The sequence below is a fragment of the Cricetulus griseus genome, chromosome 8 (genome assembly GCF_003668045.3).
Source record: "Cricetulus griseus strain 17A/GY chromosome 8, alternate assembly CriGri-PICRH-1.0, whole genome shotgun sequence".
NCBI lineage: Eukaryota > Metazoa > Chordata > Mammalia > Rodentia > Cricetidae > Cricetulus > Cricetulus griseus.
The window spans coordinates 16584781-16708661 of record NC_048601.1 but is presented as its reverse complement, the minus strand read 5'-3'; the positions used below and the strand labels follow the sequence as shown (position 1 = coordinate 16708661).

The 123881-nt window shown below is 40.6% G+C and overlaps 5 protein-coding genes across 10 annotated transcripts; 2 read left to right on the top strand and 3 right to left on the bottom strand.

The window, feature by feature from the left end:
- Nucleotides 1-16081: 16081 nt before the first annotated feature.
- Clec12b (C-type lectin domain family 12 member B) lies at nucleotides 16082-25139 on the bottom strand. The gene is made up of 6 exons (XM_027429993.2): nucleotides 24673-25139; nucleotides 22997-23095; nucleotides 21002-21217; nucleotides 20387-20541; nucleotides 20128-20243; nucleotides 16082-16835 (listed from the first exon to the last, which is right to left on the bottom strand). The coding sequence occupies exons 1-6, from the start codon at nucleotides 24764-24766 to the stop codon at nucleotides 16685-16687; spliced, it is 831 nt and encodes a 276-aa protein (XP_027285794.1). The 5' UTR covers nucleotides 24767-25139; the 3' UTR covers nucleotides 16082-16684.
- Nucleotides 25140-34268: 9129 nt separating this feature from the next.
- LOC100770085 (C-type lectin domain family 1 member B) lies at nucleotides 34269-43198 on the top strand. Of its 3 annotated transcripts, XM_027429994.2 has the most exons (6): nucleotides 34269-34332; nucleotides 35911-36006; nucleotides 37082-37207; nucleotides 37352-37503; nucleotides 39162-39268; nucleotides 43054-43198. In XM_027429994.2, the coding sequence occupies exons 1-6, from the start codon at nucleotides 34269-34271 to the stop codon at nucleotides 43196-43198; spliced, it is 690 nt and encodes a 229-aa protein (XP_027285795.1). The 3 variants fall into 3 exon arrangements, with proteins under 3 accessions (XP_027285795.1, XP_035304345.1, XP_035304346.1); XM_035448454.1 differs by lacking the exon at nucleotides 35911-36006; XM_035448455.1 differs by lacking the exons at nucleotides 35911-36006; nucleotides 37352-37503; nucleotides 43054-43198 and having other exon boundaries at nucleotides 39162-39223.
- A 5806-nt stretch (nucleotides 43199-49004) lies between these two features.
- On the top strand, nucleotides 49005-64486 carry Clec9a (C-type lectin domain containing 9A). Of its 3 annotated transcripts, XM_035448448.1 has the most exons (7): nucleotides 49005-49095; nucleotides 50347-50427; nucleotides 56610-56756; nucleotides 60993-61144; nucleotides 61738-61749; nucleotides 62475-62575; nucleotides 64354-64486. In XM_035448448.1, exons 1-7 carry the CDS (start codon nucleotides 49005-49007, stop codon nucleotides 64484-64486), a joined length of 717 nt encoding a protein of 238 aa, XP_035304339.1. The 3 variants fall into 3 exon arrangements, with proteins under 3 accessions (XP_035304339.1, XP_027285625.1, XP_035304340.1); XM_027429824.2 differs by lacking the exon at nucleotides 61738-61749 and having other exon boundaries at nucleotides 62460-62575; XM_035448449.1 differs by lacking the exons at nucleotides 60993-61144; nucleotides 61738-61749; nucleotides 62475-62575 and having other exon boundaries at nucleotides 64354-64472.
- A 6517-nt stretch (nucleotides 64487-71003) lies between these two features.
- Nucleotides 71004-95662, bottom strand: Clec1a (C-type lectin domain family 1 member A). The gene is made up of 6 exons (XM_027429825.2): nucleotides 95551-95662; nucleotides 81614-81712; nucleotides 80162-80338; nucleotides 75246-75397; nucleotides 72618-72736; nucleotides 71004-71163 (listed from the first exon to the last, which is right to left on the bottom strand). The coding sequence occupies exons 1-6, from the start codon at nucleotides 95660-95662 to the stop codon at nucleotides 71004-71006; spliced, it is 819 nt and encodes a 272-aa protein (XP_027285626.1).
- Nucleotides 95663-100028: 4366 nt separating this feature from the next.
- Nucleotides 100029-111058, bottom strand: LOC100772766 (C-type lectin domain containing 7A). 2 transcript variants are annotated; one of them, XM_027429828.2, is made up of 6 exons: nucleotides 110965-111058; nucleotides 109157-109255; nucleotides 108050-108184; nucleotides 106696-106847; nucleotides 104568-104686; nucleotides 100029-100616 (listed from the first exon to the last, which is right to left on the bottom strand). In XM_027429828.2, exons 1-6 carry the CDS (start codon nucleotides 111056-111058, stop codon nucleotides 100484-100486), a joined length of 732 nt encoding a protein of 243 aa, XP_027285629.1. In that variant the 3' UTR covers nucleotides 100029-100483. The 2 variants fall into 2 exon arrangements, with proteins under 2 accessions (XP_027285629.1, XP_027285628.1); XM_027429827.2 differs by lacking the exon at nucleotides 108050-108184.
- Nucleotides 111059-123881: the final 12823 nt, after the last annotated feature.

The window sequence follows — 123881 nt, the reverse complement described above, 5'->3', positions numbered from 1 at the left end:
GAAAATTTCTATATGCAAAAGGTGTGAACAATTTAATCCATTTTCTTTCTCAGGTATCTCAATATTCATTGACCTGTAAGCAGACTTCTGGTTATAGAATTTCCTATAAAGACAGCCATGGTCAATTTCTTCTTTTATTTTCCTCCATGAGAGACTGAATCTAGAAACACATTTTTAATAACACCTGTGCAAGCCAAAGTCAATAAAAGGTCAAAGGATACTTTGTAGGGGACCAAACCTGTAACAATAACAACAAGAATGGTTCAAGAAAAGTGGATGCTAAGATGAGATTTGGGGCCTGAAATGCTTGTTGCCCAGTGAGATATTGAGAAATACATCACTGTTGGAGGAAAAAATATTGTCAAGCTAGGAGTAACAATATAATTGTAAGAAGACAAGCAAACCTTCTCTGGATTGGTGAACCAGTGGAGTCAAGAACATATCAGAGAGATGCAGAGCATGTTTGAAAAACACAATTAGAATAAAAATGGCAAGGACAGGGAACTTGTGGGACCATTAACAACCTTGTTACTTTATCCTTTAGAAAAATAAATGGGGGGCTGGAGAGATGGCTTAGAGGTTAAGAGCACTAGCAGCTCTTCCAGAGGTCATGAGTTTAATTCCCAGCAACCACATGGTGGCTCACAACCAAGTGTAATGAGATCTGGTGCCCTCTTCTGGTGTACAGGCAAAACATGCAGGTAGAACACTGTGTACATAATAAATAAAATTTAAAAAAACCTATGAAACAAAATTTAAAATGAAAGAAAAATAACTTGGAGGACTGCAAGTGAATAATAAATGAGATAAAGGTCCCCACAGGTGAGGGCTGCCAGTGTATTGAGTGAAAAAGTTCAGATCTCATTCACTGGGAAGGTGAAGAAAAATAAGGATCACTCATGGGGCTTAATAATAAGAAGGGCAGAACACCAATGAAAGTTAACATTGAACCTGTACAAAGAAAAGAATCAGGTCAATGCTGGAAAGACAATAAATGGGAACGTCGTTTGTTGACTCACCCAAGCCAGTGAGACTAAGCTTCCATGAATTGAAGAAGATACCAAGGATCTGTGTGGGGATAAAGAGGACTCCAAGCATTTGAGTTCAAGACTAGGGCAAATAAAGCACCTCTCATTTTTATTATTAGAGCAATCAAAACATACGGTGATGTTGGCAGTTAGCTTAAGCAAATACAAGTATAGGAGGGAACACATCTGGTGTTATGTCTCTTCATCTTTGGTCTTGTGAAAAGAGCCAAGAATATTCCTACTCTCTTTTCTTGAGGCCATGGTACAGGATTAGCACCGTGCCTCAACACGAATGTCCCACCTCCAAATCTTCACCAATTCAACATTTCTGACCACAAGTTAAATAACTAGATCATCTGGCTGTGGAATTCGCAGTCTTCTAACAGAAGGGAAAGATTGTAGACATACCTGATGTGTCCCACAAAGAATAGAGAAAATCTACATGGATTCAGACACACAAAGATCAAGGTGGGGAATCGTAGATGGTTAAGGGAGAGCTTGTCTGTTTAGGTGCACCCTCTTGGATTCTAATACCTTAATAAGACATCTGAGAAATCGTGCAAGCATGCAGATAGGATGTTAAGTGTCTCGGTGCAAAAAAAAAAAAATGTCTGAGCAAACCAATTTTAGGGAAGAAAGTTTGTTCTGGTTTACATCTTGAGGACACAGTTCTGGTGATGGGGAAGTTAGGGTAACAGAAACTTGAAGTAGCTGGTTACATTGCACCCACAGCCAAGAGACAGAGATCAGTGGGTGTTCACGCTCAGATTGTGTCCTCCGTTTTATCCAGTGAACCCAGCCCATGGAGTGATGCCCCCAAAGTTAAAATGGATTTTCTCATTGCAATTAGCTTCATCTAGAATATCCTGTGTAGGCAAGCATACAGGCTGATCTAATCTACATAATTCCTCACAGGTGTGCCTCCTAGGTGGTACTAGATTCTGTTCAGTTGGAAACACTTATTAGCCATCAAAATTCTATGCCTTATCAACTTGACACCAAAATGTTTCACTTTTAAACCATAACCTGCCTCCTTTTAATAAATATAGGAAGGAATTGTGATAGAGGTTAGTTTAGTGGTCAAATTAACGTAAGTAAAGGTAGAATAAAATGTTACCCCTGCCTCTGATAAACAGAAGCTGCAGAATATAAAACATAAAATAAGGAAGTATCATACAGCTAGAACACGCGAGTTTCTGCAGAGGAGCTGTATAGACTGTGGCTTATGTTAATAATTGAGAAAATCAGCTGAGTCCCAGTTGCCCATCTCGTTTAAGTTCTTTTAATCTTATCATTGGGAGATGTGTTCCCACGTTTCGATGTGCATCAGAGCTGAAACAAAGCCTCAAAATCACTTCAGGTTAGATTAAGATGGTTTGATAATGACTTTGAGGTAAAAACATTGGAAAACAATCTAAAGTTCACTAGGACACATAACTGAGTGATAGATTCCTTAGGCTAGGGATCAAAAACAAAGCAGCCCAATTATTCTTAACTGATGTACTTTCCTTGCTAGGATTACTTGTGATCACAGATGATGATTAATTGCTTAATTCCTCTTTGGACCTATTTCTGCCCACAACTTCCATGTATATATTGATGAGTGGGTATGCACCCTAAAGATTTAAAATCGAGCTGACTGGTTCTTTTTCATATATAAAAGTTTAGATTTGTGATTCTTCTAAGATTTCTTGTAAGATTACCTTTTGAGATAAATAATAAAATGATTGGTCCTTTCTTTGTAACTGTAATATGCAGCCTGAGAGTAAAAGAACTGACTGAAAAAATACCCCGCTTGCTCATACTTTGTTAATCTATAATAAGCACTTAGATGTAAATATATGTAGGTTCTTGGGATGACTTTGTTTAATAATGTAAGAAAAACACGAAACATGTTGTTACCTATATTCATTATAATCATTCACTTGAAAAATAGATTATAACCACATTGTAATTTTTGTATTGCTTCAGAGATTCTACCGGGGTATATAATCTGTACAGAAAAAAATAAAGTGAGCTAGAAGGAAAACATGAGAGAAGGAAAGATATAGAGGAAAAATAAGAAGCAAAAGAATAAAGAAAAAAAAGTCAGAAGGAAGCAATAATGAAAGCATGTGTCTTTTCCCATATTCTCTCAGATAAGAAGTACTCCTATTCCTTGGATTCTCTTTGATCCCAGCAGTGCTGGAGGCTGGTCTTCACAGCAGCCGGAGTGCATGTTCTGGAATCTAGAGACCTCGGGTAGTCACACTGCTCTAGTTCGCCTGCTGTAGTCTCTCTATTGGGGTGGCTCTCCTCTGTGCCTACAGCTTTCTCAATAGATGATCTCATGATTCCAGCACCTCTGACACCCTGGGGTTTGCAGTGAAACTATACACTTCTTCAAAGATTTATGCAATGAGACTTTTCAGGGTCTCCTTGCAGGGACTTTCCCCTGCTTCACATTGCCTGGTCTCTGATATTCAGAATAGTGGAGCAAGAATCCATGAACTCCCTCAGTCATGGAGCCTGAAAAACCAGTATTACTTGATGGACAATGCTGCCAAATTCCTCTGATGTCTTGAGAAGCATCTTAGCCCCCTTGGCCCACAGTTTGCATTGGCCTCTGTGTACCTCCATCCTGGGGAAACACCTCTCTACATGGTTGCTTTCAAGCAGGAACCACTTCTAGTTGCCTTCTTATTCAAGCCCATTCTTTGAAATTAAACTTTCATTTTCACGTTTGATGTTTGAGGTGTTGTCCCCAGGGCAGCTGGTCTTTCTTAACAATATAGCCATAGAAGGTAAATAGGAGAGTCTCTCTAAAAGTTCACATAGAGGGCACACCTTCCCTTACTGTGCATGCAGGCAAAACCAATTCAGTCTGGATTGACATATCCTTCTTGTTATGTGTTTGAATAGACACCGGATGTTATGAATAGGTCACAAAGGGACATAACTTGCTGTCTTTGTTTAAAGCTGCTTGTGCAACCTGATGAAAGTGGAGGTTCCAGTTTGCCAGCATGTCACTTCCAGATTGCCAGCATGCCACTAAGTGCATTGTCCAGAGTTGGCTGTGTGTGTAGAAAGTGAGTTCTCAGGCTGCCAAGTGCATGATTAGAAAAGTGGTGTTTGCATAGCCCATGTCAAGTATCATCCCATGTTGCTAAATTATTCCTCCTGCTAGCCTGCTTCAATTCCTTCTACTGAAAGAGACTTTTCTTTCTAATTTGCTAGGGGGACATGAAGGTTAAAGGTCAGTCTTCTTGGAAGTGCCTTGTGTTTAGTAGGTTGTAGATATGAGCAGGACAGAAAGAGTCTTCTAGTCTTTCCCTGGGACTGTTATATCTTCTAGATCCCCATTGGAAAGCATACGTTAAATTTCTTAGCCTGTGGGTCTGAAGGTATCATCCCTGGCCATGGTCACATGATGGGGAAGTCACGTTGGCAGGAGCTTGAAGTAGCTGGTCATTCTGCATCCATAGAAACAGAGTGCAATAGCTGTTGGTGTTCAGCTCCCTTTCTTTTTCGTTCTCTTCAGGACCCCACCCCATGGAATGGTGTCTGCCACAGTTAAAATAGATCTCCCCAGTGTATATTATCCTAAACCCACCCACTCAGAGGCTATCTCCTAGGTGGTTCTAGACACTGTCACACTGGCAGTACTGTGACATGTACTGATGATTATCCAGAGACATGGAATCCACAATAGGGGTGTGTTTCCATAGTAAGAAAAGCAAAACCAAGTATATCTTCCTTCAGAAAAAATAAAGAGGAGAATGAAGTTTCAGAGATATGGGAGTATTAGACAACGGCGTCAAGGTACCGGGGGCTCTGGTCGTCAGCTTTGTCCATGTCTTACACAAGTTTCAGCAGGCTTCTTCTTGGTTAGGGTCCCTTGAAGAAGTCTCCAAAAGTTGTGAAACCGTCTTCAATTATAAATCAAAAGCCTGGGCTTCCAATGTTAGAGTTTAGTTTTCTGGAGCCCAGCTCTTGGCTAGAGACCACAGGAGTGACTTTAACATGAACACTGGAAGAAAAAAATCAAAGCTTTACATCAGTCGTTGATTTCTGCAAGGTCCGAAAACTTTAGAGGACACCAGAAAAGTCAAATTATTTATTTTCTCTGTCTGCATCCTAATGCTCTACTACTGTAACATATTTTTGTCTTCTGGAACCCAAGAAACTATTGACACTTGGTTCCAGGTGACAATAATTTATAAGCATTTGCTATTGTAGTGTAGTGTTCTATCAATGCACCTGGCAGCAGTGAAACTGAATCTTAGTACTTTTAAATATGGATTTTTGAATCCAGAAGTTTTTAATTCTATTCTTAAATTTGTTCCCTAAAGCAATTTCTAGTGCTAGCAGCAGAACACCTGGCAGGAATGAAGAGCTGTTAGAAGATCTGTCATGGAATAGGATCTGAACACCCAGAGTTGTGGTAGAATATTATTTTAAGGTGTGTGACTTTTGTTTATGCTGCATTTGTTTAACTCTGTGAGGCTGTGATTCCTTGCCTATCTAAAACACCTGATGGTTTAATAAAGAGCTGAATGGCCAGTAGAGAGACAGGAGCAAGGACAGGCAGGGATGACAGGCAGAAGAGCATCAATAGAAAGACAACCAAGGAAGAGGAAGCAGAAGAGAACAAGGAGGACGTCAGGGGCGAGCCACCCAGCCAGCCACAGAGTAAGAAGGAAAGTAAGATATACAGAGTAAGAAAGATTAAAAACCCAGAGGGAAACGGTAGATGGGATAATTTAAGTTAAGCTGGCAAGAAATAAGCCAAGCTAAGGATGGGTACTAGTAACTAAGAACAAGCCGTTGTGTGTGATTTACCGGGGAGGTGGGTTGTGCCTACCACCAAGAGTAAAAGATCATGCATAATACAGAATGCCAACCAAGAAAACCTTCCTGAGGCTGGGAGGAACCAGTTTTATCCCTGCAGAGATACTGCCGCCTTGTGGTCGTATGGAAGAACTTTCTCCTGGTGGTTCATGAAAGGGAGCTGCGGGATTCAGGACTCTTTTGCTGGAAAGGCACTACATAGGTCCATCTCTGCTGGAAATAGAAGACCTGGTCTTCACATGCAGCAGCCGCCATCCAATCCTACCCGCTATGGAAGGCATCGAACAATACTTAACGAGGCGGGGTGTTGGAGGCTGATGCAGGACAGCTGAGTTCTGTGCCAGTCTCAGCTACATAGTGAGACGCCCCCCCCCCCCGCCCCCAACCAAGCAAGCAGGAACCTTTACTGGTCCCCTCAGCATGTGTCCCCTCATTTTACAGGTGGCTCTTTTCCTTCAGAATATTTGGATTTGCTATTAGATCCCAGTTGGTTTCCCAGACATCTACTGTCTCCCCAGTTGCATTTATGAACTCTAGAGATTTCCCCCAAAGCCCACACAGTTTTGGGAAGCCATATTTAATTAGTTACATGGGTTTGACTTGCATCTTTAAATGAAGCCTCCTTTCGGTATGCAAGGAGAAAATACATTTTAAGCACAGCAGCATCTAACTAGGCTTACAGAAAGCAATAGAAAACAAAATAAGACAGCCTGTGATCCTAGAATTCTGAAAGTGCAGGCAGGAGGATTACAAGTTCAAGTTGATCTTCACCTATATAGTGACTTCAAGACCAGCCTGAAATACATGAGACCAGGCCTGTCTCAAAAGAGAGAGAGAGAGAGAGAGAGAGAGAGAGAGAGAGAGAGAGAGAGAGAGAGAGAGAAAGAAAACTGTAGAACTCCATTATTTAAAGGATGTTCCACTAACCTAAAAGTCTTAATATACTTTGTGTCCTCTGAACACCATAAATTGTAAAAATAGAGAAGTTTCAAATGAATGTAATCCAATGGAAAGAATGTCTATCAAAGCTAAGGCATTTCTGAGGCACGATCAGGCTTAATAAGAGCAAACTCCAAGGGCTTTCAGAATATTAAGTATGGAGATAATGAGTTACAAAGTGAAATATCAAAACTATCCTTTTATTATTTTTCTCTCTTTAAACTCACTTGTGTATGTGTGCTGATGGAGGCCAGAAGAAGGCATCAGAGATAATGTACTTTCTCCCTGACTGTGTGGCAGGCCTGGCTTGATAATTGGGTAATGGGGGAAGACATGAGTTTCTCATGATTCTACAGCAAAGCTCTCTTAACTTTTAGTTATTTTTTCAGCCCTGTTTGTGATGTCATTAATGAGGCTTTGAAGACGGGCCTTTAGTATAAAGATTTAATTAACAGAAATATTTGATTCACTAAGTTAAAAGCCCTTTCTGGCTTATGTTCAACAATCAATTGATCTTGGAGCAAAATCCAAAGTATAATAAAAATCAGATCCCAAGCTTGTTTAAGAACATACTGTCATGAAAAACTATATACCTAATGTCCTTTAACTGGATGTCTTATGGCCATAAAAGGAGTTAGGAATATGTTACAGTGCCTGTCTTTCTAGAGTTTTCTGAAATGGAAATCATACATTTTTTTTTTCAGGAGAAAAAATGTAACTCCACAGACTCAAGTAATAATGGAAAAATATACTGAATGATTCAATGAAAGAAAAAGTTGCACAGAGTGAAGAGAAAGGAATTGAATGATGCTAGAGAAGCTAAAAGACTCACCGCTTTGGGGAACAATGAAGGAAATTCTACATTTATAGAAAGAAAGTAGCCCCTAATTGTTGGGAGCTGCAAAGTACCGCGCCCAAAAGATGGCACCGGTTTCCGCCTTCCGCCAGCCCTACGGCGAGTGCTCTCTGTGGTAAACAACTCCTAATTTGGTAAAGGCCATGTATCCTCTTAATTCTGCTTGGAGACAACCTATCCTGGCATGCCACGTAGGGTTAGGTGATTGGTAGATGTAGACTATATCAGGCCCCGTCTTCCTCTACCCAGGGCCGCCATTCACTGTAAATCAAGGTTCCCAATTAAACTGTGTGAAGAAGATTCCTTGGTGTTTCGTCATTCTTGCTGGTGAAGGGTGGACTCGACACCTAATTGTTATGGAAACTTTTTTTCTAATGTCTATCACCTATGAATTCAGATGATATATATCCCACAGTGGACCTTCTACTTCTCTAGAGAGTGTTCCGTCTCTAGAGAGTGCTCCGTCTCTAGAGAGTGCTCCATCCAATGTGATTAGGATTAGTTATTGTTCACCAAAACTCCTTTCTGGCAGAAATGGGATGCAAGCTGTACACCAATGTATTTTGTTGTAAGAACCCAGTTCATACCACAGTGAGGTCAGGTGTGTCCTTAAAACCTTCACTCTGTGTCTGACTTTTTCTTTGTATGATACTACCATACACACTAGTAAAGCTTGCCGTTTATTTGTTTATTGAGACAGGATTTTGCTATATAGTCCAGAATAAACTCAAACTTGATGTTCCTGTCTTGTTTGAATTCATGGTCTTCCTATTTATTGGAAACCAAGAAATAATTCCTGAAAACCAATTACCATCAAAGAATTACAGCAGTTAAATTATGTCTAAGCGCTGACAGCAAAGACAAAGTGTAAGAACAAAGAAGTGGTTTTCTGAAGAAATTCTCTCTCTCTCTCTTTCTCTTTCTCTTTCTCTCTCTCCTCCCTCTCTCTCTTGTGTGTGTGTATCTGTGTATTCAGTTGATATACAAAAACTAATATATACACATATACACTGTGGATTAAAATATGCTCTCCTCTCTATTTAGGAAAAAAAAACCAAACAGAAGTATTGAATCAAACCTAAGAGGGTTAGAATTTCCCACATGAGTTTACTCATGAGGATTGATTTTCTCAGAAACAGATTTAGTTAACTGGAAATAATGGCCTTTTAATCACTTCCTCCAGGATTTGTTTTGTTTCTTCGTAGTTTTCAACTATAAAGAATGAGAATGTGAATGGGCATGAACGCTGTCTTTGTCTACTTCATTTCTGGTCACCATCTCACAGTGGACACAGGAAATATAAAAATAATCCATATACAGCAGCCCCAGCTCTAGGAATTGTCTGGGCTGATTTCCTGGTGTGTTCCCCACCTCCTGCTGGTCCTTAGCTCCTGCTCTTTTATCCCCATGAGTGGGTGTTTGGCTGCATGAAAAAATATCTTTCCTCACACTGATGGTTTTCCTGAAACAAACAGTAGATAGAGAGTTAAAGAGTTGTCCTAGTTTACTTTCTTGCTATAGTAAAGATACCATGACCTAAAGGTCATGGTTTATTGCCCTTATAGATTTGATTACAAAACCCAAAGCAGGAACTTGGAAATAGGAACTGAAGCAGAGTCACGGAGAGTGCAGCTTATTGGATTGTTCTCCATGGCTTGCTTAGCTTGCTTTTTGGTAGAACTCAGAACCACCTGCCCAGGAGAGACACTTCCCAGTGAGATGGGCCCTTCCACATCAAACATTATACAAGAAAATGCCTCACAGGATTCTCTACACACTAACCTTATGAAGGCATTTTCTCAACTGAGGTTTCCTTCCCAGATGACTCAGGCTTCTGTCAAGGTGACAAAGCAAGCAAACAAACAAAGCTAACCAGCACAATGTTGAACATCTGCATGCAAGAAGGGTATCAGTAGTGAGAACCATACAGAGCATTCTGAGGGGCAGGGTGCAGACTAGAAGGACTGCAAGAACCTGTCATTTGAGGACATACAGGAAATGGTGCTAGAAATAATAGCTACACTTAATTGGTAGTTACTAGGCAGCTTCTTCGTATATCTCATTTGTTTTGCACACACACACACACACACTTTCGTTGACTCACAATGGTTGTACACATCTGTGGGGCACAGTATGATGTCTCTGTGTTTGATGACCCAATGAGCAGTTGTCACATTCATCACCTCATATATTTATCATTTATTTATGCTAAGAACATTCAAAGTTTCTACTAGGTGTTTTAAATTACAGAATTTGTTACCAATCATAGTTATCCAATGTGCTATTGATTATTAGAAGTTACGTTTTTCAGTAATCTGCACCAAGTTCCTATGGCCATCTCTATTCCTCATCCTCTACACTCATCCCAGACTCTGTAACCATTCCTCTACTCTCTACTTATAGGAGATAATGTTTTCGTTTCCACATGTAAATGAGAACGTGTGGCATTTGCCTTTTCTATACCTGATTAATTTATCATAACAAATTTCATTGAACATAATACTCTCTCTCGTTTCATACATGCTATTACAAATGTCAACATTCCATGCTTATGGTTGAATAACATTTTATTCTGTGTATATTTTGTATTTTCTCATTTATTTATTTATTGGTGGGTGTTTTGCTTTGTTGTAAGATAGGACTTTACTATGTTGCTAAGGCTTGCCTTAGATTTTCTAGATTGCCCAGGCTAGACTGGTTTCAAACTCTTAGTGATCCTTCTATCTCAGTCTTTTCTTTTTAAAAAATAATATTTTTGCTAATTCTTTGAGAATTTCGAACACTATTTGAACATATTCACCCCTGCCCCAACTCTTCCCATAGCCAACTTCTTCACTTCCCCCTCCCTTCTCTCAAAATTTCCACTTATCTTTCCCCCATGTGATACTTTCTTTATCAATGAGATGCTTTCTTAATCAAAATTATTTTCTTTATTTTGTTATCGAATTGCTTGAGTTCTTTGTATAATCTTGGTTGTAATTCTCTGTCAGATGAGTATTTTGTAAATATTGCACCCATTCTGCAGTCATTTTCATTCAGTTATTTGTTTCCATTGACAGGTAGTCTTTAAGCTCCGCCTGTGTATTTTGTCTTTCTTGCCTGTGCTTTTGGGGACATATCCAAATATTCTTTGCCCTGAACAATTTCCCCGAACCATTTCTCCTATGCTTTATTTCAGTAATTTCAGTTCCAAGTCTTGTATTTGTATCCTTAGCTCACTGGAATTGATTGGAATAAAGGGAGAGTAAGAAGTTCAGTTTCATCTTCTGCAGATAAAGACCCAGCTTTCCCACCATCGTTTACAGACCACATGGTTTCTCACCAAAACTAAACCGGCTGCGAATTTGTACGTTTGCTTCAAGTTCTACATTTTATGCCATTGCTTAGGTGTGCCAATCCCACACTGTTTTGGTTACAATGGCAAATTTACCAAAATTATCATTATTTCTGTCTCTTTTGTTCTTCCTTGATCTCCTTGGCTGTAAAAATGTTTCTAGAAAAACCCAGTGTATAACAACCAACTGGTAAAGGTAGGAGGTGCCAAGAAGCTAAACAAGGAGACCCAGGCTCACACAAGGCCCAACACATCAGGGCTCATGTATAGGAGCATATCTCGGGTAAGAGCATGATGGAGAATACTTGAACCCCCAGTAGAGAGGGAGGAGATTGTATGTTATGCTAGAAAAAGGTGGGCCTGGCACAAATAGTATCTGCCTGGGCTTACTGTTGAAACAAACAAAAAAAAAAAAAAAAAAAAAAAAACCAAAATCGGCAGTCAGCTAAGAACAGTCTGCATCAATAGCTATAAGGAAGTATTTGGCTGTCTTAATGTCTGACTTATTTTATAGTGTTTATAAAGCAGGCCTGAGTAACCTGGCTGCTCCTTTGGCACAAGAAGCATTCTTAAAACCAAAATATAAATAGCTTATTTTTATTTTTATATTTTTAGACTAAAATATTATACTTGGTCTCATGATATGTTTATATCTATGATTTGACTTCAGTGATGAAAATTAAACACTCAACCATATTTTATGTCATTCTTTCTATCTTTGCCTTAAAATCCTAAGCATAAAATTTACTTGCTCTATTTTTTGTAACAAAATAAAATACAATAAGACAAAAACCATCATAAGGAAAAGATCCCCAAGAGAAGGCACAAGAATCAAAGACCCACTTGTTCACATACTCAGGAGTCACATAAAAAAAAAAAACAACTAAACTGTAGATTTCTCCATTATGATCTTGACCTCCCTTGCTCATATGTTCCCTCCTCCCTCTCTTTGCCTGGATTCCTGGAACTTGGCCTGGTTCTTACTTGTAGATCTCTGCATCTGGTTCTATCAATTACTGGATTAGGGCTCTATGATGATAGTTAGGGTATTCATCAATCTGATTCCAGGGATAGGCCAGTTCAAGCATCCTCTCTACTATTGCTAGGAGTCTCAGTTGGGGTCCTCCTTGTGGATTCTTGGGAGTTACCCTAGCACCAGGTTTCTCCCTAAGACCATAGTGACATTCACTATTAAGATACATTTTTCATTTCTCTTCCACAGCCTCCCTCATTGCCTAGGTATCCCATTCCTTTCTGTTCTCACCCCCACCACCCTCTTCTGTTATCACCTCCTGCCTCCAGTTAGCTGTGTAGAAATCATCTAATTTCTCTTCCCAGGGTGACCCTTGTGTCCCTCGTAGGGTCCTCCTTGTTACCTATCTGCTATGGAGCTGTGGACTTAAATCTGATTATCCTTTGCTTTACATCTAATATCCACTTGTGAGTGAATGCATATCTACAGAGACTACTGGACCAAGCTTGTGGAAACTCATGAACTCTAGACCTGCAACTGTGGAGACTCCAGGGGACCAAACTAGGCCCTCCATATGTGGGAGACAGTTGTAAAGCTTGGACTATCAGAGGGACCCTGGCAGTAGGACCAGGATACAAACCTGGTACATGAGCTAACTTGTTGGAGCCCATTCCCTGTGTTGGGAAGCCATGCTCAGTCTTAATGCATGGCAGAGGGGCTGGGCCGTGCCCCAAGCTATTGTACCAGACTATGTTGACTCCTCATGAGAGCCTTTACCTGTGAGGAGGAATGGACTGGGGGTAGGCTAGGGGGGAGGTTAGGGAGAGTGAAAGGGAGAACTGTGGTTGGAATGTAAAATGAAATAAAAAAATACAAAATGAAAAAAAAAATAAAAACCTAAACTGAGAGCTGTAATAAATACACATAGGATCTGGTGCAGATCCACGTAGTGCAAGTCCTGTGCTTGCTACTTCAGTCTCTGTGAGCTCATGTTAGCTCTGTTCAGTTCATTGAGAGGCCCTTGTTCTCCTGGTGTCAGCGCCCCACCCACCACTCTCCCTTCTCCCAAAGGGAATGGCAACATTAGGAGGTGTGGCCTTTTTGGAGGAAGTGTGTCACTGTGGGGGTGGGCTTTGAGGTCTCTTTTCCCAAACTTCACTCAGTGTGACAGTCAGTCAACTTCTTGTTGCTTCTGAGCCAAGATGCAGGACTCTCAGCATCCTGCAGGCCGCCATGCTCTCCATCCTGATGATAATAGACGGAAACACTGAAACTGTGATTCAGCCACCTCAGTTAAATGTTTTCATTTATAAGAGATGCTATGGTCGTGGTATCTCGTCACAGCAAAACAAAAACAAAAAACAAAACAAAAAACCGACAAAAACCAACCAAACAAACAAACAAAAAACCAGACCCCCAACTAAGACTCCCACACTCCTTCTCCCTCCTTTTGTGCAGTAGTTCCTGAATAAGGAGTATTTTTGCTAGTGCTTCGAAGAGAGCCATCTACTCTGACGCTGACACCAGTATTTTTGTTTGTATTGACATTTGAATCAGACTGTCCTCCATAAGCTCAGGCATTTGAGCCCTGGTTCCCTAGGTGCTGACACAGTTTGAGGGAGTTTGCGAAGTGCAGCCTTGCTGGAGAAAGTATGTCAGTGGGGTATGGGCTTTGCAAGTACAAAGCCTCACTCTACCTCCAGTTCTTTCTGCTTTGTGGTACTTTCAGTTAAGGATATGATCTTTCATCTTTCTGCTCTGGTACCATCCGTTCTACTTGCTGCCATGCCTACCCATATCACTCTGGAACTATAAGCCCAAACAAACCCTTTCTTCTACAAGTTGCCTTGGTCATGTGTTTTAATCACAGCATCAGAAAAGTACTTATACAACCTGTCTGCTCAGGAAATTTGTACTAAGGCCATTCCTCAGCCTGTGATCCTATAAAACATTACAGGGTTTATCAAATGTAAATCTTTCCAGTCCTACCTTCCCAGGTCTACAAATATCTATCAGTCATCTACCTATCTACCATCATACGTCTATCTTTCTATCATCTCTCAGGGGACAGAGAAAGAAAGAAAAGAAAAATTCCTGGGGACAATTCCCATCTCAGAAGCCAGCTATGAGAAGGGCAACAGACAATAGTGAGGTATTCCAACACACAAAGGCAATGTGTCCCCAGGAATGGATGCATCTAGATACCCTTATTTCTTTTCTTTTCTCCTTTCTTTCTTTCTTTTTCTTCCCTCTTCTTCTTCTTTTTCTTTTTCTTTTCTTTTTTTTTTTTTGGTTTTTCGAGACAGGTTTTCTCTGTATTGCTTTGGAGGCCATCCTGTAACTTGCTCTGTAGACCAGGCTGGTCTGGAATTCACAGAGATGCACCTGCCTCTGACTCCCGAGTGCTGGGATTAAAGGCGTGCGCCACCTTTAATACCCTTGCAATACCCCTATTTCTTCAAAGGATACTGGAGATGGTGTGGTGACAGCAAGATCCAGGGAGGATGGGGTGAGTGGTCTGACCTTATGAAAATCCAGAGCCTCTGTGAAGCTGGACAAAGTTTCTTTTTGAATGAATGTGAAAGTCAGAGTGACCATGAGCTAGGTAAGAAAAGATACAAGATGCCGGGAGAAAATCTTCATCTCTTTATGGGAACAAAATATCAAGCAAAGATGATTAGCTTATAAATAGATTCTTTGGGTAGAGATGGAGGAAAAGCAGGAGAAATCATTTTTCCCATGGGAATAAAGAGAAACCCAGATGTGTGGGAGTCAGAGTGGGGTTTTGATGTTTAATGAATAATTACACTTTGTGTGAGAGAGTGACAGGAGCCTGCTTATGAAAAATGGAAGAATAAAGCATCTTTGTCATTATGTGTTCATTTCGCTTGTGATTCAGGCCTGAGGTAGAATTGGTAGACCGTCTGCACTGACGTTATAATGGAAGTAATAACCTGCATTTTACATTGTGTGCTTACATTCAGTTTGTAGTCTTATTAGATATTTACCCTGAACCTTATTCCCTTGTTCTAGAATTCCATTGGATATATATTATGTGATAATGAGGTCATACTTTTTTATTTTAAAGATTTTATTTATTTATTTATTTATTTATTTATTTATTTATTTATTATGAATACAACATTCTGCTTCCATGTATATCTGCACACCAGAAGAGGGCACCAGATCTCATAACGGATGGTTGTGAGCCACCATATGGTTGCTGGGAATTGAACTCAGGACCTCTGGAAGAGCAGTCAGTGCTCTTAACCTCTGAGCCATCTCTCCAGCCCTGAAGTCAGACTTTTAGCATTTTAAGGGAAATAAGCTACTGGGTAGTATTGCAAACTTGTTGCTTCAAGCAACGGTTACAGTGCTCAGAATGCAACCCATTTTTCCAGTAAATTTTAGACCACTGTTAAAATTGGTACCACAAGTTAATTATTATTCCTTTTAGATGACAACTCTGCAATTGGTGCATAATTACTGGAAGAGGAAGATCAAAACCAGATCTTTATAAACATCCTGAAATCAGTATTTTTTTCCCCAGAAAGATTCCCAGTGCCTGGATTTACAGTATTTCTCTCTTGCAGGGATGTGGGTAAATGGTTACAGAAAGTTTTAAAAAGTAATTTTTCTGATAATAGGTCTTCAAATAATATTCTAGTATTTCTCCGAAGAAATCGAAACAGTGATGGAGAGATGTCTTAGCAGTTCTGAACACTTGCTGAGCAAGCCTGAAGACATGTGTTCAGATCCCAGCACCCCAGTAACAAGCCAGGTGTGGTCAAGCACATGCCTTAAGCCCAGCACCTAGAGAGCAGAGGTGGAAAGATGCTGGAGACTGCTGGCTTCCAGCCTAGCAGAACAGAAAGCCCACAAGCTCCAGGTTCAGGGAGAGACCTTGCATTAAAGAGAAAGTGGGGAGTGATAGAGGAATACATCCAGTGCCCTCCACTGATCTGCATACATATGCACAGGTACAAGTATCCACACGTATGTTCATACCCGCATGCACATACACGATAGTCATACATACACACAGCAAATAAAATGAAATGGCATATTAATATTAAAGTAGTAAACATCTTTATTATTCTGATAATACCCAGAGTGCAAAATCAATAGCCTGAATATTATTGGTTTAAATAAATGATCAAAGGACTTAAGACAGTGTCCATCCCTCTTCATCTAGGTTATCAATTATGAGAATTGGTAGTGTCCCTTCATAGGCAGACAAAGCCGAGTTACTCTGTACATGGAGGTGACACTTAGCCTGTTCAATGGGTTCAGACAGACAGTCTCTAAAAAGCGAAGCGTTTGCAGTTCAGCCATACAGCCCCGCTGTCCCAGCTCATTCACTTTGGACTCCCTGAAAGCGCTACATGATTGGGTAGTCTTTACAACAGGGCTCTCCTGGAACTTGCTCCCTTACAGTGGCCCATGTTGGTCTGGTGGTTAAAACATAAGTATTGCCATGTTTATTGAGAGACAAACTGAAATGACATGCCCCTCCCTGGGTACTCGGGATCATTTTTAGACCTGAGTCATGAGAACAGCAGGTCAGAGGCTCAGACGGTCAAGTGGAGAATGCTCTGTGAGGCAAGTTCGTCTATGGGATAGTTGAAATACAGCCACTTTCTAGTCGGTTTTTGACTCAAATACCATAGCTTCCTCCTTTCTCACATGGGTTGGCAACAGGCCCTTCCTCTTGATGAGTCAGATCAAACCAAATCTTCAATCTTCACCAGGGAAGCTGTCTTCTCACAAATCCAAGAAATTTCAGCACTACAGCGAGAAATGTAAACATTCCCTCTTTCAAAATAAGCGCACCCTCTGGATCCGTTGAACCTGGCCTGCTCCTGATAGCTAAATCTGGAAAGGAATCAATTTAAACTAATTAAAACTACTACATATGAAATTTAATTAGAATGGGGTGTTCTCAGTCACCCTGAGAGGGAAAATCCATACTATTATGAGAACCCCACCCCCGACAAAGCATTAACATCTGTAATGCTAGCATGCCTAAGTTCTTTATTTCAGGTTAGTCATGATCCCAGGAGAAATATTTCTTTAAGAAGAATATATTTGACCCTGCATGAAATATTAGTGCAATAGTGGCATGAAGTTGTAAGCAATCACTGTCTGATTGAATTTAAGGCCTACTCCATGAGAAGAATCCAATGCTCACATTTTTATTGGCCTGTTGCTTCCTACAGAGAGAGAGAAAGAAGGAGTAGAGTTGGATGAGTGGGGAGGTGGAGAGGATCTGGGAGGAGATGAGGGTGGGGAGACCATGAACGGAATATATTGTATTGAAATTCAATAGAAAGGGATATTTAAACTATGGTTTGGAAATTATTATTCCTACCAGCAATATGGAATTCCTCCAATGGAATTCTCCCAGTGCAGATTACATTAGAACTGATATATTTTTTTTTACATTTCAAATTTTAGTATGAAAACTAGAAAAAATAAAGTAATAACCGTGTAAAAAGTTCTTACCTTTTGCGATGCAAAAACATAACTGTGCATGCTTTCATACATTCTTTAGAAGACAAGATAGAGCAAGGAAATGGATGACTTACTGATGGGATTGGGTTATCAAGAAATCGTGCCCAGCTTCTTGGTTCAACTTTAATGACAACACTTACTTAAATGTTGTGTTTAAAAATCATGCATGCTCAGCCTAAATGTGTGCTACAAGCACTGCTTTCTCCAAGTGATGCACACTGGGATGCCATGTTATTTTATTTATAGGAGCTAAGCCTATTAAATATTACTGTTTTAATATATCTCAGTCAGATAGTCCTTTCTCAGGATTCAAGGAAGAAGCTTCATAAGCCTGAAGTACAGTCTTGCTAGACTGGGGATAAAGAGCTGGGCTATCTGATAGGGGCACGACCTACAGTTATCGTCTACGGACTCTGAATACAAAACATAGGCCATTTCCTCTGTGTGTTCACAGGAGCCAGTAAATGAATCAAGAATATCTAGCATTCATATAGGAGAGGAGAAACGTACATTCTAACTTGGGAACTGCCCTGCATTTACATGGTGCTGGGTTCCACTCCTGGATGGTCTCTGTCTAGCAACCCTCCTCTCCTGGGTCAACTGTGAGCACTGCCCACCCAATTACTCTGCTGTGAAAAACAGTATCTGGTCTTTTACTTTGTGTTGTTTTGGGTGAGCCTTTTGTTGTTGTTACTAGTGTGAAAATAGACTAACCAAATGAGGCTAGCATTGGTGATAAGAACCTGGGAGACATATGTTTGAATAGGAAAAGTCCTAGAGAGGGACTTTAGGGAGAAAAGAACTGGCATATAATTATCTGTTCTTCAAGGCTTTGGTGAGCCACAGCTGACTCCAAGCAGATTTGAGCAAAAATGAAATGACTATAATTCAATGTACAAAATGCTGACAACAGCCGGGCGTTGGTGGCACATGCCTTTAATCCCAGCACTCGGGAGGCAGAGGCAGGTGGATCTCTGTGAGTTCGAGGCCAGCCTGGTCTCCAGAGCAAGTGCTAGGATAGGCTCCAAAGCTACACAGAGAAACCCTGTCTCGAAAAAACCAAAAAAAAAAAAAAAAAAGTTGACAACATACATGAAAGAGTAAAAAGAATGGGTTAGATAGTTGAGTACTTGGAGGTAGGAGATACATTAGTGATACCAAATTGTACTTAATGTAAAAATTACATTAAAATATAAATACAATTATCTCATTTAATTAAGTTTTGATGTATGACATTTGCCATTTTTGCCTTTGTTTTAAAGTCTTCCAAAAAATTTTGAAGACATGTGTCCCTTTAAGCTTTTATTCTTATAAAAGATTTATTTTATTTTTATTTGTGTATGCCTCTGTATCTATGCATACATGTGTGTAAGTGTCCACAGAGGCTGTAAGAGAGGGCCAAATCTCCTGGATTTGGAGTTACAGGAGGATGTTGGTCATTTGTGGGTGATACTCTTAACCACTGAGTGATCTTTCCTGTCCTTGCCTTAAATAATGTTTTTGAGATGATTCAGTGGGTAAGAGTACTTGCTACCAAGCCTCATGATTTGAATTCAATTCCCTCAATGAAAATACTGGAAGTAGAGAACTTATCCCTGCAGGTTGTCCTCTGATTTCTTCTTGTGTGCCCTGGAACCATACAACCCTGACCTCCCAAAATCAATAAATATGAAAATAAGTTTTAAACATTAAAGTTAAAACAAAACTTATTCTTGAGAAAGTAGGGATTTATCCCATGGTACCATCTTGTAGTTGAAACAAACACTAGTTTTCATCTCCCAACTTGCACCATAAACCCACTGGCTTCCCCTGTAAGCCCAGCCTGACTCCACATGGCCCCCGGGTTTCTGGCTCCCATGGAGTCTGGGACTCTTTCTTAGGAGTTTTTTGAAAAGTACAGAAGGTCAGATTGGGCAAGACTTTGAAACATTTTTATGCTGACATCTACCCTGTCTTAACTTTAAATAGTTGCAAAGCTTCAATCCCCCCAGTTGTAGAGATTTGATGTGTACTTTCAACACTGTCATTGAGACTCTGCAGCAGTACATTTTGTCAGGACACTTGCCACGAAACCTAACTGGTGGTCTGCATCCTGAAGCTAATCCAGAAGCTAATCAGGTAGTTCAGACCTACTTACTGTGAGAAAATGGCAACAATACCCCGAGACGAGTAATCCGTCATCGTTTAACTGTGTGTCTTTATGACAAACACCGCCCTTGAAGGTCATAAAGGATGGGACACAAAATAGCTGAGTGGATGAATAGGTGATCTAAAGTGTTCCATCTTGACTTGATCCTGTTTGAGCTGGGCAATCTTAGGCAGGTCACCGAATCTCCCTGGTAACATTTTTATTGTGTAGTGGAGACATGAAAGTGCATCTTTCAAGGGTTTATGTTTGCAAAGTGCTTTGAGCATACGATCATCCACACATGCTTAATAAAGAAAGCAGCTACACAGTGCATTGCTGTCAGTTTGACAAACAGATGGAATTACTTACCGGCCCTCATTGTATTCCCTGCTGAAACTCTCTCTCTCTTTAAACAGTGTACTTCTTTTTGTCATATCTAGGCTTATAATTCTTTCATTTTACATCAGTTTTCTCAGAGTTCTGTGGAAATCTTGATCTTCCAGCCCCAAACAATTTGATACTTACAAGGTTGGAGAGGGAGTTGAACCATCTTCCCACACCCAGTGCCTGCCAGTTGAGTTCCAGGACAATCCCAGCCAAAAGAAAGAGAGTGGGAGTGATGGTTGTGACTGAAGGAAATTCTGGGGGAGGGAGAAAGCAGAACACGTGAGAGGTCATCTGCTGGTTTGAGGAGACAATTTCCTATCACGAAAAAGAAGCATCACGTATTTATTTTCCACCGTGTGGGTAATTTCTATAGCTGGGGGAAGAGACTCAATCATACCCTTTCTCTGAAGCTGTCAATCTTCACCAGAGTGGCATTCTTGTCTGTGCAGTCCTTTCTGCTGTCACTCCAGGTTTTCTCTTCGTGGATTGTGAAATAATAGCAGCTGTTTCCATGCCATTGCCAGCTTTTGGGACAGGGGTTGCACTTATGGTCTGAAAAGGAAATTATACTCAAAAGTACACATTCTGTGGCGTGACTGCAGAAGCCTTTGAAACCAAGGCTTACACACAGGCAACAGATCTGAGTGCAAGCGGCCCTGAGACATACTATGGCAGGACCCTCTGGAAGCAGAGTAACCCTGGCTGGGGGTTGGACAATGGAGATTCTCTTTGCAGGCCCAGCCTTCTAATATTCTTATGATAACCAGAGCATCTAAAAGTGACTGATAAAGTGAGAAGTATCCGGGCTGATAGCATTTGGAAATGATTCCAAAATTATGGACTTTCTGAAGTATTAAAGAAACATCCGTATTTACTTGTCCTTCATACGTTTAGAATGGTATGGTCAAGGGATTGCTAAAGAACACAACTTCTAGGTACTGCATTGCACGTGGGGACTTTTATCAGGGTGACAGGCTTGATGTGGCCTTTCTGAAGATGTAAGTCAAATTACCAGAAGTGTGAATGAGGAATTCCTTGCAGAGCTTGGTAGCCATCTGCTCCTGTCTCTCCAGGAGGGCAGAGATCTGGGACTGGAGGTATTCCTCTGAGGGACCATTCCTGGAGATGTTCAGTGGCTCAGACAGATTGTCCTGCTGTGGGTGGATGATTTTCTGAAGTTGATTCAACTTCTCTGAATCTGAGGTAATATCATTTGACATCTGCAAAACTTCAAGACATAGTGAGACAGTGCATGCTCCTGCCCCTGTCACAAGGCTGCCAGGCTGACTCAAGAGTGATCCCCAGGCCACTGGGGTTCTTTTTCTCTCCTTTCCTTTTCTTTCTCCCTCCTCTTTTTCCTCCTCTCCTTTTCTTTCTCTCCCTTCTTTCTTTTCTCTTTCCCCTCCCCTTTCTTTCCTTTCTCTCCTTTCCTTTTTTCTTTTCCTCCCTCTTACTTCTTCTCTCTCTTTTCCCCTCCCTCTTCCTTCCAGGTCCACTCGCTCACCCCCCCATCTCTCTCTTCCTTTTTTCATACTTGACAGGGGTTTTTCTAATAATCCCAGATTGGTCTTGGACCATTCTAACCATTTCCAGTTTTGGATCCATGTATCTATTTAAAAACATCTTATTTTTATTAAGCTCTTCCAGTGATTCGTTAGCATACTGCATGTAACAACCACAGCAGCAAAAGCATTGCACTTTACAAAAAAATCACAATGCATTTTCATGATGCAGCAACACTGTTGTCTTTTAATTTGCTTAGGAGTATGCATCTTTTAAAAGGTAAGCTACATATTCTCCTAACAGCATCTACTGAGTATCTGTTACCTCAACAGGAGTATCAGATTTTATTTCCAAAGAAGAAGGTAAATACTTAGTCTGTGTTCATATGTCCAAATCATAACTACCAATGAAATCTTACATATAAGAAAATGAGTGAATAGCGCATGGGAGACATTACTGTCTATGATGATTAGTCTTTATTGTCAATGTGACAGGCTTACAGAATCATCTCCTCACTTGAGTTCACCAGCACCATTTCCTGGGCTGAGGACCTAGATTGAGTAAAAGGAGGAAGCAAGCTAAACACAGCATTCATCTCCCTCTGCTCTCTGACTGTCAAAGTAGTGTGATCAACTACTGTACATGCTAGTGTGCATGACTTCCCACCATGAGGAACTATGTTTAAGATTTGTTTATTTTCTGTCTCATAAACAAGAAAGAGTAAATCATACAGCATCTTCCAATAAACATTTTTGACTATGAATCACCTGGGAACAGGTGCTGGCCAAAACAGTATCCTTTATTCCACATAACAGTTTATATATCACGCATATACTCTCAGGATGTCTTTCCATTTACTATATACACAGTGCCCTACCCAGTCCACATGAATCAAGGGAATCTTCTCTTAGGGTCTGCTAGGGAGTGGCTTCCACTGTAAGACACATGGGTGGTTCGTTTCTTTCTACCCGGTGTGATGTAATTCATACTCCTTCTCTTCCTTCTCTATGTGTTTTTCCTCATTCAGGAAAGGAAGGTTTTTGCTGCCACTTTAGTGTTTTCTCTCCCCCAGGAAGGCCATGGGTGAGTAGATTTAGCGAGCCTTCTGCTAAATTTCAAGGTAAATGAAGCTCATGTCCTTCTGCAAATACATCTCTAGCTTGCTTTCCTGTTTTTAACTGGGAATAACAAATGGATATGTCTGTTCAGAAAAGAGCTTCTCAATTTGAATTGATAACTAAGAAAAGAAGAGTCTTCCTCACAGTGTGATCTAGTTCAGCAAAAGACAAAACTTACTGGGGTGGGGGGTAGAATTCCCCCCACCCCAGCAGAGAAGTAGCCCCTTGTTAGTGCCTTTTGAAGGTGTGGTGGAGATGGAGTGGATCCGGGGTAGCCGCAGTGATTTGAAGATTCTGCATGCTAATATCAGATCCTCCCTGAATTTGAATACTGTACAAGGTTTTTTTGTAACTACTTTTCTTTTGTTTAATACAAGTTCACTTACATATAATCCCCAAGGTCACCAGTCCTGCCACCAGCAACAGGCAGAGGGTCATCAGGCTCAAGGCAGCACCTCGCCAAATGGAGGATTGAGCTACGTGTTCTGGAAGCCAAAAGAAGAGGAGCAAACAGAAGCACAGCATGCAGTTACACTTGGGGTTGTTTCTCCCACCCACGAAGTATCTCCATATTACAAATTTCCCTTGCTTTTTAACACTGTTTAGAAAATTGCTAATATGAAGCATGGGATGGCCCCTCCCCCAGCTCTCCATTTCCCCCACCTTCTTTTTAAGAATGAGTTTCTCTTAATTTGTTTTTTTTTATTTTTAAAATTAGCCCCCATCTTTCTTCCTCAAGTCCACTGATTTTGCGAATGACGTGTGGAGATGAGTATTCATGAATGATCTGACGATAACATAGACACTGAATTTAAGGCACTAATCTCCAAAAGGAGATGGTTCTACTTTTCTTATAAATGTGGATTATACTTTTAAATAATGTATCTTGTTATAAATAGTAAATTAATCCTGGATGAAAATGTATAGTCTAACCTGCAAATAGCTCAGAGAACCAGCAGGCAACTCTTGGACCATGTTTGTCATGAAAATATCTGTCACCTTCCTCTTCCTTGATTCACACAATCTTTCTGCTAGGTGAGTACAGTAGCACATGCAGGATAGTCACATGACCCCTTTCCTCAAAAATTAGAGTGAGAATTACAAGACAGAACAAAACAGAGATGCATAATCATCTCACCTTTAGTAAAGACCACAAATCCTATGCTGGTTACTATATATCCTCTCTCTGACACACACACACACACACACACACACACACACACACACACACAGAGAGAGAGAGAGAGAGAGAGAGAGAGAGAGAGAGAGAGAGAGAGAGAGAGAATCCAAAGAAAGCAATTCATAGCAATTCATATGGCTCTAGGATTTTGCAAGGGAAGAAGATAGTTTTGTCCAACTCCAGAGACTTGACATTTCTGTCAGCTGAGCCTAAGGGAATGAGCCGACCCTGGAAGACTCTCCACACTTCTAGAACTACCTAGCTTCTTTGAGACTCAGCGTTTCCATCTACATAACTGCAAAAGTCGTAATATTATTTGCTTTACAACTACACTTCAATAAAGCTACGTATATAGAATTTATTATTGAAAAATGCTCCAAGTTATACCTGGGGTTCCAATGACCTTAAATTAAAAACACCATTAGAGGAAAAGCTAGCTCTCTTGAGATTTATCTGTACTCGACTCCTTCCGTAAATTATACCCACACACTAGCAAAGCTTCCTTTATGTATTTAAGAATCCTCTTTGGCTTCTAGAAGAACATCTCTCTGGCATTTCTGACAAGGTATAGGAGTCAAGGATGGTTATAAATAGGGATTTCTCACTCCCAGACCCAGTCTCTGACATATCCATTAATTTTTTTCCTACAGTGAAGAGCTTCATAACGTTGATTCCATATACAGTTCACACTGGTCTTGAAAGCCCCATATATTCTCATAAGGACACTCACTCTGCTGACCCCTTCCAGGACTGTTTGTCTCTCTCTTTTTGGATTATATTGCACCCTCTCCCTCCTCTTCAGTGTCAAAGCCCACATCTCGAGGCACTTAACACCTGTCATACCCAAGGCTATAAAGTGCTTTACTTTATCTGAGCTCTTACCTCCTTTTCTTAGGTTATTTCCATCCCAATTACTTCTCACTCTCGCAGAATCCTGAAGCATAAGCGTTGCATAGGTCACTTCATCAGACATCATAGGAGAAAGTGATTCTATAAATTACTGTTGCACTATCTTCAGGCCCAGTACAGGCAGTTCCCTTTCAAGGATAGGCACTTGTACACAGACAAATAACTGACACAAGACACTCCTTGTTGCTCCTTTGTGAGGACAGAATAAAAGTTAGTTTCTCTGCAGTGAAAGTGAGACGAATCAGAAACCCTCCTTAAGAGTTAGAATGTTGCCAGTTTCCAACTGTAGTGCATTGTTCCTTGCTGTGAAGCCAAGAGGATATGTTTGTAGGCAAGCAGGAGCGGGGGCTTCATGTAGGAATTCCCATGATCCTTTGGGAACTCTGAATGTTTGAAGAATGAATAAGCAATCCAGTTTTCTTCTCTGCAAGTATGTAAGGATAGTTAATCCTATGATGGATCTAGTTTGTCCTAAGTCTTACCAGATACCAAGGAGAAGCATGGTAGGAAGAGTTGTGCCACATATGCCTGAATAGTGTAATAAGTGTGTGTGTGTGTGTGTGTGTGAGAGAGAGAGAGAGAGAGAGAGAGAGAGAGAGAGAGAGAGAGAGAGAGAAGAGAGAGAGAGAGAGAGCAGAGACAGAGTCAGAGACTCGACAATAGAGAGGTGTTGCATCATGGGGAAGAAGTTACAGTGTGCTTAAATTGGGTATGGGAAGGAGTGCCCCCTGTTGGTTTGGTTGAGTCAAAACTCAGCACAAACTTTTCCAGCAATGCCTTGCTGCATGGCAAGTGATAAAAAGCAGGCGGAATGAGGCAAAGGCATGCTTACACTTCTTTCAGCCTTGAGGACAGCTCACAGTCATTGCCCCAGGATGGCCAAAACTCTAATAGAAAACACTGCATATTTTCAGCATGGAAAATCAGAGGTTGCTTATGGCCATAGCCATAAAACAGTACAGAAATAATCAGGTATGTGTAGGCACGGGTTGTAAGGATGTCTAGATGGTCACAGGACCTGAAATCTCTTTATGCTACCACTTATTTATATTTCTGTTAAAAAGCTTGATAATACAATTTATATCTGTTTCCTGTCTTAGACATACAATATCTGGACTTTATCTCCTACAAATTTGGAGTAAGGTCACTTTACAATGATTTACATTGCAACACTAAATGTTTTAACAATGGGTCATGGACACTAGTCAACAATAGTAGATGGCTGTGGTGGTTTGAATTAAATGACAACTATTGGCCCATAGGGAGTGACACCATTAGGAGATGTGGCCTTGTTGGAGTAGGTGTGTTACTAGGGAGTAGACTTTGAGGTCTCAGAAACTCAAACCAGTACAGTCAGTTCCTTTTCAAGGCTGCCTGGAGATCAAGATGGAGAACTCTCAGCTATCTTTCCTGCAGCATGTCTGCCATGCTTCCCAACATGATGATAATGAACTAAACCTCTGGCACTGTAAGCCAGCCCTAGTTAAATGTTTTGCTTTTTAAGAGCTGCCAGGGTCATGGTGTCTCTTCACAGCAATAAAACCCTAACTAAGATAATGCCATTCTGGCTATTGTGTAGAAATAAAAAAAAAATCCTAGCTTACACACACACACACACACACACACACACACACACACACACACACACTGCACAGTCATTCATTTGCAACAGCCATCATTTTAGTCTGCTTTCTATTTTTGGAATGAAACTCCATGAGTAAAAATAACTTGGGACGAAAGGGTTATTTCAGCCTAAGACTCACAGGTCATCATGAAGAGAAGTCAGGACAGGGACTCAAGTCAGAAACCAGGAATAAGGAACTGGAAGAGTGGTCTTGGAACAGTGTGGCTTAGTGACTTGTTCCCTATGACTTACTTAGCCTGCTTTCTTCTACACCTCAGGACTAGAAGCCCAGGGGTGGCACTGCTCTCAGTGTCCTGGGCATTCCCCATCAATCACTGATCAAGGAAATGCTCTATAGGCTTTCCTACAGGTGATCTGATGGAGGTATTTTCTAGCTTATCCCTAGTCTTAAAAGCTGTGTCTATTTCTAATTATGTCATACATTTTAAAATATAAAACTTACTACACTATATAAGGTAGTAAATTTCTGTTAGGAATTTGTTATGGGTAGAAATCCCCTAAGGTAGTCCTCATGAATGTGACAATTCACAGGGAAATATATATATATATATATATATATATATATATATATATATATATATATGCTTGCACACCAGAAGAGGGCACCAGGTCTCATTATAGATGGTTGTGAACCATCTATAATGAGATAGGAATTGAACTCAGGACCTTTGGAAGAGCAGTTGGTGCTCTTAACCTCTGAGCCCTCTCTCCAGCCCTCTATTCCCCTCTTGTATAATGTTGGCTGAGTGTGATCACATTAACTTCTGACTTTAGAATAATTATTTTCAGATATTCCTATTAATCAGTGTTATATTTGATAAGAATATCATTCACACTACTTCTATTTCTCAATTATAAAACTTGTTTTCTTTACCCTTAAATTTCACTGATAATCTATTTAGAAAATCTGAGTGTTTCCTCTCTTGTGCCAAATACACCAAAGCATGTACTCCTGAACATAAGCTGAATGGTTAAGTTATACCAGCTCTTATGTATGACCATCTGTATTTTAAATTCATCTCATCTACCTAGGTATTCAAACATTTCAAATGTGTGATTTTCTCTCTCCAGCATCGCTAATACTTCCACATTTTCTAAAACTCATATCTGCTGGATCATTCACCTTATACATTCCTATAGACATGGCATAGTACCTTTCATTTCTAAAACAATAACAAAGCCTATCAATAACTTCCAAATCCTATCACATCATTTCTTGAGTGTTCTTAACCACAAAGAGTTCAAGAAATCATCTCTGCCTTCTTTCTCTTCTCAGGGTCCCTGAATTTGTTGTTATTATTATATTAAAAACCCTGAAATTGAGCCGGGTGTCGGTGGTGCACACCTTTAATCTCAGCACTCAGGAGACAGAGGCAGGCAGATCTCTGTGAGTTCGAGGCCAGCCTGGTCTCCAGAGCGAGTGCCAGGATAGGCTCCAAAGCTACACAGAGAAACCCTGTCTTGAAAAATCAAAACAAACAAACAAACAAAAGAAAAGAAAAGAAAAGAAAAAAACTCTGAAATCAATGTTATCCTTAACCTCCATATAAATACATCCAGTGAGCATTTCCTGGGACAACTCTTACTGATCATGTAGATAGCATGTGGTGTAGCTATTTACTTCATCTGAAGTACTGTCTTCTTCAAATGTGTTATTGCCCAGACACCACTCTCTTGATTTCCTTTTTACCTCACTCACTCCCAGATGTCTGCTATTGGATTATTTATCAATGATTTGAAAGAGAAATGTCCTCCAGCTTTTCATTCACCTGTGCATTTAGTTCCCAGCTGATGGCAATGTTTGGAAGGGTTATGGAATCTTTAAGAAGTCGAGCCTTGCTGGGGGAACCATACCATAGGTGGAGAGCTTTGAGTTGTAAAGTCAGTCCCACTTCCTGTTCACTCTCTGCTTCCTGTGCAGATGAAATGTGACCAACCTGATTTCTTCTCCTCTTGTCATACCTTCCCTGCCTGTTCTTATGTCTCCTCCACCATAATGGATTCTATCTTCCTGGAACTGTAATTCAAAATAAACCTTTATCATCTAAGTTGCCTTTTCTCAGAGTATTTTATCACAGCCATAGAAAGTGAAACTAAGACACATCCTTCATTGGCTTCCAAGTGTTATGTGCCAGCCATTCAGCTCTTGGCCCTCTTTGTCTGTTACACTCACACTTAGGTGAACTACTCCAGGTCAATGACAAGGGATGGAACATCCAGTCATTGTTCATGTCCTGGTGTCTATCTCCAAGTTGCTTAGATATATTATAAGACTTCAAACTTAAAGTATCAAGGAACAAATATGTTTCTTCATCTCAATAAACAAGAACTCTATTCTTTTTTAAAATTTTTTTATTAGTTCAAATTAGGAACAAGCTTGTTTCACATGTCAATCCCTCCTCCCTCTCCCTCCCCCACCCCCATCCCTCTCCCCCCCCTCCTACCCCCCACCCCATCCACCCTCCACTCCCCAGGCAGGGTAGGGCCCTCAACGGGGGCTCCACAAAGTCCACCACATCATCCTGGGCTGGGCCTAGGCCCTTCCCCATGTGTCCAGGGCAAGAGTGTATCCCTTCACGTGAGATGGGCTCTCAAAGTCCCTTCTTACACCAGGGAAAAATACTGATCCACTACCAGGGGCCCCCTAGAGTACAGAGGCCTCCTCATTGACATCCATGTTCAGGGGTCTGGATCAGTCCTGTACTGGCCTCCCAGACAGCATCTGGGGTCAATGTGATCCCTCTTGTTCAGGCCAGCTGTTTCTGTGGGTTTCTCCAACCTGGTAACCGACCCCTTTGATCTTCATTCCTCCCTCTCTGCAACTAAGTTCCAGTGTTCAGTTCAGAGTATCTGTGGATGTCTGCCTCTGCTTCCATCAGCCACTGGATGAGAAGAACTCTATTCTTATAAGTCCTCAGTCAAAATGCCCATGGACATGTGGTCCTGGCTACAAAAGGAAACAAGGAGATATGAATTAGGGGAGATGATCTGAAGGAGATTTGAAGATTGACAGAGGTAAGAGGGAGATAATAGAATGTCGGAGTTTGGGCGATTAGAATGTATTATATACATGTATTTTTCAAAGAATGAATTTAATTAAAAAATTATACCACAGGGCTAGAAAGATGACTCAGTGGTTAAGAGCACTTACTGCTCTTTTAGAGGTTCTGGGTTTGTTCCCAAAAATCCATGTTGTGTGGCTCACAACTACCTGTAACTCTAGTTCCAGGAGATCTGACACCCTCATATAGACTCCATAGGCACCTGCACGTATGTGCACACACACACACACACACACACACAGAGACATACACAAACACACATCAAAACTCTGCTACAAACCCCCAAACAAACAACTTGGCATCCTCTTTGACTTCCCTTGCTTCTCTTATATAAATTCAATCAGGGCATAACATACATAACTAATAGAACTCAGCTGTAAATAGAGAAGTTGATTGGCATTAAAATAAAATAAATACTTAGCTTGTGTTCTAGGAGGTGAAACCTTCTCAGTGTTCTTCAGCAATCACTCCATTCCCACATATTGAGTCTACAACAGAGATCACTGCTAGGTAACAGACTATAGTAGTTAGTACCCAGTGTCCACAATAATCTAGAATTATATAAGGAAAACTAACAGTCAAAGACAGAGATACCAAAGACCCAAAGGAAACAGAGACAAAACATACTCAGAAAGAAATAAAAACAGCCACAAGGAGGAGACATAGGATGAGTAGAGGATGGAATTTAGTTAGAAACCTGGTTGTAAGCTATCTTGACTTAAATAAGGAATTATCAAGATATGCCCATTGTTTTGAATGTGACTCAAACTTACATACCCTGTAACCTTTTGTAAGCAAATTAAGCTCTCAGTTCTGTGCATTTTGTTTTATGTTTAGAACAAGGTCTCACTGTGTTGTCCAGATAGCCCTCAAACTCACTATCCTCCTGCCTCACTCTCTATAGTAATGACATTACAGGTATTCACTACCAGGCCTGTCTAATTTTCTTACTAGCAAGATGTGTATACACATAATAACATAATACTTACGGCAATGATAATTGATAAAACCCTATAGAAGCAGCTGTCACCCCCCCACCCCTGCCCCATTGCTAAGGTAAGTTTGGTTTAATTTAGATAATCCTTAAAGTGGAAGAAGCCTTTACAGCTGCTGAAGGGCTGTGAAAATGGATTAAAACAACCCAAGGAGTTGAACCAGTTACATTCTATTCCTTCAGAGCACTGTGTGTGCAGTTCTGTACATGGTATATGGACGTGTTCAAGTGTGTGTGTGCATGTACATATATATGCATACAGGTGAAAGCTGCAGGGTGACATCCACTGTCTTCCTCAATAGTTCCCCACCTACTTTTTTTTTTTTTTTTTGAGATAAGAGCTCTAATAGCTCTGCAGGTCACTGATTGGTCAGGCTAGCTGGCCAATAAGCTCTAGGGATATGCCTGTCTCATGCCTGGTCTCTTGGCCAGTTACCCGAGGCCCACCACAGCTCCTGCTTTTTGAAGTAGGCTCTGGAGGTCACACTCAGGTCCTCCAGCTTGGACAGCAGGCACTTTACCTACGGAGCCATCTTGCCACCTAGCCCCCTTCACAGCAAGATGGTGAGACATTGTCTCACTCTCTGCTTCCTCTACTAGTTTATTAGTGTGCTCCACCCTCCACACACAACTAGTGGGTTCCATGGCTATTTGACCCCAGAAAACAGTACAGGGCCAGGGCCAGGGGCAGTCACAGTGATGATTAAATACAGGTTTAGAGAGTGGATAGGTTAATTATCTCTGCCATGAAGGTTTCATTGTGACCTAACAATACAGTCTGGAACGAAGGCCCACTTAAAACTTTCTTGACCATGAGCTTTTTATTTAATTACAACGTAGTTACTCAACTGCCCATGTCTTTATCCAGATGTTTTCCTTGCCCAAAGATCATTGCCTATTCCTTCCTATTCTTTGTTATTTTGGCCTTTCCTTGGGATTTTTATCTACCATTTGACAGTCAATTAACATTTTACTTAGGATTTTTAGGCATGTCCCTGATAATCTTAACGTGATGGTTGCAGCCCACTGTGTTCCTTTCATTTTCTCTGTTATGTAACCAAGTGCTCTGCTTCAGTTGCCCTAAAATTAGTGTAGATGCTGCAACTTTTTAATAAAACTCACTTAAATCCACATATTTAAGGTTCCTGAAAAACGAAGGAATAAATGTTAATTATGCTTTGTTTCCCACAACAGGAAATCCTGTCATTTCCCAAAGATAACCAACATTTCATTTGTGTGCGCAAAGTTAAGAAGCCAAAGGTGAGCCAGCAATTTTGATGCAGGCGGCTGAGGGGTGAAGGGTAGGGGGCGCAGCTGGGGGTGGAGGCAGATAGGAATGCATTGGTAACAGACCTTACACTTCGGGGTGAAAATACCTGATCACCAGCTGCAAAGCACGCTTTCTATTTTCATTTGGAGGCAGGGTAGTAAAGTCCATAGTGGCCAATGCTCCACAGCCTCATGCTGCTGCGGTATCTTGATTAGTCTTAGCCACAAGGTTACTGCACTTCCTTCCTTTCTGATCACACCCACACCTTGTCACACACATTCTGTGATCTGTTACCCATTCTTTTTCCATAAAAACATGTGATGCATCTGGACACCATGGAAACTTGAAAGACATGTTAATGAGCTGAAAGAACGTGAAACCTGGGGAGATGCTGATATAGGGACCAAAGAAAATCCCCAAATTCTTAATAAAGTTTTCATGTGTATAATCTCCCACTTATCCAACAAATATTGCCTGTGTGATAACTGTGTGTTAATCAGTCACTAGAACACATTATTCTGGGGGTAAATGGCAGCAATTCAAATATGGGATCTGGAAGTGTAGTTCAGTGGTCAGAGTGCTAGTCTGGTACTTACAAGGCTTTGGAGTTGGATCCCCAATACCATAAAAAGAGAAAATAAATTAAATGGAAAAAGTGTAACTAAGTATGAATAAGGGACAAAAGTGTGAACTTCTGAGGAGTGGACCTGTAACATAAATTAAGCCTGGTTGGTCCCCTGTTGGTTTATACGAAAAAATAGGACTTTTTCATAATTAATCCAGCTGCCTAAGACTCAGGATATCTGGGAATTTAAACAAAGCATGCTAATTATTATTTTTAATTACTTAAGATTTACATTATTTAATACAAAAACATGTACCATTATCCCCTATGCCCTTGGAGCTCACAGTCACACATTCAGTTTAATTTACCTGATTCAATTTTTCAAAGGGATTAATTTCCTGTCTAAGAAAAATGCAGGAAAACTTTACTGGATGGGGTGTCTTTAGAATTATAGCTCTGTAATGTTTTTTGCTTCATTAAGCTGAAATGACTCATTCTATTATATTGTATTGTTTCTGTATATAATTGGGTAAAAACACTGAAGTTAGGCAGTAGGGGAAGAAAACACCCTTGAACTCAGTTCGTAATAGATATGAGTAAAGGAAGGAAGAGCTCTAACTTATCCCATACTTTGCTGGAAGACTGAGTTATCTCTCACCCTCTGCCAGGAAGAGGTAGGAGCTATGCAAACAGCAGCAGTGGTAGCTGAATAGTTTGCTGGCTTTGTGGAATCCTATGAGGAGTGTAGGAAAAGGCATTTCAAAATGCAGCATCCTTTCAGTAAATTGACAAAGAATTCAGAGTGAAGTAGATAGCAAGGAGAAAAAGAAATAAAAAACATGTATAAGACACCAAAGGGAACATGGGCAAGCAAACACCTGCCAGAAGGTCCTGTGTGGTCCCCACGCTGAAAGACAGAGACTGGATTCTCCAAAAAGCAGAAGGATAGTGATGTGATCACTTCTATGACAAATGTCATGTACCAGGGGCTTTGAAGTCGGGATGCTTTACTGGCCATGGATAGTTAGCGGAATTACCTGCACTAATATCATGTAAGTCCTATCCTAACATTGAAACTGGTAACATTCACACCAAGATTCCTACAATAACCACCTTAGCTAGTTTTGTATGGTGCTCCTGTAGCTGCTGCCAGTGTAAGCCAATGTAACTATTTAAAGCCACATTCTTTAGAGGAGAATGATGAATTGCATTCTGAATAAAAGGGCTTTAGGGAAAGCAGCCCCCCTCCTGCATATAGTTTGTTTACTGAGGAAAACCACACTCAAAATTAAAGAATGTCATTGAAATTTAGATATTTTTTAAATCCAAGAAATTCATTTGAAGTGAAATATCATATCACAAGTTCTGTAAGTATCTGATTTTTTTCCCTTCAGTGTCTAGGATTAAACAATCTCAGGTCCACCGTAAGTGGAATCTTCAATTTTTTAAAAATAAACTGACTTACATTACATGCAAGAATGTGAGTGAATTCTAGGCTATTGAGAGGAGTGGTCCCTTTTAATGTAGAATTATCAGCACCCAATTTAGCACCAGATCTAGTAACTGATATTAGATTTGCTGTCACGGTGTGATTTGCTATATATCTATGGGTATTTTTACCCATGCGTTTTTTATGAGGAAACAGTTCACTGAAGTGATATGTTTGCAGCTTTCCTAGGGTTAAGATGAAGCGTGAACTTTTGTTCTTTGACAGGATACTCACGATGGAATATCCCTTCACTCAGTGTTGAAGATAAGAAAGCAGGAAATGAGCCCCGCATCTACTCTTTCACCACAAGTTATTATTATTTTTGTTTTTAGGTTCAAGTCCACGTATCTCTGAACATCCATGAAAGGGCTTCCTGGAAAACAAGCCAAAACAAAACAAAACCCAAGTGTCCCGATGGCACATGGCCCCACAGCGCCAGGAGACGGAGACCCACTCAGGCCGGCCCTGAAATGATAAAAGTGGACACTGGCTGAGTTCTGCAAACTCACTGAACTCTGAGCTCACTTGCAGTTCAAGGGGAGCCATGCAGGATGAAGACGGATACATCACTTTGAACATTAAACCCCGAAAACCAACTCTCAGCTCAGGTAAGATGGGTCATTCAGCAATCTGGACTTTCTCTCCCTTTGTCTGTCCTAGTGATGGGGCTCAATTTTATTTATGTTTTCCTGAATGATATTCTTTCTGCGAAGCATGTAAGTGGGGCCTACCGAGGCTTCTACAGCCATGGTGAGAATACAGGCAACAAAGACAGAAGAGAGGATGCTGTACTAAGACTATTAGAATGTAATGCTGGGGGTAAGAAGTTAGTGAACAAAGGGAGGACAGTTTAAAAACTCAAATGTCCGACAAATGTCTTCACATTTTAAATTCCATCGGTCCTGTGTATGATAGGAACTGGGCGCGAATAGTTACTGAATAAATACATTTGTTGAATGACTCACTTAGAAAAAATATATATTTTAAATTCTGGAGGGAAGGGTTTTGTAATCTGAACTCTTTCATTTTCCTTCTGTTTAAAATAATATAAAATCTTTGGGTCATGCTGAGAGGTGGTGGCACACACCTTTAATGCCATCACTTGGGAGGCAGAGGCAGGTGGATCTCTGTGATTTCGAGGCTAGGCTGGTCTACAGAGCAAGTTCCAGGACAGCCAGGGCTGTTAACACAGAGAAACCCTGCCTCAAAAATCAAAAAACAAAACAAACAAACAAACAAAAAATCATTGGGTCATAGTGTTCTTTAATGTGTAAACATTTTGTAAGTAAACATTTTTGTAAAACATAAAATAAAGTTCTTTTAACCTTTTTGAAAACAATCTCAAATTTCTGAACATCAGAAAATACAATTATCCACTTGTCTTCTATAAAAGACATTGTTTATATGAATGAGGATGCAGACAGAGGAGGGGGGATGTGGACTTGGCAGTTATAGTTTTGAATGTACAGAGAATAATCTATGGGGAGCAGAGATGACAGAGATGGGTGAATGCTGGAAAGTAAGCCATTCTCATTGCAGATGGTCACTAAGGGAATGAAGGCAAAATAGCCACCAATGCTGGTTTTTGTTGTTGTTTTAATTGTGTGTGTGTGTGTGTGTGTGTGTGTGTGTGTGTGTGTTTGTGTGTGTGTGTGTGTGTGTGCACGTGCGTGCGCGCGCGTGCGTGTGTGTGCACACGCTTGCATGTGTGGTTGTGCATGTATTGTTGTGTATGCATGTGTGAGTATGTGTGTGTGCACAAGAGAGCACCCATACTTGTGAGTTGGTGTGGGGGTGGGTAGGTATGGGTGTGTGGTTGTACATGTGTCATAGGCCCTGTGGAGGTCAGAGGACAGGTTTTAGAAGTAGGTTCTTTCCTTCCACCCTGTATTTTAGGAATCAAACCCAGGTTGTCAGGCTTATGCAGTGAGTACTTTATCTGCTAAGCCATCTCACTAGCCCAAGTTTAGTTGGATTTTAAGACAGGCCTTCATGGAACCTAGACTGGCATTGAGTTTGCTTATGTAGCCAAGGGTAGCTTTGAACTCCTGATCCTTCTGCCTACATGATCCAAGTATGGGGCTGTAAGTTTGCTCTCTCAGACACAACTTACTTGGAAAATCCTGAGAAGCCCAGGATGGCCTGAAGGTCTTTTCTTTCATAGTATCTTTATTGTGCTCTCACAGCTGACTCTGCTTCCTCGTGGTGGCGAGTGATGGCTCTAATTCTGCTGATCTCATCCATGGGGCTGGTTGTTGGGCTCGTGGCTCTCGGCATCATGTGTAAGTATTGGCTCCTTGCCAGGGCTTTGATCTGAGGAAAGCCATACCCCGGAGTTCCTGGAATAGTCTACTAAGCTAACTAATTGTCTCATCTGTTTGTCACCTACTCTGATTGTGCTGAACACAACTGTGGATACAACCTCAGCAAAGGAAAACTCAGAAGAGAGAGCTCGCCCCTCCGATTTGGATCTCTATTATTTTTCCTTAATTAAATTACTTTCAGAATGTATTGCTGGCATTTTAGGGGCTCAGTACGGACCCAAGCTGTCTTTCTTTCTCCCTCTCTGTCTTGTTTAATCTAAGGCCCAAGCAATTCAGAACTTTGCTAATTTTGTCAATAAAGCCTGTGTCTTCCTATTTGTTCTAGTCTCTAAATTTAAAATATCTTCCATCCCATCTTATTTACTGACACATTGGTTTTCTGTTCATGAATATCTAATCATAAGACTTTATGAGGTCTTGCCATAATTTGTGTTGCTAATTCACTTATTTTCTTGTTTTTAATATAGTTTAGAAGCCTTTATTCACCATATTTTTATTTACATGGATATAAAAGTATTTTAAACACCATAAAAGACAAGGTGTATTTTTTCATGTTTTAATTAATTAGTTACTTTTTAAAATTTAAAACATATTCATAAAGAACTTAAGAAACCACACAGCCAAATTAAGCAAACTGAAAATCTATGCATCTCAATGAACTTCTTCTGTACAGTTAGAACAGTCATCCCCCCATGCATTCTTAGGTGGATTAATTCAGTATTATATGTAGAACAGAATGGCAATGTTCGGCTTCTCTCATCTCTGTGAAGCCCACTTAGGAAATATCAGACCGGCTGCCTTAGTCACGTGTTTTCACCTCAGGACTTTTTCAACGTCAGTCAATTTGCACACTTTTATGCAGCCCTCCCTTGGTTCTTTATATTTCATTTTTTCACTATTCATTGATTTCTGTGTACCTAGTGAACTCTTCAACTGCTGGCAGGTTTATAGAAATGAAAGTTCACTGAAGAACCCTGCCATCATCCTTTTGATCTTGAGACCCAGGGGTAATTTGTCTCTTTTCTACATTTAGCAGTTACACAGCAAAGGTACCCACTAGCTGAGAAGGAAAGTCTCTCAGCCACTTTGCAACAACTGGCCAAGAAATTCTGCCAAGAGTTGATTAAGCAATCAGAGCTCAAGACAAAGAACACGGCTGGTAAGTCTGGCTTGGAAATGTCATCCCTCCAAGCCCTGTGTGTCTGTTGTGGTAACAGGAGGGAGGCCCACCAGAGCAGGCACACTGCACCTGGGGAAAGCTGCAGCCGGATTTTGACAGCCCCAAATTTGGTCTCCCCTTCAGAGCACAAGTGCAGCCCCTGTGCCTCAAGGTGGAGATACCATGGAGACAGTTGCTATGGGTTCTTCAGACATAACCGAACGTGGGAAGAGAGCAAGCAGTATTGTGCTGAGCAGAATGCAACGCTTGTGAAGGCTGCCAGCCAGGGGACTGTGGTAAGGAGGGTCCCATGTCAAACATACGGGAACTTAAGGAAAAAGCTCTCAAATGAAACATGGAATCTGGTTTTTTTTTTCCTTTCTTTTTAAAAATGTGTTTCTTAATGGCTTGCACTTGGTGCTCCTCTGAGAAATTTAGGAAGCTTGATAACAAATACAGAGCTTACATATTCAATCCAGTAATATTCCAGAATATCACAACAGTGTTTCAGTGAGACTGGATTGCGTGTGCCTCCATGACAGCAAAAGTGGACAGTGGGTGGGACAGGATGAGTCAGCAGCGGGTGACACTCCCATCACATTTATTCCAGTTTGTGTGCGTTTCTGTCTAAATTCATAGAGAAGGTTAAAATTAACGAATATATTTACCCAGTCAAAACAGGGGCGTGTCCTAGCATGTCAACTCCATTATAAAGAGATTGCACAGAGACATGAAACATGCTACGACTCCCATCATTCCAGACTGACACCACTTGAAAATCTGTAAGATAACAAAAGAAGTATCACCATTTTAAGAAAAAAAGGTTAAAAACCAATTGGATTTTTCCATCAAGTCCAACAGGGAGGCATCTTGGGCAGTGTGGATATGTATCTATCTATATGGTCATGTTTTAGAGAAAAGCGATTGATGGATTAACAGAAAGGCGGTGGGTGGCCCAAGTGTCTCCTGCGCAGTGTTATTCTGTGTGTTACACTTCTGCCCACAAGCTCAAAACAATTTTGTTTTGTTTTGTTGCTTTCAAGGGTGAATTCTTGTCTGCTATTCTGGGATGCATGAAGGCATAATGAATATTTGGCTTCCTTTTGCTTTTCTCTCCGAGAGATTGATTGTCCATTCATCTAATAGTCAATCTGTATGCACTGGAACCACTCTGGGACCTGCATCTATGTACTCAATAAAACCAAAAGCGATGAATTTAAGAAAATTAGCTGGGCAGCCTTTAATTCTAGCATAGGAGATGTAAAGGCAGGCAGATCTATGAGTTTGAGCCTACCCAGGTCTGCAGAGTGAGCTCCAGGACATACAGGGATACACAGAGAAACCCTGTCTTGAAAAACCAAACAAAATAACAAAAATAAATTATAACCAGGCAGGAAAAAGTAAATCAGAGCCAGATGTGGCAGTGTATGTTTACATAGTGATAGCTCAGGCTAGAATTACGTTTGGGGCCAGCTTGGGCTACACAGTAAGAATTTATCTAAAAGGAGAAAGAAAGCATAGAAAAATGTATATTTGGAAAGGTAGAAGTTCTCTATTCATGCAACTAAAACAAATTAATATTTCTGTATATAAGATAATCAATAAAATCCAAGAACTTAATTCATTTTGTTTCTTGTCATCTGTAGTTGCATTCATCCCAATTGAATCATATTTAGGGGTCTCCCTGGAACTAAAATTTTTAATTGGTAGAAAATACAAAAATACATTATAAAAACATAGGAAAACTAGAATATTACCTATATAATGCAATTTATCTTGTGCTCTATACACTTTTTAGTGTCTCAAAACAAACTAGCAAAATCCTAGACATGAAATATAACTCATCAATAGCAACATAGGTGTGTAATTTCAGATGCTTGCTTGAGGCTTGTGTCACTGTCATTGCACAGTGCTTGTGGAGGCACTTACCATTTTATGGATTTGTTTGCAACAGGAATACCTCACAAGCAGGATTACTTCTGTCCGTTGGATTGGATTATCACGTCAGAACTCTAATAAGGACTGGATGTGGGAAGATAGCTCAGTTCTTCCCAAGAATATGTAAGTCTCTGGTAGCTCAGCTTAGAAGGCGTTACTCAAAGCTTCAAGTCACATATTTCTTGTAGAACACAAGTTGCCTGAAAGTCGAGATGTCTCTCTACCCCACTATGGGTTGTAGCTGTCAGTCACATGTGACTAATCTCTCTCTCTCTCCCCCTCCCTCCCTCTCTCCCTCTCTCTCTCTCTCACCCCCTCCCTCCCTCTCTCTCTCTCTCTCTCTCTCTCTCTCTCTCTCTCTCTCTCTCGTGTGTGTGTGTGTGTGTGTGTGTGTGTGTGTGTGTGTGTGTGTGGTGTGTAAATTGGCCTAATTCTTTTGTGCTTTGAGAATAAATTTCTCTTTTTCATTATTTTATGGTTGGAGTAATTACCATCAAGTTTATTTTCACTATCTGTTCGTCCTGTGGGTCTCTACAAACCAGGTAGATTGTAGATCACAAGGCAATTCCAATGCTTTACAATAAGTCTCCACACTTCTAATGGCATTGTAGGCAAATGACCTCATTTCACCGAGTTGTGTTATTCAATATGGCTCTGTCTCACCTTAATTTTTTAAAATTTAAAATTTAGTATGTGTGCATGTGTGTATGAGAGATAGGTAGGGAGAGAGAGAGAGAGAGAGAGAGAGAGAGAGAGAGAGAGAGAGAGAGAGAGAGAGAGAGATCCGCATGCCACATTGTATGAGAGTGTAGGTCAGAGGACAACTTGGGGGAGTTAGTTAGTTAGTTTTATCCATCCACCATGTAGGTCCTGGAAATCAAATATAGGTCAGCAAACTTGCAAGCAAACACCTTTCTTTGCTGAGCCATCTTGCTGGCTCTCAATACAGCTCTCTAGCCACTAGTTTCAACATCTTTTGTTTATTTGGCACAACATTGCACTCTCTCTGTCCAGAATTTATAACAAAAGCTTATACAATTCTATCATTATTTAAATAAATAACTAAGGCAACATGTATTTATTATTTACCTTGGACAGAATCTCAGACACACAAATACATACAAACCTGCAAACCATGGCCCTTAACTCTCATTGCTTACTGCCTTGCTCACAATATTGCAGGAAAGTGGTGTTCTTTCTAAATTCTCAAGGAGTCAAGTTCCCCTTTTCCTCCTAGATTCCATGACCAACTCTTTTTTTCCCCAAGAAATTATTTTTTATTAGTTCAAATTAGAAACAAGCCTGCTTCACATGTCAATCTCTGCTCATTCTCCCCCCCTCCTTTCCCACTCCCCACCAGCCCCCCACCCCAAACTCCCTCTGTTCCCCAGGGAGGGTAAGGCCCTCCATGGGGATCCCCAAAGTCTGTCATATAATCCTGGGCAGGGCCTAGCCCTTCCCCCATTTTTCCAGGCTGAGAGAGTATCCCTCCACGTGGAATGGGTCCCAAAGTCCTTTGTTACTCTGGGGATAAATACTGATCTACTACCAGGGGCCCCATATGTTTCCAAGGCCTCCTCACTGATACCCACGTTCAGGGGTCTGGATCAGTCCGTGCTGGCCTCCCAGACATCAGTCTGGGGTCTATGCGCTCCCCCTTGTTCAGGTCAGCTGTTTCTGTGGGTTTCACCAGATCTTCATTCCTCCCTCTCTGCAACTGGGTTCCAGAGTTCAGTTCAGTGTTTAGCTGTGGGTGTCTGCCTCTGCTTCCATCAGCCACTGGATGAAAGCTCTAGGATGGCATGTAAGGTAGTCATCAGTCTCATTATAGGGGAAGGGCATTTAGGGTAGCTTCTCCACTATTGCTTAGATTGTCGGTTTGTGTCATCCTTGTAGATCTCTGGAAATCTCCCTAGTGCCAGATCTCTCCTCGAACCTATATTGGCTCCCTCTATTATGGTATCTTTTATCCTGCTCTTCTCTATTCTTCCCTGGACTCAACTGTCTTGCTCCCCCATTTCCTCCTCTCCCCTCCTCTTCTCCCCATCTCTTTCTCCTGGCTCCCTCTCCCCCACCCCTATGCTCCCAATTAGTTCAAGAGATCATGTCCCCTTCCCCTTCTCTGAGGGAGAGGGGCATGCATTCTTCTCTTAGAGTCCTCCTTGTTTCCTAGTTCCTTTGGTGAAGAGGATTGTAGGCTGGTAATCCTTTGTTCTATGTCTAAAATTCATATATGAGTGAGTACATACCATGTTTATCTTTTTGTGACTGGGTTACCTCACTCACATTAATTCCATCCATTTGCCTGCAAATTTCAAGATTCCATTATTTTCCCTGCTGACTAGTACTCCATTGTGTAAATATATCACATTTTTCTTTATCCATTCTTCAGTTGAGGGGCATCTAGGTTGTTTCCATGTTCTGGCTATTACAAATAATGCTGCTATGAACATAGTTGAACATATGTCCTTATTGTATGAATGTGCATTCTTTGGGTGTATGCCCAAGAGAGGAATTGCTGGACCTTGAGGAAGGCTGATTCCCATTTTCCTGAGAAACTGCCATACTGATTTCCAAAGTGGTTTTACAAGTTTGCACGCCCACCAGCAATGCAGGAGTGTTCCTCTTTCTCCACATCCTCTCCAGCATAGACTGTCATTGGTGTTTTTGAATTTAGCCATTTGGGCCAGTGTAAGATGGTATCTCAGAGTTGTTTTGAGTTGCATTTCTCTGATGGCTAAGGATGTTGAGCACTTTCTTAAGTGTCTTTCAGCCATTTTAGATTCCTCTGTTGAGAATTGTCTATTTAGTTCTGTACCCCACTGTTTAATTGGGTTATTTGGTATTTTGGTGACTAGCTTCTTGATCATCCCTCTGTCAGATGTGGGGTTGGTGAAGATCTTTTCCCATTCTGTGGGCTCTTGCTTTGTCTTGCTGACTGTGTCCTTTGCCTTACAGAAGCTTCTCAGTTTCAGGAGGCCCCATTTATTAATTGTCGAGCTCAATGTCTGTGCTATTGGTGTTATGTTCAGGAAGTGGTCTCCTGTACCAATTTGTCATGACCAACTCTTTTTTGTTGGTCAAGTCCATTTGAAGTCACTTTCTCAGTGAGATGGACTCTAATGTCTCCCACTAAACCCTGCTCCTTCTGCACATGCCGGCCCTGTTGTCCCCTTACTGTTTTATTTCCTCACAGCTCTCACTGCTTTCTGCCATTTTCCCATCTGCCTATCTGTGGTCATCTTACCAATTTCTCCTCACTGGAATTTGGGTTTTTAAAAAAGAGGAGACCTTTTCTTTCCTCCCTACTCATGGAACCATTTTGATAACTCATTGGTGTCCATAGGCGTCTTCCAAGTAGATTAAATGTATTTTCCTATGTCTCATTGTAAACAGTGATTTGGGGAATAGAGAAACACTTTCAGACCAGTCACCTGGTGTTGTTAGTTCTCAGACCTGCAGTATTTAGCCCATTTTACTTCTACTTGAGGATTTTCTCATGTTGTGCAGCTAGCCACTGCTCTATAAGAACTTCCCATTTCCTCTCTGCTTATGGAAAACCTACTCAAAATTCTTTCAATACTGACCCAAAGTGAATTGTACATAAATTTTTGACATGTCAGAGCATGAATTACCTCTTTCTCTGGACTCCCCTTGTACTTTCATTGACTTTCTCTTGACTTACACTATATTACATTGTTACTGGACTTTTCTTGTATACAGTTTATAGAGTTTCTTGTATAGAGTTTCCCAAAAATAAGATTGCTGTTTTTTCCCCCACCTCATGCCTCTAGTTTGATCAGCAAAACATACATATTCCTTGCTTCTTTATTACTTAGCTCAAAAACAAAACAAAACAAAACAAAAAACAAAAAAAAAACTGTGCTCTCTGTCTTTTTCATTTGCAGGATTGATCTTTCTGGGAATCCAAGAGAAAACATGAATTGTGCTTATCTTTATAACGGGAAAATCCATCCAGCTTCCTGTGAGGACAGGCATTATTTAATGTGTGAGAGGAAGGCTGGCCTGCCAAGAGTGGACCAACTACTTTAATGCGGAAGGATAAACAGGATGTCAGATAAGTGCTTGGTCATGCAATAAAAGATCTGGACAAAAGAATTACCCAGTCATAAAACTGTTTATTTTTTATGTCATCCTTATATCACATATCTGATCCTTTCTCTGCATATAAAAAGCAGTGTGTGAGCAATCACTAGCTGTTCAGTATTTCACTTTCCATTAACTTTCTTTTTATCTTCCATTTTCTTAGCATACTGTATGGCATCCACTGCATCTTCAAATAGATATACATAAAATTAAAATTAGATCAATCAGGGTATGGGGATAGTAGAAATAAACAGATTAATTCTGTAAAATAGTTTAAATGGGATGAGGCCTTAACAGAAGAGCAGCCATGAAGAAATTCTTTCTTCCTTTCTTTCTTTCTTTCTTTCTTTCTTTCTTTCTTTCTTTCTTCCTTCCTTTCTTTCTTTCTTTCTTTCTTTCTCTGTCTCCAAGTCTCTCTCTCTCTCTCTCTCTCTCTCTCTCTCTCTCTCTTTTCTCTCTCTCTCTCTCTTCCCATCTCTTTCTTTATTTCTCCCTGCCTTATTTAATCTAAGGCCCAAGCAATTCGGAATTTTGCTAATTTAATCAATAAAGCCTGTGTCTTCCTGTGTGAAACCTTGTTTTTTCTAGTCTCTAAATTTAAAATCTCTTCTATCCCATCTTATTTACTGACGAATTGGCTTTCTGTTCATGGACATCAAATCATAAGACTTCATGAGGTCATGCCATAATCTACCTATCTTTGAGACTGGGTCTCACTATGTAGCCTTCTCTGTCCTGGAACTCATTTTGTAGACCAGGTGCCTTCCTATGCATTCCAAATGACGGAATTAAAGGCATGTGCCTAACTAATGAAGCAGTTTTGTATTTTGTTTAATTTATATTTTCTCATACTTAAAATAGGATGGTTTGGGGGCTGGAGGATAAACCAAAATGTGTGTGTGTGTGTGTGTGTGTGTGTGTGTGTGTGTGTGTGCTTAAATAAAGTAAAATGGGATGATATTGCCTATCTCTTATGCGTCATCAAAAATAAACTTCAGAGTTCTATCTATCTGTACAATGAGCATACAGTCCCAATGACCTGTATAATTTACATGCTTACAAGAAAATTTCAGACTACTGATACCAAAAACTCCATGGAAATGGTCCTCATGACTTCATTGTTCATTGCCTGTGATCAGCATCAAGAAATTCCCCGACTCAAGGGAGAAAGAAACTGTGCCTTTCATTCTGGGAGACAACAGTTCACTCTCCCCCGTTCGCTTCTCCTTACTCAACAGTTGTCATCCTCTGTACAACACAAGGAAACTGGATTTGAGAGAGACCTCACAGGATCTGTAAAAACAGTAGATGCTTCATGACAAAGCAGTGATCAGAAGGAAGAAGAAGCAGCAGAAGTGTTTTATCTGCTTCTTTTCCTGATGGGTCTATGTTTGGTGTTTGCTGAATAACGGAGAAGTATTTATAGGACCTGTGAGGAAGCACCTCTACAGGATAAGGGGCAAAAGTTGTTCTTTCTCCCCCCACAACTTCCTTTGTTTAACTGGTGAGAGAATAGGATCATGAATACAGTTCATCTCAGATGAGGTCTTTGTGGAAACTGAACATGTTCAAGCGTGAAGGTAGATGGAACTCAGAAGGCTGAGGAGACAAGGAAATCTGTTTGTAACACACACTACCTGTGACCCTGTTGTAAGCAGTCAGCTCCTAGTGCCTTTCAATAAACATGACTTTAGCACTTACTCCCTATGTGGTTTGGGGCAAATGGTTTAGTCTCTTCAGCACTGTTTCCTGGCCTATGCAGTGAGCTGGTTCCCTCATCCAGAAGAGAATCGTGATGATCTCTGATGTAATTATGTAAAATACTGGTCACAGCATCAAGCATTTGATGCTCAAAAAGTAAGTGTTAGTTTCACGGCTCTGTGCAACTGACGTGCACATCTGCACCTTGGTTTATTTTAGACTGTAAGGGAATACAGTTCTGAGCTACAGAAAAACAAGAGAACTTCTTCAGCCTCTTGATTGCAAATGCCAAGATCTTGTTCTCTAAAGATGGAAAGTCTTGGCTTTTTCTCTCCAGAGCTGGGAATTCAGGGCTGAACTTCTTGTACATAAGTGTCTATTTGCAGAAACCAAGTGGGAACTAGTAATTCAAAAACTGTCCAAACACCAACCTTCTGCCTGGACCTGGACTTTAGTGTTTTTCAACTCTTCAGGATGTGAAAGGCCATACTTATTTTTTATTCCATGTATTTATTTTTTATTTTACATTCCAACCAAAGTTCTCCCTCCCCACCCCGTCTATTTCCCCAGACCAACCCCCATCCATTCCTCCCAACAGGTAAGGGCTCATATCAGGAGTCCACAAAGTTGGGCACAATAAGTTGTGGTGGGACCAAGCCCCTCCCCCTAGGTTAAGGCTGAGCATGGCATCCCCTCATAGGGAATGGGTTCCAACAAGCTAGCTCATGCCTCAGGAATAGATCCTGGTCTTACTGCCAGGGGCCCCTCAGATAGCCCAAGCTTCACAACGGTCTCCCATATACAGAGGGTCTAGTTTGATCCATAGAGGTTTCATAGCTGTGGGTCCATAGTTCATGATTTTGCATGAACTTGGTTCGGCTGTCTCTGTAGATTTCTAAATCATGATCTTGGAAAACTCCCAAGAATCCACAAAGATGACCCAAGCTAAGACTCCTTACAATAGTGGAGAGGATGCCCAAACTCGCCTTTCCCTGTAATCAGATTGGTGAATACCCCAACTATCATCATAGAGCCTTCATCCAGTAACTGATGGAACCAGGAACAGAGATTCACAACCAAGCACCAGGCCGAGCACCGGGAATCCAGTTGAAGAGAGGGAGGGGGGAATACATGAGCAAGGGAGGGAAAGGACATATTTAACACATTTATTTATTACTACAACATATACAGGGTTAGAGGGTGTTACAATATGACCTCAGAGGGGTCTTGGCCGGTGGGAGCCAAGAGGCCCCGCTATGAGTGACAAGAAATAGACAAGCCATGCAGATAGCTCTCACATGAAGAGTTTATTGGGAGGATGGGGGGAGGGGAGAGAGAGAGAGAGAGAGAGAGAGAGAGAGAGAGAGAGAGAGAGAGAGAGAGAGAGAGAGAGAGAGAGAGAGAGTTGCAGAGAGGGAGAGAGACAGAGGGTTAGAGTGAGAGACCCATGGGCTGGGGAGAAGAAGAGGAAGAAGGGGGAGGTAGAAAAGGCAGGGTTTTGTCTCTCTTTAAAGGGAGGGGCATAGCACATGTGCACAGCGACTACACAGTAGGCCAGGGTACTACCTGCATACTTCATACTGAGCATGCCCACAAGGGTGACACACTCTGCTAGGTCTCCTGGGGCAGGCCAGGTGTGCCTAGATGCTAACAGAGGCAACATATTCAATGCCCTGCTAAACATGCATAGAAGGTGAAACCAATCACACTGTATCTACAAAGCCTCTTCTTCCTAGTAGTCATGCCTAAAGCACATCTTGAAATGAAAGCAGCCCAGATCCTACAATCAAAGCATCCCATCATTCCATTTCAAACATAGCATTAAAGTCGCTAAATGGACTGACTTCTCTGAGTCCTGAGTTACAGCTAACTTTTCCTCGAGTTTCACAGAACTGTGGTGAGGAAGCAGTTCCTGTGATTGGGCTTTAAAATGTTTGTTAGGAATTTGATGAATGATAAACACAAATATTATCTAAAACATAAAACAAGCAAACAAAAGCAGCAGCAGTACAAGCAGCACATGGGTCTTTTGTTGGGAGAAATCAAGGACTTTTAAAGATTTAGCAGGAGTGGATTATCCTGGGAGACACCGAATACACCCAAGCTTGGCTGTCAGTGCTAACGAAACGAGAAAAGAAACTAGAAACGAGCAAGCAGCTGATGGAGCTCTGGCCCCCGGGTTGGTTGCAATATTATTTGTTGTTCTGGTTTCTTCCTCTTTTCTCACCTGCTAGAACTTAGCATATGCAAAGGTTTATTTGGAGTTCAGTCATTTTGTTTTCAGATCAGACACAGCCCAGGAAATGTTGGCAGAATGTGCTGGACACTTTTCATTTGTCCCTAATGTCCCCCACCAGTTACCCCCTGTGTCTCAGGAAGCTAAACTCAAATGAGTATAGTTTCTGGGCAAACTCAGCTCCCGAGAGACATGGAGGAATGTCAGAATATAATTCAGATTTACTATGCTTCTTGCTTTGGTAAGGCCTGAGGTTCTGCATCCTAGCCCTTAGCTCTAGTGAGGCAGATCACAAACTCCCAGTGTCTGCCAAGCATGTTTTATCACCGCTCTTTGGCATCCCTATTACCCTTTTACCAAACTATAATCCTATTAGTGAATTCCCTTACATTACCTCTTGAGTGTGCCATTTTGATGAAGAACTATTGATCCACTGAGACTCTAAAAAAAAAGAACATGCAATTTTGCAAGTAATATGAACTATAAATTACTGAGAAGTGACCTTTAGGCATAAGGACAAGTGGCCTAGAGATAAATGATGTCTAAGAGATCAAATTTCTCAATACCAATGCTGTAGTCACAGGATGTGATGAAAATGGCCGTCTGTCCACTAAATAATTCATTCCTCCTCCAAGAGTGAAAACCTCTGGATGCTGATGCCCGGGCAAAGCCAATCTTCATGGCCAATATGGAAATGCAATGGATAAGGGAGGCTGTTATTCATATCAATTCTTGGTTACGGGTTTCAAGAAACAAGTGTGAAAATGGAAGTTTCAGTCCTGCCTGGTCCCACAGCTGCTTTGCCCCAAATAAACACACAGGGACTTTTATTCATTGTAAACTGCTTGGCCAATGGCTTAGGCTTCTTACTGGCTAGCTATCTCTTAATTATTAACCCATTTCTATTAAACTATGTATTGCCACAAGGCTACGGTTTACCCATAATCTGGTGTGTTACTCCTTTGCAGCATGACATCTCCCTCGAGGCTTTTCTCTGCCTCCTCTCCCTAGAATTCTCCTTGTCTGATAGTCCTGTTTATACTTCCTGCCTGGCTACTGGCCAGTCAGTGTTTTATTCATCAACCAATAAGTGAAACATATATACAGAAGGACATCCCCCATCACAAACGTGGGTTTGTCTCCTCTTTCCTTTCCCATGACTCCAATATTCCAGAAGACGGAAATAGCCCAGGCCTCTTTTGGGAGAAAACTCTCTGTCAATCCCAATCCCCAGGGAAAAACTATGAGGGACATCTAAACATTTACAGCACTGACTGGTATTTTGAAGTTTACCTATCTTATCAGTCAATATTATCCTAACCAATAGACCGGTTAAAAATGAATTTAGGGATGAAATCCTTTCCAAGATTTCTTGTTTGAAAATCCAAAAGCTATGTACAGGTTGGTTTGCCTGGACTGGACCGCCTTTATCTTTGTTCCCTGAGTGGTCATCTCTGTGCTTCATATCCTGTGCCAGATAGAAGTTCATCCTGTGTACCCCCTCTTTGGCATCTGCTACCGTATGGGAATCAGAACAACAGTATAGCTAGACCACAACCATTCTGAGTTCCACAGCCATTCTGAGTTCAGTACATTCTCATTTCTTCCTTTATTGAGTTATGTTTAAATTCAAGCTTTAACAGTTCCACTTTCTGGATGATGGTGCGCTCACCCTGCAGCTTAGACCCCAGTGCATTTTACAGCTGTGAAAGAGTAGTCAGTTCCATTTTTTTTTTGTATCAGTATACTCCTAATCGAGAGAGGAGTTATTTCTGTCAAGCTCCTATGTAGGTGGCTTTACCTCTCCCTTCAAGCATGCACGAGGAAGAAATATACTGTTCTCTTCAGTGGGACAGTCCACCTGAGGAGGGCTCTCAGAAATGTCTATCTCCTTGCAAATGTTCAGGTAATAAATTCAAAATGCTTAATAGAAAACTAGATTTTTTCTGTTTGTGTTCTGTGATGAACCCAAGGTGTTTCTTATAATCTGAGATAACCTCTTTATAGAATTCTAGTATGCCTGATATGGTCACTGGCATGGATGATGAGTAAAGGTGAAAAAGAAAAAGAGCCCTGGGCTCGGGAAATGTGGTATATTCTCTCTCCCAAGTCTGAACAAAGGCCAAATAAATCATACAATTTTAATTACTTTAGTTTTTTGCATAAAATGCTCAGCAAATTATGTGACAAATACTAAGAAATATAGGAAAAAGTTGAAAAACTAGAAAAAAATCTTCATGCTGCGGCAGCTATGATTTCCTTGTTTTATCCCTATTTCTACATCTTATGGTAATTTTTATTTTTAAAACTCTGCAGCACCAAATGTTTTCAAATAGATAAGCATTTATTCATTTCTAGTCATTTCTTTTGATGATTCATCAACTAGATGTCACAAGTAATATCATACAGTGAATAATTGGTTGGGCTTTAAAAGTGTTTTATTATATTTTCCCAAGTAATTACATGGTTTAGTTTTTAGTACTGACTTGTGACAAATTCACTAATTGAGGTTAGCTTTCACATGGCAGATCTCCAGTGTAGTACTGGCTTCAGAATCTGTTTTGTCACATACAGCACCATTTCAAGGATCCAGGGATGATGCAGAGTTATCACAGGCAGGGCATTATCTGCCTATCACAATATTATTTTTCTTTGATTAGTGTGGATAATTTAACAAGCCACATCACTCACTTTTCCACTTTTAGTTGGTAATTTCTGCTCATTTTCTAAATTGCTTATTAAAATTAAAAATAATTCAATAAATCATATTCAAGAGATTCTGAAAGGAGTTGGGGGGGGTCTTGATGTTAAGAATTCAAGGTTGCCTAGATGGCATTATGGAGACTGTTGAAAAAAATAGATATATAGATAGGTAGGTAAATAGATAGATGTAATTGTTTGTTAAAGCCATAACATTGTACATTAGGATCACAGAGATATGGCACAAAGTCTATTGAATTTGGTATTTTCCAGATCAGATGCATCCTAAGCTATAAGTTTATTTCTAGAGAATTTAAGCAAAGATTCTCCTTTTCCTATTAGAGCTTCAGTTCTTTGTATTTCTCCAGTAGGAAGGGCCCATCCTTCTTCCACTCATCCCAACATCGTCTGTGACTGTTTTCTCTAACTCATGTCACTGTTCTGATTCCACATTTAGGAACATGGTGTGTTGTGACGGTGATTTCCTGTGTGTTCTGTGTGGGTTTGTTAGCAACATCCATTTTCTTGGGCATCAAGTGTAAGTACAAAAGCATATCTTCAAAGTTACCTGTTTACATAAATGGCTGATGAATTATGTATAGCTGTATCATTATGTAAAAAGTCCATATATGTAAATGGATAGAGATCAATTAAGAACTATTTAAGTGAATGCAAACATGATGAAGGTACTTTGATTCGTATTAAGAAGAAGTTCACACAATGAGAAGGAAGAACCTGGTAAAATTAATCACCTAAAAGAATGCAATTAATTAATTTTAAAAATTGCCTAGAACCACTAGTAAGGATGCAGAGATGTAGTTGTTGTGTTTCTCATTAAAGCAGAAGACTGACACGATAAATAAAGGACCCAGAGACAGATATTGGGGTTCAAGCTTGAGGCTGAAGATCAGAAAAAACAAAGTAGCCTGTCACTACTAGCTCTTACCTCTACCTCAGCGCAGACCAAAGGGGTAATCCTCAGACTGCTCCCGACTTCACTGCTCCTCAGATTTAGTCAGAGTGCTATGCTCTCCTCAACATGGCTAGAGACTTACTCTCAGACTGACTGCTACGTCTGAGTTCCTGCTCCTGTTTTTCATACCTTCCTAATGCTGGGATTGAAGGCATGTGATCCCATGTGCTGAGATCACCTTTGTGTGAGCTGTTTCTTTTAGGACAGCATCAATTTCATGTATTCAGTGTGGCTTTGAACTAACAGAGATCTGTTTACCTCTTAATCCTGAGTCCTGGGATTAAAGGTGTGTACCATCACTGCCTAGCTCTATGGCTTGAGGCTGGGTTTGTTTTCTGAATCCTCAGGCAAGCTTTAATAAATTATAAATAATATATCACTACACAGAAAGTTAATAAACTATTTATAGAGACATATAGTTTTCTAAAAATAATATGCAAATTAGATTCATATATGCATATGCACTCTGCATACACAGCGTTACAACAAATAAAGCCTGAATGTTAACCAGCACTGCTTGAGTGGTCATTTGCAAGATGTATAGACTTGTAATTTTCCCCTCATTCTTTTGTGTTTCTGTTTATAGTGCAAAATATTTCCAGAGAGAACAGTTTTCCTTATGTTTTTTTCTGTTCATTTTTCAAACTCATCATTTAGGTACAACGTGTAGCATTATATAATGTTGTTTGGGAGATTTAGAAGTATTTTGTTTCATTTCCTCAGGAAATGACATTGTTCTGTCATTGTCGCTAACTTGTTGCAAAGTAATTACAATTCAAACACCAATAAAGATCAAGCATTTGCTTCCTATGTAGGATTAAATGCCAAGGAGAAGTCTTATTTCCCTTTCTCCTGTCTCATAACCATCTGATGCAGTCCATGCTACCCAGAGTGTAATAGGCAAAGCAGAAATGACTTGAAATACAGCTGCTCACCCAGTAAAGTTCATCAGAATATTAAAATTATATCTCAGCTTTCTAAAAAGATGATTATATTTCAATCCCTATAAGTGCCAGTTTATTAATATAATAAAACAAGGAACATTGATTTTATACTCCTATCTCTAGGTAGTACCCAAATCAAGAAAAGAAAAGGAGGAAGGGGGAGAAATTCATTCTAATGAAATTCTAAATATGTGCAGAGTTCTTAGATCTAACACCTTGTAGTGATAGCCACCTCCATACCTGTAGCACTGACCATGCTCTTTTGGGTGTGGTCATAGGTTCGGATGTGGCCTGTGATAAGAATTAGGTTTGGGGCTGGTATCTCTCTCTTGCTTCCTGCTCTGGTCCTGCGGAGAGCATCCAGATGGCAGCGTCGGGGGCATTTTTGGAGAGGGAACCTGAAGTAGTCATCTGTTTCCCGTGTAAGTGCAGTCTCCCCGAAAATAAACTTCACTTCACCTGTACAGAGTCTAGTGAATCTTGATTCCCACGCCCATAACACCTAATACGTTATTAATAAAAGTAAAAGCTGTTTAAATGCACCTACTTCAACATAAAAATGGCTGAACTCATAAGGCAGAAGAAGGAAGCACTTGCGAACCAGATACTCAATAAAATACCTGAACCTAGAGTCGGTAAAGCTTTCAACAAGGAACCAAGCCATTCAGTGATAAGACGGAAGAATGACATGACAACACATTTCTCTGTAGAATTTAAGGAAGTGTAAAGCAAGCATAAAAACAGGGTTCAATATCATTAACCATTAGGAAAAAATGAGCTAAAAACACAGTGAGACACACTACACACACCAGAAGGCAGAAATTACAAATAGTGACATCACATGTTTGATAGCCCTGGAAACTGAAACACTAGTCATCTCCAGCAGGACAGTACAGTGGTACAGGTCACTGAAGTACAGGGCAGTGTTGTTATCAATGTTAATATCCTAGTTGTGATACTATCAGTTGTCAAGATAGTACCATGGGGTGGAAATTGGGCAAAGAGCTGATGGAATCTATTCTTTCTCATAGCTACATAGGAAAATTTGATTGCCTCAAAATAATTGTAGAGAGGACTTATTAGGTGAACAGAGGCATGAAAGTAAATCACATTCTTTCATTCAGTCGTAGAGATGAGGCAGCTATTACAAACTGCAGCAGCAGTGACCTGCCCTCCCACACCCAAGTGTTGAATGTATTCACCTAACTGAAAAATAAGTGAAGGCTTGAGGATTCAGCCTCATGGTAGAGATCTTGCCTGCTGAGCATAAGGACCTGGGTTTTGTACCTCACACTGAAAACCACCACCACCAAACATCTAGTGAACTACAAGATAAAGCAGAAGAAACACAACCCCCTTTTTTTTTCTAAGTTTCAAAAGGATGATAGCAAAACACAGAAGCCAGAGTAAAAGACAGATACACAAAACAGACTACGCTGTGTGTTGCAATGTTTAATCTTGTTCACTTGGTTAGATTGAAAACAGTAAAGTGTTTCCAAAGAGGCTTAAGTAATTGGAAGCCCTCTATGTGGGAAGCTATATCACCTAGTCTGAAAGCCTGGATGGGGGCTGGGGGAGCCTCCAGTGTTAGCACTCTCTCCTTGCTTTCTGGCTGCTATGATGCGATCCATTCTGTCCCACCATGCCCTCCCCTTGCCAGTTCCTTAGATGTTTACTGTGAGTTAAAAGTGGCAGCTAAAAGAGTACGTGTGGGAATTGTTCTGAAATGACAGGAAAACTGCGTAGACATCTGGGAAATGTTGACCTCATACCTCATAGCTACAATGACATTAATCCCAAATATGTCAAAGTGTAAATATTGCAATAGATACAAGATTATAGTTTCACAGGTAAAACTAAAATTGCCAGGGATCTTAGCGTAAAGATAATTATTTATACTGTTTAAATTAATGGTACTTGCTAGATCTAGACTAACATATTTACTAACAATCCTATTGCTTCTTCCAACCTAAATTCTACACCACAACACAGCTTATTTAGTCTTTTATCTAGAATATGCAACCTAAAATAAAAAATGGCAGTGTGTCAAAAAAAAACTAAAAAAATTTCAGCTATGTAAATAAATCACCATAAATCAAGCTGAAAGTCAAGCTACTATGGAACGTACATAGTAGCTTATAGCTTACCAAAATTAATCTTTGAGGCATGTGGTATGCCAACAAATACCTCTAGGCACAGGTCTGGTTGCTAATAGTACCAAAACAATAGGCCTTGACATTTTAGTTCATTGAGAATTTTAAAAGAAATTTAGTTTTTTACATGGTAAGAATACACATAATGGCACAGAAGTAAGGATTTGCCAGTAAAATCTCTTACTAGAAGGATCCTGGATAGAGCTAGGAGCAGGCCTGTATTCCCAGCAAATGGGAGGAAGAGACAGGAGGAACAGGAGTGTAAGGTCGTCCTTGGCTACATGGTGAGTTTGAGATCAGCATGAGATACAACATGAGATGCTGTTTTGAAGCAAAAAGAGGGAAAGGAGTGGTGGCTGTCTGGAGGCAAAGAGCAGGTACATTTCCCTGGCTCTCTCTGCAATATTTCACAGCTTCCTGTTGGCTCAGGAATCACTGGTGTTTGCCTAGGATACTGTGTGTCAAGGAACCCCAGAGTCTTGCTTGGAGATTTTTATATTTTGCTGATCATAAAGACAGAATTTTGCTGAGACTAGGCAACCTGCCTCAGCAGAAGGCCTCTCTCTTTGGGACTCATTAAAACCAAGGACAAATCATCTTTTGTGCTGTTATCAATAATCAGTGCTGACAAATTAGTCATATTCTGGTCCCCAAATTCTCAGACTCACAGTTACAAGCTGCACCGTTAACCAGCTGGCATCATGTCTTGTCTGAAGGTCATCACCGAGTGAACCCGAGAAGCACGGCTCAGCCTGATTCGAGGCTTGCTAGTTAGTTAAGACAGCACGAGAAAGCAAGGGAAAGTACCAGAAAGGCAGCTGATGAGGCTATAATCACACATTTCACAGACAAGAAAATACATCCAACTGTTTATGTCTGTGAAGATTTCAATGTCAAACAGAAAGAGAACTGGAAATGCAGGTAACTTTGAAACAGTGTGTGAACAGCATATATGGAGGGTAACTTAGAAATACTGAATGAAATTTAAATGTCTTCTGCTCTAGCCACTCATCTTTTTTTTTTTTTTTTTTTTTTTTTGTTCTAGTTAGGGAACAAGCTTATTTTAAGTCCCTTCTCCCTCTCCCTCTCCCTCTCCCTCCCCTCACCCCCATCCCCCAGCCTACCCCCCACCCCATCCACCCACCACTCCCCAGGCAGGGTAGGGCCCTCAACGGGGGCTCTGCAAAGTCCACTAAGTCTTCCTATGCTGGTCCTGGACCCTTCCCCATGTGTCCAGGGCCAGAGTGTATCACTTCACGTGGGATGGGCTCTCAAAGTCCCTTCTTGCACCAGGGAAAAATACTAATCCACCACCAGAGGCTCCCTGGAGTGCGGTAGCCTCCTTATTGACGTCCATGTTCAGGGGTCTGGATCAGTCTTGTACTGGACTCCCTGACAGCATCTGGGGTCGATGTGCTCTCCCTTGTTCAGGTCAACTGTTCCTGTGGGTTTCTCCAACCTGGTACAGACCCCTTCGTACATTCCTCCCTCTCTTCAACTAAATTCCCGATTTCGGCTCAGTGTATTATCTATGGATGTCTGTCTCTGCTTCCTTCAGCCACTGGGTGAGGGCTCTAGGATTCTAGCCACTCATCTTAAAAATAGTTTACAAATGTGTAAAATGAGGCAAGACTGAGATTTTTTTTTTTTGCGTGTGGATTTGTGAGTGTGTGTGTGTGTGTGTGTGTGTGTGTGTGTGCTCATACCAGTTCATGTAGATATGGCTGTGTGTTTTTTTTGGGGGGGGCAGAGAACAACCTTGGGTATCATTCCTCAGGAACCCTCCACATTTTTTATAGCTACATAGTCTCTTTTTTGCCTTCAGCCACATAGAGTAAGCTTAGGCAGCCAGGGAGCTCCAGAGATCCAATTGTCTCCATCTCCCTAGTGTTGAGATTACAAGTGTGCACCACCACCACACCCAGTTTTTTTTGGGGAATTTCTGGGAATGCAGGTCCTCATGCTAGCTCAACAAGCACTTTCTATAAACTGAGCTATCTCACCAGCCCCAAGACTAAGATTCTTTAATCAGCATTTTCCCGCTTGTCATTCATGAGGAGGAGCCATTTGAGACTAAAACCATAGTGGTCTTGCCCACTGTGTATGAGACCCTAGGTTCAATTCCCAGAGCTGCAAAACAAACAAAACTATCATTTAATTAATTTTTAAAATGGTACCAAAGAACTGCTGAAGAACTTCCTACCCTGTTATAGTAAGTCAATGAGTGAGAGCTTTTTGAGTATGTAACGGAACAAATACTAAAATATACTTAAGTAATAACATCAAATGTTCACCACCATGTAAATAGGTTGTCACCCTTTGCATAAAAGATTGAACAGGAATTTTATATTGATTGATTTGATTTTAATTAAAGTATCTGGGGAAAATGTATTTAAGAACTTAATAGCTTTATCTGCTCTTAGAGAGTGAGACTAGGTGAGCAAAGGAAAGGAATGGCCAAAATGTTTGGTTGTTATTGTTTTGCTTTGTTTATTTTTGTGTCATTTGTAATACTTGATTCTTGAATAATTTAAATTTTAAACAAAAACCCAAAGCCAGGCAAATCATGCCCTCATTCTCACTGATAGTTTTCTTTGATTGGTGTTGTAAAATGTCAGTATTTTATGAGGAATGTATGCCATTGGCACAGTTTTCCAGGTGTCCTCTCTTGCAATGAATCAGCAGGAAAGACTCATTCAACAGGACAAACAATTGCTGAACCTCACACAGTGGCAGAGAAACTACACCCTGCAGATGAAAAACTGCCAAGCCTTGCAACAGAGATCTCCCCGTTCAGGTAACTGACAGAGGATCAGTGTGTTTCTGCATTGTTTGTCATATAGCCTAGGGTGGCCAGAACTTATGATGAATGGCTTCCAACTTGTGGTGACTCTCTTTCCTCAGCTTCCTAAGTGCTGGGATCCCAGACACCATGCTCAGCTAAGAATAAGTAATCTCAGTGGAGACCCAAACGTGTGCAGCATCTATTCAAAAGAAACGATTTCGTGTAGCCCGTTCTTTATGGATTACTAGCGTGTGGAGTGTGGGCTAAGATAGGTCTGAAAGATGGAAAATAATGAGGACATGAAAAGACAGGTGAGGTCCTTACCCAGGAATCTGGTTGTAACTTCTCAACCACAGGAAAGTGAGATTCCAGGGCCCGTAGTTACAACTTTTCTCCCTCCAGTTGTAAACCTGCAATTTTCTAGGAACCAGGTAGAAATCTTCTTACAGGGAAAGGACAGGTACTGAACTCCTGTGCAGCCCTAGTGGCCCCTGGTTTTACCTTATTAGATTGTAATTCCACCCAAGGCATCTCCAGAGCTGCCTGATAGTCTCACTTACCACAATGCAAAGATTTCTTAGAAATATTTTGGGCTGTAATTCTAGAGCCCGCAGAACTGCACCCAGGCCTAGTATGAGGACAATTGCTTGTGGCTTTCTTTGAGGAGCCCATACCCACACATGAATATGTCTTAGTTTTGGCAGCTCAGCCTTAGGGAAGCCCACACCCGCGCTTTCAGGTGGCTCTTACTTTTTTCTCAGTGGCTCTCTTTCGCCTAACTCTCATGCTTATTAAAGTCTATGTTAAATTATCTTTCATAATCTCCTCCTCTGTTTCAAACTGTCTTTTTCTGTGCCCCGCCCCCCCAAAATCCCAGTTTGTGCAGAGTTCCTGTCCCTGAAAGATTATCTGAACGCTTTGTGTTGCTGAGAGTCCCAGCACTGAGCTCTCTCTGTCCCTTCACAGCTGACAAGTCTGACATAACATTTGTTGTTCTGCAGTTAGTTCAGCTTCTTCTGCATCTCCCAACGAAATGGTGAAAAGACTGAAATTCCTTAAAAATTCAGCTAAACAAATCCTACATCAAAATCAAGTGGAATGTGTGTGATTCCTAAGCTAGGCTTTAAAAATCAACCCAGTCACTCAAATCTAGGCCTATTTTCAATTCTAGCTCCAAACGTCCCAATTCATCTAATTTGACTCTTGCTTTAGACTCAATTATAGATAACTAAGCATAAAAGGTTGCTGTTGTAAAGACCTGCTTTCAGCAGCTCAGAAACTGAAGGGGAGGTGAGTAGTTGGTGAACTAATCACTCAATGAACTTTTTATCTGAGGGAGTAAGACTTAATTCTCTGGGGCCATCGAAAAAGGAAAATACACACACACACACACACACACACACACACACACACACACACACACACACACACATTCAGGGTCTCTCTACCTTCTTTATTTCTTTCCTTACTTCTTTTCTGATGTATTCCCTCCTGTCTCTCTCCTGATGTCTTCCTTCTATCTAATTTTATTTTTCTGTTACAGCTTATAACCCCCAAAAAATCTTCCAAGAAATATGAAGATTGCAATGTGGTTGCATTCTGTTTTTCAGGTTAATGATTACAATGTATAGAAGGAAAAAAAAAAAACGGCATGTTTCTCAGTTCCCTTACGTGACTAAGCATTTTACATATTACAAAAATTATTTTGAGCGGCCCATATCTAAGCAACTTGTTATAGATTAACAAAGGGTGAGCAAGTAAGGTATTTTTCTCCACCAGTTCTTTCACTTGCAGGTTGCATTTTGCAGTAACAAAGGAAGGATCAATCTCAAAAGGTAGCATTGTAAAAATCTTCGAAGTATCACAAATTTATTTTTATGCATGAAAACCAGTCATTTTCACTTTAAAACCCCAGGGTAAATACCCTCTCATCAACATTTTTTTTTATTAAATCATATCAGGAAGCTGAGGGTAGCAACAGGTGCAAGGAAACAGTCACCATCTTTGATCATCGACCCATTCTAGCAAGAAAGCTACATCAGCCAGCAAGAGCCAGGCTACTGTTGTTTTCATTCCGTGACCTCAATGAGTCCCTTGCTCAACTATTAACACTGTGCCTTTCTAAACTTTAAATTGTTCCCCAAGAATTTTGACCTCAATCCATCAACAAAAACACCTTAACCTACCCTTCCCAATAATTCTACATATCTACATTTATTTTTCTAAGTGTGGTGATGGAATCATTAATCTGCTCCAATAGCAATGCTTGGAAAAGTCAATCACTATTATTCTAAGTATGAGTGACACTGCCCATTGAGTGGCTAGAAACCCCCTGAGAGTTTTCATATAACTCATAGATTATGAGGGGCATGTTGACCATGAGGACAATAAGCAGAGCTATGCATAATAACAGCACGAGATCCTCAGGACATGTAATCCTTGGAGCTCTGTCTTCCCAACACCACCCCGCCACCCAGCATCGTCCTGTGAGTTCCAAAGATTGCTATTCTTCTTGCAGGGCTCCTGGAAAAAAATTGACTTTGGAAATCAGACTATTTATCATAAAAGACTCTTTTTTTTCTAAAAGCTTATAGAGCTAATTCAGTTTTATCTTTTATGACTATTTTAAGCCTAAAGTTGTGTTACTACCTGCTTTACAGTTTGTTCAATATTCCATGGTGTCTTAATACTTATTTAGGAAGTTAAATTCCCTCTAGAGGATGCCATTTGAATTTTGAATTGATGTGAAAAGAAAAATCTACCATATTTTTCTTTAGAAACACAAGATTTATTGTTTAAATGTATGTGTATGTGTGGGGAGGTATCTGTGTGGGGATATGGACAAGTGAGTACAAGTGCCAGAGGAGGCCAAAGACATCAGATCCCCCTGTAGCTGGATTTACAGACAGCTTCCAGCCACTCAACTTAGATGCTTGGAACCTAACTTGGATCCTTTGCAAGAACAGTATGTGTTTTCAACTTCTTTTTTTTAAAAAAAATTTTTATTAGTTCAAATTAGAAACAATCTTGCTTCACATATCAATCCCTTCTCCCTCTCCCCCCCCCCCCCGCATCCCCCCTCTTCCCCAGGGAAGGGTTAAGGCCCTCCATGGGGGTTCCCCAAAATCTGTCATATCATCCTGGGCAGGGCCTAGGCCCTCCCCCATGTGTCCAGGCTGAGAGAGCATCCCTCCGTGTGGGATGGGCTCTCAAAGTCCCTTCTTACACCAGGGAAAAATACTGACCCACTACCAGGGGCCCCTGAGTCACCACTACAGTCTTCATAGTTCCTTCTAATTGAACATTTAATTCAAAAAATTGTTTGCAGAGTCACCCGGTGTCAATAGTGTTCTTATATATAACAGTTTATCATAAGCATGAGTCAGACCCCCCTCTGAACCATCAACACTGACTACAAAGATAACCTGTTTTGGAGATCTGCTGAACCGTCTTGTTCTCCAACCTTCCAAACACCATTTCAACACTAACTCCCAATCCCCGCCCCCCCGACTATCATATCGCTCAGCAGGCTGATTAGCACTGATTCCAAACACAAGCTACTGTAAAGTCTCAAAGGACTCAATATTCCATCTTGGAAACCACACATGAAGGGTTTCTCACCCCACATGAGTGCTACTCTCTAGTAACCAGTGTTCTATGTGTTTCCCTGTCTCCATCTTTAAGACTCTGCTAGAACTTCTCATGAAATCTATGCTGTTTAGTTCCTCTGTGTGCAGGTCATTGACTGTCCTTTGAGAGTGTATTCATTCTTAAGACATGTTCCTTATACAACACATTTAATATTGAAGCCTAGTTCTTAGTTATAGTGAAGCCCTAAGACGTGTTTCTTTATGTGTCCAGCACACACCTACTTGTTTCCAAGTCACTCTTTGCATGCATTAATTGATCTCTCATGCACATGAAATTTTTTTCTTCCTTAAGTCTCACAATTACAACACCAACTCAAGGCTTACTTCTCATCCTAGTCAATGACTCAGTGGGGAAAAATAGACCAATTTCTGATACAGGAGGAAAGATTTAGATGGAGTTATGTCCACATTGATTTTTAACTGAAACGAACTATCAGAGAGCTGTTTCATATGGAAATTATTTAAACCTTGTTGTGCCCAGCCTCAGAGAAGCTGGGCAGGCAGATGCTGCATCACAAGTCCTGTTTGGTTATTTTGAGGGAGTTGGGATGCCAGTTTCTGCATTGATGACAATTAAGAAAACTTTTGTGTTTTGAAGGTAGTAACTGCAGCCCTTGTCCACACAACTGGATTCAGAATGGAAGAAGCTGTTACTATTTCTTTCAAATCTGGGAAATTTGGAATCGCAGTAAGGAGAATTGTTTAAAGGAAGGCGCCAGTCTCCTTCAAATAGACAGCAAAGAAGAAATGGTAAAGACTCTTCTATGATTTCATGTCATTCTGAAAAGTCCATGCTACTCATTAAAATGAAGTACAGATTCTCAAAGATAGGATTTCTTAATTTTTAATAGCAGCGGTATATTTTAATATAAAAATAGGGACAAAGTAAAGATTTATGCAATTTACTTTCCCGTCAGTTGGAGAGTTGAAAATGAAGTTCATTTTCCAGAATTTGAGGAATACAGGGGTTTTATGTCCAGACAACCCACAAAGGGGAGGACGAGGGTGACTGAGCTGTGACCTGCTCCCTGAGTACATATACATCTCAGCTGGGATGCTCTTAAATGTATATGCTCAGCGCTACAGGAAACAGAATCCTCTGTAACACTCATAGTTCACAGGGAGAGATAGAGGTCTGAAGACTGAAGTCCTGCTCTGCATGTGACGACACAGGCGTGTAAATCCAGCACCTGGAAGGTCGAGAGAGGAGGAGCTCCAGTGTGAGGCCTGCGCACCAAAACCCTGCCTCAAAAACAGCAAAAGTCACAAAGAATAAAACCTGAAGTGATGCCACGAAATGAATTGGCTTGTAAGACTGAGCATTCAATAAGTGAAATGTTAAGTTTGCTAACCTGGCTTACTAGGATCTTGATAAGTAAGCAGTACAATGTTGGCTGACGCCATTCCATCCCTAAACTGAATATCTGAAGAGAAATTCATAGGTGTTTCTCACCCTAATAAAAATGTTCAATAGCTTAAGTTCAGTTTAAAAAAAAAAAACAACGGGAAATGTTAAAAATACACAGTAAACAAAGAAGGTTTAAACTACAGTATTATTACTATTTAAAAATTACCCTCTCCAAAGATTTGATGACAAAATAAAACATGCTTCATCTAACAAAATGTGCTCACAGTGAGTTGGGGCTGGAATCTCCAAAACTTCACGTATTAAAATATACTAGGGGAGAAATTGACTCACATGGTGAATGAAGGAAGCTTAATTTTTAATTTTGATGATGAAGGGTCAATATTAAGACTTACTTTGCTTTAACACTTATTAGCTGCCATACTGGGAATCTATTAAAACTTTAATACCAGATGCACATATTTTCATAGTATTTAACACACTGTATTGACTATACAGCAGAAGAATAGTGTGTGTGTTTGTGTGTGTGTGTGTGTGTGTGTGTGTGTGTCCCCAATACACTTTAATATCTACTTTTTTTCTTCAACATTCAAGTTTTCATTAATTTCTGATTTGGCAAAAAATCATACTTTATATTGCATAGTAGTTTGGGTTGTTATTTACTTTTCTGAATTTACAGTTTGTGTCTTTTTTTTATAGGATTTTCTCATCCAGAGCCTATGGAAATTCAAAGATGGGTACTGGGTGGGAGTGTATCATGATGAACCCAGTCGATCTTGGTTCTGGTTAGATGGCTCTTCTCCTCTCTCTGACTTGTAAGTGTATGAAGGAGACATTACAGGGAAAACTAGGAATGTGGAAAAATTTTAAAAGTTTATTTTGCTCAGGAGATGTTGTCCCTTTCCCCTTCTCTGGGGGACCATGTATGTCTCTCTTAGAGTCCTCCTTGTTGCCTAACTTCTCTAGTGGTGTGGATTGTAGGCTGGTAATTGGAGAAGGAGGAGTGATGAGCAAAGGGGTCAAGACCAGGCTGGTGAAACCCACAGAAACAGCTGACCTGCACAAGTGGGAGCTCTTGGCCCCCAGACTGATCACTGGGAAAACAGCATGGAACTGATCCAGACTCCATGAATGTGGGTGTCAGTGAGGAGGTCTCGCAAATCTATGGGGCCTCTTGTAGTAGATCAGTACTTATCCCTAGCATAGGAATGGACTTTGGGAGCCCATTTCACATAAAGATATACTCCCTTAGCCTAGACACACAGGGGAGGGCCTAGGCCCTATCCCAAAGGATATGACAGACTCTTAAGACCCCCCATGGAAGACCTCTCTCCCTGGGGAGCAGAAATGGTATGGGATAGGTAGGCTGTTAGTGGAGGGCAGGGGTGGAGGGGAGGGTGAGGGAACTGGGATTGACATGTAAAACAATCTTGTTTCTAATTTAAATTAAAAAATGGAGGAAAAAAAGTTTACTTTGTGCCTTGTATTTCTCGTAGAAAACATAGAATCATGATGCTTTAAGAGGGTACTGACTAGAATTATAACTGACATACTTAAGACTTGGCTTTGGTGTTTCTATTGCTTTGATGAAATGCTGAAACACCATGACCAGAAAGCAAAGTTGGGGAGGAAAGAATTTATATAGCCTACACTTCCATATAACTGGAAGTGAATCAGGACAGGGACACAAACAGGGCAGGAACCTGGAAGCAGGAGCTGATGCAGAAACCATGGGAGGTTCTGCTTACTGGCTTGCTCCTCATGGCTTTCTCAGCCTGCTTTCTTGTAGAATCCAGACCACCAGCCCAGGCATGGCACCATCCACAATGGGCTAAGCCTCCACCATCTATACTGGCTTGCTCCTCATGGCTTGCTCAGCCTGCTTTCTTGTAGAATCTGGACCACCAGCCCAGGCATGGCACCATCCACAATGGGCTAAGCCTCCACCATCTATCACTAATTAAGAAAATGCCTTACAGGTTTGCCTACAACCAGATATTATGGAGCTATTTTCTTAACTGAAATTCCCTCTTCTCAGATGACTTTAGCTTCTGTGAAAAGTTGACATAAAACTATCCAGCACAGCTTCTAAATCTTCTTCATCAATTCCCCTATCATCATCCTCTAGAAAATTCTTATCATAATTCCAGTGCCTAGATGAGCAATCAAATGCAAGTATCAAGAACATTATTTGTGTAACAGTGCTGAGAGAGCCTTCTGGTCAAGAGACTATAATAACTACTGAGCAGTTTCTATATTGAGCTTTCTAGATGGGAACAGAAATTGGTGGACACAATCAGGTGCCTTAGTATTTCGAGAACGGAGTCAAGAGAAACACACTAGCTAGAACCTACCTCTATGTAAACATGGCTTGGGTTTCTTTATAGGCTGTTTGTTCAAATTATATCAATCAATGTATTTTTATTAAAACCAAATAGCTGTTATTTGAAGGAGGATAGGACCTAGATAGAAGAATGCCACGTCAAAGCAAATTAAAATAAATCCAACGGTATCTCTGGAGTATTTTCTTGTCAAATGCCACTGTTATCTTCAAATGTAACCTCTAACCTGGGCATCTAACTTACTTTTGCAGGTTGCCAACAGAGAGACAGTTACCTTCCAGCCAGATCTGCGGATACCTCAAAGACCAATCCCTCTTCTCAGATAACTGCAGCAGCTGGAAATATTTTATCTGTGAGAAAAACGCACTAGGATCCTGCATCTAAAGATACAGCTCAAAGCCATCTTTGTTGCACAAAGGTTTGGAAGGGGTCAAAGAGCAAATGCAGGAGGAGACTAGTGTGTGGGTCCTGAAGGCAAACTTGCTTTTATATTTATCCTTGGCAGCACTCTTAAATGTTTTACAGATTTCGGTTGACATTGTCCTATAGCATACAGAGGAGAAAATATATTTAGAACTACAGAAGCCCTGACTCATTGAGAACAAAGAAGAGAAAATCATTTCCTGTTTGTTTGGAAGTCCAAAGTGACTACCCATGTCACAAAGAAATCTAGTCATCATTGTAGAAGTTTTACAGTAATCCCTGATTTGTTTTTTAAATAAATTTACCACTATACTTAACAACTGATTGATTTTTCTTCAGACCAGCTTGCAGGAATTGTATATTATAAACTCACACCCTGAGGGGAGACAGACAGGTAGATTTACAAACTGTAGTGTTACCACCAACCATACGTCTGGGGTCCTTTGGCTCTAGATAGAAATGAGCAGGATGGGAGACTTGGCTGGTAGTCTTCCTCTGAGGGCCAAGGCCTTGCAGTTCCCAAACCTTGGAGCTTCGGGTCTACTGCTCTAGGATCTGAGTGTGCAGGCTGGAGGCTTATTGCTCTGGGATTTAATTACCACTGGCCCCAGCTCTTGGCAGTTTTGAAATCCTTGACCTTCAGCAGCAGCAACAGAGAAGAGCCATCAGTAACAGCAGGCAGCTCCCACTAGTGTTACGGTTCTTGGATGGCTATTCCTGGGGCCCACTGTTTCTCTTCTCTTGCGTCTGTACTCAGCCTTGCTTTTCTGCCTTTTCTCTTATTGTCCGCCATTCCTTGGTGTCTCTCTGCTTCTGCGTCCCATCCTTTCTGCCATGGCCACTCTCCAGAATTCTTCAGCTGTTCCCTTGACCATCTCTACAGCCCCAGTGATGGTGACAGCTGTCACCACCACAGCAGTAGCTGTTTCTGGTGTTGCTTCTGCCTTTGCTTCTGTCCTGTACTCCTGAAGCTTCTCTTGTGTGACCAGCTCAGCCCACTCTTCGAATGATGAAGAGCAAAGGAGACACCAAAGGACCATTCAGGAAGTCTTTCATTGGTCCTAATGTTGCAACATCGGGAGTGTCAGAGCAGGGGTCTCCCGGCTGACTCTAAAACTGAAACAACTCACTTAGTAGACAAGAAGAGGGTGTGACGAGGGTGTCTGCATCAGTCATGCAGCGCTTCAAGGGTTGTGTTTGCACAATTCACAGCGAGCGCATATACTTCTTTACACATTCACAGGTCTTCCCTGGGGCCACAGGTTGGAAGTACTCCCTCTCTGGCCAGAGTGTGAATAGCTGCAGAATAGACCGGGCCATTGCAGTTCGCCAAGGAGTACTGCTTTCCACAGGCTGTTCCAGCTATGGGAGCAGTCACAACTGGACCCTGTCTTCATTCATGAGGTAGTGGTCCTCTTCAGCAGCTAGAGTGTCCTCAGAGTGAAGTGTCCAAATTGTTGGACTGCCATAAGGGCAGTCTGGCCAGTTGTTAGTAAAGAGGTTGCTTGGCTAATAGCTTGAATTATTCACAGGCATTAAGGGCCTGTTTACAATAAAGACTTAATAAAACCCAACATATTACAATTTTAGTAGCATTCAACCATGCTTGTAGAAATTAACATTTATCAGGGTCTAACTCCTGCCCCAAAGCTGTAGAGTCATTGACTCCATCTGATCTGTCTCGGAAGGAATGAAGGCTTCTTCTATACGGAGAGTTGGACTGTGCTTTTCAGGCTGCTGAGTTCTCCTGGAGAAGGAACCCATAAAACTTCACGTAGGTGAAGGAATAGCCAGGACCTCAGCATCGTCATGTCCTTCAGTGTAGGTGGGACCATCCATCCCACCACCCACCAACCAAACAGCTCACAGTCTGCAAAGGCCAAGATTAACAACCTAGCACTTTCCACTGCTGGTCTTCATGTCTCAATTTCCCCACTATAAAATCACAGTATAATTCACTTCAAAATACTGCCTAAACCGAACTAGGCCCCCTGAATGTGGGTGTCATTTAGAGGACTTGGGCAGTCTATAGTGCTGCTGGCAAGATTATCCCTACTGCATGAACTAAGAACTGGCTTTTTGGAGCCCATTCCCTATGGAGGGATACTCTCTCAGCCTAGATACACAGGGGAGGTCCTAAGGCCTGCTCCAAATGATGTGACAGATTTTGATGATCCCCATAGGAGACCTCACCCTCTCTGAGGAGTGGATGGGGGTAGGATGGGGAAATGGGAGGGTGTTGGAGAATGGCAGGGAGAGGGAACTGGGATTGATATGTAAAATAAGATTATTTTAGTTTAAATAATAATAGTTAAAAATACTGCTTAAGAATGTAACCCTAATGTTGCATACAAACTATAGAAAATGATATTTTAGGTAGGAAAGTTGAAAGGAAAATACTTGCCATCTAATCTACAGGAAGGAAAGATTTGATGATTATTGTTATCATATTCCTGTCCACCATATGCCATCTCTAAACCTTACTGCAAAGCATACTCTCAATAATTAGTTGCTAAATTCAATGTGATGGAATTTATTTCCATTCTAACAAGAAGACACTGAGACGTACAAGATTTCATCTTTTCCTTCTTATTAAAATGGCATAACTTAGATAAATCATTTATAAAACCTGATTTACTGAGGCAGCAGAAATGATTAAATTGAAACTCAGCATCCTTTAGCCTGAAGTTCATTTCTCAGTGTCTGTGGTCCCATAACAAGGAGAAGATTGTGTCTGTGTCTTGTTTTTGTTTATTTACCTTGACATGACATTTAAAGTGTGGCAGCACGATCACACACACACACACACACACACACACACACACACACACACACACACAAAGAAGAAATAGGAATTTCTCTAGTCTTCTGCTGATCCTGGGAGAATAAATACCCCAGAGACCTTGGAAGTTGTAGGCTGTTTGGTTTTCACAGCTGGCAGCTGGTAGCTAAATATACTAGTCTGGAAAACAGAAACAATGGTGATTTTTAACAGTAAAGACTGTTTGTCTCTGAGATTCTTCAAAGGCTTGTCATTGGACTATGTTTAAATAAAGGATGGGAAGCACTGATGATTCTTCTCAAAAAAAAAGTACAAGGAAACAAACTGCAAACATCCTCCGGCTGATGTTATCCGCCCTGTATATATACTGTGTTTACAAGCCAGAGATTTATCTACAGTGCAGCTGTTATAAAGGTCTGCAATGCCCTATGAAGCCATTGCTGCACCTACCAGATGCAGGGGTTAGGAAAGTTCTCAGTGCAGGTTGCTAGAGATCTAGGATATCTGTCCTTTTTTTATGGTAATTAGCCATAAGAGGACCAGTTTCATGTCCCAATCCTATTCATGATGAATTAGGTACTTTTAATCCATCTAACCGAGTGAACTTATTAAAAAGAGAAAATGGTAATTCCTCTGCAATTGGAAACAGGTTTTGCTATATAGTATTGCACACTAAATGCACCAATACTGAAATAATTATACTGGTAGAGTAATAAATCTGTGGTTAGCGTCTAAAGATCTATTCCTACAGTGAGTTTTGTGTATCTTAAGTCACACGGTATTTCATGTGTGTATTTGAAAACCTGCACTTGACTCCCAAACATTAAAGCTGGCCCCAGGACAACCACTCAACTCTTGTACCTAGTTTGTAATCTGTTTGTATTCTTCAAGTAAACGCTGGAGAATTACCATTATCCTTCTCAAACTTCCTGCTGTCACCAGGCTCCTCCTGAGCTGTTTCCTGCTGATAAGTCCTGAGAGTGTTCAATATCCTCAGGAAAAGAAATAGCTCATTGTGTACCCGAGGGAGCACACTCTATGGGAAAGGCCACGTTCCTTGTTTGACTCTTCCTGCACTTTCTTCACAATTACCTACACAGTAGAAGACTAGAAAAATGCCTTCTCATCCCTCTTGTCCTGAAAAAGCAAGTTTGTGTGGTTTCCATTTTTGATTATCAGCAAACCTTTCCTCAAAATTCATTTTATGATTGATTCTATGTCTTCAATGTTTGTGGAGGCGATATTGTACCATACCCCCATTTTTGGAATTTTGGTTATTTTGTTATCAGTACTATCAGGTTTGGATACAGAAAGGGGGACTAAGGGCAATGATGAAGAATAAGATCACAAAAAAGAAATGTAAAAAAATAGAAATTTTCTCCTTTCCACCTGAAATGACACTTAACTTGAGATCTCAGATTGCAAATGAGAATGCTATTCAACCTTTAGAGAGTTGGACTTTTCCAATCAATGGTAGTTAGAGAGACACATGTCTTCCCTCTGGGAGCCCAAATGCCAGGAATCAAAACTTAAATGAGAGCTGTGGCCTTTGTTTGCAATTAAGTACACAAAGTTTTTGACTTTTTCTTGCTGACTACTGTTCCCTTGTGCAGTAGGTTTATACAACATTGTTTAATGATGGCCTTGATCTTTATTTCTTATTTTGTAGGTTATTGTATTAGCTGTTTTAACTGAGCAGGGAAAACAGTCATCATTTTGTAAATTATGAGAACTATTTAAGAATATTTTCGTCTTTAATGACTACAGAGACTGCATCTGCTTTCCCCTATATTTAAATAAGAATCACTAAACCATTTAAAATATGTCCTAAATTTCCCTTACATTTTCTATTACAACCTACATGATGAGACTAACTTCACATTTACTTTAAGTAACATCGTAGAGAAATTAAAAATATTTCCAGTTTGATCAGCTACATGAAGTGATGTGATTTGCTTAATAAATAAATCAAACCAAATTTAAAAACTACAAGTACACTTCTGTTTGCTTGACACAGTAAACCTGCACAGAATTTGTTCATCATTGAAGAAATCCCCTAGCTTGTTAGAAGGAAATCTAAACGAAAACTTAAGTAGCCTGCCAGTAATGTTTAGGGAAGTGACCATTATCAAGTCTTATGAAAATAAATACAGATTTGTTCTAATCACAAAAGGGCTAATTAAATGTAATTTCACAATGAAGTAGATGTTTCCTAGTTTTTCCTGTGTAAAACTAAGAGCGTGAAGTCTGATACTGGGTGCTGTCAACCCCATAAAACTGGTTCATCTATAACCAATGAAGCCAGTTGACCTGGTGCTATTCACAATGACCCCTGGTATGGCTTTGAATGTCATCACCTAGTGAAACTCATGTCTAGCCAAGAGTCTTGTTTCTTTTTTTCTCTCCTCCAATGCCTGGTTAGAAATAATGTGGTCTATCACACCTCAGTTACTCATCATACCAACCTCGATGTCATGATTTTGCTACAATCATTTCACTTTAACAATATCATAAAGCTATCCTCTTGAAGACAATTTGCTTTGGACACTTTCTTATCCTCAAATATTCCCTAAACAAGATCATCAGAGTGGCCCCACCGATTGTCAAGGTTCAAGTAGTCAAAGCATTCCCTTCCTGATTTTCCCCCAAATCATAAATCCATTGGAAAACCACACCCATTTCACATTTTTTCACACTTATTATTATTAAATATTCAGTACCTGAAAGGTAGAAATATGGTTCAAATGGGACGGAGGAAGAAATCAAACTATTACGTGTGCATGTAAAGGAACTGATTTTTTTCTCTACCCCAGTCTCCTTGATGGAGTATAGGGAGAGTAATTCTAACTTCAATCAGAGTTAAGATCATCTCTTTCCTAGGAGATATGATTAGGGGAAAAGACACACTTGATGGAATGGAGACCGACACAATGAGAGCCATCTCAGTTGAAAAGGTGGCCACTGGCAAAGCAGGTGAAATCATTGCTGAGAGCCTGGGAAAGGCAAAGTGTGAACTGGAAACAAACAGAATTAGCTGTGAGAACAACGGCGCAGGAGTGGGATGTCTGCTAGTTTCCTGTGGACTTCCTGTTAGGATAAAGAACTCAACTTCCTTTTTTTTTTCTGTTCTGTTTTGCTTTGATTTTCTCCTTTCTTCTTTCTTTTTTTCTCTCTTGTTCTTTTGTTCCTTCTTTCTGTTTGAGAAGTGGTTCTCATACAGCCTACGATGGCCTCCAACTTGTTATGTAGCTGAGATGTCCTTAAAATTTTCAGGTCTTTTACCTTCCAAATGCTGAGAGTTAGAAGGCACCCATCCTCGTGTGGACTTCACTACACACAGTTGGTGGCTTCACATCAACTCCTCTTTTCTTATGTGTCTCTCTTTTCCTAGTGTATGGGAGTCATGGAAAAGAGGTTGAAAACAGACACCAAGAAGGGAGACAGCTGAACGGCTTCTGCCCTCCTTCAATCAAGGACGTTTGTGAGTAAGAATCCTTTGACAGGCACATTTGTGCAAGAACCTGAAACTCAGTTATGGATGATGCTGAGCCAGAATGAGAAGAATCTCTCAAGTACCAGTCCCAGCAGCTGACTCTCTGTTTCCCAAAGCTTTGAATGCCCTTTGCGTTGGCCTCACTTGACCCAGTCCTTTTGCTGGTGGTTGAGGCTGACTGTTGGCCCCCTCCGCTCAGTGGTTCATGCCACCTGCTGGAGCACCTCGGGTACCACTCTCCCTGCCAGCCTCTCACAGGCACACCTCCTCAGCTCTTTGCAGTCCTTTGAGTAAGCCTTTCCATTGAAGATGGTCATACAGTCCCTGTTTCTTAGGTTGGTGGGATCGATTATAATCTCAAACCTTAAGAAAGAGAAAGAAAATTTAATTTGATCAGAGCTTGCTTCTTTAAAAAAAACTATATTTAAATTAAAAACAATCATATTTTACACACCAATCCCAGTTCCCTCTCCCCCCATTCTCCCATTCCTCCCACCAGCCCCCACCCCTGTTCCATCCCCTATCCACTCAGCAGGGAAGGTGAGGCCTCCCATGGGGGGTCATCAAAGTCTGTCACATCATTTGAAGCAGGATCTAGGCTCTCCCCTATGTATCTAGACTGAGAGAGTATCCCCCTCCACAGGGAATGGGCTCCCAAAGCCCATTTGTGTGCTAGGCACAAATACTAGTTCCACTGTCAGAGACCCCATAGACTGTCCAGGCCCCCCGACTGACACCCACGTTCAGAGGGCCTGGTTCAGTCTTATGCTGGTTCCTCAGCTGTCAGACTGGGATCTGTGAGCTCCCACTTGCTCAGATCAGCTGTTTCTGTGGGTTTCCCCAGCATGGTCTTGACCCCTTTGCTCATCACTCCTCCCCCTATGCAACTAGATTCCAGGAGTTTGGCTCAGTGCTTAGCTCTGAATCTCTGCTTCTGCTTCCATCAGCTACTGCATGAAGGCTCTAGGATGGCATTTAAGGTGGTCATCAATCTTATTATATGGAAAGGACATTTAAGGTAGCTTTTCCACTATTGCTTAGAGTCTTAGCTGGGGTCATCCTTGTGGGTCCCTGGAGATTTCCCTAGTGCCAGATTTCTTATTAAATCCACAACAGCTCCCTCTATTAAGATACCTCTTTCCTTGCTCTCCTAGAGGTTATTTCTAAAGTGGCATATTCAGAAATGACAGAAAGCATTCCTCAGGTGACAAAGATCATGACTTATATCCCTAAGATGTCTTTGCTAGACAGATGGGGTCAATGAACTCAATTTTCAGCCCCCAGTCACAGTTTTATTCTTACAAGTAACCTACCACTCAAAACAACAAAAACTATTCTTAAATAAAGCAGAAATACACTCTGATTTTACTGATAATTTAACCTTATCTATCTTTGCTAGTGTTCAGTTTACTTAACTAAAAATAGAAATGATTACATTACTATGTCCTGTTCTACCACACACAGAGAATAGCATGTGCTCTAGCAGAGCTTTAATTATTCATCATAAGAGATTTTTTCTCCCTTTTCTTCTCTATTTATTACCCTGCTTCCCAGAAAAAAATGACTCTAGACACTCACTGCTGAAATCAGGCAGGAAACAACCTGCTGATATTTGATAACTCTATCTCTCTCTCTCGGCACACTTTTTAAAGCCATTTCAACCCAAGCACCTCTGGGCATCCCCTTGCAAGCACACAATGCAGCACAAAATAGATGGTCCATAATTACTGCTGAACCGCACTGCTCATTACTGCTGAACCGCACTGCTCATCTGTCTTTATGAAATGCCTCTCCCACAGAATGTTCTGAAGGCTTACAATTCAAAGGAGTAAGGCGTCCCATCTGTCCACAGCCAGGCTTTGCCACTGCCATTGCGGGAGAGCCCTGTCCAATAAGAGTAGAAAAACTCAGAGTAGCTCTGAGGCATGGCAAAATCCTGTGAAAGGCACACAAGAAAACCTTTAGCTTAGAGATGCTTCAACCAGGAGTACAGGGATGTATGGGATTAGCATAGCTTCTAGAAGAATAACATGGAGACCTCATAGGTGATTAAACACACTCGCGCGCGCGCGCGCGCGCGCGCGCGCACACACACACACACACACACACACACACACACACACAGAGAGAGAGAGAGAGAGAGAGAGAGAGAGAGAGAGAGAGAGAGAGAACAGACTCAGGAGGGAAACACACCTGTCATGAAGCCCTTTAGAAATTTGTCCACTAAGTATGTGGGATACATCAATATATCATGCTTTGGCTTAGTAAGAATGGGATATATATTGATATGATGAGAACAGGAATCATACCAACCAAAACTTGGCCAATTATTTTTAAGGTATAAGTTTAAACACAAAATTGATATAAAATATTAGAGGAACTAAGTGCAGTGGTGCATGCCTTTAATCTCAGGAAGCAGAGGCAAATGGAACTCTGTGAGTTTGAGACTGGCCTGCTCTACATAGAGTCATGTATACAAAGTGAGACCTTATCTCAAAAAATAAATGAAGGAGAGAGAGATACAGAGACAGAGACAGAGACAGAGACAGAGAGAGACAGGGGTTAAAGAAACATGGGTGGCCTGAGACATGGCTGAGTTGGTAGAGTGCTTGCCTAGCTTGCATTGAGCTTTGTCTTCAATCCCTGTCTCCAAAAATAATCAAATTTTAATTACTTAATTAAAAATTATGTTTTATTGCCATTACTCTTGATTAATGAATTAAAATAGAACAAAAACAAGTGGGAAAATATTTGCAAAATAAGTTGAAATTATGGAAATATTTATTATTACAAAACTGGAGAAGTAATTGCTGTAAATGAGAACACAATTATAGAGATGCTTTAATGTAAAACGAAGTAAAGGAGATTTAGAAGGATGACATGAATCTTGCACCAGGAAGAAGAAAAATGCAAATTTTCATATACATATATGTATAACTTCCCTACACATATATAGCCATATACCAATATATGACAATTTCTTTTCTAATATTCAGATGTAGAAACAAGCATTGTGTCCTTTATTTCATATTTGAATGCTAGCTCTGAGTCGTTATAAATATGTCTTAAAATTGGGATACTCAGAAAAGGAAAGAAACCAGTAAGAGGCCATGAGGAGATTTCAAGAGAAAGGAAAAAGAATGCAAGTGGTATGATGGGAAGAAATGGAGCAGGAGGAGTCAAGTGGGATGCAGGTGGATGACAGGGTAGAGGAGGCAGTATGGGATGGACAACTAACATCAGTGACCTTGGGATATTCCATGTACTGTTGTAGAATATTATTTTAAGGTATGCTACTTTTCTTTATGCTCTGGAGCATTTGTTTAATGATGCGAAAATATGCTTGATTAAATAAAATTCACCTGCAGTCAGGAGGCTGAGTCAGCATCTAGCTGGCAGGAAGTTGTAGGGAGGAGCCAGGTGGAGAAGGGTTTATAAGGAGGGGAGGGAAAAGGCACAGGGACTTCCTGGAAGACCCTAAGAGGTGAGCCAGGTAAGCTGCTTGCTAGTCAGCCTCTCTGGGAAAGCAGGATTCTACCTCAAACTTTGATTCTCGAGTTCTTTAGTCGGACAAAGACTTCAATAAGTTTGCTTAGTAGCTTTGAAAGAGTTGGTGCTTGTAGCTGCGGAGTTGCTGAGTAGGATATCTGTCGCTTAAAAGGCAGCAACAATTAGAATTCAACAATTAAAAAAAGTAAAACAACAATGTACAAATCTACTACTTTAGTATGGTACTAAAACACATACATGGCCATATGTAAAAGGGTGTAAATGGAGTTTAAACCTATATTGGGGTAGTGCCTCCACCAGACACCATAGATTATCAAGCAAAAAGCCAAGTATCGACAACTCTTGGACTATACTTTAATGGCAGGTTATTGTCTGCCTTGCACTCATGAGGCCTGAATTCTGAAAAAAATCCCAGTTCCAGGTCTGTCACCTGCTTTTAAGCTGTTGGTCAATGAGGTTCCAGAGATACCTAAATATGTGTAAATTATTGTAACTATTCTTGTATTTGCCTTGGCCAACCTTCTGGAAGGTGGTGGTGGTGGTGGTGGTGGTGGTGTGTGTGTGTGTGTGTGTGTGTGTGTGTGTGTGCAGCTTACTACAATTATTTGATAGGATGTTTTTTCAATTAAAAGCTTTTAAATGTTTGCAATGGAAAGTCAGGCCACAATATTATCAGTTTTCTTAGGCTGTACCAATATTTTTCTCTTTCTACCTCATCTCAGACAGGTAAGTTAGGACATTTCCTACCTGCCTGTTGACTGAAGGCGTAGTTGACCTATTTCTCATATTTTTGTGCAGTAGATATTTGTGAAGAACACAGATTTTATCCATTTCAAGGATCATTTGAGGCAGGTGGAGTATGACCTGACTTCTTACAGTGTTCTTGCCGTGTTCTTTTGGAGGAGTCTTTGAAATACCAAGGCTAGGGAACTTACCAGCTCTTCCTGTGTGCTTATCTTCAGCATGGTGGCATTGTCAGTCAGGCAGAAATATTCACAACCCTGCCAGCTTTTACTCTCTTTATAGAACTGGTAGCATTTGTCTCCATGCCACTTCCATTTTTCTGGGCAAGGGCTGCATCTGTGTCCTTGTAAGGGAACAAATACACTTTGGTTAGTTATCTTCTACCTGGATCTGCTGTGTTTCCTCTTTTGGAAATAAAGAGTGTTTGATATTACAAAGACTGATATATATATATATATATATATATATATATATATATATATATGTCATTTGAGTGAACACCTGTGCTATCCACCTGCTCCATATCAGGAATGATCTATAGTCAGTGTTGAACATACAGTGAGAATTAAAGGTGCTTATGTGGAGTATTGCATCTGGTGGTAAAAATGACTGAAACTTCTGTGCCTATGCCATGCAGAATGTGGACAGAATATTCCCTTTTGAGGTAGCTCATATAATTATGCAATGGTTTGAATAGGCTCCTCCCATAGGCTCATAAGTACTGGGGGTATAGTTTTGAGCTTTGGTGAAGTGATTGGATCCTGGGGGCTTTGATATCATTGATGGACTGATTCCTTTATTGGTTCCAAATACAATTCCTTTAGTAGGAGGTGGTGAAAAAAGGGGCTAAGCTACGAATCAGTCACTGGGGCATGTTCTTGGGGCTGTATCACACACGTCACTCTTTGTGTGTGCCCCTTTCTCTGCTTCAAGTATGACATGCATGATGTAAGCTGTCGTGCAGTGGCCTTCATTGCCACCATGGGCTCAAACATCTGAAGCTGGAAGCTAAACAAGTCTTTGCTCTTTTCAAGTTATTTGTTGGGTATTCTCAAGTGTAGGTTCCTTGTACTCTTCCTGGAAAGTTGGTGTGTGTGTGTGTGTGTGTGTGTGTGTGTGTGTGTGTGTGTGTGTGTGTGTGTGTGTGTGTGTGTGTGTGTGTGTGAGAGAGAGAGAGAGAGAGAGAGAGAGAGAGAGAGAGAGAGAGAGAGAGTTGGCCATTGAATAATATCCATGGTTGCATCACTACTACATTTTGGAAGTGGTGGAGATTTGGAGAGTGTTTACTCTAGGTTACATACTGAGCCATATACCATGCTTTCTAACCTTTTGTTTTGAGACAGGGGCTTACTAAGTGATTCAGTCAGCCTTTAACTCATTTTATAGCCCTGTATGACTTTGAATTTGTGATTTTCTTGCCACAGTAGATGGGATTGCAGGCCTGCTCTACCATGCTCAGCATGCACTTTAAATGGGGGTTCTATTGTGGTGATGAAACACTGTGACCAAAAAGCAAATTAGGGAGGAAAGTGTCTATTTCACCCATTTCCGTATATCAGTTCATCATCAAATGCAATGAGGGCAAGAACTCAAGAAGGGAAAGAACCTGGAGGCAGGAGCTAATGTAAAGGCTGAGGAGGAGTACTGCCACCTGGCTTTCTCAGCCTGCTTTCTTAGGGAAGACAGCACTCACCACAAGCTGGGTCCTCTCCCATCCAGGACTAATTAAGATTACAGATGGATGTTATAGAGGAATTTTCCCAATCTCAGTTCCCTTCTTTCAGATAACTCTAGCTTGTGTCAAGTTGGCATAAAACTGTCCAGTTCAACATGATTTTAAGAACAATTTAGTATCAAACTACTGGTAAAATTTGAATAGTCAAATGGATCATAATGAACACAATGAGAATCCAGCAAACAATCCTCATGCATACAGACAACTCAGCTTTAACAAAGGCACAAAGAACACAGCTCAGTGAATGGGCGGGGTCTTTAGTGTATGGTACTTAGAAAAATGATATTCATATGAAGAAGAACAAACTAGACCCATGTTTCTTGGCAGATAAGGAAATCAACTCAAAATGGGTCAAGGGCTTAAGTGTACAAACACGAACTTTGATTCTACTAGAAGGAAAAGTATGTCAAGACATTGCTGTAGATAGAGATTAACTATCTTATCTTAAAAGCCTGAACCACAAAAGAAAAACTAGATGAACGTGATTCTATAGCAAAGGAAGCAATAGCATGAAGAGACAACCTTCAGAATGGAAGAACATGTGTGTAATCTACTCACATAGAGAAAACATTCAGATTATGTGAGCAGCTCAATCCAGAAATAAAACTTCCAAATAACCCAATAAAAATGGGTAAACAATACAGGAGCCATTCCCCCAAAGAGGACATACCAATAGTAACAAGTACATGAAAAGCTCCCTATTGTTACTAAATCACCACAAAAATGCAAGTCAAAGTCACAATGAATACCACATAATCCTTGTGAGTTAGAAAGACAATCAATTAAAAACTGAAAAATAACAAATAATCAAAAGAAAACATAGGAAGGAGATCTCTAACATAATGTAGGTGAAAATGTAAATTAGTACAGACACTATGGAAAACAATATGGAGATGTCTCAAAAAACCCAAACTATCACTAATTTGTAATCTGTCAACCAGACCATTATGCATGTATCCAAATGAAATGCAACTATAATATTAAATACACATCTTTACTGGCACAGTTATTATAACACTATTCATAGTAGTCAAGAAATTGTCCATGAATTAATGACTGGAAAAGAAAATAAAGCATATATATGCAACAGTTACAACTCAGCTACCGCAATATAAGGAAATTAAGTCTATTTACATGCCAGCTCATAGAACTAGATAACATTGTGCTAAGTGAAAAGAACCAAGCACAGAAAGACAAATAGTACATGTGTTTACTCATTTGTGGGAATGAAAGCGATGATTTCATAGAAGAGATGATCAGGTAGAAAGGGGAGGGACGAAAGTCTGAGAGTATTGTGTGAAACAAGAAGTGGCGCCATGGCACTGAAGACAGAAAGAGACCTACGTCATTACACCTGACTTAGTATTAGCTTAACATTACTTAAGCAACCAGAAAAGTAAAAGTAAGGGATGGAGAGATGGTTCAGCATTCATAGCACTGGCTGCTCTTGCAGAGGACCCAGGCTCAATTCTCAGCACCCTCACAGTGGCCCAGAACCACCCGTAACGCCAGTTCCAGAGGATCTAACACTCTCTTTTGACACCCCAAGTGCGCCAGGCATGCACATGGTGCATATACACATATCCAGACAAAATGCTCATACACATAAAATAAAACAACTAAATCTGAAACATTTTTTTAAAAAGTGCTAGAAAAAATTTCCTAGGACACAGCACACACAGGAATATTATATGTACAAGCACGTATACATAAACATTCAGAGGAAATGCATACTTTCGATCAGCTAGATAAATGTGTGCCATGGAAATGCACTGCTTTCAGATGTTTTTGTTCACAGTATGTAGTGCTAGTGAAACAATAATGGTCATGGAATTCCCAAGCTCACCACAGGTGTTCCCTTCAAGCTCCTCCTACAAAGTCCCTGTCTTTATAGAAGGCTTCATGTGACGATGGCTACAATGTGGTCAATGTAGCAAGAATGTGCAGCAAGGCATCACTCTCAGGCAAGCCAATCATTTGTTTGTTTGTTTGTTTGTTTTTTAAGACAGGGTCTCACTGTGTAACCCTGGATATCCTGTAACTCACTCACTCTGAAGACCAGGCTGGTCTCGAACTCACAGAGATCTTCCTTTCTCTGCCTTCGGACTACTGGGATTAAAGGTGTATGCCACCACCACCTGGCTGGGTCAGTCAGTTTTATGACACTCGGAAATGATATCATCCAAAAATATGTGGTCATTTTCTGTTTGTTTGTTTTCACTAGATTTCTGGGCACATAGGATACTAGTCAATTTATATCTGTGACCCAGACTTTCTTTCTTGCATTTTGAACTCCTCACACAGCATCCATTCCTATCATCTTATATTTAAATTGAGTATGGTTTATTTGCATAAATTTTGTAAAAAGCTAGATGAGAATTCCAGGAACCATTGCTTCCAGAGATACCTGGATTATCTTTTTCGTAATGTAGAATCCTAAAAAGAAAAAAAAGAAAGTCCACTGGGCTGGCAGAGGAACAGAAAAGAGAGAAGTATGGTCAATGAGGTCACTAGTCACATGGAAAAGGACTGCTTAGAGAAGTGTGCCCTGAGACACTGTTTACTGAGAAAATCATTCACTCATTTTCTGCTTAAGGGGAAGTGGTGTGGGGAGGGATGATGATGATGAAACTGTGGTACTTCAGAGTTTCTGAAAGAGATAACCAACCAGGACTGCAAAATGTAGGCGGCTTCCCATGCTTGTGTGGTGGAGAGGGCAGAGGAGAGGGCTGACTGGAATATAATGCACTAGAATGAAGCCTTCAAGAAGGGAGAAGAGGAAGACAGAGTGGGCGGTGGGGTGTGGGGGTTACTGGGGTGATGTTTACAGTTATCATCAGTGATAATCTTATTGCTATCATTATCATTACGCTTTGTTTATTTTTTGGTGTTTTTTTTTTTTTTTTTTTTTTTTTTGGTAAGATTCATATTTTTGACAGACAAACAAGCCATAGTAAACTAAAACAACCGTGACTTATTTCAAGTTCTGGGTTTTGAAACTAGCCCCTGCATGAGTCTTAAAATTTGAAAATAGTAGTTGGAACATCCCCAACACTTTCCTTGTGTTGGATTTCTGTATGCCGACATAATTGAGGCACAACTCTGTATTAGTTGCTGATGGTGCTGTTGAGGTTAATCTAAATTAACTGCTTTTCTTGTTTGAAATGCTGAGATTTGAAGAATCCCTTCCTGTATGGGGACACAGATATGTGTTATCAATCATAACCCAATGTCTGATCATGATTATGTAGCTCAAACTGTTTGTTGAGATGGCAGGAAAAGTACTTCTAAAAATACATGGTTATAGTTACCCAGATGGGAAATTCAAATCCAGAACAATGTCCATGGTCCCACATCCACGGGCATGCTCACCTCCACTTTTGTTGTAAAGTTCACGACATAGTTTGACAGCTACGTTCTGCAGAGTGTCTACTAGTCTCCTGTTCTGGCTCTGGAGGGACTGCAGTTGTCGGGATAGGTTCCCCAGCCTTTCCTCCTGTTCAGCGATGCTGTCTTGCTGGGTATTGGAGAGCTGGTAGAACTGAAAAACTAAGTCATGTGATCAAGTCAGACAGGACAGCTCATTTACCTGTTTCTGTTTTCCACACGTGGGGGGGCAATAAAGCCTATAGTTTAACTTCTTAGTGCTGAGAACTCACGTTGCCATTTCCAATGGCCGTAGTTAACTGCATCATTTCAGGCAAATTTATATGTCCACCTCTGTTGGAAAACGTGAAGTCATAACAGTGGCTCTTAACTTCAGAAGTTAAGAGTCTGATACTAAACTGTTTTACTGCTCAACAAATATTTTATGCACAGCCCAAGCTACAACGAATCTAAAACTGTAAATCTACTCATCTGTTGACTACTTATTATATTGACTATTGGAAGAATGGCACAATCCATTGTTCATTCCATTATTAAAATGGTCTGATTTCCATAGTTTTATACATTTATAGTTAGGGTTTGTGAGGACAAGTAAAGTCTTTAGTGTTTCTCAACTACAAAAAATTCAACACAGATTTGAACTTCAGTTTTCTAAATCTACAGAAATCTGGCATGAGTCATGAGAGTTACTTTGCTTTCCTCAGAAAAAAAGGTGATTACAAAATAGTGCTGTATGAGGATGATGTAAGTTTGTGGGTAGAGAGTAGTAGTAGAACTTTTTTTAATTGTTAAATTTAAGTTTATAAATTTAACTTATGCTTCAAAGAAAATCAATATATGACCCCCTGGTCTGCTTTGCTGTATGGCTTTTGCCTGGGTCGCCTTCAGCAGTTCAGGAAGGGGCTGTATATTCTTACCAAGTTGATCAAGAACACACCTTTGCTGTTTTGAAATGTAAAGGTTTTACACATGTAATCTTCCTTGCTTGCTCTTCACATTTTTTTCAAAATAATGGTATCATTTCCCAGTCTTTTTGACACATATAGTGACTTAGCGCTTCTCTGCTCCTTGTGTAGAGGGTGGGTGTGTACAGAAACCACCTTTGCCTGCACCAGTCCACTGTGACACATATTAGTCATAGCAGATGCTAGACCTGCACCACCGGAGCAGAGGAGAGAGAGAAACGGTGCAAGCTGTCTAAAGTGGTGATTTACATACTGACAGGCAAACAGATACAATACTTATCTAACAGGATGTTTCCTTCTAACTGGAAAATGCATGCTGGATTTCAATACATCAACTCCTTATTTAAACTGTTGCCTTTAGAAAGAGGACAAGGCTCCAGAGTTAGGGTTTTAAGAAACTCACAGCAAGAGTTTGTCTTCCTGGACTAACCAAGGAACCAAGAACCTCCCCCAGGGTAAAGCACAGACTTACACACAAGGCCCAGGGCCGCCAGGCCAATGAGGAGCACCAGACACAAGGTCAGCAGGGTCAGGGCCACAGGGCGCCAAACTGAAGAGGGAGTCTCATTCTCTGTAGGGAACAAAGATAAATTGAGGGTGGTCTTTTCTTTCTATTGGATGAAAGGCACAGAGGTTGAAGGACCTTCTATATGCAAATTGATGCAAATGATTCTGTCCTCAGAATCATGGCCACAAAACCCAGTTAAGCCTCAGTTTTGTATCTAGGTCATTCATAAGCCCCACCCCTTCTGACCTCTCCCAGAGGCTACCACACAGAGTCACATTATTCATTACCATGACATTTAAATGGTTATTTTTAGAAGCTTATGCTTGTCAAAATTCTGACTGTGCAGGCCAGGTATGGAGGCACACACCTTTCTTTAATCTGAGCACTCAGGAGGCAGAGGCCAGCGTCATCTACATAGCAAAGTCTAGGCCTGCCAGGGTTATATTGTGAGACTTTGTTTCAAAAACAAAGAAACAAACAAAAAGAAAAACACATCTGAGTGTAAAACACTTAACAAACGCCTGACATGAAACTGGGCATGGTGGTACACACCTATAATCCCAGCAAGGTAGGGATATGTAAGGGGGATCAGGAATTCAAAGTCATCTTTAACTGCATTAGTGTTAGAGATCAACTAGTACTGACAAAAACAAACAAAAGCTCAAAACCCAAGAATCACAAACCTTACCAAGGAGCAACTTATTTCATGATCAGGAAATCCATTCAATTAATTTGTTCTTAATTTTGCAAAATATGCCCTGCCCCCAGTGTTCCACCTGTGTGTCTTTAGGAAAACAAATGACACATTCATCCTCAGAAATGATGGTTTTATTGTTTCTTTTTTGTTTTTTTTTTTACATGAGAGTCCTAACTTGTAAGAATGTTACACAATCATTTACAGCATTTATATCTTCCCCAAGCTAAATTATAAAGGAACACAACCATCATTTCTCAGAGTTGGATGTAATTATTTTAAAGTTCACACCAGTCAAACAATAAATGAAAACAGAGAAAGAAACACTTAGGGACAGCATCCTTTTAACTTTTTCCCATGGGTTTGACCTGTCACAGTAGAGTAGCCACAATGTCACAAGGAAAGCATCTATTTGGGTTATGACCAAAAGCAGCTGGCAGATTTGAACACTGTAGATTTGTTATCTACAGTGCAGATAGCATCTGGGGTTTGTGACTAGAACAGAACAAAATCAGGGTGGAACCAGAAAATTCTATACTCTCTATGTTCAATTTAGTTACAAATTCAAGTCAGGTTCTAAAACAGAAAGAACAAACATGTACAAATTCACTTCTGACTCACTGGAAACCCACCAGCTACAGGCCAGGGAATTAGGCAAATCATCTTTACTCTCCCCCCTGTCCAATTCCAAGCCCCAATCTTACCTCCAGCTCTGTAGCAGATCACCGACTGGGCCTTCCTTCCTTGGTCTCTACATATTGACCCTCACACATTGATAGTGGGAGACTTCAATACCTCAACCTAACCAATAGACAAGCCATCCAGACAAAACTACACAACCAAAAAATGCTGATGATAAATGATGTTATAAACAAAATGAACTTAACAGACACTTACCGAACATTTTACCCAAACACACACACACACACACACACAGACACACACACACACACACACACACACACACACACACACAGAGAGAGAGAGAGAGAGAGAGAGAGAGAGAGAGAGAGAGAAGTTGAAGACCCAGATGTAAATTGACACACCTATGACCTTTGGGCATGTGATTTTTATAAAGAAGTCAGAAATACACACTGAAAAAAAAAACACAGCATCTTTAACAACTGGTGCTAGTCAAATTGGACAGTTTCACGTAGAAGAATCCAAATAGATCCATACTTATCACTCTGCACAAAGATCTACTCCACTCCACTCCAACTGGATCAAAGAACTCAACATAGGCTGGATACGCTATGTGTGATAGAAGAGAAAGTGTGGAATAGTCTTGACCTCATTGGCACAAGGAAAGTCTTTCTTAACAGAACACCATTAGTATAGGCACTAAGATCAGCAATTGACATTTAGGATCTCATGAAACTGAAAAGCTTCTGCATGGCAAAGGATACCATCATTCAACATGGCAGCCTACAGAATAGGAAAAGATTTTTACCAACTATGCACCGATAGAGGGATAATAACCAAATTATATAAAGAGCTCAAAAACCTAGACATCAAGAATACAAATAATCCAATTAAAAATGGGATACAGAGCTAATCATAATAGTCTCAAAAGAGGATATACAAATGGCTGAGAAACACCTAAAGAAATGTTCAACATCCTTAGGCATCAGGGAAGCATGGATCAAAACTGCCTTGAGGTTTCTTCATCCACCAGTCGTAACAGCCAAGATTAATAAAACAAATAACAGCTCATGATGGCAGGCATGTTGGGTATAGGTAACACTCACTGGTTATTGGTGGGAGTGCAACCTTACACAGCCTTTATAAAATCAGTGGGACAGTTCCTCAGGGAGTAGAGAATATATATAACTCAAGATCCAGCTACCCTACTCTTAGGCATTTACCCAAAGAAAGCTTCATCTTACCACAGAGACACTTGCTCAACATTTATTGCTGCTTCATCCATAACAGCCAGAAATTGGAAAAAATCCTAGCTGTCTGTCATTTAATAAATGGATAAGCAAAATGTGGTATAATTAACAATGGAATATTACTCAGCTTAAAAAATGAAATGAAATTTGCAAATAAATGGATGGGGCTGAGAAAAAAATCATTCTGATTGGGGAACCTGTACCTACAAAGAAAAATGTGGAATGCATTAAATTATATGTGGATATTAACTGGTAAGTCTTATATAAGCAAGTTACAATCCATAGAACCACAGAAGTCGGGTGTAAACTAAGGGACTAGGTGGGAGGATTGAATCTCCCTATAAAGAGGAAATGGAATAAATAGGGATAGACAAGGTGGGGGACAGGAATAGAAGGATCAAATGGGGATGGAGTGGGAAGAGGGGGCACAGGAGAGAATATGGGGGGACAGCTAAAACTAAATGCCATTGAGGAGTCCTATGGAAACTTAATATAGTAGAAGTTTCCTAAAGTATATATACATGTGAAAGCAATCTAAATGAAATCACCAAGTAATGGGGGAGATGCAGTCCCAATTGGACATCTCTAGTCCCCAAAGGAAGCTTCCAGTACCAGCAATGGGTTTTATCTGGTAGAATTATTGGCCCTGTGAATACCCCCAAACAACCCAGGCTATTGCTAAGGATATTGGTTTCTCCCCACAAACTGATGGCAAAGCCCTATTGTTGAAGACAATGCCTACACAACTCTGCTGAACACAAAGAATTTGGAATGAAAAGGCCTCCCTAAAGCCTTTACCCCTACTGACTAGTGTTCATGGTATTGGAGTGTAGTCTTCACTCTAACAGAGGAGAAAGGTAAGCACCAATATCCCAGCTACAAACCCTTTGATCTACAATGATGACATTCCTGTAAGACTCACTAGTGCAATAGTGGCACAAAGCTGTAACAGTAACCAACCAGTATCTGAGTGGACTTAAAGCCCACTTCATGAGATAGAACCCATCCCCAACAATGCTCAGATGGCTAGGAACCTGAGACTAGATAGACCAGAGATCTAGAGGAAAACTAAATACTACCCTTCTGCTAAAGGAACATAGCAATAAAGTGACTCCTAATGCCATTCTGCTATACTCAAAGATCTGTGGCTTGCTTAGCCGTTATCAGAGAAGCTTCCTCCTGCAACAGATGGGAACAAATACAGAGATCCACAGCCAGTGTGCAGAGAATGAGAGACCTTGGAATACTCAGTTCTAAATGGAATGCCTCCATCAAATCCCTCCTCTTGGGGTTTAGAGAACCTTACAGAAGATGTGGCAGAAAGAGTGTAAGATCCAGAAGGGTTGGAGAACACCAAGAAAATAAGGAATTCTAAACACTGCTGGACCAATGCACACATGAACTCACAGACTGTGGCAGCATGCATAGGGCCTGTATGAGTCTGCACCAAATGGGATTCTAGTACCGAGATGACAAGTGGATACCTGTTCCCCATCCTTAATTCTCAGTGGCCATGCCAGAGAAGCTACAGTCAGCAATGGAACTTGTGGAATACAACCCACCAGACAGTAAAGCAGTGATTGGTTCATCCTGGAGAGGCAAAGCCCTCCGATGATTGTTGCCAGTGTGCCCCTTGCTTCTGCTGGGCCTCCTCCTGCTTGCTGTTGTCACCTTTCTGCTGTATTTGACATGGTAATCCCTTTCACTTCATTGTGAAAGGACCCCCTATACCTAGCATAGTGTGATTATTTTGTGGGAAAATTCTACTCCTCATTGGACAAATTACATGCATGATCATAATGAACATGATTTTTGTAAGAGAAATGATTCTTAGTCCAATCAATGATTTATTGAACTGTCTGAGTCAGCCTAAAAGATAAAGGTGGCTAAGACAATGAAGATAATTAGGAAAATGGTTTAGATTATTCTTCTAATTGCTTCAATAAAAGATACAAATAAGGCAAAAATAGACTAGAAGCCACATTCCCCTTTGTTCGATGTAAGATTTTCAGAGGATGGAAAACAAGAACAAGGAAGTTTCATGCATTATAGGCCCATGAATTCTGCCTGTGGATAAACAGGCTGATGATCAAAGAAAGCAATTATGCCCCTACACGCCAAGGTTAGGCCTGAGTTCCTTGGTCATGTAGTTTACAGAATTAATCACAGGTTTAGGTTTGCACCTTGGAAAAACAAGGTTGTGAAAGGAAATTAAGTGACCCTATTATCCGTAAAGAAAAATAATTGGTTAGCTAGAACACTTGTTTAAAGATTTTGTAGAGTAGAAATAAGACAGGAATCTGCTACACTGAAATTGCAAACAGCTGCCTGCCAGTACAAAAGGAGCTGGTTGAAATATACGTGTTTTGCTTAAAGCTTTGTTAACCAATTATAAAAGAATCATTGCTTTGGGGTGAAGATAGTGTGGTGGGAAAATTAATACAAAGAAAAGTGCTTATTTGTGGGCTAAAACATATGATTTCTTCCTATTCAAAGATTTTAATTTGTTTTTGCAAAGTACATAACTTGTAGATGTGATATAATCTTTTCTTGCATAGAAATCCTTGCCTTGGTAGTATACAAGGAATAAGAAAAAAGCAACAGCAGAAAGAGAAAAATAAAATGAAGACTCAAGCTTTGCCCTCAGATAAAGTACAAGTGTGTGTCTGTCTAGTAGTTCTCCAACTCCACATCTTCTCTCCAGTTTCTCTGACCTGCTGGGAGCTGCTTCTCTCAGCATTTAACCCAGAAGATGCCTCTAATTGATAATCAGTTGCAAATGAAAACTTAGTTTTCTACAGTGGAATCTCACAGGGAAAGCAAACCACTCTTAAGAGCAGGCACCACGCCCAGCAGTAGAGGGCCAACACAAAACGAACTCAATGGTAACTTTGGGGGTTCTTTGTCTCATAACGTTTAGTTAGGGCATTTATTTTGTTTATTATAATTATAACTATATTATTATTAACTGTTATTATTTAGCTTGCAGGCCCTTTGCATATACATTAGAGCTTCCAGTTCTGTGTTTTTCTGAGATTCCTATGCCTGTGAATATGTGTCTATGTATCTACATGTTTCTTGTAATTTTTCTTTGGATCCTTTTCTTACATTTGTCCTTTCTTATTCCAATTTGTTTGTTTTTGTTTTTTCTTGCTTTACTTTATTTTACCATTATTATTTAGACGCATGTTTGTTTTCTGAGAGACAGAGAGGGTGTAGTTTCACATGGGAGGGGAGGGAGGGAGGATGCCAGAGGAGTTGGAGGAGGAGCAGTTGTAATAAATATATTATATAAGAAAAAACTATTTTCTTTTCTTTCTTTCATTTTGCTTTTTTGAGACGGGGTTTCTCTGTGTAACAGCTCTAGCCATGCTGGAACTTGCTGGAACACGCTGGCCTCAAACTCACAGAGAGCTCTGCCTGCCTCTGCCTCCTGAGTGCTGGGATTTAAAGGTATGGGCCACCACACCCTGCCAAATCTATTTTCAATAAAATCAAAACAGGAAAAAAGAATAACTTCCTTCCAGAGATATCCTCCACAGTCTATATTCTAGGCACACTGATGTGAGCTATCCACTATTGCCAAAGTGAATCAGTAAAGACAGTGTGGAAACAGAAAATATGATGCTTATCTTCTTGAATTTACGTGTAGTAAGGAAAATAAGTCAAAATTCAGAGAGCAGACACATGGGTGTATTCTATTTCATATTTAAAATGTGACTTGCGTTTCTTAACAACCATCTCAATATATGGCTCACATTCTATTTAGAAGAAATTTAGAGCACTTTTCATAGATTATAACAATTTCATTGTGATCCCACCTGATTTAATGACTTGCAGCAGCTTTATTGCAATTGAGACAAATATCCCAGTATACATTCTTTCTTAGTCAGACCCTACCTTGTTCCTTTCTCAAGTGGCCCGCTGTCACTGTAATGTTTCACTCACAGAACCCTTCTCTTGTGTCTTTGCAGCCCTCAGAATGAACTCTCCCTTGGTTCCCCATGTTCTCCCTGCCTCCGGGTCTGCAACCAAGCCCCACAATGGAAAGGAATGAACTTGGCAGTTCCACTTTTTCCTGGATGGTGCTTTCCCCACTGTTTGGTTCCTTACTGTGAGTCTAAACTTCCTGAACTCTGCCCCAAATTTTCCCAGCTGTGGCAAACCTTCTCTCTAGGGACCACTTCCTTCTTAAAAGGGATTTTTTCACAAGATTTAGCTGCCTGGGAGGTGCTTAATTTGGCTTTGCCTTTCTTGTAGTTTTGGGGTTTGGAGAAGAAGACTGTCCTGTCTTGTGAGGCATGTTTAGAGAGAGGTGTGGATGGTCCAAGATTGATATAAACATCCCCAGGAATGTTGAGATATATATAGAAGAGAACACCACCTTCCTGTGTCTCTTAATACTCCTAGGCTGTAAAATGCTGGAGTGACATTGTCAGAGTTTTGAATACAAATCCCTTTGTTGTTCCATGAAACTTGGCAGATGAAGAGTACTGTCATACATGATTAGTTAGTTATTCTTCATTGAACAGCAGAGGAAACCTCCAGACTCCCACAAACCAAGGGCACATGGGAAATGAAACAGACTTCACTACGTAAAACCCACAAGTAGAGCCCTGAAGGACAAGGGATATTCAGCAGTTTCTACAAGGCCACGCTGGATACTCATGGCAGAACTGGAATGAGCTTTTTGTGCTTCGTGTGGTTGTTTGAGCATTCCCGGTGAAATAGGAATCCCAGAGAAACATGTCAGCATTGCCTGCTGAGGTGCAAGATGTTGCAAAGACTGCTTTCTGAATCTTTCACACCATTGCACTCTTGAGGGATTTCAAGGATGGAGCATTTCTAGCCCTATCTGGCTTCTGGCTATATTTTAAGTTTAAATACTGTCTTTTCTGGAACCTCTTTTGTTGTTGTTGTTGTCATCCACTGTGCACAGTGAACTCTTCATGGGAATCTGTGAGGTTGAAGTCCCTTTCTGTGTGAAGTAACAACAGAGAGGCAGCTAGTCTTATAGATCACTTTCATTCTCTCTGCATGTAAATGGTGCTATCCTTCCTATCCTTTAGAAAGGAGAGCGCAGGGCCTACCTGGGTATTCATGCCATACGGATAACTGAAGGGCCCTGGGTAAGAAGCAGTCCAAAGAATTTACATTTAAGAACATATCAGCAATCCCGGAATATCAATGAGGCTCTAATCTAAATGAAATGTACTGTGTTCTTATGTAAACTATGAGTGAGTCCATTTTATAACCTAATAAAGTTATTTGATTAATGAAAATAGTTTAAATGTAAAATTACCAAGCCAGGCATGATGGCACATATTTCTCTTTTCAGTGCATAGGAAATTGTCGCATGAGGATTGCTGTGTGTTTGTGGCCCACAAAGGCTACATGGTGAGCTCAGGGCCAGTTTTCAAGGCATAGCAAAATCCTGTCACAATAAACAAGCAAGCAAACAAAAACTATTAACGATGACTGCCAACATTTTTAAATTACCACTCTAAATGTCGTAGATGAATTGCCTCATCTATTTTCAGGAACACTCTCTAGGAGAGATTATTATTCTATTTTGCAGCATTGCTTTGCTCCGGGAAATGCTTGCTATCCCACAGAGAAAGATGTAGCCACTGTCAATAACAGTGTGTGCTTTGTATATACTGCTGTATTTCATTGAAAGCCTCCCCCAATTACTCAAGTGTATAATTGCATTTAATCCTCATTTAGATAAGAAAATGGTTGTTCTGGAGTTTCTTTTTTCCTAGGTGTGTGCAGGGAGCAACAATGGAGCCTGAGGAGCAAACCACTGAACACTGTCAATCACCCCCTCCCAAGTTGTTATATTAGCATCCAACCTTTTTGTGGAAATTCTATTTGGAATTACATAAAGACTGCAGTGTCTGAGGGTTTGTAACTTCTCATTTCTACATTATAAACGATCACAGTTAGGATTATAAAGCATACTTCTCCACTCTTCCAAAAATATTAACTTTGTAAAATACAAATGTAATCATACCTTGTTTTTCTTTACAGAAAAAAGTGTTTTCCCCAAATAATTTTTAAGCAAATTTATTAGCAAGGGCTCCAGACTACTGGTGCTATTTTTAAGCCTTTGTTCCTTTCCTCAATTCTCATCATCCATTTCTTCCTCTGAGGACTTCCCATCTTTAGCTGTAACCCTTTGTAACATGTTTTGTCTCGATTCTCAAAGCCAATTTATGGGAATCTAAATCCTAATCCAAAATCAGTACCATATTTTTTTCCTCCAAATTCTTATCTATCTGACATTTTGTACCAGGCTAGTTGTTCCTTTCTGATGTCACTTTCATACAGTCATCCACGGAGTGGAAAGGTCAGCTAGTGCTCCAGCTAACTCTTCTGGCAAATCCAGGCTGAGCTTTGTAGATGTGGGAAAATTGACACCTTTTCTTGGGTTGAACAAAGCAAAGAGTCATCCACTCAGCTCTGAGTGCCTTCTGTGGTCTCCAAGCTGTCTTCAACAACACTAAGTACTTTTCTTTTGACCGTTGATTTTGATTATTCTGCTGTTTCAATTGCCTCAAAAATAAAAAAGTAGGATCTCCCCAGTGCGTGCCTACCATGGTGTTTAATAATTAGTGGATATGCTTCAAAGATGTATGAGGCCATGCACATGTGACTTGTACCTTAGTGCTTCAATGAAGATGTGCAAAAATGAAACTAAAAAGCTAGAAAAACGTTTCAACAATATTGCAATAATAAGGGCAGGGCAAAGCAGACCTTGAATTGATTTTTAAATGTGTTTTTCAAAGTATCATTAATAAAAGTGTTTTTTTTTCTTATCCTTTTGGTGAATAGCATTCCCACTTCAATGGGAATCTTGTTCCTTCTGTGAGATCATCCCCCTACCCTCGAGGTTGTTCAGGTGAATTGGCCATCATTGGCTTCTTCTCAATTTACAGTGTGGTTAGAATCTCTCCCATCTTAAAAATTAAATTAAAACTGCCCTGGCTCAATCTTGAGGTACCTTGCAATAGCATACTATATTTTCTTCAAAGAAGAGAAAAAATGGGGAAAAAAATCATAGATAGCTCCATTTCTTCATCAGCCCATTTTTGATAGATTGCTATAAAATAACCAATACCCTGACCAGCATGGTGGCACACAGCAGTGACCCTGCCTCTTGTGTGGTTGAGATAGGATGAGTTTTCAGTTGAGGACCATTCTCAGCTATGTAGAGAGTTTCAAACTTTCAAAAATGATGATTATGATCATAAATAAGCTTCTATTTTTCTCATTGTTGAAATAATAAACTCTTCAGTCTCCACTTAAGTGATCTGTTATTGTTAACACCCCACGATCGCTGGCCATCACCTTCCCCACTATTTTGAGTTTCCTCTCCGAATGTTCCAGAGGCCTCTTTCTGCCAGAGTCCTTCTACCTTTTCTGCTGCTGCTTCCTAGTAGCCTCCCATTGGGCCCTCTTTTTCTCCAGGCCGTGTGTCTGATCCTCCCTGAATTCTCTCCTGTCAATCAAATGAAACAACAGTCCATTTGTTTTCTAGATTTCTGGCTATATATGCCCTCCCTTGGTGATCTGATTCGCTCATATCAATTTTTAATTTATTTTTTCATCTTTTATTAGAAACAAGCTTCTTTTACATGTAAATCCCAGTTGCCTCTCTATCCCCTCCTCTCCTGCTCCCCCACCCCCAACCCCTTTAGCTGCTCCCCAGGGAGGGCGAGGCCTTCCATAGGGGATCCTCAAAGTCTGTCATATCATTTGGAGCAGGGCCTAGACCCTCCCCTGTGTGTCTAGGCTGGGAGAGCATCCCTCCATGTGGAGAGGGCTTCTGAGCGAGTATGTCAGTTTGGAGGTCTGGGCAATCTATGGGGCCTCTGGCAGTGGATCAGTATTTATCCCTAGTATACAAATTTTTAATTTCTATTCATATCACTTAAATGATTTATTCACTTATCAGGACACTGATAACTCCATATATATTAAACCCAAATTCTTACCCAGAACCCATATTCTTCAAATATATGTGTCTTTATACAATTCTAAATGCGTTTTCGCCTTGTAGACCCTTGGACTCAAGGCTGAGTTCCTCAGCTATGGTTCTTCCTGCAGTTTCCATTGCAAATCATGACAGCACCTCCCACACTACATCTGACAGTAGACTGACATCTCATTCCTGTCTCACAGGTGACCCAACCCAATGCTTGAAGCTCCTCCCCTCAGTATCCATCCAATTCTCTCCTCCTCCTTCTAATTCTTCTTCAGTTGAGGATCCTTACCTCTACCTGGAGTACTGATAGCATGAGGCATTGGCTCATCCAGGTCTGTGGATTGTCCTTCAGCCTATCCCAGCATGATGTAGAGATACTTCTAAGAACACATCATTTGACTGTCTGTATCTTTTGAACTGATTTCCTTTTGAAGACAGGACAGAACTATAACACTTCAGACGGCCTAAAAGATCCTCCTTAGCTCTCCAGACCTGGTCCTCACAGCCACCCCTCAGCTCAGCACCTCAGCCATGCTTACTGCACACGGGTCTCTGAATACAGAGTTCCTTAAAGTCCCCCTCATGTTTCTTTTTTTTAAGTTTCTCTCAAGTCTGACACTCCTACTCCTGCTTCTTCAGAATACAGAAAGTCCTAATATCAACTCAATGCAATGCCTGCTCTCTCCAGATCTTTCTGGGTCTCCTTTAGCCCCCTTTAGTCTCCTGCACGCGCTCCAAGGCAGCATGTTATTATATGCAGCTAAGTTGAGAAGCAGCTTCCCTCAGAGCTCATGGCCAAGGATCTATCAGATTTGTCACTGTGTGGCCAGTCCTTTGCTCACCTGATCTGAATTTGTGGAAATTGTGTGTATGGTTATTTCTTTTATTTTTGACTTTCTGTCATCTTAACTGTTTGGTATTTTTACACAAGTATGTTCGTTATATGAATCATGTGAAAATTCCCAAGACCAGCAATGTTTATTCCTGTTAGTTCAAATGAAACAGTTAAAACATACCCACTCATAGTTTGTCACAGCATCATAATAAATCTGAAGTTGCCAGAAAACAGAAATAATATTTCTACCGCTGTTTCTACGGCAAAGGTGTATCAGATATGTTTTCTTAAGAAATACTGGCATATCACAAGGTGAAATCAACATGTCACACAGGCAGGCTAAGGAAACCTTTTCCAGATGTTTGACTCTGAGTCACTTCCTTGTAACCTTCTCTGCCTCTGTTCCAATTTCTGTTTCTTTCAAAGAGCTTGCCAAATGTTGTACCAAGTGTTTCATCTTGCCCCACCTCTGTCTCCACCCTTTAATCTTGAGGTACTTATTTGTACACAGTGTTCCTTCTTATACAGGTCATTAGCCCATCTCTAGGCAAAGGTGAAAAACAAAATCGCACATGGTCCTCTTGAGACCACGGCCCTGTGAGCTGATTGTTCATGAGAATGGCTGAGGAAAGGCCTTTCCATCCCTGCCTGAAGCATCACCCACATCCTCCAGCATCTATCCTCCCTCTTGTAACCACGTAGCTCCAGGTCAAGGGAGCTGGAAATCCCCAATATCCTTTAAACAGCTCTCTGCGTAGTTTAGTGGGAAAGCCAACAACCAAATCAGTAGACCTCAGATGGACAAACATTTATAAACAGAAGGTGTATGAAATGGCTTTATGGAGGAAAAGGAGGAACCCTGAAAGCTATTTGATACAAGAGAGAACAGTTCAACAAAAATGTGTCCCAATTCACAGAAGTGAAGAAATCCTGGATCTGGTCACAAGGCCAAGTAAATGTCTTGAAGACACAGCCAGGGAGTGGGTACTGCTGATTGAGACTGACACAAAAGTGTTAAGCAGAACACTCTAGGAATTTGCAAAGGATGGCATGTTGAAACATTTTCAGAGTGTATGTCTTTGTCATTCTTTATACTCTTAGTTGTCTTGCAGAAAAGTTGTGTTACTTCTGTGCACTGCTAGCTAAAGTTAATATGAACAAATGTGCAGAAGGTACTTAAAGTAATCTCAGGTCCAGACTGTGCATTAATGCCCACCTCCAATCATTAATGCTATATAAACAATGAAACCAAAGCCCCAAGACACTAAGATCACGCCATGGTAAGTGAACTACTTGGTATCAGAGCACCAAAGCCCTAAGACACTAAGATCACGCCATGGTAAGTGAACTACTTGGTATCAGAGCCTGAACATACTTACAGCTTGCTATCTATCTGTAATATAGAGTGGAGTTTTTGCTCTAGAACCAAGTCATGTGTCTGCTTTAGACCAACCAAGCAATGACCCCATCTACTTGTGTGAATTATAAAAATGAGTGGAACAGGAAAATGCTACTCTATCATAAGACAAATAATAGTAAAGACAATAGTCAGATATAAACTAAATCAAATGTCTTCTAAATATGATGCAATCATGTCAATAGTCTGAAATCAATAGAGCAATTCGGGGGGGAGAATATGATGGTGCACACGCTTATATCTGGCTACTGGAGTGACAGATATAAGGTTGCAAATTTGATGACAGTCGGCAGCTTTGTGAGATACTGTCTCACACTGATTAAAAGGAGTTCTACATTGTAACTCAGTGTTATTCTGTTGCTATCCTGAGGAAGACCCTACTTTCAACCTCCACACCAAAAGAAAGGGCTTGGGGTGGGGTGGAGGACTAGGAATTTTAGCTCTCCAGGTTACCAAATCTCAGAATTTCAGACCTAAGGGGACACATTAGGAAGGATTTGCTTCAGTTGCCTTTGATATCATAGAGGATAAAACCAACACCTGATGCTAACATGACTTCTCCAAGGTCTTGCAGTTCAAGATGCAGAAATTCTAATAAATATCTGAGTTAATTAGCCTGCTTGGAAATCTCTCTCTTAAAGTCAAGAGTTCAAATCTGCAACCCCCCACCCCACGGAGAAGGTCATTTTTATTAACCTAAATTTCTAAATCACATCACAGGTGCCAATCTGCATGGGCAACACCAAGCCGGCAGTGAGAAAGGAAAGGGAAACAGATGTTGCTTTAAGGTATAGGCAATCCCATCTTTCCCTGCTATACCTAATCGGAAAATCCATATCCCCTCCCTGCAAACCGCTAAACCAGAGATAGAATGTTAGAGAACAGATCCCTGTGTGAATTTCCATTTTCAAATGTTTCATGCCTGCAGACAAGTTGTGGAAAGTGCAGTTACCCCTCACGGGAAGATTCCCCCGCCCCTCCTGCTGCCTTGGACATGCCTAGAAAAAGTGCCTCATCGCAAGAATTTCTCCAGGGCTCTGGTCTGCTTAGGATCTAGAAGACAGGGAAAGTACCTGAGTGTCTGGGCTCTGCACGTCTGGTGACAGTGGAAGCTCCAGAATACAGGCTTATGGTGGTGTCATCGTCATCCAGCATGTCCCTCGTGCTGCTGTATTTGGCCTGCATCCTGATTCCTGCAGATCTGCGGGTGAGATGTGCTCAGGCTGCTCCAGGCCCAGTGTCTAACGTCAGATACCTCAGGAAACCAGGCACGGAGAGGCATTCCTAATGGTCTCTCCCTGCAGGCAGCAGGGGAAGCCTCCGACTCCAGTTCCTGCATGGAGAGGCCCAGCCCCTCCCCTGTGAGCTTGTACTCAGAATGCCAAGTTGGTCTGACTGAGGGGAAATAGCATGTGTTTTCTGGCTGGGCGGTTCCTGGACAGTTATTACAATATCTGCGTTTTTTCAGACCACATGTGTGTCTGTTTACAAGTCTTTCGATTGCAGGGTGGGAATGACGAGTCCTCACAGCAGCAATCAGGGTCCTCTGACTAAATCATAATCAGAGCTGGACACAGCTTCTTATCCAGCGTGCGTCTCAGGCTGGTTACTCCTCTGTACCTTTGGATAATGAGAGGACACTTCCCGTCTCCAAGGGCAGAGTGCAGAGCATCATTCACGGGAAGTCCGAGCAGCGGACCCCCTGAGAGAATCCAATTGATTAGATTCTTTCATTTTACTCAAAAAGAAATTGAAAGCTATCTAGGTGAAGTGATTTCTTTAGAAGTCACAAGCCTGGTTAGGGTCAGATTGGCTCTGAAAAGTCTCTCCTGGTGTCAACTCCATGCTCTTTCTTCCTACAGTATCTGGACTTGATTTAACAATTTATAACACACCAGGCACATTGTGATCATGAGTAATTCCATGCTCTGGTAGCAGTCCCAACACACAGCACTGCTGCTAACCACTGCACAACTTGGGGAAGACAACTAGAACTAGGCCTTCCACATGTAGGAGACAGTTGTAAAGCTTGGACTATCTGAGGGGCCCATGGCAGAAGGAGCAAGATCTAACCCTGCTTCATGAGCTAGCTTTCTGGAACTCATTCCTTATGGTAGGATGCCATGCTCAGTCTTAATGCATGGGAGAGGGGCTTGGTCCTGCCCAAACTTAATGTGCCAGTGTTTGTTGATTCTTCGTGGGAACCCTTACCTTTGAGGAGGAGTGGACTCAGGGGTGGTGCTGAGGGGAGGTGCGGGCTTGGGGAGGGTGGAAAGAGGGGTAGGGAAGAGAACTTTGGTTGGAATGTAAAATAAAATTAAAAAGTAAATACCCTATATAAAAAGAAGTCAATGAGAGCTCTTAGTAGAGATGTGGCATGACCATTTTAATTAAAAAACTTTCTGTAGATTCTTTGTGGATTCACATCACGCATTCGAACCCATTCATCTCCTCATCTTTCATATCCATCCTCTGCCCTCATGGCCTCCCTCCTCACCCCCAAAAATAAATTTTAAGGGGAAAAACAAAAACAAAAAAACAAACAAAAGTCTCATGGTGAAAGCTGTAGTGTGACACACTGAGTCACACACTATACCCTTTGGTCCATACATACATCCTTGCTTGTAAGTATTCATGGCTATAAGTCATTGGTCTGGTTCGAGGCCGCCGACTTCTGCTATACCTTCCGTACTGGGCCCTCAATGGGACTCCTCTCAGATATCCTGTTGTTGCCTTGTGTCACAGAGATCCTGCAGCTTTGGGTCTGCAAGTCTGTGCTCCAGAGTTCACAGATGAGGTGGATGTTGGGGTGGGCCAACTCATAGCCCTGGTTCAGGGCCTGGGTAGTAGCTGTGTTGGTCAGCCTGCCAGCTTTCCTTCCTTGTCACCACCAGGGCAAGCTCTCCAGCAGAGCCCTGGCTAGCTCATCCACGGCAGCAATTTGACAAACCTACTCTGCTAAGTTTAAAACACATTGTAGGGGAAGACAAATATTATGGATAACTCCCCAAATTATTGAGGTGTCCAAGGCAAGTGAGTATAGGAGTCTTTCATTAGATGTTTCCTCAAATTTAGCCATCTGGAATTCATCCTTCAGACTTGAGTTCAGCTAGCAGCTGTTATCCCATATCTGTCCCTTGAACAAATGTGTGCATTTCTGTTCTTATGTACATTAATATGGAAGTTTTCATGTAAACAGTCTGTCAGCATGTAAGGTAACAGTACACGCTGGACCACCTAGAGCAGTTTCCTTTCTCACATCGCTCTGGTTCTACTTGATCTTTTACCTACACACTGGAAGATCTCTCACTGCCTGTTCTACTTAGCAACCACATTTTTTTTCTTTGGCGATGGTTTCTTGAACTTGTCTGTCAGGACCCAGAAAGAGTCATTAATCAAATTGAAACTAAAATTAAAATATTTGCTTATTAGGCCAAGGAGGTAGCTCAATAGATGTTACGCAAGCATGAGAATCCAAATTTGGATTCTCACTGTTCACACAGAAGCCGTTTACAGTGGCCCGCACTGCAATGCCAGGCCTGGGTGAGAGGGAGAGACAGGTGGATCTCAGAACTGTGTGACCAGCCAGCAGAAGGAGACAGTAAAATCAAGTCCCATCAAAGAAGATAGTGGAGAGTGATAGTGGGCAACATTAGACGTCTGATCTCCAAGCGTGCACAGGTAAGTAAGCATGCATACACGTACACACTTGGGCTCATGTGTGCATATACACAACATGGAAGTCTTCTATAAATCCCATCCCGTGCTTTAACAAACTACTTGAGCCAATTAATCACACTTCTCTCAGATTTATCTCTGTCCTCTCTACAGAATTTTCAGACTTTGAGAATTCATATTTGAATATCAAAACATGAGTGCAAACTTCACAGAAATGTATGTTCTCCTCAGACTTTTCAAAATCTTCAAGAACCCAAATTTATGATTCAATGTGGAAACATCCTGTATACATATCCCCTCCTAGTATCAAATTAATCACCCCTTTCGGGGAGGAAGCAAACTATGTTAGTGATTACTACAAGTAGGCAGGTTACTCAGAGACCAGAGATACCTGAATAAGCAGTTTTTGTTACATAAAATCAATGATTTTCAAGTGAGCAGCTCAGCAGACTTAGCACAATTTCTGCTCACCTATTAATCAGCCCGAGGAAGCTACAAATGGCTCCCCAGCCACTTGGAAATCCCCACTGGAAATGGGAGGGGTGTTTTAGGGGATGCTCAGAAGCTAACATGACAGGTTACCAGGAAATGTAGTCACATTCCAATCATCCTTTTGTAAGGAAATGACTAAAGAATTAGTTGTTAACTGTAAATTAGTGTCGGAAACAGGCAAAAAGCACCTTGTTTTAAGTACTGCCATTTTGACTTCAGACTCCATTTTACCTGTAGGATGAAATAAAGTGCCCTAGGGCAGCTGGGACCTTCTGATAGCTAACCAACTCCCTCTGTTAAGCATGGAAATAGTCATTATAAAGCTTTAGTTCTCTAAGAATATTGTGGCTGTTCCTAACAACAGAAGGAACAAATGAATCTGATTGGTTGGACTAAAAGGCTTGCATTGTATATTGGTTGACAAAGATGGAAAATTCAAGGAAGCCCCTACTCTCTAAATCTTGATTGGTAAAAATTGTAACTGGAACTTGGCAACAAATGTTTGTGATTTTTGTGCTTAAATACTTGCTTCAGCTGACATTCAAGGTCTCAGTTCAGTTCTGTTCTGCAGCCCTGATCTGTCAGCCAGCCTCCTCCCCTTCTCCCTTTCCTTTGTGCTGTCCTGCATTAAATCTTGGCTTGTGGCAACCTCTTGTGTCTGCTTGGGTTGATTCAGAGCCTTGGACCACAACAATGGTATATCATAAAAACGACAAAACATATTCTGTGTTCCAAAACATCCTGATGGAATGCTTTTTAAATGTTCACTATCATACCTAGTTTATCTTTAGAAATAATATCTAAGAAAAATGCTTCCTGTAAGTGCAGTGTCTCTATGACTTCATGTTACACCAGGTTCAGCTATCGTACATATGGTGGGGTTATCAAATTGAGGAAGAGGTTAGAGTCACTGCTTTTGGGTGATAATCATTTTAATCATGATCACACGGATGAAAATAACAGCCCCTATTTATAGGGAAGATTTTCTTCCCTCATTTCTTTACTTATCAGTTTTGAAGTACATTTTGTCTTCTATCCATGTCTGATGTACTGCTAGACTCTGGGAAAATCACGTTAACACAGTGTACACTCCAGTAACAATTTCTGAGTAACATACATATATATGTATGTGTATATAACCTACTAATCCATGGCGTTACTGGTCTGTACACATGTTTAATGCTGACTGCTTGGGGTTCAGTAACCCATCAGGAAGCTGGTTCTTGGAAAGAGCTCCTCTCCCTTTTTTCAGCATCATTAATCACCTCTGGTCCTTTATGTGGGAGATGGGACTTTGTGAAATTTCTACATTCATGTTGGCATATCAACTGAAATTATCATCATACAGGTCTTGTTTAATGGATCATATTGTCGACATTTTATGGGTACAGTTTCCCTGTCCTGTGTAGAAGACACTGGCAGTAGGCATCTTGGTCGTCTGGCTCTTATAGTCTTCAGCCCCCATCACCACCACCACAATATTCCCTGACAATATAGGGGCTTTGTTGTGATTGTACCATTTGGGTCTGGAAATGTCATGCTCACTCATTCTGGGTACTTCTTGGCTGCCTCACTCCATGTCTAGTGGCTTATTAACTGGAAGATAACATGGCCCTCTTATTGAAGCTGACAAGTACAGAAGCCTCACCTTCTTCATCCAAGTTCTCAGCTGAAGTTCAAATTTAACAAGGTCTCCTAGCATTTCAGGATTTATTCTGATTTTCAATAGTCATCTTTTCTGTTCTGTTTTTGTTGTTGTTGTTCATGGTGGTAGTTGGTGGTATGTGTGTTGAGGAAGGCATTCTTACAGTCTCGCATTCTTCTTCGTCTCCATTCTTACATTTGCAGCTGCTTCTCACAGATACTAAATGAGGAAATATTACAGACTTGGTTGTAGACCTCTGACCCATGAATCCATACACAATTGTGCAGTAAGCTTTCCTGGGAAGCTGTATCTCTGATTTGAAACCTGTTAAAATACAATGAGGCAATTAAAATAATCAGAGTCCCAGAGAGACCTTCAATGGAGCCAGAAACTTTAAGGACATTGGAGAAAAAAAAAGTTTTGAGGCACCTAAATTTTAGTTTAGATTGTATTAATCCTCAAATGGTAATTGACTTGTCTTTATAATTAAGGTAAGAAAATAACTTTCCCCTAAGAAACGCTACTATTAATAGTTGCATAAAATAGCCATGCCAATTAGTCACACTCAAGGAACATTGTTGGGCCATAGTGCAAAAGTCAACACCTGTACACTTTACCTTGAATGGCTGCCTCTTCTTGAGACTGGGGTTGTTAGACTAAGAAAATCTGCTCTAAAAATGATGGAGGCTGAGATCAACCACCTTGACCCAGGCCTTGGGGAGAATTTTAATCAGTATTTTCTGAAAATTTCCCTTACATTCTGGTGGTTTGGGGGCACAGATTCAGTTACTGCCACACTGAAATCCAAGGAGCAGTAACATTTTAAAATGTTAAGCCCATTTTGTGAATTTACAGAGAATCATCTAATTTCAAGCTTACAGTTGGAAAACAAATCAAGATGAAGAAATGCTACAGAAGAGGAAGAAGTCTGTTCTGTGGATTGTTAATAAATTCCTTTGGCTTGGATTAGCGCACGGCTGATGTGACACTGGGTGAAGGGGGAGGGGCTTTTCATTCTCACCAATACCTATTGGAAGCAAATTAAATGCTACAGTGTGAACTTCAGATTAATAATAAAAAAAAAACCTTAAAACAGTTCATCAGGCAATGCTACTAAGCACTTGTCTAACACAATCATGTATTTACAAAAACAAGCCAACATGAGTGAAACACAGGAGAAAAATGAAATGCACACAGAGTTAATGGGTACAGACCTTAAAAAATAACCATAACCATCCTAGAGTTAATAACTAGCATTGAGAATACTGTAAGCAAAACAGGAGTTGTAAATTGGTGACAGGAATTGATTTGTAAAAGAACTAAACTAAATTACAGACAACAAAATTTAAAATGAACTACAAGTGACAAAAACAATAGGCAAACAGGAAAAAATGAGAAATAAACACAAAGAACAAAATAAAAATTAATATAATAAGGAACTGAGAGAGAAAGAAAGAAAGAAAGAAAGAAAGAAAGAAAGAAAGAAAGAGAAGGAAGGGAAAGAGAGAGGAAGAGGGAAGGAGAGGGAAGAAAGGAGGAAGGAAAGAAGGAACAATAAAGAGAAGGGAGGTGATGTTTAATAGGAAGATGCAATAATTCCGAGTCGACATATATATGCCTATTAATATGGCTTTAAATGTCAAGTGAAATTCTTAAAGAAACTTAGGCAGACCCATGTGGGTGTTTCTGACACAAACCTGCAAAGGAAGTGGGAATTGCATTTGCATGAGGTATGTTCTCTGATCACAGAGGAGCTAAGCCTGAAGTCTCAATGACAAGTAGGAACGTTAGGAGCACAGGTATGTTGTAAACTGGAAAATTTATTTCTAAGCAATGCATGGGTTAAAGAATAACTAACAATGGAAATCAGAAAGCATTTTGAACTGAATGACCACAAAGCAAAAGAAAGACTGGAGATAATGAGTTAAGCATTTAGCATATACCCAAAGAATGCACATTCATACAACAAGGACATATGTTCAACGATGTTCATAGCAGCGTTGTTTGTAACAGCCAGAACCTGGAAGGAACCTAGATGTCCCTCAACTGAAGAATGGATGGAGAAAATGTGTACATTTACACAGTGGAGCACTACTCAGTGGAAAAAAAGCAATGGAATCTTGAAATTCGAAGGCAAATGGATGGAACTTGAAGAAACCATCCTGAGTGAGGTAACCCAGTCACAAAAAGACAAACATGGCATGTACTCACTCATATATAAATTTTAGATATAGAACAAAGGATTACCAGCCTACAATCCTCTTCACCAAAGAAGTTAGGAAACAAGGTGGACTCTAAGAGAAGAATGCATGCCCCAGAGAAGGGGAAGGGGACAGGATCTCCTGAGCTAATTGGGAGCATGGGAATAGAGGAGGGGGAGATGGGAGAAAGGGAGGGGGAGAAGAGGAGGGGAGAGGAGGAAATGGGGGAGCAGGAAGGTTGTAGGGGGAATAATAGAGGAGAACAGGATGAGAGATACCATATCAGAGGGAGCCATTATAGGTTCGAGGAGAGATCTGGCACTAGGGAGATTTCCAGAGATCTACAAGGATGACACAAACTGACAATCTAAGCAATAGTGGAGAAGCTACCCTAAATGTCCCTCCCCTATAATGAGACTGATGACTACCTTATATGCTAGAGCTTTCATCCAGTGGCTGATGGAAGCAGAGGCAGACACCCCCAGCTAAACATTGAACTGAACTTTGGAACCCAGTTGCAGAGAGGGAGGACTGATGAGCAAAGAGATCAAGACCAGGCTGGTGAAACCCACAGAATCAGCTGACCTGAACAATGGGGAGCACATGGACCCCAGACTGATGTCAGGGAGTCCAGCATGGGACTGATCCAGACCCCTGAACGTAGATGTCAGTGAGTAGGCCTTAGTACTCTATGCAGCCTCTGGTAGTGGATTGGTATTTATCCCTGGAGTAAGAAAGGGCTTTGGTGCCCATCCCACATGGAGGGATGCTCTCTCAGCCTGGACACATGGGGGAGGGCCTAGGCCCTGCCCAGGATGATATGACAGACTTTGGAGAACCCCCATGGAGGGCCTTGCCCTCCCTGGGGAGCAGAGGGGGGATGAGATAGAGGGTTGGTGAGGAGTGGAGGAGGAGGGGAGGGAGAGGGAGAAGCGATTGACATGTGAAGCAGGCTTGTTTCTAATTTGAACTAATAAAAAAATAATTTCTTGGAAAAAAAGAAGTTAGAGAATTCAATTAGGTACAAAGAAATTAGATGGAAGGCAATAATAAATATGAGAATTGGTATTAACCAAAGAAGTGATAAAAGAGAAAAGGGAACATCAATAAAATTAAAATATCTTTAAAAATAATAATAGAATCAAATATATATTAATATTAATGAGAAAAAGAATGGGAAATGCCTGCGTATACATTGGAAGGGGGACATAATTTCATATTTACAAATATTAAGGAGCAGATGAAAAGAAATTGCAAAGACACAATGCAGTGCACAATGAAGAAATTGGTAATAACACAAATTTAAGAAAGATACATTTAAAATTACATCGTAAGATCTGTCATTTCACATTGACTGTGTGCAAAACACTTACGCTAATGATTTTGTTTCCATGCCCTTTATGTCACCATTCTAAGGGAGAGCTACTTTTTCTATCCTCAGTTTTGGATGAAGAAAATGGCATTCATGAAGTTCAGAGAGGTAGAAGCACAGATGAAGAAACACTGGGCTTGGTTAAATATAGGTTAATTTCATGCGAGGAGAACTCACTTACATAAGAAACCAATAACCCGCAATTTTCTGCTCCGAGGATCCACACCCAGGCTGCTCTCCAAGACCAGACCAGAACAGAGAGCAAGCTGGGGTCCAGGATCCCAGACCTAGCCTTCCCCGTCACATCTGCACCTGTGACCACACCTAAATGGGCGTGGTCAGTGCAACAGCTGCGGGCGGAGTGGATATCTCACTAGAAAGACATTCGTCTAATGTCACATGTCTGATGAGTAGGTGAGTCACTACCTCAGAGTGAGGTCTGACCTCGAAGCCCATGCATGTTCTCAGTCACAAGGCTGCAGTGAACAGTAGGGCCTCTCCTCACGTGGACCCAAAGCTGAGGGAACTCCTGAGTCAGCAGCGTCAGGTGAGCATCCTCTACAACCTTCTTCTACCCCCTTCTTTTCATCCCTAGCGCCCTTTCTCCCTCTCTCCCTCCACCATGACTTGTCCTTTTCCTCACGTGTGACAGGGAAGCAGGTTATTAACTGCAGACTTCCACGTGCCTCTACAGGAACTTACGAGTTGGGAATGAATGGGGAGCCATCCTCCCAGAGCCAGGGCCCTTCAGTCTGTTTCCGGGAAAGACCTATCCAAAATGCATTAATATGGTGAGAAGACGTTTGGCTTTCAATGAACTCCTGCAGTAAAACAAAAATACAACACATCAGTGGGAAACCAAAGACAATGCTGCAGGCATTCAGAGACAAATGAATCCCTTTAAAGAAGGATGTAACAATGTAAGATGACAATCTAGAGAGGTCTGTCAATCTATGACGATCATTTAAATGTCTGGAGAGATGCACTCCCTCATTTTAGAGCCACTGTCTATTTACCCATCAAGAATAGATTCATAATGTCAGTAAAGAATGTGAGCTAAGGAGATGGTTCAGCAGGTAAGTGTTTGCTGAAAATACACAAGGATCTAGGTTTGAATTTCCAATATCCATGTTAAAAACCAGGTATATCCATGCCTTTAACTCCTGAGGCTAGCTGGTTGTGAACCTAGCTCTCCAGGTTCAGTACACACACACACACACACACACACACACACACACACACACACACCAACACACATAGGCACACACACCAACACACATATGCACATACACCTACACATACATCACACATGCAAGTGCTCATACAAACCAAAGGAGAAAAAGAGGCTTATTAGATCAATATTCTGCCCCATTCAACAAGCCACACAAAATCCAATGAAGTCTAGCTCCCTGGCAATTTCATGGAAAATAGGCAACTAGTTTTTGCATGTGTTGCAAATATAAATTCATACTAGCTTTGCCAAGAAACACAGTGCTGGGCGTGAGGCTCAGACCCTGGCAGGTGCCAGGTAGGCATTCCACCACAGATTTGCATCCCCCAAAATGCAAAGCATGCTTTATGAATAAATAATCCAGGTTTCAATGAAGACTTGAATTGGACACAAAAATGAGATGATTCTTTGCCAGTTTCAGGTTGATGTCAGAAGCCAGGTGGATTTCTAATATTATTCTCCTTCTTGGCTATATTCCTTCTTTCACTGACTTTAAGAAGAACTGCAACTATTTGGTAGAGCATTACAGACTGAAAAAAGTGGAGGAGTGAAGATAGAGTGTACATATTTGAATGTTTTGTGGGAAGCTTTCTGTTGCTCCTTCTCACAGATTATTTGAATCCAACTCTTCTGTCAACAGACATGGTAAGTCCTCCTGTTTCTGCAACAGGCATGGTATATCCTCCTGTTTCTACAGCAGGCATGGTATATTTTCCTGTTTCTACAGTAGGCATGGTATGTCCTCCCGTTTCTACACAATTTCTTGTTAACAGAGACACCTCTCAACTCTCAGGTTATTTATTATTAATATATGATATTCAACTATTAACAATTATTGTTTCTCTTTTCAACTATATATAGGAGGGTCAGTTTTTAAAACTCTTTGCCACTTAGAAGGAATTTGAGGTTAGTGTTGGCTACACAGTGAATTCCAAGTCTGTCTGGGCTAAAATAGAAACTATGTCTCAAAATTAAAAATAAAACAAAAAAACCACAATAAAACAACAGCAACAAAAAAACCCCAAAGACAAAAACTACCTCTGCCTTCTTAGTATTTTGCAAAGAACAAACAATTCATAAATATATAGTCATTGTTGATTTCTTTTTGATAGCTAAAATGACAAGTGGGCATTTTCTCAACTTTGAAAACGGAAGTGCAAATGTATAAAAATTAAGAGCCCTTACCACTACATTCAATCATAAAGTTTGTTTCAAATTATTTGTTTTAATATTTTTACATTTACTTATTTGTTTTGTGCATTTGTGCTGTGTGGCATGCCACAGTGCTCACATGAAGGTCAGAGGGCAATTTGTGGAAGTTGTTTCTCCCCTTCCGTTGTATAGGTTCTGAGGATCAAACTCAGATCAAGTTTGGTGGCAACTGCTAGCTTGCAAGTCCTGAAATTGTTATTTTAAAGTAAAATTTGATACCTTTTCAAATTAATTAATTAAAATATAATAATGTATTACATACTTTACATGCCTACTGCATAATTTTGTAGTTACATAGAACATTGATAATAACTTTGTTAGTCCAAGAATCTCTTTTGTTCTGCTTAACACAGATCACAGGTAATTATAACAGAAGTTTGGGCTTACAAATTCTTCTGAATTGTCTATCTTCAGTAGATGAGCACCTAGCTGGGAGCAGTATCTCTTACTTCCAGCCCAGGAATTTTGTGACGTCTTAAACAGATAACAGCTCTTCTCATGTATGATCCAATTAGGAGGGCAAGGCCCAGAATAAAGTCCTGGAAAGAAAAAATAATATCATGAAGTCCACTGTGTTCCAACTGATTCTTTTAGTGATTTTCATGAATACCTAATAATAAATTTCCATTAGTGTATATTTCATTAACACATATTTAATTTTTAACTCAAATTAGACAATTTTTACAGAACATATTAAAATCCATTTGTTCATTAAAAATTAAAATTAGGGGTTGTAGAGTTGGTTCTGTTTTTATGAATACTGGCAGCTCTTCCAGAGGACCTGAGTTTGATTCCTAGCACAACTTATACAACTCCAGTTCCAGGGGATCTGACACACTCTTCTGGCCTCTGAGGTTACCAGGCATTCAAGTGGTATACAGACAAACCTGAAAGCAAAACACTCATACACATATAAAATTGCAATTTAAAATCAGGTGAGTAATTACTGTATTTAAATAGACAACTAGGCTTCCATTACTTCAAATTTAATTACAGACTGGCTTTCTCTACTGCCCTCCCTAAAGCAAACACTCTCAAAATCAATTGCTACACACATTAACTCCAGTTCACTTGATTCATCTTATGGAAAGGCATAAATGTAACTATTTATATTTCCAAGACTCTTATGTTTCATTAGCTAAAAGCAGTGGGTAGGTTAAGTTCAGAGATGGAATAGTGAAGGGAAAATATTGTCAGTCAATTACAGTCCAATCAGAAACACAGAGTGTAGAAAAATTGTCACAAAATCAATTAAATGCTACGATTGAATGCGATTAACCAGAGTTTACAGTGGTGTCTGCATCAGGTTCATTTCTTCTGCATATTCTTGCTCATGTTTACTCTCTTGTCTGCAGGGTCAACTTCCCCACTTTTCCCCTGACATTCCTTTTCCCTTACATCTATCTTATTCTAACAATATCACTGTAAAAATATCAGTTCCCTACAGGAACTGAACACTGCCTCTTCTTTTGCTTACAATTATATCATATCCGGTAGGTCTCCACACACAGTCAGAGAAAAGCACAGTAACTGATGCTGTTGGCAAGAGCTGTAGACTTGTGATATCACTTTGTCATTTGTCTGACAGGATATGTTATGCTAAGGAAATACTGCTAGGCATGTTTGCCTAGAATACACTGTTATTAGACGTAAACATCTTCCCCACCCCATGCCTCAGCACCAGGAAATGGACCTCTGAAATCCAGGATCCCATGGCTCCTTTATAAGGTTCTGCCCTTGCCTGTAGTCTGGGATGCCTTGGAGGGAGCCACCTTCTCATCTAAAGATGATTTTGTGGGTTTGTGGTTCTCTTTATTTCTCGATGGGAAGTTTTCCTTTTCTTCTGGATTTCTCCCTGAATTGAATCTCCAAAATGCTTCATATTTCAGGAACAATAATAGTGACAGAAAAAAGAAAGTCATTCTTCTGTTTGAGAATTGAAATTCCAGCCCCCATATTTTATGAAAGCTAATAGGGAATATCTATGATTAATGGTAAATCAATGCTACGTTGCTGATGAAAAAGACAGAGTCTGATGGTTGATACATGGATGATTGATCAGATGTGTGGAAAGGAATAACTTTTGTGAAGAAGGAAGCAAGAAGAAAATGACACAGACTTAGCTGAAATCATAAAAATTTGAAATAATAATAATTCAAGGACAATAATATCCTTTCTGCTTTCTCCTATTATTTAAAAAGGGCAGCTCTTTGAGGATTGCCCAGCTTGTAATAAATGGAGTGTGTTTGTACACACATTAATAAGCATTTGACTAATTATGAGCAATGAAGACTCTTTGAAAAGATCATATAATTGTATTGACACAGGATTCATGAGATATAGAAACCTAAAGAGATCTATTCGTCAATCACAAAATATCTGCTTAGTATGTTTTAAGTGCCTCAGGCAATACTTGGAAGAGTCAAGATTTTTTCTTAGTAAAGATCATCTGTGAGATAATTTCCATGTGTCCAAAGGTTCATAAAATTACACACAACTCCTTTAATATAGCTATGCCCTAGGAAAGATAACAGCATATTTTGTTTCCTTCTCCAGCTCTGTAAGTTCCCCTCCACTAACTTACCTTACAAATTCCTCTTTTAAAAAAGTAAGATATTCATGTAGAATAGTAGAGCAATATAGCTAAGAATATATGTTTTATTAAGCAGATTGTCTACATTTCTACTCATGATCCCACCGCTAACTAATTTATAGCAATGGAATAGTCAATCTTCCAATCTCTCCATTCTCCTATAAGTGAAATGGAAATTAATATCATGAACTCAATGGGATTGATGCACAGATTAATTCTCTGTGACTGTCATTAATCTCCCTCATCCATACTCACCTAGGACTCCCAGGACTACAGCAACCACTAGTGCGACCAAACACAGGATTCCCAAGGCCACCGCAATGGGACGCCAAGGGAGAGATGAAGACCGGCTTCCTGAAAGCCAGAGAGATGAGAAAGAAAATAAGAAAAGTCTGTGGAAGCCTTTAGTTGCCCAGCATACTGAAGTGGGGACAGTTCTAAAGGGGTCATCAGCCACTAGAGTCAGTGTCCTGAGAGTCTAGTCTTGTAGTACGAGTCTCCATTGTCCCCAGCTTCAGCATGGCTCTTCTTCAATTGCTTCAGCTGTGTTATCACCCTTTCCCATCCTGCGTATTTTGTGCTATTTCCATTTTAAGATCTGTCTCCTGCTAATGGGACATTTTCTTCTAGCATATGCTTTCCATCACTGATATACCAACAACTAGTTTTTAAAAATTCAAATGAGTCTCTTCCCACAAAAGTATATCATATTTGGGACTTAAAACCCTGTGACTCCTGGCTATGCCTTGCCATCTGCATACCCCTCAATTGCAGGTTCACATGCTAGTCTATAGGTCTGGGTGTTATTCATTCCCTGAAATCCTACTTGTTCATAGGGTGAGCAGTTTTCTGTAGGAGAAACAGAACTAGTTATTAAGGGTAGGTTTCCTTTTTTATTTATTTGGTGCATCATTTGGACAAACTACTTTCTCCACCCCCTTCTTTTTATTTATTTATTTTTTAAGTTTCCATTTTTGATACTGGATCAGTAACACCGTAAAATACTGTTGTTGGAAGTAAGTGATCTAAAAATGCATAGAAACACCCTTTCCAGCAACTGGGAGCACTTTGTACTTTACACAGCACAAGCAAAAGCCTTGCCCCTTCCCTCACTCAGTTTTCTACCATCTTACAAGCTAATTGCACAAGGAAGGGGTTGTGTAAGTGGTTATAAGAAGAAAATAATTGCATAATGTGAATGCCAAAAAAGCAGAAGAAAGCAAATTGTAATGTCAGAACCCATGAGTCATCTTTTCCTTAATGATAGCGCTGAACTGATTTTGTATTAAGCTTACCACACCAACACCAGAAGCCCAAGTCACAGAGATGACCAATAGGAGATCCAGAAAGAGAGTAAAGCACCTACCCTGTGAGGAGAGAGATCCTTTAACATTCTGTATATCTTGCACTGTTTCCATTTTAAGAATCTCCTATGTCCTGCCAATTAGACATTTTATTCTAGCATATGTTTTCCATCCCTGGTATACCAGCAACAAGTTTTGAAAATTTCAAATTAGTCTCTTCCCACAAAAGTATATCAGATTTGGGATTTAAAACTCTGTGACTCCTGGCTACTCTTTGGGTTTCACCAAAGATGTATTCATTTTTATTTTCCATGGAATCCTCTACGATTTCATACCCTGTCCCTTTGGCACTATATATAGTAAGATTGTACAGGTTCATTTACACTATTTTGAGTTTCTTGGCCCCCTCACAAGCAGCAAGTAACTCATTAAAATTCCTTCATCTTCGCCTATCACTCATGTTACCAACCCCACTTCCCACTGATGAAGCATCTGTGACTCCAGAGTGGAGCAGTCCTGGTTATCGCCACAAATCAAAAACAATCTGTGGAAGTCATTGGGTAGTTTCCAAAAAGAGGTTTTGTGAACATCCAAGGAATCTGTGATGACTCTTCCAATATATATATCTATATACATGTATGTACATATACATATATATATTTCACTAGAAAGTCCTACAAATCAAGAGTCTGCCCAGGTCTCTACTATTGTTGATAAGGATGAAGGTTCTATAAGCAGAGAGAAAATGAAAATGAATACCTTTCTCTGACTCCACAGGTCTTTTTAGGATGCCTCGAGTCCTGAAGTCTAATTGAGTATACCCATCTTCATCCAGAGTCTCTTGATATTCCATTGTTTTGTAGGGCCTTGGGTAGGCAGAGCACTTGAATGTTCTTTCCAAGTAAGATAACTGTCGTTTTGAGGCTCTCTAAACAGAACCCTGAAACAGCTCTTTGCTGAGGTTTATGGAACTCAGTATAAGTAGTCTAGCCAGTGCCCAAAGCAGGAAATGAAAATCACGTTGGAGTAATTTCCCATTTTTTTTCCCTCTAGATCCTTTTTTTGAGGCTGTAAATTCTGAAGAAATCTGAAACGTCGTAGTGCATGGCTGTTGTTTGAAATCAATGCTACGACTTCAGTTACACTCTGAACCAAGTTGGCATGATTAATTGATGTGGGTTGGCATGATTAGTAGATGTGTCCTGTGTAAACAGTTAAGCAGTTTTGGTACCTTGAGCTCACCATTGGTCTGTTCGTATTCTGCTTGCATGCACACATCTGTGCATGTGTGCATTCTGTAAACACACATTAACTACTTCACAGCTGGAGGAACTGGATGCTTGCGGAAAGGTGATCCACAAAGAAACTCATTGCCTGATGGAGGAAACCACAGGCAAGTATCAAAAGCATATTATCCCAGCAACAGAAAGCAGGTGAATCTCGCTGAGGCTTATCATGAAGTAAAAATATATGGGAGCAAATATTTATTGGTAATTATGGTGCCTTAGTACAGCATAGCACATAGGCTTTTTCATTTAATCTCAGATCTCTAAGGGTTCTATAAGCGTGTTTTAGTTCTACAATTTTCAAACAAGGAGAAAAAGACATGGATACTCAGACAATAAGAACTTTAAAACCAGAACAAGAGATTGGAACAAAGTCTCCTCTGTCTTTTAGACATGGAATTGCTTTCTGCTGCACTGGCTTTGTTCTTGTGGGCTCTTAGAATGCAAATGATAGTTTAGGACAATCTAAGACAGAAACAGAAGGCTAAATGTCTGGAATTTTTTCTCTTTCTCTCTTTCAATTCACAGGTTAACACAAAGTGACCAAATTAGTACAAAATTGTTTGATTTCCATAATTTTATTACTGCTAGAGGTCAACAAGGAGGACATCAAAGTAATGAGGAGAGATTTAATTTAAGGATTACTATTGCAATGGAAAAGAAAGTCCAATAAGAGCTGAAGTCAGAGTCCACATAACAACAATTGGAAGGCTTTCTGAGGCTGGCGTGTGCTAATGTAAAGTTGTGGTGTGAAGCAATAGCCAAAGTGAGTCTTCATCAGGGCTTGTCCATTGGCACTCCTTAAACTAAGAAACTTCTCATCTTTTTGACATGAGGCAGTGGCACATGTACTTTCAACTTTCAGAGACAGTGAGGGAGAGCAAAGACGATGACTTTGAATGTTTGCCCTTGAGGAAACTGTTCAGGGCCTTGGCTTTATTACACGAAGGTCAGAGAAAAGATACTGTATTGCAAATTCCAAACATAACTGCTTTAAGAGTGGATTCACCTACTACCGACTGCCAAGTTGGGTTTTTGCTTTGTTTTATGCTTTGAGACTGGATCTCAGACACTCATCATTCTTGCAGATCACAAGACAACAAACTTAGCTCTGACTTAAGAAGCTAGTAGCACTACCAGCATCAAGCTTGCTTGTGTAGGTACCTCAAGCTACTGGATCCACCAGTCCTTAGTAAAAAAACCCTCAGTTACTTGGAAGTCACAGTAGGTCTGCCAGGTGTACAGGTGAAGGTAGGAGAAGTCATTATATGATCATAAGTTTGTACTTCTCCAGGTCTAACAAGGATGGAGATGATAGAGCAGTCAGTGGAGAGTCACTAAGTGAGAATCTGCTTCTTTCCTGGTCTGCCACAAAGTCTTACTGGCTGTTCATGGATAAGTCATATAAGGGTCCTGTCTATCTATTCTCAATATCCATTAGCCATTCAAGTCATAATGCGGTCTTTGTGAAGCAGTGTGATGAGATGTAGGACATTCTACCCCAAGATAAGACATGTTGACATCTGAGAAAAACAAAAAAAAAAAGCACAAAGAGGAAGATCACCCCTGACACAGGCCATGAGATCTTCATGTGAGAGAAAGGGAGGAGGAGATCCTCTGTCCTCTTTCACTGTCTAGATAAAGGGACATCCTTATTTATATGAAAACACAGAAAGGAGAATGTAAGGCAATAAACCCCGTCGTGTTCCCTTCCATCTTAAGCTCGGTGGATGTCGTGCAATAATGTTATGCAATAATAGTTTAAGATGTGCTACATTCTTGTGCTGTGGCTTATTTGTTTACTGATGCAAAGATGTGTTGTATTCTTTTATGTTTGTTACATTTGTTTAACTCTGTGAAGCTGTGTTACTTTGCCTGCTGAGCTGAACAGCCAATAGCTATGCATGAGAAAGGATAAGCTGGGCTGCCAGGCAGAGAGAATAAATAGGAAGATAAATCTAGGCTTGAGAGAAAAGAAGACCTAGGAGCAGGAGTGAGAAAAGGAGGAGAGAAGAATGTCAGGGGCCAGCCACCCAGCCACCCAGCCACCCAGCCACCCAGCCACCCAGCCACCCAGCCACCCAGCCACCCAGTAGCCACACAGCCACACAGCCACCCAGCCACACAGCCACTCCACCAGCCACACACCATCCAGCCACCACAGCCAGCACCAGCCACAGCCCCAGCCACCCAGCCACCAGCCACCCAGCCACACAGCCACACAGCAACCCAGCCACCCAGCCACCCAGCCACACAGCCACACAGCCACACAGCCAGCTGTGGAGTAGGAAGGAAAGAAAGATACATAAAATTTAAAAAAGGTTAAAAAGCCCAGAGGCAAAACATAATTAAAGAGAAATGGGATAATTTGAATTAGAGAAGCTGGCTAGATATAAGCCAAGCTAAGGTTGGGCATTCATAAATAAGAATAAGTCTCCATGGATTTATTTAGGAGTGGGGTGGTGGGCCCCCTAAAAATAAAACAACAACTACAACACACACACACACACACACACACACACACACACACACACACACACACACACACACAAATACTACAGGTGGGTCACACATGAGAAGACATGAAAGCATGAGATAGTTGTTAGAAGATGGGCTCCTGTGAGGGAGGGTGGGATGATAGAAGAGTACGGGGCATGAAAATAACTAAATTCCATCATATAAATACATGAAAATATCAAACAAAAAATTTAAAACTGCTCCTAAGAGTTAAGCATTCTTACTCATCATACGTTTTCAATGGATATATGTTGAATCAATGTATAAATGTATTTATATATTTGTGTGTCTATAAATATTAAAGAAAATATACTGTAACATGAAAAATAAAAGAGCCGGAGACTGATATTGGAGTTCAAGCTTCAAGCTGAAGTTCAGAAAAACAAAGCAGACGGCCACTAACTCTCACCTCTAGCTCAAGGGTGGATCCACGAGCTCTTCAGCAAGCCTCAGACTGCTGCCTCTCTTCAGTGTCGCCTGAGAACGAATGCCTGATAGAGAGGCCTTTGCTCCTGTCTCATATACCTCCATAATGCTGGGATTAAAGTTGTGTGATCCCAGGTGCTGAGATCATCTTTGTGTGAGCAGTTTCTCTTTAGGATTGACTCAGTCTTGTGTAGATCTGGGTGGCCTTGGACTCACAGACATCTGTCTACCTTTTAATCCTGAGTCCTAGGATTAAAGGTGTGCACCACCACCTCTTAACATCTGGCTGCTGGGATTAAAGGTGTGTGCCTGGCTTCTTTGGCTTGTGACTGACTTTGCTTTCTGAATCCTCAGGCAGGCTTTAATAAATCATAAATATATATCACTACAATATATTTCAAAATTAATAACAATTATTATTCTTCAGTTGGTAATCCTCTTTTTTTCTCATGTTTAGGTTATCATACAAAACAATGGGCTTCGTGCTATTTCTGTACATATGTGTCATTACACTCTATCTTCACTTGTTACTCTTCCTGCTTCTCTCTGGTTAGAAGCCACCATGAGCCTGGGCTTAGTGTTACCTGCTGTGATCTCAGCACATGAGAGATGGAGATAAGAGGATCGCAGTTTCAAGGCAAGCCTGGGCTACAGAATGAGAGACATTTTTTTAAAAAAATGATCTATACCTGTTATAAAAATGATAACGTTTCAAAAGCAATAACTTATAATTTTCTCTGTTTTCACCTAAACTCCATTGTCTGCTACAGTCAATGCCATTGTGCAGTTCAGTCTATAAACCTGAAAAGGAAAAACATTCTGTGTTTCCATGCATTCTGAATTCCATGTCCAGCACAGAATCTGGAGCCAGACAGAAGAGCAACCCTACTTCTCATGGAAGTCATCAGGCTGAACTATCAACACTTTCAACTTTGGTCCCTTATTACAACTCAGTGTCTCTAAATTACCTTCAGAAGGCAGGAGGAATTGAAGAAAGAGTGAGAAATCCTATTTTCAAGGAGAAAATATTTTATTTATTTAATTTTTACTTTGTTTTAGTGGTAATATATATGTAATTCATTTAGTTTTAACTTTTGCCCTACAATTAATTGAAAGCCATTAGCTGTGTCACATTTTTTCAAGTGTGATGTGATGTTTGGGTATCAGTGTACAACATGGAGTGCGTTTTCTTGTGTGTTTATTTTTGTGTCTTGGCTGACCCATGGTTTGTCCTTCATTCTTCCCCTCACCACCGTGGCTCCTCTTCTCCATTTCATTCACTTTTAATACATCATTAGCCATCCATTGACCAGTCAGACACTTGGATTTTATTTACTCCCTGTGCTCTTAATTACAAAATCATACTTAACACACTGTGAGAGGAATGTAGTGCCAGGTGGCCCCAGGATGGTCTCTGAACTGTCCTAGTTGGGTCAACAGCAGCACCCGGGGAGCCTTTTGTTCATTATATGGGGATTTTATACAGTTTTATTTAGAATAAAGTAACTTAAAATATTGGCAGAAATTCACATGGTGTCCTTATAGAGAGGAGCGGGCATGCGATTACAGTGTAAATAAATCTCTGATTCAACTTCTAAATTCAGGATCCAGAGACACAGTCGGAGGTGGTGTCCTTTCCCTGGTGACTGCTGTGGAGCAACTGACTTGAAAACCTTTCAGTTTTTGAGCTGACTGTCTCCTGCAAAAACGTCTGTCGAGATCCTTGTACGCTGAAAAGGAGGGAAAACTGATGAATGAGAATAAATCTCCTATCTGGCGTGGTCTAAGCCAGGGTGGAAAGAATACACCAAAATGTTTAGCAAAATCACACAGCGATGGACAAATGAGGGCGCCATCTACAGCCTTGTTTTAGGAGTTTCAAGGCAAAATAGAAAATAAATCTCATCAGCTTGGGAATCAAGTTGCAGAATTTCAGCAGGAAGAACCTGAATTGGGGTGAACATCTGCTGTTCCCTCTTCACAGCAATGGCTTTTAGAAGTTTTTGCTAGCTTGTTTGTTTTAGACTCATGTGGCTTTCTTAGTCAGAGCTGTATATGTCTACAATATTCCTCATTTTTAATGTCTACCATCAATACAAGTTTTCACATGAAAAGAAATTTGTCTGTACTTGTCTTGTTTATTATCAGTTCCAAATACCTCAAGTAACTGCTTCCCTGTGTTGAAGGAATACAATTGTATACATGTAGTTATTTCAAATTATTTTTCTTACTCAACGCAGACTCAGGACCATGGGAATAGTCTCTGGGTATCTTTACTGCTTTCTACAGTGTTCATGTTATAGAAAGATTCTCTTTAGAATTAATTTTCACTAAACAGCCATTTGGTGAGTGAATAAATGAATAAGTGAACTAAAAAATGAAAGAATTCTAATCCATATCTTTTTGTCAAGGCTAATTAGAATAAAGGAAAAGCAAAATATTTGGCACAATTGCTTTGTTATCTAAGTTACTGAAGCACATAGGTTTTTTGTTTGTTTGTTCATTCTGTTTTTCAGACAGAGTCTCACTATATAGCCTTAGCTGGCCTAGAACTCACTGTATAGACCGTGAAGTAGCTCATAGAGTTCCACTAGCCTCTGTATCTCAAATTCTGTTTAAATCATTGTTGAGAAACAGTCTTACACTGTAGCCCAGTATTCTAGTTTGCTGTTTGTTGCTGTTCTTAGGGGATAAAAAGGTTTATTTGGCCTACAGTTTCAGGCTACTGTTCATCATTGAATGGGAGTTAAGGCAGGAACTTGTGCAACTGGTTGCAGCACAGCTATAGTCAAGGGCAGAGGGAAACAAATGCATCTTGCTGTCTGCTTGCTTACTAGTCTTATGCAGTTCAGGAACTCCTGCGTAGGGATGGTACTGTCCACTGTGAGCTGGGCAGCTCCTTCATCGATTAACCAGCCCCATTGCTAGGACAGTCTGATCTAGCAATTCCTCAGGAAAAATTTTCTTCCCAAATAACTTCAGGTTTAGTCAAGGTGACAGTTCAAGCTAGCCAGGACACTCAGACTGACCTGGAAACATGTAGCCTAGGTTGGCCTTGAACTCAGAACTCTGTTGATGCTTCATCCTCCTGAATTTGAACATTGGAGGTCTGTGCTCCCATATCTTGCTCCAGACTGGTTTTTAAAAATCAGGCATTAAGCATTATGTATCATTTCTAAAACATTATAACAATTAGGGGGTTTGTTGTTGTTGTTGTTTCAACTACTTAACTTTGAAATTGAAGCAAAGCAGGATAATGCTTTCTGAGCGATGTTTTTTTTTTCTCCAATTTTTAAAATTTTAAATTAGAAACAAGATTGTTTTACATGTCAATCCCAGTTCCCTCTCCCTCCCCTCCTCCCCTGCCCCCCACACTAACATCCTACCTATCTCATACCATTTCTGCTCCCCAGGGAGAGGGAGTCCTTCCATGGGGCCTTCAAAGTTTGTAATATCCTTTGGGATAGGGCCTAGGCCCCTCCCCATGTGTCTAGGCTGAGGGAGTATCTTTCTATGTAAAATGGGCTCCCAAAGTCCATTCCTATGCTAGGGATAAGTACTGATCTACTACAAGAGGCCCCATAGATTTTCGAGGCCTCCTCACTGACACCCACATTCATTGGGTCTGGATCAGTCCCATGCTGTTTTCCCAGTGATCAGTCTGGGGGCCAAGAGCTCTCCCTTGTTCAGGTCAGCTGTTTCTGTGGGTTTCACCAGCCTGGTCTTGACTACCTTGCTCATCACTCCTTGTTCTCTGCAACTGGATTCCAGTTCATTTCAGCATTTAGCTGTGGGTATCCGCTTCTACTTCCATCAGCTGCTGGATGAAGGCTCTAGGATGGCATATAAGTTAGTCGTCAATCTCATTATCAGGGAAGGGCATTTAAGGTAGACTCTCCACTGTTGCTTAGATGGTTAGTTGGTGTCATTCTTGTAGATATCTGGACATTTCCTGAGTGCCTGATTTCTCTTTAAACCCATACTGGCTCCCTCTCTGATGGTATCTCTTATTTTGCTCTCCTCTATTCTTCCCCCTACTCAACCTTCCTGAGCCCTTAAGTCCTCCTCTCCCCTCCTCTTCTCCCCTTCTCATTCTCCTAGCTCTCTCTCTCCTTCCCCCATGCTCCCAATTTGCTCAGGAGACCTTGTCCCTTTCCCCTTCTCCGGGGGACCATGTTAACAAACAGCTTAGCAAAAACAGGCGATTTGACACTTAAGACTATTGAGGTAGATTCCTGTTGCCAGTGTTATGGGATGTTTTACTGGGTTTAAATTATTCATAGTGCTATTGATCTGCTTATTCTGTAAATGTTAAATTATAAATGAACTGGAGGGTAGGCTCATAATGAAGTTAGACAACTTAGAAAGTGCTGAGCATGGGGCTGTTGGCTGAACCTTAACACAGACCATTAAGTTTCAATATGTTGTAACTGAAGGCCAGACTAATAACTGTAAAAGCCCAGATTGCTCCAAGTCCACACATAAGTCAATGGATAACCCAACCTTGTCATTCATACAAGCCAAACCCTCATTGCTCTCTCAGTTTTTCCTATTTGCTCCCAGAAAACTGGAGTGCTGTCAGTTTTCTGGTTCAAGACATCCTTCATGGGTTGAAGCTGATGCGGAAGGAAGAATTTGAGAGGATTTACAAAGCAGGTTCAGGTACAGAGATAGTGCCTTTGAGGAGTGGGGAGGTGACTCAGCTGCCGGGTCTGATGATCTGAGTTTGATCCCAGAGTGGAAAAGGAGAACTGACTCCCATAGGTTATCTTAAGACCTCCATGTGTGCCATGGCACAACTGCCCAAACATAAACAAAAACTTACACAAGACAAATAAATTAAAAACATCCAACATATATTAAGATGTAAATATTAGATACTTTATTTTCATTGATCTTGGTTTGTTGAGACAGAACCTGATCTTATAGCCCAGGCTGGAGTAGAATTCATTAGGAGGCCTAGGCTGGCCTAGAATTCATTAGATAGTGCAGGCTGACCTGAAACTACACCAATCATCCTGCTTTAGCCTCCCAAGTATAGCTTCAAGATGGAATTTTTTAGCATATTCAACTTCTTTGGAAAGTTATGAAAATAAATTAGTAGTAGACACAGGAAAGTGCATCTGTTCTGCTCATGTGACCAGACAAAGCAATGCAATTCTTTTCTGGATGTAGTTCTCTGAGCCAATTAACTCTTTGAGGATGTGTGCACTTGTATACCATCTGTCCCTCTATTGTGAAGTCCTAAGAAATCCCAGCATAAACTATGATGAAAAACACAAGAGATGCCTCCCATTTTAATGTGCAATGTGCAAGACAGTATCTTCCAGGGCACAGTGCTGCGACACAAGATTCCTAAAGAACACTTATACATGGAGTTCAGGCCAAGTTAGTATCTTTAGGTTATTTGTTCACCAGGCATCAACGTTTTAGAATCTGTTACAAAAGAAAGATCATCTGTAGAATCTGAAACATACAAAAACCAACAAAGAAACAGTAGAGAGACCTAAGAGTTTTGGAACATAAAATTCTAGGCACTGGAAGTACTCCATAAACTTTATAGATTCTCAGAAAGCTATGAAGTAGCAAGTGATGTTATCCCTGTTTTTCATCTGAGGAAATGAAAGCAGTCATGATGGTCAGTAAGATGCCCTTTGTAACAGTCAACAACTGAATTTGAACTCAGATAGTCTGACATCAGAGCCCCGTGCTAAACCGGCATGCTCATAATTTCATTAAAGAAATTTACGCCAGCAGTCAGTGAACTTTCTTTGAAAAAACAATTGAGAATAAATGTTTAAAAGTTTGTAAGCCTGTTCCACTCCACTGCATATGTGCTTTTAGTTCCTCTTTAAAAGTGTATGTAAAAGAATAGTCTCAGCACACAGGGCATAAAGAAGCCATGGGGAAAGAGTAGTAGTTGAAAACTGATTTAAATAATGCCAAGAATAAGAGCATTTCCAAGATTTGGGGTCAGTATTCCATGTCTGAACTAACAGAGAAACCAGGGGTAGTCCAAGTATTCAGTGTATGAACCAGCAGCAAAAACTGGGATGACCCAGATCAGAGATGCTACTTCAGAACAGGCTCAAGGAATGATGTAAAAGATTCTGGGAAGACTGCCAGCATCATGAGTGAGGATTCATATGGCATCAGCAGGACTCCAGAAGACAGCTCTGTCATCAGTTTTGGAGTAGCAACTGTACCAAACAATAAGAAATTCATCCTTCAGTACTAGACTCCAGTTTTTTTTTTTTTAACTTATTTATGTTTTCAGCAGGATGCATTTGTTTAGTGCTCATTCCCCAGCATGTATGTATATATATTTACCTTGGACTTTTGCCAAAAGCCAGGATGGACCGGTGAGTATTGTGTATGCCTACCGTTCAAAACTAAAAACAGACACATGAACTGACATAAAGCAGTCATTTCAAAGCAGTGGATAAAAGCTAGGATGGACAATAAGAATGATGGAAAAGAAACAAATTGGGCTCTGTGGCTGTACACGCTTAGCAGGTTCACAATGTGGCCAAGTCAACAAGAGGGCAGGAGAAGTAAGAGGATGTTGGGAAACTCCCTGAGCTGAGGGCTGTGGCAACACAGACACTAAGAGTTCACAGATGAGTAGAAAAGAAGGAAGAGCACAAAGGCTGAGTGATCTGTGCATAGCTAATCGGCAACACGGAGCAAGTCAAGGAAGGGCAGGGAGAAGGCACATAAAGTGAAGGAGGAAAGAGCTGTGGAAGGGAGGAAGGGAACCAGAGGGAGCTACTGGCCTGCCGATCTTCATGGTCCCTGTAGAAATGGAGGCTCCACCCTCTGGAGATCTAGGGGATCCCTTCCCATCCTTCCTCTTGGCTTGGACTCACACCTAACCCCTTCCCAGACTTGTTGCTCTCAGGCACCTCACTAGGAATTGTGACTGTGGCTCTGGATGAGCTTGAATACAAACCAAGTTTTATATTTTTTAGCACCCTGGGTTTTTCATTGTTCCTGTTTTGTTTTGTTTTTGTTTTTAACATGTTTGATCTTTTGGTTTTGGCTTGTCATCCCTTAGTAGAAGAATTAACCATTGGGGAGGGGTGACAATGGTAAATTATTTGTCACAAAAACTATAGTTATGAAGGCTAGGAGGTGGTTATGGGGGTAAAGTGTTTGCTATGAAAACCTAAGGACTTATATTGGGATCCCCAGAAGATGTCACTAGCCTGTAACTCCAGTGTAGAAGGATGGAAACAGGAGGCTTTCTGACCAGTCAGTCTAGTCAAAACCAAAGTTCTGGGTCCAGTGGGAGAAATTTTCTAAAACTAAGGTAGAGAAGTGACTGAAGATACCCCTAATTGACCTCAGGTCTTCACCCTTGCACATCTGCATGGGTGAGCACCTCCTACCCCCATCTCCTACCCCCAGCACACTCAGAGAGTAGCATTGAAAGGACCAAGAACAGCATAAAGTGCAGAAAAACAAAACAAAACAAAACAAAACAAAAAAACGCTGATCTAGACTTCTATAGTCACAGAAAGGACTTTCACAAATGGTTGTGAAATAATGTTATCACGTGTTCAAGGGCAAGGGGAATTCATCCCTAGCAGATTTTCACTGCAGGAAAAGAAAGACCCTGGTCTGGCAAGATGGGCTGAGTGGATGTCTGGGAGTAAATAATGGAAAGAGAAAAATCAACACTCCAGAGTCTTCCTCTAACTTTCATATGCAGATACAGACACACAGCTGCATACACAGAGACACACCCACAGACACACACACACACACACACACACACACTCACTGAAACAAAACACACACAGATGCATACAGAGACACACCCACAGACACACACACACAAACACACAGAGACATACAGACACACAAAGAGACACACTCGTCAACAAACACACATAGACAGACACACACACACACACACACACACACACACACACACACACAGATTCACACACAAGTAATACCAACATGCTCATAGTAAATAATAGGAAAAAATCTTCAGAAAAAAAACCTCATGATGAAAAACCGTATTTAGAGATAAAAAATGGATAGCCCATGAAATGACTGCTAGAGTTCAGATCCCCAGCGCTGTGTAAAGAATGGGCATGCTAGCATGGACTTGTAACTGGAATGGCAGTGTAGGGAGCAGAGACAAGAGTGTATCTGGGGCTTGCTGGGATTCCAGGCTAATTTGTGAGCTTCACGTTCAGTGCAAGACTCTGTCTCATGAACTAGAGAGTGACAGATGAAGGCAAGTCTTTGGCCTCTGTAGGCATCTGCACACAACATGTGTGTACTCACACAAACGAATGTATACTGCACACATGCACAGACACATACACAACACACATAAGTACACACACTCACATCTACACATGCAGAAACACATACACTAATAAAATAAAACTCTTTTAAAAGTAACTTACTTCTTAAATTAAAAAAGACTATGCAAAATGTATAATTGACAACATACTTAAAGTTCAATGTCCTAAGGTCAAGGTCAAAATGCAGTTGTTCATGAAAGTGTGAGGTATTGAATATGTTTACGTTACCTGCACTGAAAATCCAACAGCATATGGAAGAAAAGATTTGAGAACGATGGAATGAGTTTACTAAGGCCTCAGAGTACAACACTAATATAAAACCCTTTGCTTTTGAACACTAACAACAAATACTTATAAATCAAATTTTTAGGTGGTAATTCCATCTATAATAACCTAGAGAAGTATGAAATATGTAATGACTGTCTATAATGTGCAAGGTATCTATACAGAAAATATGAAACATTATCCAGAGAGAGCAAAGAATGTGAAGAATATGTGGATAAATGTGCTTTGTTTGGAAATCAGAATTTTTTTCATTTATTTTTTTATTTTGAGGTAGGATCTCACTTTGTAGTCCTGGCTGGCCTTGAATTCATGGAGATGGAATGGCTGGTTTCTGCCTAATGAGTGCTGGGTTGAAAGGTGTACACCACCATACCTGGCTATGAATTAGCTTTTTTAGCTCTCTTAAAATTTATCTATAGATTCAATATGGCCAAAACCAAAATTCCAAAAAGGGTTTTATGGAGTTGATGAGCCAGTTCAAAACTGAATATGGAAATACAGTAGCACAAATCAACTGTAACAGCCTTTGGATAAGACTATGGTGCAAGCATCATCACTGCATGATTCCCATGTTTATTATAAAAATATAGTATTCAGTATAGTGTGAAGGTCATGGTAGGAAGATGCACAGACAAGCCAGGGGGATAGAGCATGTGGAAACAGTTGAGCACTGTTAAGGGGCAACAGCAACCTCACTAGGTTGTCGATACAACTGGATATCCACATGCAAAACGAGGAGCTTCAATGCATGACCCACAAAGAATCCAGAACAAGTCTTAGACCTCAAGGTAAAACCTGGAACCAAAAGCTTTCTGTACCAAGAGGCAAAAGAGAAAGT

Coding starts and splice junctions, on each gene's coding strand:
- Clec9a (XM_027429824.2), top strand. CDS start 49,005: ATGCACGAGGAAGAAATATACTGTTCTCTTCAGTGGGACAGTCCACCT. Junction 50,428..56,609: donor CATTTTCTTGGGCATCAAGT/GTAAGTACAAAA, acceptor CCATTGGCACAG/TTTTCCAGGTGTCCTCTCTT. Junction 56,757..60,992: donor ACAGAGATCTCCCCGTTCAG/GTAACTGACAGA, acceptor TGTGTTTTGAAG/GTAGTAACTGCAGCCCTTGT.
- Clec12b (XM_027429993.2), bottom strand. CDS start 24,766: ATGATGTCTGATGAAGTGACCTATGCAACGCTTATGCTTCAGGATTCT. Junction 20,542..21,001: donor ATTCCTCATTCACACTTCTG/GTAATTTGACTT, acceptor TTTCCTTTTCAG/ACCATAAGTGCAACCCCTGT. Junction 16,836..20,127: donor TCAACTCCCTCTCCAACCTT/GTAAGTATCAAA, acceptor ATTCCTTTCCAG/ATTTAGCTATCAGGAGCAGG.
- LOC100770085 (XM_027429994.2), top strand. CDS start 34,269: ATGCAGGATGAAGACGGATACATCACTTTGAACATTAAACCCCGAAAA. Junction 37,504..39,161: donor CTGCCAGCCAGGGGACTGTG/GTAAGGAGGGTC, acceptor TGTTTGCAACAG/GAATACCTCACAAGCAGGAT. Junction 39,269..43,053: donor TCAGTTCTTCCCAAGAATAT/GTAAGTCTCTGG, acceptor TTTCATTTGCAG/GATTGATCTTTCTGGGAATC.
- LOC100772766 (XM_027429828.2), bottom strand. CDS start 111,058: ATGGAATATCAAGAGACTCTGGATGAAGATGGGTATACTCAATTAGAC. Junction 108,185..109,156: donor TGTAGTCCTGGGAGTCCTAG/GTGAGTATGGAT, acceptor TGAAATATGAAG/CATTTTGGAGATTCAATTCA. Junction 106,848..108,049: donor CAAGGCATCCCAGACTACAG/GCAAGGGCAGAA, acceptor TTTTCTTTCCAG/GACTTTATTCTGGGCCTTGC.
- Clec1a (XM_027429825.2), bottom strand. CDS start 95,662: ATGCAGGCCAAATACAGCAGCACGAGGGACATGCTGGATGACGATGAC. Junction 81,713..95,550: donor TGCAGAGCCCAGACACTCAG/GTACTTTCCCTG, acceptor TGTTCCCTACAG/AGAATGAGACTCCCTCTTCA. Junction 72,737..75,245: donor TAAGCACACAGGAAGAGCTG/GTAAGTTCCCTA, acceptor TGCCTTTCACAG/GATTTTGCCATGCCTCAGAG.